Consider the following 144,179-nt stretch of genomic DNA (forward strand, 5'->3'; position numbering starts at 1 on the left):
TGGATAAGAGGTGTGTGATCAATTGAGATTGGTTGTTGATTTGTTTAAGTGAGAGTAAAAGAGAGATCGACTAAAATTGGTGAGTGATTTGTCAAGGGATAAAGAGGCATATGAAAAAGTGTGAGTCACAAGGTTATGATCAATGAGTCGTTTGTCGAGAGGATAAAGAGACATGTGAGAAAATATGAGTCACAAGATGAGGGTCAATTGGGGGGTTAGTTGTTAAGTTTGATTATAGATAAGAGGTGTGCCATTAATTGAGGTCGACTAAGATTGGTTGGTGGTTTGCCGAGAAAATAAAAGAGGCATATGAAAAATTATGAGTCACAAAATGAGGGTCAATTAAGGGTTAAGTGGGTGCCAAGAGATAAAATATATGTGATATTAAGTTTAAAATAAACTTAATTTTTACAAACTAAAACAAATTTTTAATTAATTTAATTTGAATAATATTAATTTTCTAAAATATTTATAAATAAATAATATTTTGTATATATTCTTATCCGTGTAAATGCACATGATTAATACTAGTTTTCATTAATAATGACTAAAAAACTAGTTTTCACCCATTAAAAAAATATGTTATTCAAATTAATTAAAAATATGATAAAATCTTATAATTATAATAGAATATTACGGTTCTATCTTAAGCCCATTAAAATTTTGTTATACAAATTTAATTTTAGAATACGATAAAATCTTATAATTATAATAAAATATTACTGTTCTCTTAGGGAGTCAATCTTAAGCAAATATTAAGACTTCAACAATTTGTGGAGTAAGTGAACTCTTAAATGACTTTTAAGATTCTCTATCAGTCATAAATTCTAACTCTAAATGAACTCTAGTAGAGAACAAAAGTGCTAGTATATCACGGACTATTTGTGAAAGGATAAGAAACCTATGAAAATCTGTTTTTTACCATCCCAAATATATGAAATCCATTTACATCTTTCTTAATATTTTAAATATTTGTCCAATTTTGATTTTCTTTCTTCACATAATATTCACCTCTTGTACTTTTATAGCGCAACATTACGATGTCTTCCATTCAAGTTGGTTGGGACAACAATTCACTTAAGTGAATTGAACTTTTTTATTTGTATCACTAAATGGATTCAATTTATCTTTATATGCATGGTACAATCCAAACCTATTTACTTGCGTGCTTATTTTAACCCTATTTTTTCTACCATATATTTCTTTTAAAACAAATATGATATAATCCATCTTTTAATGGGATGATTGATAGCGGATATAGACATCAACTTTTCGTTTTTCTTTATCTCTTCAATACTTTTTTTTTTGTCATTTCGTATATATAGATTGTTTTTACAATATGGAGTGAACCTAACTAATCTCATTAAAAAAAATATATTACAAATCATGTATGTAGAACCTGATTCTCTTATATTAAGCTCACAAAAATGTTTCAACATAAAACAAAAACGCTCGAGTCTAAGCCCAAGGACAAAATATTTAAACAAAGTCATCTCTATCAGTTTAAATATCTATCGACTGCCCTTTCAAATTTGAGCAGTGTTCGTCATCAAATAAATAGAATTCTAATGAGTTGATACATCTAAACAAAGTTATCTCTTTCATTTTAAAAAGTCTTAATGAAGATTGATGCACGTACCGTACCTCTCCTCTAATATGACTAAAAGAATTATCTAATTTCTTCAAATCATCGTTAACTATTAAGTTCACAATGTGGGAAATATATTGTATTTACAACAATTTTATTTGCAAAATGCTAGTTTTCCAATTTATAAAAGTTTGTTTCAAGTAAATCATTGTAATATCATTGAAACTAGTATGGTTGATAACTAATAAAAATATATTTTATCAGTTCGTCAACCAATCAATATTTTTCTCTCTTGTTTTCTAGTTGATTCACTAAAGTGACTTGAAATCGGACAAAATATTAATATTTTTTTGCTTAACGTCCAATCATGATCAGTGATACATAAATAATTTACTTTATAACCAAAGTTTAAATATTTGTCGTAACGAAAACCCTATGATCACTATCACTATTCTTGAAATAAGTCGTGAGTCTTAAATTTTCAATCGTATACAAATTGTAACAATATCTAAAAATTATTCATTAAATGGAATACAAAACTTAAGACAAATATGACATAATTAAATATCTAAATCATAGGAAGAATTCTATAATCATAGGAGCTCGTCATTACAATATAATCTTAATCGAATTTCTAAGAACCTATTTTTCTTGTATTTAGACCCATCTCTCTTAAAGGATTTGTTAGGAAATTAAATGTTGTTTTTGTTCTATATTTTTATACTGCAATATTGCAATATACACCTTCTTACAATGTATGCACCTAACCATCCAATTTCCACATTATTTTTAAACCTATCGAAATGTATCCACATATCTATCTTAGTTTCATTTTTGTTTACTCATCTCTATAATATTTATCGACTCTTTTATGTGTGACATCTTAGTTATTAGAATTGTAAATCTTAAATTTAATTTTTAGTATGTAAAAAAAAAAAAAAAGGACAATAATAAAATTGTAATTTTAACCTCATCATTTGAGCTCAAGACATTTGCAAATATTATATTCAACAAATCATGAACATTAATTCATCATTCATTAGCATCATTTAAGCATATGTTAGAAGGATATATCATATGAACTAATTAGTAATTAAGCATAAATATTCTTAGGTTGTCACTAACAATAATATAATTCTCTTTTTACATGTTTACCTTTTAAGGAAATTTACTGCAAATTCATGAAGTCATTTATGTTTTTACACTTTTGTCTTTTTATTGATACAAGATAATGCAACGGCACCATGACTAATGCCTATCATCATATAACTTTTGAGAGTAAACATTGATCTATGAAAAAATTATGTAATCACGATGAAGATAAAGTGAACTTCAAATATAATTTAAAATATATATATACAAAGATCAAGCTCATTATTATAAGTATCTACTAGTTACCAAATTTGATCTACTTTTGACTAATTAGTAGGTCACATAATTGAACATGCATGTTACTACGAGTTTAGTTCAGATATATTAACTAGTATCATTAAGTCATAATACGGTAAACGAGATAACTATGATTTTGTAAATCAAATCTAAATAAATTGAACTCTAAAATTTCTGAAAATTAATTATTATTCAATTAAAACTGTAAGAGCACCCCCACCCTCTACCAAACAAAAATAAATTAGTAAATACTTTGATTTGATCTATACACAATTCATTTCTTTAGAAAAATATAGATTCCACAATCTCCTAGAGTTAGGTTTACATATCATGATTGTCATATATCATAACTGAAAATTACACAAAGAATCACATAAAGTTTAGAAATCACTAGCCTAATTTAGAACAAGAGTCGGTTCTTCGTCGTAGAAGAAAAGATGAAGGTCGAAGATCACAGTAGTCATCATCTTAGTAGAAAAGAGGATGACAAAGTGAAGAATGTGGAAGAAAGGAAGTTCCTAGATAATGCAGGCTGAGCATATTGGAGAATAAAGAGAGGTGAGAATTAAATTAACGTTATTATATTTGAGCAATCATAATCCAACCGAATTAAACTCCTCAGATCCAACCCAACCCAACCCAAATTTAACACTTAGCAAATTTATTATTTAAGTTTATGTTGGAATATTGTTCAACCCAAAATATGTTAATCCCTAATACTACCTAACCACAAATAAACTAAAAATAGTATAGAAACAAACAAATACAAGAATTAATAATAATAATATTATTATTATTAGACAACAATTACAGCAAATATAACTTTCACATTTTAGTTAATTTACAACCATGTTAGCACTAAGACTTGCTCAAACAGAAATCTCTCCCAAAGGTTGTGTATGTATTGTGTATGTATGTGGACGAGGAAACAAAAGTTTTTTGTGAACATGTCCGTTCTCACTTCACCTGCAAACAGGCCTCATATGTCCTTTTGAACCACACAACAGACAAGACGCCATCCGTTTCCACTTACAACTGTTAGTCAATAATAAGTTTAGAACATTAATTCATGCATGTACAAGTTTGAAACAATAAGGGTGCGTATATAACTGAAAATTATGTGTTAAAAGGTGAAACAAATATTGAATTAACCAAATCAAACACGGAACTAATGTCGGAAAATCAGGGTTAACGCTCTTAGTTAAGTTATCCATAGTTTACCGAATTCATAAATTATCAAGTTATGAACTAGTTACCTGTACATGGTTTGTGAATATAGATAGATAGAAGAAGCTAATGAGCTCCAGGTGCATCTGTCATGCTAATATTTAGACTGTTTCTCATTGTTCTTCTTCCAACTCCTCCAGCATTCCCCTTTTGCATCATCGCAACAAATTCCTGATAATCAATTTTCCCATCCTGTTTGAACAAGCAGAAAAATCAATATATATATCCATCTTCTTTAGAGTTGGAGAAAAACAAATCCCATCAATCAGCTTACATTGTCTTGATCAACTTCTTTGATAATATCCTCCAAAAAAACATCAGTCATGTTATGCTCTATACAAGCATGTTGAAGCTCATCAACTGTAATATAACCACTCCCATCCTTGTCAAAATATCCAAATGCAGCCATCAGATGCTCCTCACGCTCCAATTTGTTCAGATGAATTGTTGCTGCTATGAATTCTCCATAGTCAATTGTTCCGCTGTTGTCTACATCAGCCTGAATGGAACCACACGTTTGTTTTAACTACAAACTAAACTTGAATTAATTAAAATTGATGGAGAAAAATTAATTATCTTACTGCATCCATTAGGTCACGGATTTCTGTGTCCTTTAAGGTTGATCCATATCTTCTTAATCCAGCCTTAAGTTCGTCAAATGTGATGGCACCACTATTATCAGTATCCATTGATATAAACATCTCTCTCAAACCAGCAATCTCTTCTTCTGACAGACGTTCAGCAATAACCTGCTCCTCCAACAAAACAAAACCCGTACGTTTGTCACAATTACATTGAAAAATAGCCAAAGTAAAAAGTGAGTTTTTTTGTATTTGGTATGGAAAATGCTATTGAATTAGATATATCTTCATTTGGTAAATTGTTTTTATCCATTTCTCATTTTTGTTTTTTTTACCACTTTACCCTTACTAAAAAGAGGGTTGGGAGTTCGGAAATAATGACAAGAGGCTTAGCACAAATCACATTTTCTGTTTTGATTTTTTTGACTTAAGATCGTTTGGAAGAATGGGACTAAAATTGGGCTAGATTTTTGGATTGTGGTTCAGAACTTTTTGGAGAATACAATTTTCAGCCAAATATAGATTTTTTGTTTTTGTTTTTTCATCGCAATGATAAATTCGCATAATGAAACAAATATCATTTAAACTTCATAATAATAGAATAGACATACACGTAAAGCCATCTTCTTTAGCTTATTCATTGCAGAGAATTGCTTGAGACGAGAAAGCACAGCAGGATCCAAGGCTCTATCAGGGGCAACTCCATTTTCACAGATCCAAGGATGACCTACATCGTTCATTCTACTATTAAGACGGGTCAAACAGTGATATAAAGAAAAAGTAAAACAGTAAAAGAACTAATAGACATACATAGAACTTGATGTGCAGTTAACCGTTGAGATGGTTTGGAGCATAGGGTCCCTCTTATTAAATCCTTTGCACTTTCAGATATGAGAGGCCACGGGTCAGACTCAAAGTCAATGTGCCCTTTCAGAACTGCGTCAAATATTCCCTGTTGTGTTTCTGAATGATGAAAAGAAGAAGTGTTGAAAAACAAACAAACAAACAAATCTAAGGTGAAAAGGTAAAATGGGTAAAAATGATACCAGCCCAGAATGGTGGTACACCACTTAGTAGTATGTAAAGTATAACTCCTGCAGTCCAGACATCTGCTTCTGGTCCATAGTGTTTCAAGAGTACCTCTGGAGCAACATAGTATGGACTTCCAACAACATCCTTAAAAACTTGACCTGCCAACATTAAAAATACTAAGTTTAGAAAAGTAATTGGTTTGAATGATGGACAAGATAGAAAGAGATGAATTTAAAGAAGGGAAAAGAGGGAAATTGACCTGGCTTAAAGAAAACGGAAAGTCCAAAATCGATGGCTTTGAGATTAAAGTCATCATCCCTGTTAACGAGAAGAAAGTTTTCAGGCTTGAGATCTCTATGCATAACTCCAAGCGAGTGGCATGCCTGGACAACCCCAGCAATAATCTTGGTCAATTGAGCCGCTCTTCTCTCGCTGTAATGTCCCCTTTGAATAATACGGTCAAACAATTCACCCCCAGCACAAAGCTCCATTACGATATGAACATACAGAGGATCCTCATAAGCGCCCTTAATGGTAACGATGTTCGTGTGACCCGCTAAGTGGTGCATGATCTGAATCTCCCTCCTCACATCGTCGACGTCGTCTTTTGAAATCAGTTTCCTCTTAGAAATAGATTTACACGCATATTCGACCCCTGTTGAAATCTCGGTGCATAAATAAGTGGTGCCGAATTGACCCTGACCTAGTTTACGACCTAGGGTGTAAATGTCACGAATGTTGGGGGTTTTGTGACCAAGAACGTAATAAGACTGGTTGTCGGTGCAACGCTTCATATCAGAAAAGGTGAAATTGGGGGAGAAGTCTCGAGAAATGAATTGCTTGGTTTGACTGGGCGAGCTGGTAGGAGAATAGTTTGAGTGGCTAGTGGTATTGTTGCGTTTGGAAACGGGTTGTTCTTCGGGCAGATTGTAGCCCTGGATATTCTTCTCTCCAAAAGATCCCCGGCATGAGTTTCCCATCAAACAACGATTGACGACCGCTTCTTATCTTCTTCTTCCTCCTAGTCAGTTATTTTCTCTCATTCATTCATTCAATCAATCATTCATCCGCCGCTGCGATTTCTCGTTCTGTGAAAATTCATGAGGATCAATCAGAGGAGGCATGTTTAATCATATAATAATAATAGATTGGTTAAGATATATTACTATTTATGATCGAGAAGCAGCAGCGGCAGCAGCATAAGCATGGTTAAGATCACGTTTGAAGATGATGATGAGGCTGAACTTTCTTTCTTTCTTCTTCTTTGTTCCCACAATTAACAATGAAAGGAGAAGGAAGGGTGGTCAAGAATTGAATTTTGACGAGTGATGATCAGCTGCTTGCCTCTTCTCTCTTCCTACCTATTATTTTACCTTTTCTGTTATTAATTATTTTGTCTTTATCACCATCACTTTCAACCATCATTATCCTACAGCTTCCACCCAAAATAGAACAACATTGTCTAAATTCTAGGGTTAGTTTGATTCCTTACTTGTTCCATCCAAAATATTCAATTTAAATAATGTCGAGGAGAGCGACACTGAAGCAGCGACTCCCCCATCGACCCCAACCTGACAAGGTTGTGGAAAAAATAAGTCAAAGTGGAAAAAAATTATCAAGTAAAAAGTTAAAGAAAAAGTTTATATCCCGAACATGACCATATTCGGGAATATTTTGTCCCGTTTCTATCCCGAACATCAATGTTCGGAAGCTTTCTATCCTGAACATGACCATGCTCGGGAATTGTTTATCTCAAACATATTTTTTCTATAACTTTCTCTCTAACTTTTTACATGATAAAAAATTGTTTTTTCCACCTTGACTTATTTTTGACTTATTTTTTCAGTGGTTGTCACAGAGTCGGATCTGTGTTCGATAAGGCAATAAAAAATGGGTCATTTTGCTGTCGTAAAATTCAATATATATATAAACTAGAAACAATATGTCATGTCAATGAAAAGACAAAAGTTAACAATATTTGAAATAACTAAATAAATATCACTCGTTTAGATGTTTTAAAGGTATAAATATTAATCAAATCGGTATGATCTAATTGACGGACTATTTCTTTCTCAATCGACAGCATTACTAGCCCATTTAGTCTATCATGTGAAATTGTTGATCGAAGATAATTCTTGATTAATTTTAACTTTGAGAAACTTGTTTCTGTCGATGCAACTATTACTAGTATGGTTAACAAAATCTTATAGATAATGTAAGTATTTAAGAATAAACCATTCAGTTTTTCCAGACATTGTAGAATATCAATTGCTCTTTTTTCATTTGTTAAATAACATCTCACGACCAGTAACTCTGAATAAAATTCATCACCATTAATGTTTGAACGTCCATCGTGACTCAAAAATTGTTGAAGCTTCATACAATTGGTACTAATATGGTTAACAAAATTTTATAGGTAATGTAAGTATTTGGGAATAAACCATTCAATTTTACCAGACATTGTAGCATGTTAATTACTCTTTTTTTATTTGTTAAATAGCATCTCACGACCAACAACTCTAAATACAATTCATCACCATTAATGTCTGAACTTCCATCGTGACTCAAAAATTGTTGAAGCTTCACACAAGACTTCATCAAACTAGTTAAAAGCTCACGTTTTAACTCTCCAAATTCAATAAAACCCAAAAATTTCTTGATATTGTTTAAATTGTTTAAACCGAATTTGAAGCGAATATCGAGCTTGATCAATTATAAACAAAAATATTTAACTCTAAAAGACTCTTCACCAGATTGTGTCACATCATCATTGTCACTTTCATCAAATTATTTTTTCTTCAAATGATGCATTTTTCTCAAAATTTAGGTTAAATCCCCATTTCACTTGCCATTTGTATAGCTTCATTAATGGCACTAACAAGTCCCTCTTCTCTAAACTCATCAATATTCCATATCTTCAAATTGTATAAACTTACTCATAACATTTATTGCGTGTAACAAGCTGTTATACCATATTACCATTCCAAGCAAGAACTCAAAACTCTTAAGATCATATAGTGCTAAGGTTTCAGTGTCACTTTAAGCTTTAGAATCTTCCACAACTTCCGCCAAGTCAAGTAAAGCGTCTCTTATATGTACAATTTGCTCTTTTATAGTTTTTACACTCTTAACATGACTTTTCCAACGGGTATGTGACAATGGCTTAACAGTCAAACTAGATCCTTTATCTTTAAAAAAATTTCCATCTCTTAATAGAGGAAGAGAACAATGTATATATGTGTTGCACCACTCCAAAGAAGGACTTGCCTTTAGGAACATTCCACCATATCAACTAATGTCAAATTAAGACTATGACAACCACATGGTGTGTAAAAAGCTCTAAAATTTATTTCAAGCAATTTTTTGTACATCTTTGTTTCTTTCACTCATATTAGACTCATCGTTGTACCCATGTCTTCTTACGTCATTAATGTCAAGCCCAACTTTAGAAGTTCACTTGATAACTCAAGACTTGATGTGTTATCCATCTTCAAAAACTCAACCCAATATTCTTATACTTTTGGTGTATCTGTCGAATCATCCACGCATCGTAGCACTAGAGACATTTGTTCTTGATGACTCGAGTCTAGAGTACAATGAAGTATTAATGAAAAATATTATGTTATAATTGATAAAAAATAATTATATATTTTATTTTTAAAAAATAAATATTAATACTACAATTCAAAATTTAGAAGAATAAATTTGTATGGGAGAATTACAAATTTACACTAAGAAATATAGGATTTGAAATTACATATTTTTAATGCTTAGTTTAATAGATTTATTTTCCAACATATAGGCTGAAATTGTTGAGGTGCATCTAATTTATACTTATTCATAATTGCAACATATAACTACTTAAACAGGGAATAAAATATAATTTGTGATTTTCTGACTTTTTCAAGTAAAAATTCATTTCTTATTTAATAAAATAGATGTGTTTCCAAAATAATTACTTCCATCCATATATAAATATCAAATATAGAGGGATCCTTGTACCAGAAAAATATAATGTATATATAAAAACAAACTATAACTTGTCATATTTACAAATTATATATATATATTCTACCAAGTAGCACAGGTTAAGGTCAAATTTGATTCAACAAATTTTCAACTAGTTCTCTTAATTCAATATATATATATATATATTTCGTGCATGTCACAAAAAAAAAAAAAAAAAAAATAATGTGCTGTAGTTGGACACTTATAATTAAAACAAAAATATTTAATTCTTTAAATTAGTTGACATAGATTAGTCACAAATTCAACTACATTTTTATAATGAATGAACATGTATTTGTTTATCAAAAAAATTAATTTGACTTTGTATTGAGACCAATTAATAATGGTAAATTTATTTTTAAAATAATAATTTTTATTTTGAAACAATATTAAATAACAAGAATTGTGTATATCAAATTAAAGGTTAAATTTTATTAATTGTCTTAAATTAATGTAAATGCTATTAACTTATACTTGTATGAGTCTCACTAAAATTTTTAACTAAAAATTAATATAAATTAGTGCGACACAAAGTTAATTGTAATTTGTGTTGGGTTAGTTGTTTAGATAAATTTAAATTCGATCATATTACGTCGGTTAGTTAGGAGGGATGGTCTAAGAATTAGAGTTGTGATTAGTTTTAAAAAAATTACAGAAGAAACAAGTGCACAAAAAAAATATAAATATAAAAAAAATCGCTGAACCATTTTAACATGAACATAGATCCTTCATTGAATATAGATCTATTAAGATTAACTAGCATTTAGCCCGTGCATTTGCACGATTAATAATATAAAAACCGTGAAAAAAAATTACGAATAACATTTTTTATTTTATTTTTAACCGTTTTAAGTTTATGGGTGAGTCAACCCACAAACCCAATTATCAATTTACTCAACATCATTATATATTAGTTAGTTAAAAAGTTGAACTTATATTAATATTAAAACGTCCCGCGTTTATCAAAATTGGTGTTGAATTTAAAATATAAAGTCTTTATAGCCTAGTTGGTTAAAAAGTTGTACTTGTTTTGTTAGGTTGCAAGTTCAAAACATACCTCTAGCATTTTTAATTTTATTTTTAACCGTTTTAAATTTAAAAACGGGTCAACCCACAATCCGACCCAAGTATCCAAATTAACCACAGCTCTCGACCGTAATCCGGACACTTTAAAAATTAAGCATCATTATATATATATATATATATATATAGATTAGTTAGTTAAAAAGTTGAACTTATATTAATATTAAAACGTCCCGCGTTTATCAAATTTGGTGTTGAATTTAAAATATAAAGTCTTTGTAGCTTAGTTGGTTAAAGAGTTGTACACATACCTCTAGCATTTTTAATTTTATTTTTAACCGTTTTAAATTTAAAAACGGGTCAACCCACAATCCGACCCAAGTATCCAAATTAACCACAACTCTCGACCCTATATATATATTATATATATATATATAATATGAGTAATGATAGGGAACGCGAATTTTGGGCCGCGAAAGTCCGCGAAAATGGAATATTCTCATAAAACACCGAATATTCTATCTTCTTTTATTAATTAATTTCTCTCTCCTCTTAATAATTAATTTCTCTCTTCTTATTAATTAATTTCTCTCTCTTTACAAAATTAATTAATTTATCTTTATTTCTCTCTCACTAATCAATTAATTTAATTTATTTAAACCATAATCTCTAAACCCTAAATTCTAAACTCTAAATCTTAAACCATAATTAATATCTTTTATCTATATTATATTTAGTTATTTAGTTGAATTATGAATTTATCAAAGAAATGAGTGAAAAAAATTTCGTGAGAATAGAAATATTAGATAAACATTTATAAGTAATAAAACTAAAAAAATAATAAGAAAAAGAAAAAATGAATGACAGTTTAGGGTTTAAGATTTAAGATTTAGATTTTAGAGTTTAGAATTTAGGGTTTAGGATTTAGAATTTATGGGTTAGAGGTTAGGGTTTAGCGAAGAAAAAAGAAATTAATAAATAAAGTGATGAAAAAGTCATAAAATAAAATTAATAAAAAAAATAAAATAAATAATTAATAAAGAAAATAAAAGAGATAATTAATCGGTTGGAAAAATAAAAAAAAATTAATTAGTAAATACATCCCAATATTTTTTATTCAAAAATATTATTACAATATTTAATGTGAGATATTATTTTTAATTCTAGTGAGTTATGATATTTAATAAAAATAAAAAATAAATAAGAAACGAGAAAAAAAATATAATTATTATTTATATATTTATAATTTAAAAAATATTTTTAATATTTATTAATAAAAAAACTTAATATCTACCGAGAAAATAGATTAATAAATTGGAAAAAGAAAATAATAAATTAATTAATAATCGAGATAAATTAATTAATAGAGGAAATAAATTAATTAATAGAGGAAATAAATTAATTAGTGGGAGAGAAGAGGAAAAATAATTAATGAAAGAGACGAGAGATAAATGAGAGTGAGAGAAATAAATTAACAAGAGAGGAGAGAATATTCTATTATTAAACAGAATATCCAATATTCGCGGAGGACTTTCGCGGCCCCAAATTCGCGTTCCCTATCCTTACTCATAATATATATATATATATATATATATATATATATATATATATATATATATATAATTATAATATATATATATATATAATATAATATAATTATATTATATATATATATATATAATTATATATATATATATATATTATATATATATATATATATATATATATATATATATATTATATATATATATGAGTATGAATATATATATATATATATATATATTATATATATATGAGTATGAATTTGATAATTTTTTTAAATATTTGAACCTAAATATCTAATGATTCGGTATGATATTGGAAACTAATTTTAAAATAAATATTTTTTTTTTATGTTGACAGTAACATTTTGAATAATACTTTTCTAAAATAAATTTTGGACTAAATAAATGTGACAATAAAAATATATCTATGTTTTTTTTAGCTGATAAAATAAATGAATATTTATAAAATTTGTAACAGTGAAAAAACAACTTAAAAAAATTATTTTTGTTTTCAGTTTATAAAAAAAATAATTCATGTACATCAATCAATATATTAGGCCGGTCAGAATTCAATTACTTAATTGGAAAAATCTTATATCCAATCATAGTATTTCAATTTTATTATATCAACTCTATATTTAGTCTTGCATTGTTCGTATATTTTTTTCATTTCGAATAAATCAATCTAAAAAATAACTGGATCCAATAAGTTTGGATGTTCATCTCTATTCAGCCTCATATTCTTATAAAAAAAAAAATTGCATATGTTTGAATGAAACTAAACATGAAGTCCCAATTTCAATATTTTGTTAAACTTTATTTCCTTATTAAATGAATTATGACCTTTATATTCCATCTTTTTTCTTCTTTCTTTTTGTTTTTATGTAAATAAGGTAAACATTATAAAGATTCTTAATATAGGTTAATCAAAGCTATTTTATAAGCTCCAATAGAATTAGTGACGGATCTATGTAGGGCTCGGATGACGGAGCGCACCCATATATATTTTTTATTTTTTTAGGGTAAAAATGTGACACCCCTAATTTTTTAAAAATTATTAATATAATTCAATGTTTGTTTATCTAATTATGAAAAGTGGTAAAACTTACATTTTTCATTTGTTTTATCAAAAAACTTATTGTTATCTTTTTAAGCTATTCCAAATTTTTTTAAGCCCACTCAACTTTAAATTATGTATCCGTCATTAAATAGAATATTTGTAAGGCCCTGCAAAAGAGGATAATGGAAACTTGATCTCTATTATTGATAATCCACAGGCCTTAGCTAAACACTTGATTTTGGCTTATTGAAGACTTTTACAATTGTGAAGTCAACCTCAATAGTAACATGCTGAAGGCTTGAAAGTTGCAAAAAAAAAAAAATCCAAATGTATGTTTGTTCCTAACAAAATGAATGGTCCATGCAAATAGTGGAAAAAGAAGTGAGAAAAAAATGAGTTTCACTAATATTGAATTTGATTTGAAAAACAAATGGATTAATTGAACAAAATATCTTGAAAATTAGTGGTTGACTTGGTTTAGTAAATGACTACCATTTGAATTGATGAAGTTCTTGAGGATATCAATTACATGTTTTGAGACCAATTTTCTTGGAGGAATTTGGCCATAGACCTGAGGTATAATATAGTCGTCTTCAATGGTCAACAACTTACATAAATTTTGTGAGAGAAGATTGGAGAATATGATTTGGTGATCATCATGCAATACCAAAGAAAATTATTTGTTTAAAGGTCTTTTATCTTTTGATGTTTGCAAAATTTTATAGTTTAAGATTGAAGATTATCATTGATTTCATGTAGTTCAATGCAATTATAACTTTAAATAGCATCAAAGTAATTTTATATCTTTTAATTGATCCATATTGCTTTGATGAAGATTGATCCAATAAAATTTTGGCAAGCCAAGTTGTTTACAAATTTGTGGGATACATATTTTGATTATAAAAATATGAGCTGTTCTTTCTAGTGAAGCATCTCAGTTCAATTCTTTTTTATACATTAAAGTTATAGATATGTGTAACATCTAATTGGTTATAATTAATATTAAACAAATGTATAATAATTGATAAATTATTGACTAAAGGAATATAACCAATAAACAAATAAACATAAAAAGTAGTTTCAAATAGAGAGAAAAGCTTATGGAAATCCAAATCATCAAAACTCATAAAATCCCATGTTTTATTTTAAACTAGTGTGTTGAAATCATATTTTATTGTTGGAAAGAAGATGTCATATCCACCATCACACTTCAACTGTTCTTATATTTTTGAAATTCAAAATAGGATATATATAAACATTCAATAAACAAATTTATAAGGTATGAAAACTTAATCATCTAACTCAAGGTTAGATAGGCATGTCTATTTTAAGGATAATTAGCATTCACTTCACCAAACCTCAATTTGTTTTTGTTAACTAGCTATCTTAGTAAATAATAATTTATTAGATAACTTCTACATTAAAAGAAAATATATATTAATCATTATGGATACACATGGGTCAAGATACCAATCATATAATTAAAATGACTAATATATATGACTAATATTGAGGAGTCTTTTTATATATATATATATATAAAAGAGCATCTGATATAGAGACAAATTGTAACCAAGTACATGAATGAGAGTATGGGTATAATTGTGGAGAGACAAATGAGACAGTTCAGATCTTCTGCTACCGATTGCCGTGTTCCCCTGTGGCGGACCAATCAGATTGCAGCATTATTAATTTAATAATAAATCAATCTGGGCAGGAGACGGAGGGAGGGAGAATCCGGAATCCGGGTTTAGGCCCGGGTTCACACCAGACGCCGTTAACGGAAGCGCCCGTTAACGCCAGGAAATAATATAATATTCAGATAATACCCAGATAAGATATCTTCGCTCTGATCTACACGCCCGTTGCCATGACCCTCATGTAAACCCCGCATACCCACCCATGAGAAGAACGCCTGCCGTTCGTGAAAATACACTTACACTTCCATGTAAAGACCGAATTGACAGTCAGATTTTCTTTACGTTTATTAAATATTAATTTAATTTATTAAATAACACAGGCAGCGATATAATATTCGCTTCAAGTAATTCAATCTTTTATTTTCTTGGATTTTTTATTTAATTTTTTTATTGAATTTGTTTTTTCCTCGAGACTCTCTGGAGCGAAGATATATTTGCTTCAATTAATTTTAATAAAAACCCCATGTAAAACCCCCCTACCCACACATGTAAAGACCGCTTGACTACCATGTAAAGACACTTACCCGTTTATGTGAAGACCAAAATGACATGGATTTTATATTTCCGTTTATTCAATATTAATTCAATTAATTGAAGATGACATGCAGAAACCGAACAAATCTTCGCCTCAATTACCGGCTAGTTATATTTTCCTATTTTTTTTTAATTTTTTTTTTCCTGGAGACTCTCTGGAGCGAAGATATATTTGCTTCAATTAATTTTACTAAAAACATCATGTAAACCCCCCAACCCACCCATGAGAAGACCGCCTGCCTGCCATGGAAAGACACTTACCCGTCCATGTGAAGACCAAAATTACATGGATTTTATATTTCCGTTTATTAAATATTAATTCAATTAATTGAAGATGACATGCAGCAACCGAACAAATCTTCGCCTCAATTACTTTTCTATTTTTTTCCTTTTTTTTTTATTTCATTTTTTTTGGCTGGAGACCTTAATGAGCGAAGATATATTTGCTTCCATTAATTCTAATTAAAAACTCATGTAAAACCCCCCTACCCACCCATGAGAAGACCGCTTGCCTACCATGTAAAAACATTTACCCGTGTATGTAAAGACCCAAATGACATGGATTTTATATTTCCGATTATTAAAAATTAATTCAATTAATTGTAGATGACATGCAGCAACCGAACAAATCTTCGCTTCAATTCCTTGGCTATATTTTATTTTTTTTTCCGTTTATTAATAAATGTTAATGTAATTAATTTTAATTGAAAATCAGTAAACGACCAAATATTCGCTTGAATTTTGTATTTCGAGTAGACGATTGAAAGCGAAGATTTCTTATTTTCAAATAATTTTAGCCTGACGTTCATGTAAAACAACCTCCCCTCACATGAGAAGCCAACTTGCCTGTCATGTAAATTCACTAACCCGTGCATTTACATTCCACGAATAAATCTTCGCTTCTATGAATAGTTTTTATTTTACATATATTTTTATCATTTTTTTATGAATTTAGGATATCGAACGAATATTTATTCGCTTCCATGACTAGTTGATATAATTTCAATTTCCCGCTACAAGCCGACTATCCCTCAATTTCATTTTCATAAGCAACTGTTCATATTCTTCTCTCTCTATCTCCCGGCGATAATCCAAACACTGAACGTCGAAACCCTAGATATTTCGTTTATACTACAAGGATTTCTTCTGAACATGTCGGGTAACCAAGGCAACAACATGGAAGTGGATCATCCCATCGACTCCCGAGAGGTCGTCTTGCAAGTTTGTAGGAGCATAACCGAAAACGAAACTGCACCCACTCCGGCATCCAACGTCAATCCCAGCACTAAACCAGAGAGGTATGTTCATCTTATTGTGTTTATACTAATTTTACACATGTTTATTAAATTTATTTCGTATAATACTGATTTATGCTATCCCACCAAAATTAATGACTTCGAGGACCTATGAAAGGAAGAGGAAGAGAAATCCGAAGACGAATACTAAGTCGTCGATGACTGCTGAATCAGTTTCCACAGTTGCTGTCGAAGCTACTGATGTTGCTGCAGGTACTGATGAGATTTTACCACCACCTTTTCCCCCTAAAAAAAAAACCAAATGTTATTCCTACCTCCACTCCAACAGTCGATGAAGAGTTACCAGAACCACCCCCAGAAACCACTAATATTTCTCCGTCTACTACCCCATTCGATGAAGAGTTTCCCCCATCTCCCCAAAACACCAAAACCCGCAAGAAACGTAAACTGACATTTCTAACCAGATCATCACCTCATGGCCTCGCTCAACTCATTCCTCAATTGAGCGTAGAACAGAGGGAAGCCGTGAAGGAAATCGGGTTTGGTTCTCTTCTTACAATGGGCGTCTCCAAGTGCCTGGCTCATTTTTCCAGACACGTAGTCCAATGTTTTGACCCGGATAAGAGTTCTCTGGTATTGGCCAACGGTGATGAGATCTGTATCGATGAAGATCTCGTACAGCTCGTGATGAACCTCCCTAGAGGGGCAATGAACGTAGTCGAGTCCGTTGGGTTGGACAAGACTAAGGACCCTGATTATTTTAATTTCTTGAGGGATTGGAAGACCAGATGGACCGGGGAAGACTCAAAAGCTCCCGAAACACTTTCTATGATCCCCAAGATATTAAGTAACACAAGTGCAGACAACGATTTCAAAATAGACTTCGTTGTCTTTGTTGTCTCTAGTTTTTTATGTCCTGTTCAAAATTCACGAGCCAGGTAAACATGTATTCAAACCTATTATATATCTAATTGTATCTTTGAATACTGACAAATGTATTTTTTTCATTTCAGGTTCAAAATTCTCAAATCCTTAATGGAGGTTGATAACATAAAGGAACTGAACTGGTGCCACTTTACACTACAACGATTGGTTGACAGTGTAAGAAGTTGGCAAGAAAAAGCAAGTAAAGATAAAAATCCATATTTCGATGGACCTATAACCCTTTTATCGGTAAGTATTGTTGCCTCTCTTATATATGATTTATAGATATGTAATATTTTCTAACATGTTTCCCACTCCTTTACTCCAGATTTGCTACCTAGATGGTGTTTTTGTGGAAGGTGAACGTATCCCCTACGAGAGAAAATTTCCAATTATCTCCTGTTGGGATGACGTCAGCGTGTTAGAGTTTACCAACTTAGAAGGTCGTGCCGGTGGTTTTGGGCTGGGCAGGGCAAGGGCGCGCGTAGCAGTTGGACAACCCGAGAATCCAGTTGACTCGGTTGAAGTAAAAGAAGACGATAATGAGGTATGTGGAAACAATAAATTGACTCCCATTGTTCATTATTATCCTGTTTACAAGATTAATGAAGTCTGTTTTTCATAATGTACAGTTGTTGACCTCCAAAATCCTGCAAACTTTTAAAGATACAGCCGAACAGCTGAATTACCTATCCGGGGAGTTGGAGAAACGCAACATCGATCCGAAGCCCTTTTTTGAGGCCGGTTTCCTGAACCTCAGAGAGTCTGAAGGGTTCATGAAACACTTGAAGGTGGTGTTCGATGGTCCGGTTCATGTAGGTGTGGAAGATCCTACAAGGGAGGCACTTGTGGACACTTTACCGTGTGCGGGCTTGAAAGTCATTAGTCCCCGGGTTGATTACACATGTGAGACTGCATTGGAGGACCATGCAGACAATCCAACAACACGGGTTGAACCGAATGATTTAGAGGATGCAGTTATGCCCCATCAAGAAAATCGTTCAGATCAGGTGGAACCGAATGATCTCGATGATGCAGTTCTGCACAATGAAGATCAGTCACTCCCTGTTCAAACGAAAGATGTTGAGGATGTAGGTCATGACATTGACGATGAATCACTCCTTGTTGAACAGGAAGTTGTACAGGCTGCATTTCAGCCCATTCAAGCCAAGTCACCCCCTTTTCAACCGGACGAACCTGAGGATGCAGTTATGCCCCCTGATGAAAATCGTTCGGATCACGTGGAACCGAATGATCTCGATGATGCAGTTCTGCACACTGAAGATCAGTCAGTCCCTGTTCAACTGAAAGATTTTGAGGATGTAGGTGTGGACATTGACGATGAATCACTCCTTGTTGAACTGGAAGATGTACAGGCTGCAGTTCAGCCCATTCAAGCCAAGTCACCCCCTTTTCAACCGGACGAACCTGAGGATACAGTTCTTCCCAACAAAGATGCCTCACCCCGTGTTGAACCAACTGATCATGATGGCGAAGTCAAGGAACCGGATGAGGTACCCCCAGTGCAGACACCCACTCTTGAAGACGATGATCAGGGTGAAGGCAAGCAACAGGTTGAGGGACCCAAATCTCATCATTTAGAACCGAATGATCATGGTGCAGGGAAGGAAAATGTTGAGGAACCCCAAGCTCAGTCTGTTGCACCAACTGATCAGGGTGAAGGCAAGCAACAGGTTGAGGCTTCTAAGGCGGTTGAATCTTCTGAAGATGAAGATGAAGGTGATGGGGGGGGGGGGGCGCATCAACATTAAAGAATATCCTAAGAGGAAGATCTCAAAAATTCCTGTGCACCTTCGATCCCCTTACATGCAACAGGTGGCTGATATGTTGGACCACAAAATAACCAACAAGGAACAGAGATTAGCCGATTTTGTGTTTGATGAAGACCTGCCTGGATCGTAAGTTATTTCGCATTGTTGTAGAAATTTTAAAAATGAAATTATTTAGTTATGGTCTTCTAAATGAATGTATTTTGCAGTGACGTTCTGTACGTAGGTGCACCTGGTAATATCACCCGTGAATTACTTCGTTCAATGAAAATGGGTCGCGAAATTTCGAGCGAAGTGATTGACGCTTGGTCCATAATTGTGCACTTCAAATGCCGTAGGTTGCCAAGGCATGAACCAAGAATAATTTGTTTCTCATCATGTTCACATGTAAGTGCATCTCTTTTTTTTTGCTATGTATTGTTTGATGTTCATGACTTTGATGCTCTGCCCTTATTTTGCAGGTTAATATGCAGCATGATGCCACGTTATTTTCCCAATCCATTGAAGAAGACATGAGAAACTACCAAGTCACAAAAAAGACCTCATCTTCGCTGACGTGGTCTGTACATATCCCTCAATTCCAAGTAAATAATATGCAATAATGTATTAAATGTTTGTGTTCTTTTTGCAGATATTCCTACCCGTTGTCGTTTCCCGACATTTCTTCCTTGTTTGTGTGAATATTAAGGACTCCAAAATCGTTGTACTAGACAACTCCGGCCGTCCTCATGGAATGAAAATTTTGGACAAGTATGTCACTTTGAGTAAACAACTCGATTGTTTTGTGAAATTCTTGTTAAGTCAAGGCATGGACAGAATGGCTGCCAAGGTTAAAAAATACAGGATAACGGCACCAAAGCTGGACTGGCAAGACAAAACAAACAAGACAGACTGTGGTGTATACTTAATGAGACATATGGAAACATATAGAGGAACGGCGAAGAATTGGTCTATTGACATCAACGAAAATAATGTAAGTGTTATACCATATCTAATTTTTAGTAGATGACATTGAACAATTTTAGATGTTCTTATACTTTCTCTTGTTCTTTTGAAGGCCGAAGAAGCTTTGAGTACGTTGAGGATTAAATATTTATACAGAATTCTTATGTCTGAGCACAATGTCAATAGGTTCAAGTTAAAGACTGCAATTAGATCAAGATATTAGGGATTTGTATGTCTTATACGGAATTATACTTGTACAGTAATTCTTATGTTTACACAGGTCAATTCACATTTTTTAATGTATGGATGTTTGATAGTGAATTATAACTTATAATGCAATTCAGATCTTAATGTATGGACTGCAATTCAGATGTTAATGTATGGAGTTATAATGTATTGATGTTTGATGTGTCTTCTTGTACCGATTTTTTTAAAATCATAAACGAGGATATTTTCTTAACTGTGTGTTTTAATATTCTTAAACGAAGATATATTGTCAACATCATGAAACTGAAAAACTTGCAACCGTAATATCTTCTTCACTGAAAATTTTGAAATTCATAAACGAAGATATCTTCTTATGTTAATTTTTGGTGAAATCCATATTTTGGAAATCCGAGACGAAGATATCTTCTTCACCATATGTTTTTAAATTCATAAACGAAGATATCCTCGCAACTATACATTTTGTAAATCATAAACGAAGATATCTTCTTATGTTAATTTTTGGTGCAATCCATATTTTTAATATCCGAGACGAAGATGTCTTCTTCACTATATGTTTGCCAATTCATAAACGAAGATATCCTCGCAACATGTAATGCACCTACCTGTGGTATGTATTGATTTCAATTCAAGAATGAAAACTCATTTATTAACTTCAACTACTACTGTATCAAGATCATCACTCTCATACCCTCACTCTCACTCTCACTCTCACATTACACTCTCACTCCTTCCCGAATCTCTATCTACCGTTGTCTTTCCTTCAGTCATTAAGCGTAAAACTCATAAGATGGATGTAGAGATGGACCCAGACATGCTGGTTTTATCGCAGCAACAACTGGAGCGATACTTAAGTCTGATCAACGATGACCCTGTCCCTTTTAGTGTCTATCATGTAGATGAGATTCTTCCTCTATTACGAATAAACGTTAACGACGGACTGATGGCCCACATGCAAAGCAGATGGGATACGGACTCTCGTTCTTTTGTTATTGGGGAAATGCACATATGCCCGACGCTAGAGGACTTTGCTTCAATCCTTAGGTGTGGTACAAATGCACTCATGATCTTGCCTGTCCATCAAGATCCTCATATGGCCGTCCACATTTGCGACAGCTTCTATGGATGTACAATGTTTGATGCTCTCTTGTTTACCCTCCAACATGGATTTCTGAATATGACAAACATAGACGAGTACATTTGGCGTGTCCAGGGAGCTGAGAGGACCATCAGCCACACACAAAGCAAACTGATCATGCTTGTGGTTCTGGCTCATTTTTTTTTATGTCCGGCTGCAGGACGCCGGCCTTCGGAAAGGCTCCTGCGTGTAGTTCCTGCACTGATGGGAAACGCCCCAAACCTGGCTAGCCTGGTACTTGCTGAGACATTACTTGGTCTTAACGAATTTGTTCCCGAGGAAAACAACTATTCTCGCCGTGGATCACCTTTGGTTCTATACCTCTGGTTGTTAGACAAGTTGCATTGGTTGCCCCGTCCTTCAATTCCCTACACTTCCTTTGCCAATCTACAAGTGCAAAGGGTCAATGGACTCGTGCCTCCGAATTTTATTTCGGATATTCACCCAATTAGGTTCATTGTTCCGTGGTATCTGTTTACTGAAATGATGTACGAGATGAGGGGTTCTCCATTCATCATTTTGTTGGGCCTTCAGGGAACTACCTCCTACTGCACAAGTGTCATATACAGACAATTTGGCCTACGGAATCCCCTACCTTCAAATGGAGACAATCCTCCGGAGGACTTCATGTTTACTCCTCAACATCTTTACTTAGAGTACGCATCAATAATTGAAAATTCTTTGACGGTTTTCATCCCCAACCGATGGATCAATGCTGTGAACGAAGCCATTCAGCTATACATTCCACCCGTCATCGAACATGAGGTCGTGTCGCTGACAGGACCGATAGACGAGTCATCCTCTCATGAATCAGACTAGAGCTTCATTTGTATTGTTGAACATCTATATTTTTGGTTAATCTGTGCAGTACTTATGTAAACGGATTATGGAATGTTTTTGTGTATTCATCAATATTATGAAGTTATGTTTGATTATAGTCTGAAGTTATATTTTACATTATGTAGTTCGTTTATTCTGTAGTGATATAAATCGACTCATTGTCGTTAGCTTTGATTCATTCTTTGATTGCAATTTGGATGTCATGATCAATTCAAAGTATAATGTAAAACAACTGATCTGTTCATGTAAACCCCTTCGATTGATCAATCGATTGGTTGCTCGCTTCCTTACACAATATCTATTCAGTAAATCGAACGGACATTTCTTCGCCTGTAAAACCCTTAAAAACGAAGATGATGTCGCATCCAATCTTTGAAGTTACATATTATTGTTGACACTTTCATGTCATACTGTAATGAATTGGAAAACGAAGAATCATTCGCCTGTAAGTTTCTATATTAAACAAAACATTGTTACGAAACGACATAATATTCGCTTGATCTTCATATTTCAGGTCGACCACATTCAACGGAAATGTATTGAAAATATCTTTCATCATTCAAAAAAGAAAAGAAGTGTGTTTTCGTATAAAACCCTATAAAGAAATCATTTCATATCTATGGATTACTGTATGTAGCCTGTAATGACATATCAAATCGGAACAGTGTGCAGTATTGTTGTCACATCAAAAAAATTAATAAATATTGTATTTTAATGAAGTTGCAAATTATGTTTTTTTTTCAATTTTTAAGCACATGACTTCATCTAATTATATTTGAAAAGAAGCGAACATATATTCGTGTGCAGAACTAATTTGAAGCGAATAAATATTCGCTTGAATGAATTCTAGGTTGACTTACATGTGAAACACACAACCCCTACATGAGAATACCCTTTACAACTGATGTAAGTACACCAACGCTTGTATGTGAAGACCAAAATGATGATTGAAAGGGGGAGGAAAATACACGCCGCGAATAAATCTTTGCTACAAACAATTTTTCAATTTCTATCCGTTACTCACATTTAATTTTTATTTATAATCATTACACATCGAATCGGACCAAAACTTACATTTAAAATTATGGCAATGATATGACTTATGGGCAACGTAGACTTAGCCAGAAGAGTAGATATGATAATACTTTATTATTTTTAACAAATTCGTTATTTTATTAATGTTTAATGACATTTGCATGAAAATATAAATAACAAATAATTATTATAATTCGACGTACAAATTTTCATTACAAGTTTCATAAACATTTCCCCGTTTCATAAACATTTGTACATTTTAACAATATTAAGCTGCATCTCCAGCTTCAAGGCATCTCCATTGAAGCAACCACAGCGGATCTCTCACGCATAACTGGGGTCATACACCTGTTGAGTTATCTCTTGAGATGTTTTCCATCCCAGGGAATCTTCCAAATGGTACATCCCAGGTAAGCAACCACAGCAGTGTACACGAATGATCTTCATTTGATCGGTAGTTTCTACTTGAGTTACCAAGCATTCGTGTACACTGAAGATGTTTTCCACCAGTTGATCTTGATTGTACAAGTTTTCCATCACAGAGAATCTCCCAAATGATACATCCAAACAAACTATATGAAAAAAACACACGCTATCAACATAAACGCTCAATAGATATTTCATGCTGCCGACGAAGATTGTTCATGTAATCCCTACATTTATAGCAAAAAGAAAATCTGTTTTCTTCATAAATTATTCAGATCTATTGATTCAGAAAAAGTAAATTTCCCGTGATGAAATATCAAATCCGAACAGTGTGTAGTCACTTTGTCACATCATGAAAAAGTAATTTCATTCACGAAAAAGTAATAACACTTAATAATATTAAATAAAATAAATAATTCAATATTGTCATTCACATTATATTAAGATAATAAATTATTTCAACATGAATAAACACATTTTCATGAATAATTATAAAATTATATTCAATATATTAACATTAATTCTTTTTATTAATTTTTAATTAAAGTTTAATTATTAAGCTTTTATTATTTTTAATTAAAGTTTAATTATTTTTAATATTTTTTAATCTTATTCTTTTAATATTAACAATAATCCTTTGTTTTGTCACATCATGCAGAAATTATATGTCATCATTGAAAAAGAAGTGTGTTTTTGTATAAAACCCTATAAAGAAATCATTTCATATCTATGGATTCAGTAAAAGTATTAAGCATGTCATGACATGTCAAATCGGAACAGTGTGCAGTATTGTTGTCACATTACAAAAAGTAAAAAATAGTATATTTTAATACAGTTTCCAATTCATTTTATTTTTATATTTCTAAACACATGCATTCATCTAATTATAGAAGAAAAGAAGCGAACATATATCCGTGTTCCGTGAAAATTGCAAATTATGAGAAACTAATATGAAGCGAATAAATCTTCGCTGTAATGAATTGTAGGTTGACTTACATGTGAAACACACAACCCCTACATGAGAATACCCTTTACAACTGATGTAAGTACACCAACGCTTGTATGTGAATACCAAAATTAATGAATGAATGTGGGTGGAAAACACACGGCGCGAATAAATCTTCGCTTCAAACCATTTTTCAATTTCTATCCCCTGGATCACATTTCATTTTTATTTATAATTCATTACAGACATATTTTTGTACGTTACATCATATCTTAAAGTAATCATTATACATCGAATCGGACCAGTCTTCATTATTTTAGATAGGTAACATCAATCATAATTTATATATTGTTAATTAAAAAGTTTAGGTGATGTTTGATCTACACTTACTATAATTAAAAAATTATAGTAACAAATTAAAAAATTAAAAAATTATTCAAAAAGTTATTCATACATAACAAAATTATTCATACATACATCATATCTGAATACTACGGTCATAAATTAAAAAATTAAAAAATTATTCAAAAAATTATTCATACATAACAAAATTATTCATACATACATCATATCTGAATACTACGGTCATAAATTAAAAAATTACATTTACTATAAAAAACATTATATGAAATATTAAATTATTCATACATAACAAACCTTGTATTTATTACATGAGTGTCAAAGTAAAATGTATATATTGTCATATATATTTGAAAAAAAAAATTAATTAAATTTAATTCACAGCTCAATTAAAAATGAAATTAATACACTGAAGCGCCAAAAAATTTTCCACATGTCAAGTCAACTGTCACAAAGTCTCAGGCTTTGGGACGACGGCCAGTCAATCGCTACCATAGAATCAAATGTCATTCGTTTAGATTGGATACGATCTGTTAGATTGGCAGAGCGAAGATTTGTTCGCTTATTCAGGATCGAGAAGCAAATAGTTGTTCATTTGGTTGGAACTTTTGTTCAAATAATGTGAAACAAGAAAGACATGTACTAAGCGAAGATATATTCGTACATTGCGGTGTTCTGCACGAATACATCCTCGTCCATTGTAGTATGTTACTTTTCATAATGAATAATTACCTTTCACACTACAAAAGCGAATATCGCTTCGACTCGTACGAAGTTAATGAGAAACTCCTTATTCATGTTTGTGAAAACCGATACGACCTAATGAAAATACATTCACACTAACAGTGCACTGTGCCAAGTAAAACTGTAAAACATCTGAAGCCCGAATCCGGCCGTCATACGTTATTCGACCATCTGACCTAGCGCTGTCGTCTCCTGCATTTCGACTACGAATCCATTTGTCTTCCGGTTAGTATCTTCGGCTCCAGCGAAAATGGTAAGAAGTGTTTACGGTTGCATGCTTGTGTCTATTTCTTTTTCTTAGTTTACGTCATTCGAATCTAAATGTGACTTTAACATCTCAGAATCAGGATTCCGATATGCAAATAGTTCCATATACTGAATCCACGACTGAAGTGAACACACTAAGGTAATTACGCGAATGTTACAATTGTTAAAATTTTACTATATTTGGATTAGGTAAATAAGCCAATTTGCTAATGATAATGTAGTGTTCAACAAAGGAAACGAAAACCCGATTCATCAGGCACGCCAACGACACCACTGGATATTCTGGCCAACGCGGCGAATGAAGCACTTAGTGAGAACCAGGTTCAGAAGAAAAGAAGAAGGACTCGTGACCCTGAGGTCGATTTCAAGAGCAGAACCTCTCCATCGGGCCTTCATCACCTGATTAACAGGTTATCTGAAGAACAGAAGCAGGCTGTGAGGGACATAGGATTTGGTTCCCTTCTGTCACTTGGCATATCAAAATGCCCACTTCAATTCTCACGCTGCATTGTGAGTCTATTCAATCCCAGAAGGAGGAGCATCGTCCTACACAGTGGAGAGGAGATGCAGATTGATGAAGAGGATGTTCAATGTGTATTGAACATACCCAGAGGTGAATTAGTTGTGGCAGAGTGTTTGGGAAATCACACGGACGACAAGGTGTACAAGGACCATCTCACGGCGTGGAGAAGGAGATGGGGATTCGAGAACAGTGGAGGTCCTTCAACCTACCAAATGCCTGACAAAATTCTACAGAACACAGAAGGAGACAGTAACTTCAAGATGGACTTCGTGGTGTTTGTTGTATCCAGTTTTTTGTGGACATCCCAAAATCCACAGTGCAGGTATACCCAAAGAACCTAGCATTAATTCTGTGATCTCATTTAGAACTTCAATATAATTTTAAATGGCTTGAGTCAATACTTTTTTATTTTCAGATTCAAAGTACTGAAATCCCTCCAGGATGTATCTAAAATCAAAGACTACAACTGGTGCAAGTTCACGTTAGACGGGCTAGTCGACAGTGTTTATAAGTGGAAAGCAAAAAAGACATCCTATTTCCATGGACCATTAACCTTTCTTTTGGTGAGTGTAGAAATCTATTGGCTGGAGGTTGTCCATTCATAATTTTTTGATGACTTTGAACGTAACATATATTTGTTCATGCTAATGTATCAGTTGTGCTACTTGGACCGTGTGGTTGAGTTCAAGGTAAACAGTAAGATCTCAAGGAGTTTTCCTATTCTAGGATGCTGGGACGAGAAGAAGATGTACGAAAGGGTTGAGTATGAGGCTGCACAGGGGGGGTTTGGACATGGTAGGGTGGTTGCTCGCATAGCCATTCCGAATGAGCAACCACCGATGCAACAAAATGTGCAGCCAACACCACCACAAACTGGAGATGACCATCCAACTGAGCATGCTCCAATTACAGAAAACCTGGCGTCATGTTTGAGGAAGGTTGCGGCCGCTGTCGAACAATTGGCACAAGGGGCTAAATATCTGAATGAGATGCACCAGATAAACGCCATGGAACTTGTGCAGTCTGCATTTGAGCCATTGGCCACGGTGCTAAACTCCAATGCAATCTTGAGGGAAGGCTTACAGCGGAGTCTGGACCAAAACAAAAAGCAGCAGCCCAGAGGATGTGGCATTAACCCCAACACGGAAGCCACCACCCAAGCGAAAGGCAACACCCTTCCTACCAACAACCAAGCCAAATCCAACACCCCTCCTCTAAACACCCCAGACCACACACAACCCACCCTCACACCAACACCCCCATCCCACACGAACCCCCTTCCACTCAAAACAGTTACCCAAACCCCAGCCCCACCCCCTCCAATGGCACAAGCCAAAGCCAACCCCCTTCCTCCAATCACAACCACACCCCCTCCAGTGGCACAAGCCAAAGCCAACCCCATTCCTCCACTCAAAACCACACCCCCTCCAATGGCACAAGCCAAAGCCAACCCCCTTCCTCCAATCACAACCACACCCCCTCCAGTGGCACAAGCCAAAGCCAACCCCCTTCCTCCACTCAAAACCACACACCCTCTAGTGGCACAAGCCAAAACAAACCCCATTCCTCCACTCAAAACCACACCCCCTCCAATGGCACAACCCAAGGCAAACCCCCTTCCTCCAATCACAACCACACCCCCTCCAGTGGCACAAGCCAAAGCCAACCCCATTCCTCCACTCAAAACCACACCCCCTCCAATGGCACAAGCCAAAGCCAACCCCCTTCCTCCAATCACAACCACACCCCCTCCAGTGGCACAAGCCAAAGCCAACCCCCTTCCTCCACTCAAAACCACACACCCTCTAGTGGCACAAGCCAAAACAAACCCCATTCCTCCACTCAAAACCACACCCCCTCCAATGGCACAAGCCAAGCCCCAAACAAACCCCATTCCTCCACTCAAAACCACACCCCCTACAATGGCACAAGCTAAACCCAAAGCCAACCCAATTACTCCCAAAACAGAAACCAACACGAACACCAGCACTCCAACCACCCCAGCCTTGCCTCCTACCCTAATTATCCAAAAAAAAGAGGAAGCAGGACCTTCAAAGGCCTTAAATGTCCAAAGAAAACCCCCACGAAATTTGAAAACTGATTGGTTAACCGATGTCATCAAAACAGAAACCAACAAAAACTCCCCTTCTTTGGCGATAGTTAAAAAGGAACCTGAAGAATGCATCTCCAGTCTACCACAGCCACTTCAAACCGCCTCTTCCACAGTAAAGAATGAACCTGAAGAAGGCATCTCCAGTCTACTGACGCCATTTCACACCGCCTCTTCTTTGGAGATAGTAAAGAATGAACCGGAAGAAGGCATCTCCAGTGTACTACCGCCACTTCAAACTGGCTCTTCTCGTCCAAACATGCAAACGAAAGAATGGCTTAAAGCATTGCACTTGCCTACAGCTTTGAAAACACCACAATTCAATAAAATGTTTAGGGATGACAAGAAACTAACAAACTTTCAGAAGATTTTTGTGGGTTTCGTATTTGCTGGAGGACTTGATCCAAGGTAATGTTTGCTGCAAATGCTTAATTATTCATAAAAAATAGGAATTGCACACCATCTTGAAAAATGTTTTGCTGTTTTCATGCAGTGAAATGTTATTTATTGCGGAACACCTATGTCTACACGTGACGCGCGGGGACATGCTTACAATGGCTGATCAAACCTGGGTAGACAGTATGATTATTGATGTTTGGTCATACATTTTGCACAACCTTTATAGAAAAAATGTCAAACCTCGTTACAAGAAGATTTTCTACACAACCGTGCTCACCGTAAGTTGTACTAGCACTGTTATTTATCAATTATGTTATTCTTGTGAGACTAAAGACTGCTGTAAACAGATTTTTCGTGAAGGTGGGATAACTACCCGAGACAAATTCAATGACAGGTTCTGTCTAGAAGGTCGGGCTTTCCAAATTTCAAAAATGGACCTCTGGGAAGTGGACCTCGTAAGTACATCTCTGGCTGTCATACCTTATAATATCATTTACCACTCAGTTCAAATCTAATCTTTTTTTAATTCTATCCACAGTTGTTTTTCCCAATCATTGATGACAGACATTTCTACCTTGTTTGCTATAACTTCATACAACGGCAATTTCAAGTAATTGATAACCGGGAGTCACCTATGCAATCGCCCTTCGAAAGAATATATAAGAATGCCCAAATCTTGGTATGACACTACAATTAACATTTAAAACAGTTCAATTTTGGAATTCTAGTAGCACTAAAATACATTACATAATGTTGTTTGTAATGATGTATCAGGATGACTACATTCAACAATATATGAACGACGTAGACCCCGTTCTTGCTAAAAAGTATGGCGGTTTGGAAAAGATATGTCTGAAATTGCCATGGCAGGATTCAAAGAATTACACTGACTGCGACATTTTTTGCATGAGACACATGGAGACGTATGAAGGTGAGGTGAAGGGGTGGAAAACTGGCTTTGGAGTTAAAAGAAATGTAAGGAACCAAATAAAGACATTGAGGATGGAATACTGTTGGCGTGTCATTGGCTCGGAGCTAAACAAGGCCAGGAGCGAGGTCTACAATTCCTGCCGTAAATGGATAAGTCAATGAATTAGGAACTGTATACATAGTGTGGAATTAAATTTTACGAAGAATTTTAGTTGACATGAGTACAATAATGTCCTCATAGACAGATGGGGTAATTAAACTATTCCTATAATTGTAATGATTTATTGTTACAATAAAGAATATGTTGTGTAATTTCAATTCTCAAAAATTGTTACTTCACATCCTCACACTAATGAACGTGTATACATGAAGTGTGTTTTTTTATGAAAGTTGATTTTCAAATACTTGTTCAATTATGTGTTAAATGAATAAATTAAGTGAAATAAACATGAGCCGCATAAATATTCGCTTCAAAGACATTCTCTTCATAAAATATATATGTGAAGCCTCGAATTTCATGAAAGAAATATGAAGAGAATAAATATTCGCCTCTAAGACATATTTTCGATGAAGCGAATACATATTCGCCTCAAATTATTGATAATGTAAAACCACCATCTCATCCATGAGAAGCGGGATGACTTGTCATGTCACTGCAATTACCCCGACATGTACATACCAGTTTCAACATAAAGATCAATTTCATCAGACAAATATGAGGAGAATAAATATTCGACCGAGATACATGGTGAGGTTCAAGCGAACACATATTCGCCTCAGTATTATGTTTCATTTTCTCAATTTGCATCTAAAAGGATACTTAATATTAGTTGACTTGGGGCGAATAAATATTCGATTGATTTAGGTGTTTGTAATTTTTTAGAAATGAATTAGTGTGGTCATTCATTTGGTATTTCATAAAACTTCGCATGCATACATTCGACCTTATTCTTTGTTTCAAATCCAACGTACATACAATACTATATACATATCAGATTTCACATGAAACTGGAATTCGATAGTTGAGATGACAAAAGAACAGTGAACGGAGTATTGGCGTCCATGCTGAAACTTTCGTCCCATTGTTGAGGAGTTGAGAACTGAGGAGTTGTCGTTGGCATTGCACTTGATGGCTGGAAAGGAATATCAAATTTATTTAAAAGTATGTTATTATATGAATATTAATAACACAATTATTAGTAAAGAAGGGTAAGTCAGCAATTTCATACCGGAATATGTGATTCACTAGTTATTCTTGTTGATTTTCGTTTTCTTGAGTTCTTCTCCAGTCCACCTTTCCTTCTCTTACCCGACTTTGTTGGCTTCTTAGTTTTCATTCCTTTTGCTTGAACAGGGGCACCCTCGGCAGAACGTGATAAACCGGTTGGTGGAGTTTGCATATTTATACTCTCCTGCAATTTTTTATCCACAAACGTGCACTGGCTCAGCATGATTTCTTTGACATGATTGTAAGTGTCATCTCTTTCGGCTGCCTTGTTAAATAAATGCATGGACAACCCACACAAATCTCTGTATCTTATGTTATGAAGCTCACTCGGATCAACATTAGTACTGTCCACGATTGGATCAGTTCCAAATATTCCATCTTTGGCTGTTCTTGTCCACCTCTTCAATATCAACGCCGGAGGAATCTTCAACACGTCAATCGTTGTGAAAATCTTTAGGATGTGAGCACACAAAATCCCTCCAAATTCAAATTTACAGCAGCTACACTCGATATTCTTATCGTCATTCTTATGAACTGTAACTGTATGAGAGCATCTCCTAGTGTGGGGTGTTACCTTGTATTTTCTGTGTGTGTCGACATCCTCTAACATTTCAACACCACAATCATGCGACATAAACCATTGTTGTTCAAAGCACTTAAAGACCTCTGGGGTGTAAACTTTGCAGGCATCCTTTAAGATCAAAACTGGATAGTTAAGACTAGGTTGGCTGGTAATTGATTTGAAATCAGCCTTCAACACATCATATCTTCTTTCATCGAGTAGTCTTTCAAAGTGTTTGAAAAATTCTAAAAACTTGTGTTTGTAGGAGCAGTACCTTTTCAACATACTGTTCATACTCTCACTTCTCTGTGTTGTCGTCATATCAGCACAAAACATTTGTCGTCCATACACTAATGCCCACTTTCGCCTAATGCTAAACATGCGTTTCAACCAATCGTTGTTTTCAAGCCCGTAGTTTGTCAACATTTGATTCCAAGCTTCAACAAACTCTATCTCTTCTTCAAAATCATATATACACGAAGAAAAATCCTTAGAAAAATCTCTGAAATTATGGAACACCGAGCTAAGATGTATGGCTGCATTTTGAAATATGTGCCAAATACAGAGACGATGATTTGTTTCGGGCCATTGAGACGCCAAGGCCTTAGCCATGGCCGCGTCTTGATCTGTAAGAATGGTTTTTGGTTTTTTCCCATGCATAGCTTTGGTGAAAGTCTCAAACAACCAATCAAAAGTCATCGCAGTTTCATCGTATAATAGAGCTGCTCCAAAAAGAATTGATTGTTTGTGATGATTGACACCTACAAAAAGAGCAACTGGACGACCTTCATTATTCTTCTTGTATGTGGTGTCAAAACTGACCACGTCTCCGAAATATGAATAATCGGACCGCATGTTGGAATCACACCAAAAAATATTCGTTATCAAATCGTCCGCATCAAGTTGAAAAGCATTATAAAAACCAGGATCATTGGATTGTTTGTTCTGCAAATACTCTAATACACCCCCTGTTTCCCCAAAATTACACTCTCTGGTTCTTTTCGTGCGCAGGTAATTTTTGTAATCCTCAGGAAGAAAACCTAGATTCTCCCTTCCACCGATTTGTTTAGACATTAGAGCATGTGATGACTTAGGAGGAATTCCCACGTTAGTGGCCATCTCGATATGTAAGCCTGCAACTGCAGAAATATTCCTATGGCATCTATACAGGTGAGTTTTCTTTGGACTTGCAAGAGGATGACTATGATCACTAATAAAATTTACCACTTGGAACTTTCCATTGTCTGCACGCTTTATCCTCAATTTCGCTTCACAACAGAACCGAGTCACAGAACGTCTACGTTTCACATAGACATCACGTTTGTCCTTTCCCCGTTCACCCTGTGCACTACAACAAAAAACTCTATCCAGTATTTTACCCTCCTTGTCTACATGTTTTGAACTGCGCCTTATACCAAATCCTATTAGTTTAGCGTATGCTAAGTAGAATAGGTAGCCTTCTTCTTCACTCTCAAATTCTCTACCTAAAAGTGGAATTAAGTTGGATTCGATGTCCTCCAAAGGTTGGCCGTTTCCATCGAAATTCAATTGACGATGACAAGTAGCAGATTCGCTGTTCAGTTTGAACAAGTGGAAAATAAAGGTTTGTAGATTATTGGAAAATGAAAACAATATAAGCGAAGAAAGCTTCACTTCAACAGTATGAAGAGTGTAATATTAGGCGAATATAGTTTCGCTTCATAAGAAATTATCTCATAATATAGTAGTGAAGAGATCTTCGCTTACATGTGCACTACAAAAATTGGAGAAGTTAAACAATGTTACCTTAAATCAATAATATCATTCTCGTCCATATCATTCTCGCTGATACGTATTCCTTCCTGATAATCAAAAAGAACAGAACATTTCATGTCGAGTATTCAAAAAACATAGAAAAGGTTGGGAAGAAAAGTAAAGGAGGTATAGATGACATTCAAAAACATACCATTTTATAATTTAGGAAGATGGATTGATATTATAATGAAGTCTCCGGCGAAGGAGAGGTCGATGGTAGACAATGTAGTATAACTCCGGCGAAGAAATGGTCGTACGGTAGAGAGAGAGAAGAGTACAAAGTTGTCTAGCTTAGCAGCATGGCTTGCTGCATGCAGCATTTAATGAAAATGTGGCAGGTGTTAGGTGGCGGTGAGGTGACTTGTTAAAAAAATTATTTCATTTTAATAATTAAATGACAAAAATTATTATGAAATTAAATTAATAAATCAATCAATCAATCAGTAAGCGAAGATTTCTTCACATTATTATTTTGACAATTGTTTTACAAATATTATTTTGACAGTAGTTTTAAAAAATATTAATTATTTATCAAATTTATACTTCAAGTTATACAGTATTTCTTAATGTTTCAAGATTTAGTTAAATATAAGGCTGATGTTTAAAAAAAAAACAATTCGAAGAACAAAAAACATAATTCTGAAATCAAATATGACATTGAATTTTCAAGAATGCAAAATATTCAAATATTAAGTAACAAATTAAACCAACACATGTCTATTACAAAAACAAAGGCTGCAAATCACAAGCAGCAATGGATTCTAGCAAGCTTGTGTGAGGAACACCAAACACATCCAAATATGTCTTCAGAGGATTCTCTGCCTCAAATACCCAAACAAGTTCATTAACATCGTGCCGAGACTTGTCGTATACAACTATAGTTTTGTCGTCCTCGGGCTCGACAAATGGATTCTCCATTTCTTTAGTTGTACCTCCTCCAGCAATTACAAATCCCATAAGATCAAGTTTGTAAGCCGGGATGAATTCCCCTGCAAATATGAAGGTGTAACTGTCGAAGAGTTTGGGCAGCTGAAAGAAAATACAATACATTATTAGTAATCATGGACAATTGAATATCATATGGAGGAGTAGGAATAAGACAAAACTTACATTGTTCAAATAACGCATTCTGCCAGCTCTTGGACCGCCCACAGTCCCATGATTATCTCGCTGCACCTCGTATGGTTCCTCGTCCACGTAACAGTTAAATCTGATTGATGATTTTATCCCTGTATAAAAGCAATAGGTGTTTTTAGTTTCATATATGTGAAAATGAATATTGAGTTAACAGTAAAGGGTTAAGAATAACAGAGTCTAACAATCAATGGTAAGGACCCAACTCCCGTTCAATATGCCCTTCAATACTTTGATGGTGCGACCGCATCCACCATTAGAATCGGTGGATGCTATGACGTGGGTAACATCGTCTCGCCACCTCATTGACACCGTGGCACCACATGTGTTAGCATATTGTTGCATCAAGTGCTGTTTAAGAACAATCATAAATATTTCAGTTAAACAGGATGAAAACTTACACAATATGGAAAAAAAAAGGGAGAAATGTAACGAAGAGTACTATCTCTTCACTTGTTAATTGATTTGGGCATAAAATTCAGTCTTTGCCAAAGTTTTGGACGGATGCTGAGGCAGTTGCCTGCACGTGGATGAAAAAAAAACGGTCTTTGTGAGTATGTACTAGGGTTTCATGGAAATAATATCACAAAACACAACACTAGGTAAGTTTTCATAAATAACATTGATTTACAGTCAAGGTGACATTTTGAGAGTAGGGTTTCCTAAAGATTAAAGAGACAACAACATCACATAACAGAATCTAGTGTAGTAGTTCCATAATCCTAAATAATAAAAGTTACTAGTCAGGAATACGTACCATTGTGGAGTCGTGAAGATGTGGATTCAGGTTCGGTCGACGGGGAGCCGGTTACGAATCGCCGTGAAAAGGAGGCAGGAAGAGAGAGAGATGAATCGGGCGGCAATGATAATAAAATAATCATATTAGGGGGTATATATATTCATGTAACCGGGGCGAACATGTCTTCTTTCGAAAAGCGACTATTCATTCCATGTAACATGACACAGGGACCAAGGGCGAATAAGTGTTCTCTCGAGAAACGACTATTCAATCCATTTTACATGGAACATGGTCTAGGCGAACAAATGTTCTTTTCCAGCGAAAAAATTTAAATAAATAAAAAAAAGTAATGAATTAATTGAAGCAAATATATCTTCGCTCATGAAGGACTCCAGCCAAAAAAAATGAAATAAAAAAAAATTGGAAAAAAAATCTAGCCGGTAATTGAGGCGAAGATTTGTTCGGTTGCTGCATGTCATCTTCAATTAATTGAATTAATATTTAATAAACGGAAATATAAAATCCATGTCATTCGGGTCTTTACATAAACGGGTAAGTGTCTTTACATGGTAGGCAAGAGGTCTTTACATGGGTGGGTATGGGGGTTTTACATGAGGTTTTTATTAAAATTAATGGAAGCAAATATATCTTCGCTCCAGAGAGTCTCGGGGCAAAAAATATGAAATAAAAAAAAAATTGGAAAAACAAACAAGCCGGTAATTGAGGCGAAGATTTGTTCGGTCGCTGCATGTCATCTTCAATTAATTGAATTAATATTTAATAAAGGGAAATATAAAATCCATGTCATTTTGGTCTTCACATAAACGGGTAAGTGTCTTTACATGGTAGGCAAGCGGTCTTCACATGGGTGGGTAGGGGGGTTTTACATGAGGTTTTTATTAAAATTAATTGAAGCATATATATCTTCGCTCCAGAGAGTCTCGAGGTAAAAAAAAATTAAATAAAAAAAAAATATAAAATCCTAGAAAATAAAAGATTGAATTAATTGAAGCGAATATTATATCGCTGCCTGTGTTATTTAATAAATTAAACTTATATTTAAAAAACGTAAATTTAATATGACTGTCAATTCGGTCTTTACATGGACGTGTAAGTGTATTTTCATGAACGGCAGGCGTTCTTCTCATGGGTGGGTATGCGGGGTTTACATGAGGGTCATGGCAACGGGCGTGTAGATCAGAGCGAAGATATCTTATCTGGGTATTATCTGAATATTATATTATTTCCTGGCGTTAACGGGCGCTTCCGTTAACGGCGTCTTGTGTGAACCCGGGCCTAAACCCGGATTCCGGATTCTCCCTCCCTCCGTCTCCTGCCCAGATTGATTTATTATTAAATTATTAATGCTGCAATCTGATTGGTCCGCCACAGGGGAACACGGCAATCGGTAGCAGAAGATCTGAACTGCAAATGAGAAGAGCAAATATTTACTACCAGTACAAATGAAAAAAAGCAAGTCAAAAAATCGTTTCCCACCTGACACCTGACATGTTGTTTGATTAAAAATATAAAATTGTTGCTTTTTAATTTTTTTTAATTGATAAAATGTGGATCTGATCTCTTTTATTTGAAAAAAATGACTGTTTTTCATCAATTGAAAATATGACCGTTTTATTACAGTTTTTTTTATACATATGATCAGGTTTTTTTTTATTTAGATAAAATCTATAAATGCTCACACACTATCTAATTTCATCTCATATTCTCTTCAAAATTGTATCTACTTGAAATCTGAAAAAAATGGAAAATAATTCTTCTCAAGATTCATATATCCATCCTCAAATTTTCACTTCCTCTCCTCAAAATTCCAATGTTCGACCCCAAAATCCAAACAATCGTGCCCACAATTTATTATTTCATCCGAGCCATCAAATGAATCCTCATATATTCACCCCTCCTTACATGTATTCTGCCGAAATGTATCAACATCCATATATGCCATCTCCGATCTATGGAATGAGTCCTCCTAGAGCACTTGGGATGACTTCCAAATCGTCCAGAAAAACTAGTATTGGTGGAACTAACACAGACAAAGAGTGTGAAACACCATCTTCTGGTCAAGATTCTCCATTTCATCCATATCTGTCTCCACCGGGTATTGATGCAATTAATCTAGACGCGAGTGAAGATACTGATGATGGAGAAAATGTGTCGGGCCCAAAGAGTCGTACTTATGCTGCAAGGTACACAGGTCAAGAAAATGAGATCCTTGCACAAAGTTGGGTGAATGTCAGCAAAGATGCAGAAATCGATAATGCTCAGAGATTGGATGGCATGTGGAAGAGGATTGTCGATGATTATAATAAAAATCTACCTATAAACTGCCCAGTGAGAGGTTGGGACCTTTTAAAAACGCTTTTTTACACGCTGCGAAGGTTTGTGAGTGCCTTTAACGGATTGTACAATCAGATGAAGAAGGATTGGGGAAGTGTGCAAAGTGATGTTGATATACTCATGCATGCAATGAAAGGGTGGGCACAAATGTACAACAACAATGCGTTTACTCACTTGGGCATGTGGAATATACTTAAGGAAAATCCTAAGTGGATAAACCAACAGGAACGTGATCATTGCAGCAGGAAGAAGACAAAAAAATTGCTCAAGGAGGATACATGTCTTCTTCTAATCCGGAAGATGCCGATGAAGAACACGTACGTCTGATCGGTCAGAAAATAGTGAAGAGGAAGGGTAAGATGAATCATCCCTCGAAGGATATCATGTACGAGGAGATGAAACAACGCATCGACAAAAATATAGAGGAATACAAACCGATAGCAAATGAGAAATTGAAGGAACAAATAAAATGTAACTTGAGTAACTTGAAGGATATCATGTATACATGTATTATTTCGCATAACATGATAACTGAGGATGAAGGGGATACAACATTCAACTGGTCGAAGGAATCCAATGACAACAATACAATTCCAAAGATATTTCAATGTCCCGTCGGAGGATTTAATGAGTATAGCAAGAGACGGGCTGCACTACATGACAAGCAAATGCATCAACAACTTCTGTTAGGATCTAGATCGCCGATAGTGGACCGGTGTCCGACTAAAGGATAATCTCTGACAACACTCAACGGTTGACGCTAATCCGGTTAAGAATTAACACCGGTTTCAATACTACATAAGCTGTCACAAACCCTTGCACCGAGTTCAAGTGCGAAAGTGGTTTGTTTCAGATTGAAGCAACACACATAAGATGGATAGAGATGAGATTTGGAGAATATCGGTTTAAAGATTAGTGAGGCGGTTAGAATGATATGATTCGGTTCGAATATGAAGCCGATAGGAAATAGAGCACGAGACAAGTTTTTATGGATGTTCGGAGATAAAACTCCTACGTCACCCCTTCTTCTCAAACAACGAGAAGGATATTCACTAAGGAATACTCAACCACAATACACGATCGAGTCTTATTTACTGCTCGATAATCACTCTTACAATTCTCACAGAAATTGCAATACACTTCACAAATGCACACTTAAGCTTTTAATCTTTTAGAGAGATAATGACTTTTGATCACATTATAAATTTGTAACTTGTTCGCTCTATGTGTGTGTCTTCTTGCTTCTTCAGCTTCTCCTTTTATAGGTGAAATGTGCCAACGGTCACATTTCTTCAACGGATACCTTCAGGGCAATCCTTGAATCTGATTGGTTGAGCAGAGGATCAACATAGCATTAAATGCGTTTAAGACATGAATCAGACCGACTTCATTTGTCTTTTCTTGATTATAGCAACTGTCGGTTGGACAGTTGCCTACACCTACACCTGAGAAGTTGCTTTTTTGACTTATACCAAAATGGTAACTTTTCTTCAGGCAATCTTCTGCAGCCTGCAGCGTATCATCAGACTTGTATGAATATGGAAATTTTACAGTCTGATCCTTTGATGTAATCTTCTGCATATACTTAAAGTATTTGTTTGCACCAATTTGTACACTGTTCTCAATTTGATATTCTTGACTTCTTTCTCTAAATAGTCTTCTCGTTGGATTTGGATTGTATTCTTCACTTCAACTGATTATATTTACAGGTTGTTCAGTTCAACCGGATAGCTTCAGGTTTTAAATATGTCATTTGCTTCTTCTAGCCGGATTGATTTCTTGACCGGTTGGAGTTCTTGACCGTTCTTTCCTGCACAATGAGTTTGTTTTGTTAAGTTCTTATTGACCGGTCAAATTTATCTAACAATTTCTCCCTTTTTGATTATTTTATTTAAAATATTCAAAACCATGCGTCCGATGGTCGTTTAAAGAGTTTGTTGTTTTGAAAAATATTTTGAAAAAGACTTTGAAAAATTTTGAGAAAAATTTTATCTATCAATTTCTCCCTTTTTGATTATTTTATTTAAAATATTCAAAACCATGCAAGAAGTAAGAAATAGGCCGGTTGTCCAAAAATACTTTATATATATAGAAAATAGTATAAGGTAGACATAAGATAAATTAAGGTAGACATGAAATAAATGAGTGGAAATTTATTCCCTCTTCTTATCGTCCTTCTTGTTCATAAGTTCCTTGATGTACTCAGACATGATCCCCTTTCCCGGATTACATGGATCAAAGCCCGGTATGGAGGAAGATGCTAGTATGCCTGAGTAGCCGGTTACCGATGAAGACCGTGTTGGTGGAGCAGGAGGTGCTTGAGAGATCGGAGTTCGTTGAGGAATAGGACTTGGAGGAACTGTTCGCAGTGGAATCATATTGATCGGAGAAATCCGCGTTCTTTTCTGCAGCGGTTGAACATTCTCCTTAATTTCATTAGAGTCGGATTGTTCCAAGTTAACTGGTTGTACACCGGTTGGTTCAACACAACTGTCCATCAACATTTGAACCTTTTCAGTCGCTGCCTTTTCGGCCTGTTTTCTCTTTTTCGTTTCGGCTCGTGTTGTATGGATAACCGGAGTAGAGGATGTCGTATTCTGTTCCTTCAATTCCGGATCGGCAATCTCTTCTTCATCAACCTGTTGGGCCAGATTTGCATCCGTATGTTCCCTTTCCTTTAAAACTTGCAGTCTTTCATTTTCTTCCTCTTGGACCTTTAAGGCTGCCATCTCATCCTATTTGATTTGTGCTTCGTCGGCTGCCATCTTAGCCGCGATCATTTCTTCAAGGGTTGCAATCCTTTGATCCATTGAACTAAGCCGCTGGTTCGTAGACTCAATCATCCGGTGAGTTGTTTTTGTCCGTTCCTCCAGCTTTGCCTGCCACGGTGCGATAGTGTCGCAGAAGAGTTCTTCGAGGCATGCTTTGATTCTTTCGTCAGATATAGAAAACGCCATCGATTGATCTTTGCGTGGGGACTCATTCTGACTAGATAGCTGATTATCCGTCCCGGTTTTATTAATTTGTCGGTCAGAAGACTTACCCGAAGAGGTCTTGGCCGGGGATTTTGGTTGAGGAGAGGCGATGTCGGCCTTCTTTGAAGTTTGTCCGGCTTCAAACTTTGATCTTTGTGACCTCTCTTCATCATCAAATTCTGACCGTGAAAATTAGGGAGCGTCATTCTCTTGACCGGTTTCTGATTCCAGCTGTGTCATTGTGTCTTTCAATTCTTGTGCCGTTTTCTTTAGTGATTCCAGCACCATCTGATCAATTACAGTCATCTCATTGCATTGTCGTTGTATGTTGAGGATGGAGTTGGTGAATTCTTTCAACCTGGCGTGTGTCTCTACCATCTTTCCCCTCTTAAGAGCAACCGCAACGCTCTTCGTTTTTGCCAGATCAAACACCGTTTTCTCGAGTTCCACCAGCGTTTCCCATTTTAGATGGGCAGGACATTCGGGAAACATGTCGGCGAATCCAATTTCCGTTCTTATAATAGCCCATTCATAGAAGACGTTACTTACTTCGTGTGCTTTTTCATTGAGTTGCTTTATGATTTCGGCCACAACCGAATTCCCCATAGCTTTGATGAGTTCTTCTTCAGTTTCCGGTTGGTTGACTAGGCCGGTTCCTTCATCGATATCCACTTGATCAATTACTTTCTCTTTCCCTTTGTTGCTTGCCTTATCTGTATTGTCTAACCGATCCTTCTCGGTTTCGTTATCAGGACATTTAGAAGAGGCATTAACCTGATGTGCTGAGTCGTCCTTGGAGCGGCTAGAAATGCTAGCCGTGGAGACAACATGATTTGGAACATCGTCTTGAACGTTCACCGAGCCGAATGTATGAGGAGCAGTTTTTGTCTTTTCGCTCCCGGTTTCCTCTGCCACTGGAGCCTTCTTTTTCTTAGGCTGAGTTTTTTTGGTTTGAGCCTTCGACTGTTTAATTGCCGAGACTTTCGTCTTGCCGGTTCTCGTAAAGTGTACTGATTTTAATATCTTAGAACTTGGAAGGAAGATACCTGGACCGGTCTTGATATCAAGATGAAGCAACAACTTGCCAAGTTGTATGGCGTATCCTTGAGATCGGTTTGAATTGGGATCCACCATTTCACAAAGGTTGGAGAAGATTACTTCGTCCTAGTTAATCTTGTCTCCCTTGACTATGCCGACCATTATTTCAATTTTGAACTGGTGAGGCTGTCGAAGTTTCCTCCCCTTTCCTGGATCGACTTGGATACGATATCGTAGAGCGGCCTGTATTCAGGTTTCAGGTCGCCTTTCTTACCGGACACTGCCACCGGTTCACTAGAGTTTGAGATGTTACAGCAAACCGCTAGGGTCTCATTTTCATCCCCATCCTTAATAAAATCACGACCCTCCGTTGGTAGCTGAAAAACTTCAGCAAGCAATTCCTTTGTGAGATCAAAGGTTTGTCCACCGACCGACGTGGAGATGATTTCGTCATGTAGTTTGGCGTTCGTGAAGAACTCCGTTACTGCATCCTTATATACGACGAACGGACCATTCAAGAAGTTCTCCAGACCCGAGGCCGTTATTAACTCCATTACATGTTGAGATTCTTCTGAACCATGGCTTCGAAGGTCTTCGAAGTCGACTTGCACAATGTGGGTAAAGAGAGCAGAATCCCGACCCATTTTAGTTTTTAGAGATTTGAGAGGAAACTTAGATTATCAGAGTGTTTGTAAGAGAGAGAGAGAAGACAAATGGCATGAAATGATTTTGTGAGTTATGTTATGTATTTATAGACCGCGTGGGACGTGTCTCAGAATGCGAATCGGCGCATCGAATGATGTGAACTATCACATCCAAGGGAAAGGGCGCCAAAGTTTCCCTCCAAAATTGTTGGCGGTAACTTTGAGCGGTAAAATTTCGATGATAAACAATAATTTAAGCGACAAAGATTTTTAATTATGAGGAATAGAAATACACTGACACTTTGAAAATAGAACCGATGTAATATCGGTTTGGATAAGCATAAACGGTTAAATAAGTTAACCGACCTAGAATTTATAACCTATCAACAATCCTAGACATCTTGTCTTCCACCGATTCCTTGGTGAGGATGTTCGTCGGATTCACCGGTGATCCCGGTCCAAGATTTGGAGCGATTGATCGAATGATTTGGCTCAGTTGAGGAGCATAGCCGAGCTTCTTCTTGGTCTCAACCATTGTCTTCAGATTATCAAAGATAACCGAGGCCCAGTTGATAGGAGTTGGACTTACGATGTAGTTCTGATTTGGAGTTTAACATAGAATAGATCAGTTGACGATCTCATGTAGAATTTGGATATGAGGGGCAAGGTTAGCTTTGAGGCCGTTGTTCTGAACCGGTGTTTCAGAGATGGAGAACAGGTCAGCATATTCATCATGCGTCCCGTTCACTCGAGGTGGGAAGTCTGAAAATCCCTCAGTCGGGAGGTTGAACAACTCAACGATTGTGTCCTCCGAGATTTGAATGCGAACATTGTCGTATATGATGGAGACGATGAGATCGTCAAGAAAGGATGCATTGGAAAAGAACTCCAAAACCTCCGGAAGAAGAATGGATTCGGATTCTTCCAGAAATCCGCGAAGACCGGTGTCGATGAGTGATTCAAAGAGGATCTCCTTTGTTTCAACATTATCAGAAGAGAGCACCGAATCAAAGTTAACACACAGGTAATTTCGAAGTGTTGGGTGAGATATTTTTTAGATTGTGTTTAGAGAGATGTAGGTTGTGTTCTTTGAAAACTTGCGAAATGTGTTGTAATCTTTGAGAGAGTGTGAGGCTTCTTAAATAGGGTGTAAATGAGGGAAGGATAACGTAAGGACATTAATTATAAGGGTTTTGTCATTTATGAAATGTCTTAAAGTATGAGGAATATTTATGTTTTCAAAGCAAATTTCTTGGGAAGTGGTAGTTTTGACTGGTCATGGGAACCGATGTGAGGAATCTAGTTGGAAACCAACTGAATTTAATGTTTTTGTAGTTTCCCATGCAACTAGAATTTAATATGCTAAGAGTCGTTAAAATAAGAGTAGATAATATTAGACCAATATTGAAACATTGTCACAAAAGATTGACATAATTAATTATACAACCAGTTCATGCAACAAAATGACCGGTTATCCGATGAAATGGTTCCTCAGCGTCTAGAGGAAGAGTTGACTCTCTGCTTCTTCTTCCAGGCTTTCTCGAAGCGTTCGAAGAATGAGTCGGCCGAATCTCTTGTCATGAGCTGAAATGGGCTTAATCCCACGCCCGGACAGAGAGGAACACCGAGATCTAGAAGGGGAGAGCTTATCTGAGGTATATAGTTGGTGTGACGAGTGGAGATCATCCAGATTAGGTTGTCAAAGAGCAACCTTGACCAGTTAACCGGAACATCATTTATGATGGCGGTCATGATATCAAAGGATTTGGTACAGAAGACATTGGTAACATCCTTTCCAAGGATGGACTTACCAACAATATCGTTGAGCAACTGATATTCAGCCCTCAACGAGGATCTTGCCCCGTGATCACCAACAGGAAGAGGAGAGTGAGAAAAGTGTTGAAACATTGTAGCCTTTTGTTCCTCCGAAGGAGAAAGGTCGGTGAGACCTTCTCTAGGTAGTTCATAGCACCGAGCAAAGTCTTTCTCGGTGAACTCAAAGACCGTACCTCTCACCTTGGACTAGATGAGAGTGTCATAGAAGGGAGTACCGCGGAATATTCTTGCATTTTGTAAGAACTCCATAACGGTATCTGGAAAGATGATGTGTCGGTCATCAAGGAAAGTCCATAGGTCAGAACTTTCAATTGATTTGATCATCTTATAGATTTCGAAGTGGTTTGTTCCTAAAACTGAGTCAAACTCGATTTGAAGAATGTTTTGGAATGAGGATTGAGACATTTTGATCTAGTGGGATGAGAGAGATTTCTAAGAAGTGTAGAATAGTTTAGGAGTGTGATTATATGTTGATGTTCATCTAACTTATATATTAGATTGTAAGATGGAAGTTGATGGTATTATCTAGTGGATGATGCATGATGTTGTTATTAACCGTAAGATAAAAGATCTTACTGGGATTGGGTGTGATAATAGCCTAAGGATGTGAGTCATTGGCCTAGACGGTGGGAGATATCATATCTTCACGTCTTTTAAGGCATGACTGCTTTGTTTTGAAAAGGAATCTTTTCAGAATAGATACGTCCAAACACATGATCAGTTATCCCCTTTTGTTGGGAAACTAAATATTCTAAAGTAAAGTATATCCAAACCGGTTGGTTTTCAGTTATTAGTCCCGATGCAGTTATTTGGTTAAATACTAAATAACTGGTCGGTTAACTATAACTAATAGGCAATGCGGTTTTTCAATAGGTACAATGGTAATTTCATTTTCCGACATTTTAGGAAGAACTGCTGGGTTTGTCTGTCCGAACCGATTTTTCCTTTTTAAAGAGAAAAACATTTAGGTAATTTCGGTTAAAGATTTTAAGAGATAAGTTGATTCATATCGGCAAGACCAAGAATATTTCTGAAGAAAGAAAACTTAGCTTCCTGTAGAGGCTTTGTAAAAATGTCGGCAACTTGTTGGTCGGTTGATACATATTCTAACCGGATGTGCTTCTGTTGGACATGTTCTCGGATAAAATGATGCCTTATATCGATATGCTTAGTTCTTGAGTGTAAGACCGGATTATATGTAATTGTTATGGCACTTGTGTTGTCACAGAATATTGGAGATTCTTCGGCGGTGATACCAAAATCTCTCAGTTACTGTTGGATCCATAGAAGTTGAGCACAACAACTTCCGGCTGTCAGGTATTCAGCTTCTACGGTTGACATGGCAACCGACGTTTACTTCTTACTGTACCATGAAACAAGCCGATCTCCTAAAAATTGACATGTTTTACTGGTACTTTTTCTATCAACTTTACATCATGCATAATATGTATCAGAGTAGCTTGTTAGATTAAAAATGGAGTCCTTTGGATACCACAGTCCGACTTCCGGGGTTCCCTTTAAATACTTCAGAATTCGTTTAGCGGCTGTGTAGTGAGATTGTTTGGAATTAGCCTGGAATCTTCCATATACTCCGACCGCAAATAATATGTCCGGTCTACTTGCTGTCAGGTAGAGAATTGAACCGATAATTCCACGATAGGCTTCAGGTTGATTCCCTGACCGTCATCATCTTTATCCAGCTTGATTGATGAACTCATTGGAGTGGAGGCAGGGGAACATGTTTCCATCCCAAATTTCTTTAGTAATTCCTTTGTGTATTTAGACTGGTTAATGAATGTTCCTCCTTCAATTTGTCGAACCTGAAGACCTAGGAAGAAGCTTAATTTTCCCATCATACTCATTTCAAACTTGTTAGTCATCAGTTTTGAGAATTTATCGCATAGCTTAGGATCAGTTGAACTGAAAATGATGTCATCTACATATATTTGAACAAGTAGAATATGTTCCTTCTTCTCGAATTTGAATAGAGTTTTATCTACTGAACCTATGGTGAAGTCATGATCGGTCAGAAAGTTTGTTAAAGTATCATACCAAGCTCTGGGAGCTTGTTTTAAGCCGTAAAGAGCTTTATTTAGTCGATACACATGACTGATCAGGTCAGCATTTTTAAAACCGGGTGGTTGTTCGACGTATACTTCTTCACGTAACTCACCATTTAAGAATGCACTTTTAACATCCATTTGAAACACCTTGAAATTTTTGAAAGCAACAAATGCTAGAAAGATTCTAATGGCTTCAATTCTAGCTATAGGAGCAAATGATTCTTCAAAATCAATGCCTTCTTCCTGTTTGTATCCTTGTGCCACTAATCTAGCTTTGTTCCTCGTAACCAAACCGTTTTCATTGAGCTTATTTCTGAATACCCATCTTATTCCGATAACTGGTTGATCTTTCGGTTTATGAACTAAGTACCAGACTTTATTACTCTGAAACTAGTTTAACTCTTCTTGCATTGCTAAGATCCAATCCGGATCCAACAATGCATTATCCACCTTTTTCGGCTCAATCTGGAATATGAAAGCGGAGTTTTCATATTCTTCCAGTAATTGTTACTTAGTTTGGATGGGTAGTGAAGGGTTACCTATAATAAGCTCAGGAGGATGATTTATGTTCCTTTTGAAATCCGGTTTGGAGATGTCTACCAAATTACCGGTTATTTGATCAAGGATAGACATATAAGTAGGCTGAACAATAATGTCAGACCGACCGATTTCCTCAGTTGAGACTGAGGTGTTAGTTTCCTGCTGTTTGGTAGCTTGATCCGGCTGGGTTTCAACAATACCCATTTGGTCATGGATAAACCGTCTGAAAACTGGAATTTCATCTTCACTATCAGAATGGATATTTTGATTTTCCAATTTGTTGTGTAAATCAAAGGATGTTGTAGTGTTACTTTCAACCGATTCATCAAATACAACATGAAGAGATTCTTCCACGGTTGAAGTTCTAGTATTAAAAACTCTATATGCCTTACTAACCGCTGAGTATCCTAGCATTATCCCAACATCAGATTTTTCATCAAAAGTATTTAAATAATTTTTGTCATTATGTGAATGTAGCATTTACAACCGAAAATCCTAAGGTACCGAATGTTAGGAACTCTATCAAAGTATACTTCGTATGATGTTTTATTGCGATGCTTGTTAATCATAGACCGATTTTGTGTATAACATGCAGTACTAATAGCTTCGGCCCAAAATTTTTGAGCAATACCCAAATCGGCTACCATAGACCTCGCTGCTTCCTTGAGAGTTCGGTTTCTTCTCTCAGCCATACCGTTCTGTTGAGGAGTTCTAGCATTGGACAACTCGTGTCTGATGCCGGATTCCTCAAGAAATGCATTTAAAGTACTATTTGTAAATTCGGTTCCTCTATCACTTCAAGACAACTCGTGTCTGATGCCGGATTCCTCAAGACAACTCGTGTCTGATGGTATTTATACGTGTTGATTTCTCATTTTGTAAACGTTTAATCAGTGTAATCAAATTAAATGCGGTGTCACCAATGGATACCAGAAATATGACCCATGTATATCTAGAATAATCATCAATAACAACCATAGTGTAATGCATACCGCCTAAGTTGGTGACCTTAATCGGTCCAAATAGATCCATGTGAAGAAGTTCCAGACATCGGCTAGACTGAATGTTTCATTTGCTCTTAAAGGTGATTTAATCTGTTTACCCATTTGACATGTTGAACACACTTTCTCTTTATTAAATCTTATGTCAGGAATTCCTTCAACTAACTTCTTAGTACGAATATAGTTTATAGTTTTGAAGTTTAGATGATTTAATCTTTTATGCCACAACCAGGTTTGATCATTTCTAACTACCATACAAACAGGATATTCAATTTCATTCTTCTAGTCTACCTTATAGATATTTCCTAGCCTATTTCCGGTTAGTAATGTGCTACCATAACAGTCATTAACTAAGCATGCATGTCTATGAAATTCTACAGTATATCCAGCGTCACACCTTTGACTAATATTTAGCAGATTGAAATGTAAATTTTCAACAAGAAGTACATTGTTAATCGTTAAATTACCATGGACAATCTTACCCTTGCCCACAGTTCTACCTCTTGAGTTGTCACCAAAAACTATCATTGAACCGGCTTCTATTTTGATGTCGGTCAGAAAGTTGTTATTTCTAGTCATATGTCTGGAGCAGCCGTTGTCCAGGTACCACTTAGAGTTTCCTAGCCGTTTCTTCATAGCCTAAAAAATACATATATTTACAACTATTTGGTACTCACATTTACTTGGTTCCATGGTTGATTAGTCCCTTGGGTATCCATACTTTGATTACTCGCATAATTTTCACAGAGATGGTTTTGATGGTTTTACATGCGCTAGGTTTGGTGTGTTTCTGTCTACTTATTGTTACCTTGTGATGTTGAGGTGAGATTTGGTCGGTATAGTATGGGTACCTATTACTTAGTTGAGTAATTGTTCTTCTCTCAGGAAGAAACCATTTGGTTGTGTCGATTAGACCTACATATGTTATTTCCTTAGCTAGTTTTGAATCATGAGATGATTCAGTGTTGGTTGAAGAGCTCTTGACAAAGCTTATGAATGTAAGCTTGTCTTTGGTGAGATTCAATCTATTAAAGGATTTGTGTTAGGTGGGTGTTTTACTATCATAACCGAGACCAAATTTACACTTATTGGATCTTCGATAGCTCGCCATTTTACTAACTGCTTCACTAAATCCCTTCCATGTTGCCTTTAAGTACTTAGTTCGTTCATCTTCTTCTTCGGTCAACTCTTGAACTGACTCCTTGAGTTGTTCATTCTCAAAGGATAGTTTAGGTGTTGCCTCGATTTCTATGATTTCATCGGGTTGAACACTATTGGTTTCAAGGTTGGGTCGGGCTGGTGTTATGGGATCGGTTCCAAAGTTAAGCCGGGTTGGTACTATAGTTGATAGATATTTATACTCTACTACCATGGCATTTAGTGCAGTAACTAGGTCATCTTTAGTAAATTCATCACAAGAAAAATCAGATACATGTTCTTCATTTGCCATGAGGCAAGAGATTTCATCATCGCTGTCATTGTGAGCCCATAGGCTTCCTCCATCATCGGTTATCATTGCTTTCTGAATTTCTTTTCCTTCACCGGTTTGTGGGTAGTTGTTTCTTTGGTTCTGATCATTCGGTTTCCAGTCATCCCGTCTTGGCTTTCTGCATTCCCACATTTAATGTCCCAAACCATCACAGTTATAACACCTAACATTAGATTTATCACCGTAGTTATAGTTATAGTTGTTTGTCGGTTGACTTTTCTTCATGAATCTGCCAAACTTCTTTGCAAGCATTGCCATTGCATCCTTAGAGAATTGTTCTGCGTATTTGATCGGTATAGCAGTCGCTGGTTCTATGGATGTGACTAGTGCCTTAGTAGCGGTTGACGTTGATACTTCATTTTCGATCCTAGATCTCATTTCAAACTCACATGCCTTCAGATCCTCAAATACATCGTGTAGCTTCATCTTGTCTAGGCAGTTTGATTCTCTCATCACCATCGTCTTTATATCCCATGCACTAGGGAGAGATCTCAGAGCTTTGATGATTGTTTCCTTGTTATCATATTTCTTTCCAAGAAACGATAGCTCATTTACCACATTTGTGAAACGATCACTGAACTCCTTCATGGTTTCTTCTGGCTTCATTTTGATGTTTTCAAACTTCTGGGTAGCCACCATTATCTTGTTTTCCTTGGTTCTTTCATTTCCCTCATGGAGTTGAATCACCGTTTCCCATGCCTCCTTTGCATTTTTGCATTCTCTGACCTTATTGAAAGTGTTTCTGTCAAGAGACTTGAAGATGTGGCTTCTGCAGTGATTATCAAGATTGTTTCTCCTTTTATCATCAGTTGTCCATTCTTTTGTCTTTCTCAATCTTTATCGGTCCATCAGACAGAATGAATGTCATCACATCATCCATAGTAACTAGGTGCAGATGCATGAATATTTTCCAGTTAGCGAAATCGTCTCCTTTTAGCATTGGAGGCTTCTCGCTGAAAGTCATGCTTGCTTGCTCCGTGTTGCTTGAGTATTGAGACTGACTTCTCTAATACCAATTGTTAGGATCTAGATCGCCGATAGTGGACCGGGGTCCGGCTAAAGGATAATCTCTGACAACACTCAACGGTTGGCGCTAATCCAGTTAAGAATTAACATCGGTTTCAATACTACACAAGCTGTCACAAACCCTTGAACCGAGTTCAAGTGCGGAAGTGGTTTGTTTCAGATTGAAGCAACACACACACAGGATGGATAGAGATGAGATTTGGAGAATATCGGTTTGAATATTAGTGAGGCGGTTAGAATGATATTATTCGGTTCGGATATGGAGCCGACAGGAAATAGAGCACGAGACAGGTTTTTATGAATGTTCGGAGATAAAACTCCTACGTCACCCCTTCTTCTCAAACAACGAGAATGATATTCACTAAGGAATACTCAAACACAATACATGATCGAGTCTTATTTACTACTCGATAATCACTCTTACAATTCTCACATAAATTGCAATACACTTCACAAATGCACACTTAAACTTGTAATCTTTTAGAGAGATAATGACTTTTGATCACTTTGTAACTTCGTAACTTGTTCGCTCTATGTGTGTGTCTTCTTGCTTCTTCAACTTCTCCTTTTATAGGTGAAATGTGTCAACGGTCACATTTCTTCAACGGATACCTTCAAGACAATCCTTGCATCTGATTGGTTGAGCAGATGATCAGCATAGCATTAAATGCGTTTAAGACATGAATCAGACCGACTTTATTTGTCTTTGCATGATTATAGAAACTGTCGGTTGGACAGTTGCCTGCACATGTGAAGTTGCTCATTTGACTTATACCAAAATGGTAACTTTTCTTCAGGCAATCTTCTGCAGTCTGCATCGTATCATCAGACTTGTATGAATATGGTAATGTTACAGTCTGATCCTTTGATGTAATCTTGTGCATATACTCAAAGTATTTGTTTGCACCAATTTGTACATTGTTCTCAATTTGATATCCTTGTCTTCTTTTTCTAAATAGTCTTCTCGTTGAATTTGGATTGTATTCTTCACTTCAACTGATTATGTTTACAGGTTGTTCAGTTCAACCGGATAGCTTCATGTTTTAGATATGTCATTTGCTTCTTCTAGCCGGCTTGATTTCTTGATCGGTTGGAGTTCTTGACCGTTCCTTCCTGCACAATGAGTTTGTTTTGTTAAGTTCTTATTGACCGGTTAAATTTATCTAATATTTCGATCGGACTTGATTGAGCATGTTTGGGGGCGTTACTAGAATTAGTAACAAAATATGATTTAGTAGTGTATTTTTTCCATGTATTATTGTGATTTAGTTTAACATTTTACTCGTTTTTCATTTCTTAATTAAAATTTTTTATTTTTCAAAATTTTATACACAAATTATTGACAATTTAATGTCCTAAATTATTTTTAATATAATTTATAAATATTAGTTTTATTTATTTAAACAAATTAATATAATTAAAAATAAACAAGATTTACTTAAATTATTGAATTAAAAAATATTGTATGAATTAAATGATGTGAATGGTGGGACTTGAAATAGTAACAATTGTACTTGAGATGGTTGGAAAATAAAAGTATAAATTGATAAGTATAATTTACTTTTGATGTGGCCGATGATGTGACACATATTTATACCTATGTATGGTATAGTAATGGTCTAATCAAACACTTTCGTGTAACATAAAGATTTAGGGCTAGTATCATCCAGCTTATTCTCAGCTTTTTTACGCCAGCTTATCCAGCTTATTCTCAGGTAAATTTAATATGATCTTAACTTATTTAAATGTTAAGCTTGAGTATGTTCCCTCAGCTTATTTATTTATTTATATTTATAATATTATTTAATAATTAATATTATATATATAATGATATATATATATATTAATTAAATTTTAAATATTAATATATGATTTAAATTAAAAAATAAAATATATTTCAAAATATATTTTAAAATAAATTATATTAATATATTAATTTTTATAAATTTTTTTTATTAATATATAATTTTAAATATTAATAAATGACTTAAATTAAAAAATAATATATTCTAAAATAAATGATGAAAAAAATAATTTATTATTATATATATTTTTCATATTTCCACACTCTCCATCGTCCATTTATTTTCGAGGTCTCTCACCCTATTCGTATTATAATTTATTTCAATTGTAATTCGATACTTTTGGATAATTAAGACTAGTTTAATTTCTAAAACTATAATTTATAAATAAAAAAAATTATAATTTATTTATATTTTATATTTTACTTAATTATTTTATATATTTAGATACATATGTTATAAATAATAAATAAAAATATATTTGAATGTATGTTTTTTATTATAATAATTTTATATAAATATATAAAATATTATAAATATATGGAATAGATGAGAGAGAGATTAAATTGATGAGAGAGAACGAATAAAATGATTAAAAATGAATGAAATAAATGAAAGAGAATAATAAAAAAATATTTAAAATTGATGAGAGAGAAAAACACTGAAATTATAATCTTAAACGCTGAGATTATAATCTTAAACACTGAGGAGGGAGATAAAGAGAAAATTGAATTTAAACGCAAAAGTGTGTTTGATTATAATTTTTTGCGTGAGCTTATTACGCAAAGTTACTGTAGCAACTTATTACATAAACGCTCAAACTCAACTTATAAACTTATAACGCTGATCAAACAAGACCTTAATATTATATCCTCTGCCAGTCATAATTTGAAATTTATCTTAAACATTTAATAGAGTGATACATCTCTTATGATGATTTACCTAGTTATTCATTCACATATTTCTTTCTTTTTTATCCTTACAATTAAGGAACGAGAATCACGATTCTGAGTGATCTATATTTAATATGTTAACATAAATGATAATGATCTAAAAAAAAATATAAATTATGATTTATACAAAAAAATATATATTATTTAAAATTAGCTTGATACCAAATAAAACAAAATTCACACAACCCTGCGTGATCCAAAAAATAATTTTGTATACCAAACAAAATAAAGAAGTAAAAAAAAAATTTCTACATAATGATCCAAAACACAAACTTCTCCCAAACAAGAACAAAATTCATTTTCAATTGTCACATGCTTATTGTTTTATTATTATACTACTATTAACAATTTTATAAATAATGAGAAAAAGTTTTCATAGGAAAACAATAGATTCTAAGACAGAAATATCAATACATATAAATTAATGATTGCACAATTTCCAAAATCAATATTAGAAGATTAATAACTATATATAGTATGAATTAATAGCTATATAAGATTAAGCCAACAAGATTACAGAGCAAAGAATGATTATATATGACAGGATATGACACATTTTTTTTTATCTTTGAAGACTTTTTTTCCTATATAATCTACATTTTGTATTTTGTACAAATCTCTTCTATAATATTTTTATTTAGATTACCTATCAGACAAGACGGAGTTGGTCCAGGAAAGCATCGCATCTCTTGCAAAAGAGGGTAAATCTGCAGCACAAGGTTTTGTAAGTAGGGATAATTAGATGAAGATGAGGCAAAAAGTTGAAGAAGAATTAATATTTTCTCTACCGATGCGAATTTCGAGTTAGATTTTTTACTAAATATATATTATTCATACATACCTCGTGCTACCTCAAAAGCAACTGATGGCATATCTATCTGATCCTCCACAAGTCGATACACATCAAGGAGCTGTTGTTGTTCATCATTAAGAAGATAAAACAATCTCATATTTTTTATATTGTCATCCATCATCAATAATTAATTATTTACCTCTTGAATGTGAAGTTTGGAATCTTCCGTTAAAGCAAGAAGTAGTTGCTTGCGGATTCCTTCATCTACTAGGAATAGTCGAGCCCCATCCTTTATCGTATCTGTCAGGTCCAATTTTCTCTCAATCTGCACCGGTCGTGTTGCTGAACTTTCACTAAATCACACAACACAATAAGAAAACAACAGTCAGAGACAATATATTAAATCCTGTTTATGATATGATAGTTTGTTGTCAACCAAAACAACATTATGAAATATCTTTTCGTACATGTTCCCATTGACAGCAGGATTGTTACTCATCTTTGTCACGTTTTCCTTAGCTAGAACTATTAAATTCTCCAGGCGTTTCCACTGGAAAACACCATCTTTAAATAATACCTGACATCAAAATAATGAGCTTTGGTCAGTCAGTGTAAGATTTGAGAATAAATGAAGCACCAACCCATTTAGAACTTGTTTGATGTATTTCAAAAAGGAAAAAAAACCATAGTTTGGTTAAAAAGTGGATTTGGGTTAGATGAAATTAATATTTTAAAAAAATAAAGTAAAGATATTTTAGTTGATGATTTGCAATTTAAGGGGTTATCAAATAAGGCTCAATCATCATGTTTTCAAGGTCTATCTTTCTTTTTTTTAGAATTAAAGGAGAACTAGCATGACACCCACAGACATGGTTCCCGGCTTAAAAACCTTTTCAAGGTCTGTCTTTCAAATGGACAAAACCAGAATATTAAAAAATAATCAATTATGGTCCTCTTCCTTAAATGCATTTGTTAAGTTTTTAAACAATATTGACATGGTATACATCTTATCAGACACATTAATATATTATAAAGTATTTTTTTTGGTAAAGAACATTACAGTTCCTCAAAAGAATCCAATTACAAAGAATCCAATTTATAAACGAGCAGTGAACAGATAATAATAATACATAACTGAACATACTTGGGTTCCTTCCTACCTGTATGAGACGTTCACGTAAGGCAGGGTTTGGATCTGTGAGAAGTCTTTTGGCCACATATGGATAAGCAACCTAACAAACACGGTCATCTTTTAGTATAAGAGTATTAACTAGTTAATGCAATAAGGACATCTATAAATGAGAAAACATGGCTATAACATGTGAAAGAAAACAAATAACTAAAGATAATACTTGAAAAGAAAAAAAGAAAAGTTCTTCACATGGTTTGATTCTTGCATTAAATCAGAAACTTCTCAACGATAAAAATGTTTCAACTTCAAATATAACAAGTAATTATTCATCAATTTGCTTCACTAAGAATTTAATATTTGAACAAATAAAGATGATTGGGATGAAATGATTATGATTGAGATCTTATGGAGAAAATAACTATTTATTATATACAAACAAAAAGTAAATAACTTACGGTTTTAATTCTCTGTTTCTCAGATATTGCTACATCACTTTGAGTGCATATATATATGCTAGAATCTCTAATGTATCCCTAATATCTTACAATCAATCAATCTAATTAATTATGGTAATAATCATTCTATCCATAATCAATTAAGACCTAAGTCTATCTCAGCCTAATATTCCTTATTTGGGGAAATCTTGAGACCTGGAGAAGTAAGAAACTCAAATGAAATGTGAATAACCTGTCCCCTATCTTTAAAAGAAGGAAGCCGTTGTTTCTAGAAGTAGTGTTGAATCCGAGTTGATAACATTATCATATGAAAAATTAGTTAATTCAATGGATAAATGTTAATTTTTAGTATTTTTCTCTAACTACTTCTATTTATCTTAGTAAAATAGTTACTCATTTGTAGGAAGATTAGTATATCCTCAAAGATGTAACTTATACTTAAACAAACCCTACTGGGGAATAAGATTATAGCAATTTTTCTCTTAAAGTTGTTTCAACAGTATCTTATATTTTGTCTTACACAAAATGAGAAGAAGGTTGCTATTCAATACACAAATAAAACTCCCATAAATCAAATCAAATACAACTGTTCTAATCGTGACAAGGAAACAAGAAGCATCACCTCAAGAAATTTGAAATTTGGTTCCAGGGTGAGACAAATTCCCTCTTGAGTCAGTAATGAACGAATTACCAGAGAAAATCTCTCTGGGATTCTGATGGGATACTGGTAAACCAGTTGGTTAAACTTTCCTGCAACACGTGTAGTAAAATTCGGGAAGATAATATAGAAAGAAATGATTTTTATATGAAAAGAAAGAAAATGTATTGATTCACATAAGATTAGCCTGCTTGTCCCTGGAGGGACTCATTGGGAACAAAATGTGCTACTCACAAGAAACATCAGAGTATAAATGTTACTTTTATGGAAAAAGTTCAGAAGGCTGAATTATAAGAAAGCTTGAGAAAATGTTTAAACTATAGACTCTTAAAAGTTCTGCAATATGAGTGCTCAAGATAAAATACTTCAAAGTAATGTCATAATTATATCTCAAAATTATGACATTTTCTGCTTAGTAAAATATATCAAGATCAAGCATTCCAAAATTACAATATAAAGAGATTCAATGTATACATGGTTGCAAATTACAACTTTTACCAGAGAACTTATAACATCATAGTGATATTGTCATAAGCCAATCCATGAAAATTTGGCTGTTTATTAAAAAGGCACCAAAAAAGGCATTGCATAAATTCTTAAGTCTACAGTAATGATAATTTGACTTTAGTAGCAATTTGGAAAAACTAAGGTTAAAGTTGATTATCATCCATGGTACATGATGACAGAAAATATTACAACTAAAATATAATTTCCTTTCTGGGACCATTTTTTTTCTGGAGGAGGCAAGCACGTCAACCCACAACCATGACCCCCCATTTAAGTCAGGGTGTATCGGGTGAGAATCGAACCTCAGACCTCTACCTTTTAGGTAAAGACACATTACAATTGAAGTTAACTTCAAGATAGAGAGTCTTGTAGAGCATGTTCCCAAAGATGTATGGTTTAAAACCCCCAAAACTATAGAATGATTGTTTAAAGATTGACATTTCCACTAACATTACTATATGTGCTGGTCAGGATATAACTTACTATACATGTTTATTTTTATCTTCATTATTTAAATTATTTCCTTCTCTCTTTCTTTTGTTCTTGAGGTATTGACTGAAAACTCAAGAGTCTGGAAGTGGGAGAACAGTCTATGTATTGTAGAATATTCGGATACAAATAGATTAGCATTATGCTTTAAATGTATTCAGATAATGGAGAATTATCGAAAATAATTAGGTCTGTTTATGTAACCCACAATTTGTACCTAAAGAAGGTTCTGTATGTCCAGCAGTTGGATTGTAACTTATTGTCAATAAGAAAGTTGATTCGGGGGAATAAAGAATTTGGTTAAATTACAGGTTGGAATTGTAATTGGAAAGTGGGAATAAAAGTGCATCTATGTTATACCTTCCTTGAAGACAAAGAAGATTTGAAGAAGGGAGTATTGATGCTAGAGGGGTTTGTGGTTAATTCCGTTATTAGGGGATTACTATAAATAAGGCATGATGGCACCAAAGAGAGGCATAAAATTGATTTATGGAAATTCTATCTCTTTCTTCAAGGATTATCTCTTCTCATCTAGTGTTTTCTCTCTTTCTCATATGTAGAATTCTTACATTGCTATAAGTGATGTTAGAGCTCTTTTATCTTCTTATCTCAACTCCCTTTTCTCATCCAAACCCAGATCCAAGCCCAAAAAGTATTTCCAAATGATCCATTGTACTTTCCAATTGAAAGGTTTGAAGCCTAAATTCTAATTCAAGACTTATCGGGCAGCTTCACAACATGTGTGTCTGTGTGTGAGAGAGAGTTTTATATTCTTTAATCAAACTAGAATAGGTGCAAACATCAAAAGCATTGTAAATTGTGGAAGTTTGCTATTATGGGGCACAAATTGAGTCCCACAAGGAAAATACAATAACTATTATACATACCTGTAACAGATCTGAAGTTGAAGTCTGAGAGTCCTTTACCGGCAGAGTTCTGCCAAATTGCTTCTAGAGCAGGAACAATGGGGGAAACATCTGTTCCACGGGCAAGGAAACCAAGTCTGGTGAAATCATTTGCCATCTCAAAATAGTCTTCATTCACAGCATGGACTACAGCGTCTATCAGAATTTGTTTGTTTAGCTGATGAGGGGAAAAAGTAGTAGATTATCAGCTTACATCCTTGGGACTAAAATCCAATGAATGAAGTAGCAAAAGAAAAACTGTCCAAAAGTAAAATATTATCTAAATTATTTCTTTTGTTACAGAAGATTATGCAATAATCAAGATATCCAAAAAGACATAAATGATTGTGTATAAAGAGGCCAAATAAATAAATGGCAGAAAATTTGGAACAAAAAGGAGATGGCAGAAAATTTGGAACAAAAAGGAGATGGCAGACACATAGGACTCTTTCCTCTAAGGGAGAATTATGTTTCCTTGTTGTCTTTTGTTAAACTAAAGAAGAAGTTTATGAAAACAAACTTCATGAAGAAAGTAAGTATAATTATAGGCAACACATGTTGCGACAAGATTAATCAACAATCATAGAGATATCTTCTTTTTTTTGTTTTGTGAATAAAGGGGAACTAGCATGATACCCCGCTTAAACTCAAACCCGTGACTTAGTCTCTTAAGCCGACCCTTACCTGGACTACCTTGGTGGGATACAATCATAGAAATATATAGAAATGGCAGATATGAGAAAGATACATACACCATGTGTAGTGTCCTATAAACCTAACAAAACAACTATATTATTTTACAACAAACCTAAGCAGATATTAGATCATTTATACAAAATCTGAGGTGGGCATATATGTGAAAATGAAGACATTCAAAATAGAAGTAAAGATATAGAGCAAGCTCAATTGCTTGATGAAAGTGACTTGATATTAAAAGTGATATTGCAGAACAAAACATTGATGGAAGTGCCTTGATGAGCATATAAAGAACTATTTTTGAAGGCCTTCAAAGATATTATCAAGAACTGTAGGCACTACATAGATTCTTAGCGTTTCATTCAAGTTTTTTACTAGTTTACAAAATATCTCAGAGATTCAAATAATTTCAAATTTTTAGTATATTTCTCCAAGACTCAGAATTATCCAAAACAGGCAGTACAGTCACATTGATGTCCCAGTAACACAAGTTGGTAATAAGCACTGTCAAAGAGAATCCATCCTGTTTGCATTTTGTTGTCACAAAACCTACCTTTACCCAAGCCTCTATTGTACCCAATGTGGTTTGGTAAACTAGGATGAAAACCAGCCCCTCTCATCTTACAACATTTGTTACTAGCAGGATTCAAAAACAAACATGTTCATTGTGTTCTCTTTCAATTGGGGTATCCCTCAAGGTTCAATGCCCTTTCAATACAAATAAAATAAGCATCAAATTGACAAATGGTGACAACAAGTAAATAGTGGTTGCAATTTAAAATAGAAAGTAAAACATCACAAAGAGGAGACAGCAAGGTCAATTATTGCTACAAGCACCATGTTTGCTAAGCCTGTATGCATGTTTACCTGACTAAGCACAGCCACATTACCAAAGTCTACATATGCTATTCGTCCATCTCGCATAGCAAAGATATTGCCAGGGTGTGGGTCTCCATGAAACAACCCAAATTCTAGTAACTGGCGGAGGGCAGCACTAACTCCAACAGTCAAGAATCCATTCATATCAATCCCTGCTTCCTTGATTGCCTAAAGACAAATGCAAAAGAATAATACATTCAGCATGTGAAAAAGAAAACATCAACTGATATATTATTGCATATTGTTAGAGGTTTTCTTTTATGGTCTCCAGTTTATTAGCATCTAGACTTACAATTATACAGAATTGCTTTGTATAGACTCTTAAGGTTAAAAGCTTCTTGGTTTGAAACTAAATCCATAAGAGTTTTATATAAATTCGAAGTTTCATTTCTCTCTCATAACAATAGTTACATTTTATGTCATCCACTTATATTTTAAGACAATTAACCATATATAAATTTCTTCAATTATTATTTCAAGTGTTTGAGTATGTTATGACTATTTCTCAGAGTCATATGCATATTACAGCCAAGCATACAAACTAAAAGTTCAAATGAAAATAATATGACATAAATGACAAGGTAGATATGATTCCATCAAGGACTCCTGACAAATAAGTAGAAGACAACTTTCTTTCTTCCGCTGCTTTGACTTTTATTTTTTCCATGATCTATGTAATATTCTAAATCAAAGTTACCAGGGAAAAGATCTATGTGCATACTTCAAATTTAGGGGGAGTGTTGTTTTAGCTTATATTGCATGTAAAAACTATTAAGCTTCTTTCTCGTATAAATAGGATTTTGCTTCTTGAATTGGAAATGTAAATTTTGCTACTTATTCTATCTGCTTCGCATACAACCTGAGGATTGGTGCATCGTATACCATCAATCCACTCCATCACCAAAACACGTGAACCCGAAAGCTGCTTGTAAACTCGAGGAATCTTTACAGTGGGATCATCTTTGAAGTTCTCCAGAAAATCCTCAATGTTAAGAGCTTCCTGGAAAAAATAAATTATCTAACCTTCAGAGTTGACATTTGTGAGCATTTTTTAGAAAGTTGATTCTGTCCTTGTTTGATGTGGATTATTTTGATTAAATCCAAATAAATCAACATCACATCACTAATCACTTCTTCCATTAAATCATTAATTATAATACAAAAATACCCTTACTTTATTCTTTATGAACATTTTAAAATATAAAACACTAAGAATATATTGGTTATTGAACCAAATAATTTACTTTCTCATCAAACGAGATTTCTCTGACCAACAGTTTATTTTCAAAATAAACCCAGAACAAGCAAAACTTCTCTTCTTTTTCAAAAGGAAGATATGAAGTTGGAAACCAACATTTTTTACTCTTACTCCATATGCAATTGGATCTCATCCATGCTAACATCTTGAGCAACCAGATTATAAAATGAGCATTATGTGTCACTGGTTCCTTTGAAGTCATTTGAAGGAAATTTACTTTGGACTTTTAGATATATGGATGATACTTTATTAAATATCATCCCCAATCCATAAAACACAGTGATTTTTTTTTTTATAAATGTCAACCATGCATCAACAACATAATCTGCTTTTAGACCATATCTTTCTTATTGAAAATAAAAAGTATGTGATGGGTCATACCAAGTTATAGTCCAGCTCCTCCAAAAGCTTTTCACCGAATTCATCAACTATGAGCTCTGCATTGCATCCCAATTTCTGCATACTGATTCCATTCAAGAATGAAGCAAGGTTACGGAAAAGGAAGAGGTCTCTATAGATGATGGGTTCTATCCCAGGCCTTTGCACCTAACACAAAATATTCCATTAGGCACATGCTTAACCAAAATGCAAGATGGGAATGCAAAAGCCAAAACATGGAAAAGAGTCTATACTACTAAATAGGAACATTTATGACAAGCATACAGGGGGTTATGCTTAACCCCATGCTCTGGAATTAAAGATATGGAGTATTGGAGTTACACAAGGATTAACCAAATGTCAAATGAGTTGCCTTGGGGAAATAATTAGTCAAAAGAAAATACTTGCTGATAAAACATGTTTCCTCAATACTGAATCCAAATTCTCATAAAATAGCTCACATCTTTCAGCTGAATTTATAAGACTTTCACACACTTTACTCCCCTTAGCATATCATCAACCTAACAAGGAAGGGAAGCCCAGGGAAGTTATGCAAATAATTCCAAGATTCCTTCTTTTCAGCGTACAAGTTTCCCAAAATGTTTTCTTGCTCGTGTTTTCTTATAACATATGGATAGATTACAAGCACACTACATCGGTCTCTAGGTAAGGAAATGAGTCTCCCCCACATCACCATATGTTAACTACAATCACAAAGTAGAACAAATCAGATCATTCTGGAAATTTAAGGTTTTACATACAACCTTAATAGCAACATCTTCCCCAGAGGCCCGAAGAGTAGCTCTGTATACTTGACCCAAACTTGCAGCAGCTATTGTCTCCGAAGAAATCATGCTGAAAACATCTTCAAGTGGCTGACCCAATTCCTCTTCGATTATTTTGAATGCAACCTAAATCATTGTTTAGCCAGTGATTGAACTAAATGAATAGTGTTCCAGTATAAAATTTAGAGTTGGCTTTATCGTGTAATGACTACATTTTACTACCTGATTTGGGAAAGAAGGAACATCATCCTGGAGAATACAAAGTTCGTTCATATAATCTTCCCTAATAATGTCAGGTCTATTAGCAAGAACCTGCCAAAATATGTTCAGAGGAGAAGATCAAATTGCTATAAAGAGAAGAATGTTAAAGCAAGTTGCTTTTGACACACCTGAAATCTGAAAAAAAAAGCATCAGCTGTAAAATATAGTTTTTCAATGGGAAGGATCTCCCATATATCCAATACTACACCATGAAGACTTGAATATAAATCCCCAAAATTAAATTAAATAAATCTTGTGAAGCTGATCAACCCAGAATTGAGAATGACTGATCACAACAATAAGGTTACTAGGGGATTGATTCATTTCAGTTTATTTCAAAATAGACAGTAACTTTTTGGGAAAAAAATCTTGTTTAATGAAACGTGGATTATTTGAGATAGTATTTAATATTTTAAAATGTTATAAAGAATAATAGGACATTTTGGTATTTTAGTTAATAATTTGATGGAAGAAGTGGTTGATGATGGGATATGGTTTATATGAATTTAAACAAAACAATCCACATCAAACAAGGATGTTGGTTTCGCAGAAAAGTAACCAACTTAACTTAATCACTAATCAAACATGTCATAGTGGTTCAACTTGCCCACTTCATTAAAAACCTATCAAACATGTTTTTTTATTTCTTGAGAGTATATCACCATCGCTTCTTCCCATAGAAGAACTACAGATTGTTCTTTCTTTTTTATAAGGCTGATTTGGCAGTCAAGTCGATTTTCATCAGCACAAGTAAATCTCAAATCTTTAATGGAATGAGGGAAATTAGCAACTACGACAAGCATTTATCAAAACTATAGTGAGTTATTGGAGATTTCATCCAGTTAAGCAATAACTATTACAAAAGAGAATGCCTTCCACAGTTTCAAATTGCATTAAATAGATACCTGGACAAGAGAAAGCGGGTCAATTTACCTGTCCAGCCTTGATAAAAGACGGTCCTAAATCACACAAAAGATTTCTAAGTTGTCGGGCACGATCAGGGACCACTTCTTGATCACGACCCACTATGAAATCGTACACTAAGGTAGACCAGTAAAATCCCAAGTTAAACACAATCTCTGTTCCCCTGCCAATGAGAGACAGAATGGCTCCTCTAGATTCCAGCACCTTATCCCTCACCTAATTTTGCACAAACAGTGACAACAAGTAAACACATTACATGGAGATCATGAACAAATACAACTAATTTTTTGCAGGAAAAATATATATGCTAATGAAGAAGTCCCTTGGCACACCAATTGGAGTATTTTGCTCATAACAACTTCTAAATTAAGATTCATTATTGGCATGCACTGCCTCAATTCCTGGGTAACACGCCATTTAACAAGGATATATCATATATTTTTGCATGATATATGAAGTTCAATAATTGTGTGAATATTAGATTATCAGAAGCGAAACCCTGAAGGTAATCAATCTATTTGCTAAATGGAGGAGAAAGAATTGAGAACTACCGCCTTGGGGCTATATTTGCGGAAGGGAACACAAACACCACGCTCTATATCAAGCAGTTCAAGGGCGCTTGAAGCAGGAAGGTTACTCAATTCTAGGGCGGTTTCGCTGCTCGCGACAGCATTAATTGATGTCCTGCTCTTGAGACCGCGATTGATGTTTGGGAAATCAATGGTACCCACTAAATTGGAAACTGGTGAGGACCTTGGAGAGAGTTTCAACTTCTTTGTCCGCGTCCTTGCATCAGATTTAGGAGAATTCCAGTAAGCTGCTGCTGCAAATGGTGGAATATAATAAATGTGATTGAAATTGGAGAAGGATGGTGAAGAAGGGGATGATATGCGGCCGGAACACAAGAGTGGTTCCATATTCCGTTCGATTGAATGGAGATAGTCCAGAGGCCGCTCAAGAGAAGGAAAGGAGCTGATCAATTAAAGGTTTGGTGGGAGAGAGAGAGAGATAAACTTCGATGTCGTCACCAAAAATGTCAGTTGATTGGCGCTAATTCCTCCTAGTGTTTACACCGAATGGATGATTCTGGCTGCTCACGCAACTGACACAAATGCAACAAGTGTGTGTGAATGTGAGAGAAAATAGATAAATCTTAAGTTTAATTCCAATCAATTTGCAGAAACAAAAACTCTTAATATATATTAATAAAAATAAATAAATTTGATAGAAAAAGTTAATTAGAATTTGTTTTTTTTCAGTAAATTGATTTTTTTTAAAACTATTTGAATCATTTATCTTATTTGGTTACTTTTTAAAAGTGATTATAATTTTGAATAGATAATAACTAAATATTAATTTTAAATATCTCACTTTATATTATATTAAGAGTATACATGGATGGATATATGTAGGGGCTCGTTCACTCCGAAAAAATTAAAATGTGACATTACTTCTTAATTTTTTTTTAAAAAAATCAGTATTTTATTTATTTAATTATTAAAAAATGATAAAACTTACATTTATTTACCCGTTTTATCCAAAAAAAATTTGATTTTTTATTTTAGCCAAACCTAAATTTTGTTTAAGTCCACCCCACCACCGAATCCTGGATCCGTCCCTAAGAGTATACATTTTGGACAATTATTTTTTAAGAAAAGATAGGTCATTTATTTCGTATAAGATTTAGAGACACTCATTTCTTATTAAAATTTCATACAAAAATTTATAACATGTATCAATCATTCTAAATTAAATAATGTTGGGTCAAATTATTTTAACTAAAATAAAGAATAAGATTATTCTATGCCGACCTTATTTTGATGATTTGTGATTAAAACTTAGTTGTGAATAAAGCTAAGTTGTCTATTTGGTTTTGTGCAGGTGCATTAGACTATGCTAACTTAGACGTGGTCTAAGCATGCTAATTAGAAGAAGTTAGACGTGGTAGTCTAACTCCATTAGACTTGGTCTAATGGAATGCGAAGTTAGACGTGGTAGTCTAACTCCATTAGACTTGGTCTAATGGGATACATAGTTAGACGAGGTAGTCTAACTCCATTAGACTTGGTCTAATGGGATGCGAAGTTAGACGTGGTAGTCTAACTTCATTAGACTTGGTCTAATGGAATGCGAAGTTAGACGTGGTAGTCTAACTCCATTAGACTTGGTCTAATGGGATACGTAGTTAGACGTGGTAGTCTAACTCCATTAGACTTGGTCTAATGGGATACGTAGTTAGACGTGGTAGTCTAAATCCATTAGACTTGGTCTAATGGGATGCGAAGTTAGACGTGGTAGTCTAACTTCATTAGACTTGGTCTAATGGAATGCGAACTTAGACGTGGTAGTCTAACTCCATTAGACTTGGTCTAATGGGATACGTAGTTAGACGTGGTAGTCTAACTCCATTAGACTTGGTCTAATAGGATACGTAGTTAGACGTGGTAGTCTAACTCCATTAGACTTGGTCTAATGGGATGCGAAGTTAGACATGGTAGTCTAACTCCATTAGACATGGTCTAATGGGATGTGTAGTTAGACGTGATAGTCTAACTCCATTAGACTTGGTCTAATGGAATGCGAAGTTAGACGTGTTAGTCTAACTCCATTAGTCTTGGTGTAATGGAATGCGAAGTTAGATGTGGTAGTCTAACTCCATTAGACTTGGTCTAATGGGATACGTAGTTAGACGAGGACGTCTAACTCCATTAGACTTGGTCTAATGGGATGCGAAGTTAGACGTGGTAGTCTAACTCCATTAGACTTGGTCTAATGGGATGCGTAGTTAGACGTGGACGTCTAACTCCATTAGACTTGGTCTAATGGGATGCGTAGTTAGACAAGGACGTCTAACTCCATTAGACTTGGTCTAATGGGACACTCAATTAGACGAGGACGTTTAACTCCTTTAGAATTGGTCTAATAGAGCACGTCTAATGCCTTGCTTTAGCAACCGTATGAAGAAAGCATTCGTCTAACCATGATCAACTAACTGTTGGCTACTCCTGCTCCACTCACTTTTGTGCAGCCTGACAAGCTAGCTAATTGTATCAAATGAACGAACGCCATGTACGCAAATGTCCTTCCACTGGTTTGTCTAGTATAGAACAATATCAGAAGGATAGTTGGTGCACTACCAGTTCGGTACGGCCACGATCCATTTGCTTAGAGTCTGCTGATTTCTGGTACTATGGGAGGCCTTCCAACGGACACTTGCCACGTGTCCATGAAGAAGATTCGACCATTGGTGTCCTTCTATTACAAATAGATGCTCAAGGACAACAGATGAATCTCTCGGTCACTAAATTCACAAACTTACTCTTGCACTTACTAATTTCTTACATTCTTCAAGTTCAAGAGAGAAAGATTCACTCACTGTCTACCTGTGAGAATATTGTTGAGAATATTATAAGTTAAAAAGAGGTTGTTCTATTCAACATAGAGTTAGCTAGTTCAGTAAGTTGTATTTGATCAAAGCACAACTATAACGAATTAAAAACCTCAATCCCTTCAAAGTATTTAGTGAATATCCTTCCGGTTGTGGAAGAATGGGTGACGTAGGAGGGTTTGCTCCGTACATCCATAAACAACTCCTTGTGTTTTTTACTTTTTGTCATTCATCTTCCATCGATTCAAAGCTTCAAATTCGACGAACACTTCCGCACTTGAATCCGTTTCAAGAGTTCGAAGGATTTATGAAGAATAAAAATAGATATTAATCTCTCACAGGATTACTATTGAATCGTCTATCATAAGTTGTTATCAATAGTCAGACCCTAGTCTCTATTGCTAGCACCAATCCTATCAAGTGATATCAGAGCCTCGTTTTCTATTCTCAAGCTTCTAAAGAACCTGAATCATGTCTGTCGTCAACCAAATTCTTGTGCTCTCAAAAGAAAACTACGAGTATTGAATGATGAGAATGCAAGCGCATTTGGCAGCCATCGATTGCGACATGTGGAATATCATCACTAATGGTCCTATAAAAATTGAGAAGTCAAGATGCAAATGGACGATGAAAGATAAGATGATGAACAACCTGGATAATGTCGCCAAAGATATTCTGTACAAGTCGATCGACATGAACATATTCAGTGAGATCAAGTCATGCTCCTCCTCTAAAGAAATTTAGGAGAAGCTGATTCAAATTTATGGCTATAATGATCAAATAAAGAAGAACTGAAAAGAACAAAAGGTTCTTATGAGCGTTGAAAGCAAGTCCAAGTGGGCCGATAGCGGCTCAGAGGACTCATCTGACAAAAGTGATAACGAAGCCGTCACATGCTTGATGGAAGACGACAAATCGAAGGTATTCAACTTCTCCTTAAAAGATTTTACGAGAGATGAGTTGACTACTGTACTCAATGACATGGTTACTGAGTACAAGAAGTTATCAGACTATTTAATGAAATGAACTCAAAATATGAGGCAAATAACTCTCCTTCATCTCAAGTTTCTGAAACCAAAATTTTCTGAAAACAAAGTGGCTGAGCTCTCATCTGAGAATGAGATGCTTAAAGAAAAGGTTCAAACTCATTTTTCTGAAAACCAACGCTTGACATATGTGGTCAGTTCTTGGAAGAAGTCTAGAGACGCTGTCAGACAACAAATTTATATGCTGAGGCCTGCCGGATGTAAATCCAGTTTAGGATTTGACAGTGATGACTCAGACAAGTCCTGTAAGAAGTTAAACTCAGCAACATACATGTTTAAGCCTATAAACTTTGTCAAAGAGAGTTTAACTGATAATGGAACTAATCCAAGATGTGAGGATCTAACCTTACAGGATGAAATTATTTATATTCCTCTAACTGTAAGCTGGATGAAACCAAGGAAGAAAACAGCCAACAAGTCTGGAAAACTAAAACTTGAAAAGAAGTCATGGAGTTTTAAACAAAAACCATCCTCTAAGGTTAAGAGTTCAACTGCTAGCAGAAAGACGTCTACTAAGCCTAAGACATACACACTTATCATAACAGAAAAAGGGAAATTCATCAAAATAACTCAAATATGGATTCCTAAGGGACTGATTAACCGAGGACCAAGTGAATGTGGGTACCAAAAGATTGTAAATATATTTTTGTGTAGGTACATTAGATTAACTGACTGGAGGACTCAGTTTGGTATCTAGACAGTGGATGTTCCAGACATATGACTAGAGATAGATGGCTTCTAACTGAAATAACAGACTGCTCAGGTCCTAAGATCAGTTTTGGCGATAACAGCAAGGGTAAGACCATGGGTAAAGGTAAAATTATCTATGGTAATCAAATCATCAACAATGTGCTACTTGTTGAAAACCTGTGCTATAACCTGATCATCATTAGTCAATTATGTGATAATGGTTTTTCTATTGATTTTCAAACTTATGCATGCTTGGTTAAGGATTAGCAGGGTAACACTCTGTTGACCGGAAGCAAGGTAGGAAACTCTTATAAGTTGAACTGGAAAAAATAAGATATCTAATCCCTTATGCATGATTACCAAAAATGATCAGAATTGGCTATGGCATAAGAGATTAAATCATCTTAATTTTAAAACTATTAACAATATTTGTTCTCATAATTTAGTTTTCGGCTTACCAAATTTGAAGTTTTTAAAGGACAAGGTTTGTCCTACTTTCCAGTTAGACAAGCTGAGCAAATCATCGTTCAAAATTAAAGGGAAATCTCAATCCAACCAGTGTTTGGAACTTTTACACATGGATCTTTTTGGTCCAATTCCTGTAAAGAGCTGAGAAGGAATGAGATTCACCCTAGTCATTATTGATAATTTTTCACGATTCACATGGGTTACATTTTTGCAATCTAAGAATCAGACGGCTGAGAATTTGATGATCCTTAGAAGACTTCAAAATCAAAAATATTTTAAGCGTTTCTAAAATAAGAAGTGATATGGGAACCCAGTTCACCAATAGACACCTAAATTTCTATCTTGAGGAGTCTGACAAGGTTTGTCCTGCTTGCTAGTTAGACAAGTAGAGCAAATCATCGTTCAAAAGTAAAGGGAAATATCAGTCCAACCGGTGTTTGAAACTTTTACACATGAACCTTTTTGGTCCAATTCCTATAAAGAGCTTGGAAGGAATGAGATTCACCCTAGTCATTATTGATGATTTTTCACGATTCACATGGGTTATATTTTTGCAATGTAAGGATCAGATGACTGAGAATTTGATTAAGATCCTTAGAAGACTTCAAAATCAAAAATCTTTTAAGCATTTCTAAAATAAGAAGTGATCGGGGAACCGAGTTCACCAATAGACGCCTAACTTTATATCTCGAGGAGTCTGATATTAGACACGAGTTGTCTAGTTCCAGAACTCCACAGCAAAATGGTATTGCTGAGAGAAGAGTCATGACACTGAAGGAAGCAACGAGATCTATACTTGTTGACTCAGGTGTTCCTCAAAAGTTCTGGGTAGAAGTCATAAACACAACATGTTATACACAAAATCGGTCAATAATTAATAAACACTTTGACAAAACACCTTATGAACTATTTTATGGAAGAATTCCTACAGTTTTTTACTTTTGAGTATTCAGGTGTAAGTGTTTCATTCATAACAATGGGAAAAAGTATTTGACCGCTTTTGATGCTAAAGTAGATGCTGGAATCATGTTAGGTTACTCCTCAATTAGTAAAGCTTTCAGAGTGTACAATAATCGAACACAAACTGTTGAGGAATCCTTCCATGTTGCCTGTGATGAATTTGTTGAAAACAATTCTATCAATCCCTTCGACCTTGCTATTAGATTAGAAGCAATAAATCTTGAATATGATAGTGAAGATGAAGCTCCGATTAAAAGGATTTATTCGTCTGATCAAGTGGCTGATCTGGTTGAGAATCAACTAGATGTCCAAACTTCTGTTCAATAGGCTGTTGACAGTTCGGACGTCGCTGAGCCATCTAATCCAACGTCTAACCCCTCAGGATCAAACTTCAGATGGAACAGAAATCATCCACCACGATTGATAATTAGTAATCTTAACTTTCCTCGTAGGAAAAGACGTCAATTATTGGATGAAATGGCTAACTATACTTTTATTTCTCAAATTGAGCCTAAGAAAATTAGTGAAGCCATGCTTGATCCAGATTGGATCAATGCCATGCAATAGGAGTTAAACCAATTTGTGAGAAATAAAGTGTGACATATAACTTCAAGGACGACTGATGAATCAGTCATTGGAACAAGATGAGTTTTTCTAAACAAGCTCAGTGAAAATGGCTTAGTTCTGAGAAACAAAGCCTGGTTAGTTGCTCAAGGATATAGACAGGAGGAAGGAATTGACTTTGAGGAGGCATTTGCACCTGTAGCTAGACTTGAGGCAATCCGAATCTTCCTAACTTATGCATCTTTTAAGAATTTCAAAGTCTTTCAAATGGATGTAAAAAGTGCATTTTTAAATGATAATTTAAATGAAGATGTATATGTTGAACAACCCCCTAGTTTTCTAGATCATTCTTTACCAAATCATGTTTTTAAACTTGATAAAGCTTTATATGGTTTGAAACAAGCTCCAAGAGCTTGGTATGATACTTTGACTAAATTCCTATTTGATCATGATTTTATTATTGGCTCAGTTGACAAAATATTGTTTAGATTTGTTAAAGATTCTCATATTCTTCCTGTTCAAGTTTATGTTGATGATATCATATTTGGGTAAAAAAACCCCAAATTATGTGAGAAATTTGCCAAGCTGATGCAAGAAAAATTCGAGATGAGTATGATGGGAGAATTAACTTTCTTCCTCAGGCTTCAAGTTTGTCAACTTGAAAAAGGGACTTTCATCAACCAATCCAAATACACCAAGGAGCCGTTAAAGAAGTTTGGAATGGAGAGCTGCTCGGCTGCAACCACTCCAATGAGTTCTTCCAGCAAGCTAGTCAAAGATGAAGATACACAAAGCGTTGACATCACTGCCTATAGAGGACTCATCGACTCTTTGCTCTATCTTACTGCCAGCCAGCCTGACATCCAGTTTGCTAAGCAAATTTTGAAATATTCTAGGATAATCCTAAACAATCTCACTATATTTCTGCTAAGCAAATTTTGAAATATTTAAAGGGAACTCAAAATGTGTGACTGTGCTATCCGAAAGATTCCAGTTTCAATCTAACGAGTTTCTCAGATGTAGATTATGTAGGGTGCAAGATTGATCGAAAAAACACCAATGGAACTTAACAGTTTCTTGGTGATCATTTGATTTCCTAGTTTAGCAAGAAACAAACGTCGATTGCTACGTCTATAGCTGAAGCATAATATCTTGTAGTAGGTAGTTGTTGTTCTCAACTCTTGTGGATTCAACAACAACTGAAGAACTATGGAATTGAAGCAGAAAAGTCTCCAATTATCTACGACAACACAATTGCAATTGCAATCACCTACAATCAATTTCTGCACTCTCGGACAAAGCATATCGAAATTAGACATCATTTCATCCGAGAGCATATTAGTTAGAAGCATATTCGCCTTGAATATGTCCCAACAGATCAACAAACAACAGACGTGTTCACAAAGCCACTACCCGAGACTAAGTTTTCTCACTTTAGAAATATTTTAGGGCTTGTTGATATTGAATGACTTATTTGAACTGATCGTGCAAAAATTGAGGGGGAATTTGTTGTTTAAAAGTAACTAGACAGACATGTGTAGACGGAGGTCTCAATCGGTCTAATAGATCAATCGTTTAAAGAATATACCTACTTAGACGCATATTTTCTTAAGTAGTTTGTGCTTCCAGGTTGGATAATTGTCTTAGTTTATAACCTACACATGTTAGACGTCTGAGTCTAATAGACGTGTAGACGTTTGTAAGACAAGTGTAGTTAGACGCTCACGTCTAACTAGACACACGTTTAACACGTGGTGTTCGAGTGTAATTAGACGTCTGAGTCTAATAGACGTGTAGACGTCTATAAGACAAGCGTGGTTAGACGCTTGCGTTTAATAGACGCCTATCCAACTTAGAGGCAAATAATGTAGACAGTAAGTTAGACGTCTAACTACGTACGTCCTTAGACTTTTCATCTTCAGAAGAATTGGACATCTGTCCACTGTTACATTATTTGTCTATGTACTATTACCGCCAAAAATTGAACAGTCATTTCTCCAATAACTTGAAGACATGTGTCTCTCAATGTTAAAAGAATGACTAAAATCTCTGATATCTCTCTACTTCATGCTTTACATTAATGATAGACTTTCATGATTATCTTTAATTGCTGCATCTGTAAATGATGAGTCTCTTGGGAACATGTTTTTATATTTTTGACGGTTTATCTACTCATTGATTTTAATAGTCATATGTCAGTCTATTTCTATAAAAGTAACGGTGATATTCAAAGGGATTTAATATCTTTCTTGTGCATCTTCGCATTCTTTCTCTAAGAAATCTTCTTGTGTCTCTTAGAAATCTAAATTCCCAGTTCTCAAACAATTAATCGAAATGGATTCTCTCGCTCCATTTACTCTTCAAGTGGACTTTAATTCAGTGTCCACCTTAGTCATTCCTAAAATGGTCACTATGTTCGAATCACTTAAAGCTTCGGGCCTTGAAAAGTTTCTTGGGGATCCTATCGTAATGCACGAACTTGAAGTTCGTCAATTCTTTAAATACAGAAGGTTCTACGACAATAGGCTTGTCGTGGATTTTTTTTTGAAGAACATGTCTATTTTTATGAAGAATCTTTTGCTCAATTCTTCAATCTCCCTTCGGAGGGACTGTCTGAATTCCCTACCTCTTCTGATGAGATATTATCTGAGATGAAGCATGTCTCCTCAAATACATCTGTTGATGGGAAAATTGTTCCTATCGGCTCTCACGGCCTAAAATCTGCTCTGAAAGTTGAGTTCTCTCTCCTCAACGATATCATCTCCAAATCTCTTTTGGCTAAGGGCTTCTCCAACTCATACTCGAAGATAGTCTTCGAGATAATGATCGATATCTCTAGGAGAACTGCAATCAACTGGTCGAAAATTATTTTCAAAAACTTGGTGGAAATGATCTCTCCTGAAAGGAGGCCACATGGGTATGCTGCCCCGCTCAACATGTTCCTTCCTTCTCTTCTCTCAAATGTAGGACATGGGATCCTCATTAAGTCCTCCAGAGTCTTGAACAACCAAAGAGTTCTCGACTACATTCTCAAGGTAGGAAGAATTTTATTTTAATTATTTAATTTAGTATGTTTAATTTTAATTATATTTATATGTGAGTAGTTTAAAATAAATAATATAAATGTGGGTATTTTGAGAAAGAAAATAAAAAATTTGGGTAAAAAATGAATTAATTTAGAGCTTACACATGTTATGTAATGCATAGGACATGCATTGGAAATGTGATTTTTTTAACTACAACATTCATATTTGACAAAGTCTTTAAGATTGGCCGTAAATCCATGCGATTCTTGTTAGAACGCCGGTAGTCTCGAAATGAATAGCTTGGTTTACGGACGACCAAGCGTGGACTGTAGGTCGAACCGTGAGTGTTACTTGGTATATAAAGAAATCTAAATCAAATGTATTTTCAACGGTATCTCATTTGCTCAAAATGGTTGAGTCAATCAAAATATACGAATTTTCAATGTCACACCATGTTTCAGTTCGCTCCAGGACTGAAGTGGGTGAACTTACATCTGGTTGTCAAGCTAAAATGACCACCCTAGCCGTCGAATGTGTTAGAAATCTTATCTTGAAATAAATTACAGAAATATATATAAATTATGTACAAATAAATGAAATAAATAAAATATATGAAGAACAATATCACATAATTTGATGGTTGATTCGAGGCATGTGTTAGACACATTTCCTTAAAATAATTCCTTCGTCACCCGTTTGTGCTGGAACTTATCGCAGATGGCTGTCGCCCATGGTACAATGAATCTAGTAGTGATTCAGCACCGAAATCACTATGCAACAAACTTGATAAAGTACCTGAATTATCACCGGGTTTTAACAGAAAATATCGAGCAAAGAACTCAAAGAACACTCACAAAATAAGAAGTGAACTTTTGAAATTATAGTGTGAGAAAATAATCAAAGATGAAGTGAAGTTTTAGATTAGATATGTGAGATCTTATATTGTTGAAAAGTTAAACCATTAAATAAAATCATCATTTGATCCAATGGTTGACATTGCTTGCCTCTTCATTTACCTTAATATTTTTCTCTTCATTATAGAGTAATTGTTTGCCAAAATAAGTAAGGTATTTACAGTTTAATACTAACGTTACATGGTTTTCCAATTTGTTAATAATAATATTAATTATCATAACAAATAATAATAATAACAAACTAATGCAAATTACACTATAAATTAACAACATTTTGTTAATTGGTCATCGATGCATTTTAGATCAATTACTATAAATTAATTGATTAAAATTATACATTTGGATCAAATTTCACCCTTTAATTCACGTTTGAATTTCATGTGAATTTGATTTGATTTTATTACCCAACATTCTAATTTCCATTCATTAACTAAATTTATAGAACTAGTTTAAAAATTCCAACAATCCCCCACATTAATGGAAATTAAAAGATTAACCTGGTGAAAGGTTCAACATTTGAATTCTACACAGGATAGGTATGTGTAATCATTTGAACCTTCCCTTGTGAAAGCATATAGCTTTACTAGTTGATTAGTAAACTCGATGTCGTTGAACTATTCTGCCTTTTGTGTAAACGATTACACACTTTCACAAAGAATTCTCCCTGATACATCTCAAGCTCTCATGGTTGTGTCCGTTTTAGCCATAGAACACGCGCCTGGTTATGTGAGGGGATCTAGAATTGAGCCGTGTAATTCTTTCAAAAAGGCCCCATTTCCCCTAACATAGGTGATCTCTTTGCTCACAAAGAATTATTAAAAGCGTTATGTTTATCCTTGTCAAAATATGTATGGTTTCATTATAGGATTAAACCTCAATAATAACTTTACAAGTCAGTTCAATTAGGTTGTCCCATTGAACCTAGTTCTTAGGATCTCCAGTCTGCATAGGTTGGGTTTTCCTTCATACCAACTTATAGTAGACTAATGTCTTAAAAGACTTTCAAACAAACTTTCTATTCAATAATTTTATTAGTGGATTCACAATGTTATCTTTGACTTATATAGTCAAATTTGATAACTCCATTAGAAAGTGTAGTCTAATGACATTATGTTTAAGACGTGTATGTCGAGACTTGTCATTGACTCTAAGATTATCTAATTTCAAATTACTATTACAATAATTAGAAATTTCTGATAATCTTGGAATATCTTCTAATAAGAAACATAGTCATTCGTACATGCTTACCATTTAAACATTTTTTTTATGAAAATATTGTTTACTTAGCTAACTAGTGGACAAAATGTCTTTGAACTATTCTGCCTTCGTGTAAACGATTATATATTTTGCATAAAAATATTTTATTTTTTGACATAATTCAAAATTATAGATTATAACGTTTAATCTATCAATCATAATTATCTTAAAAGATTTCTATACGTAGATTGCACTTTCAAGTGTACAAATATTCACTTGTAGACGTAAAGTATTTTATTTAATAATATCAATATATTATTTGATAACAACATGATATTTCGTGTAGCACAATTCACATCCTTAATAGATTTAATCATTTTCAACGTAATTTTTAACGATAAAATATCGTACAAAAGACACGTAATGAAACAATTTTCATTGTCTTCATGATATATATAATTGTCACATCCACTTTCTAATAAAAGTATGATCAAATTTTCATATCATTAAAATAAAATTTATTATAAGTCATAACAAGACTTCATAAATTTTCCTTTTCATTTATTTCATAAAATCCTTTTAAGACATTGGTTCTTCAAATATTTATGAAAGTAATGTCAAAATATGACACATTTCTTGATTTCAAAATCTTCAAATTTATAATATCAATTTGAGCACCAACTTAGCAAATACAAACAAGACATTCTCTTGTTATTTTATTTTTTGTGTAAAGTTGCGCAACTTTATCTTTTGTAGAGAACATATTTCTCTAACAATAAATTATCTTTTATTTATTATAATATACAAAATTACTTTTGTGTCATTATCAATAAAATATTTTCCCCACATTCGTATTTGTACCTTTTTTGAAATCACATACATTTATATGATTTAAAATAATGATTTTCTAATCAAGATATGGTCACACAATTCTTTTATAAATTTTTTTGTTATACTTATCATACAATGAATAAGATAACTATATTATAAATATTTAATTGAATAAAAACAATTTCTATACAAGAGATTAGAATGTTTATTCTATATAAATTATTCTTCACATTATCTCTACATAAGAAATTATAATATTTAATCAATTAAAATATTTATTTTCATCACTTAATTTCAATAAAAGAAATTAGAATATTTAATCAAATAAATATTCACCATATCACATGATTTCTACAAAGAAATTATTGACTATCCCATTCATCTCATAATTTATATACAAGAAATTGGAATGATTTCTGTTATATAAAATTAGATCAGTTAAATAGAACGTAACAAAAACAAACTTCTTGTGCAGGAACTGTTAAAAAATTCAACCGGTCAAGTTACTCAACCGGTCAAGCAACCCAACCGAACAAGAAGATAAGACATGTCAAATCAGAAGGCCAAAATCGTTGGACATTCGGTCAATCTGAACTTATGGAAAAACCGGAAGTCATCCGGTTAACCTAAACAACCGGCCGGTGTAAATAGATATTTTGAGTATCTGTTGAGAATGATACCAAAGGTACAGACCTTAGTATTTCCATATTCATACAAGTCTAAGGACAATCTACAGGCTGCAGAAGATCGTCCGACAAGATCTTTACACTCCGGGATAAATCAGAGGCGCAATCCTCCAAGTACATGCAACTGTCCAACCGACAGTTGCCATACTAAGTAAAAGACAAACCTAGCTAGTTTGACCTATACACTGGAAGTCTAGACCGTCAGGTCTGAATCACTGAACCTCTGCTCAACCAATCAGATTCAAGGAAAAGAAATGTGACCGTTGACACATTTCACCTATAAAGGAATGAGTTCAAGAGGAATAAATGCAGCACTAGCAACAGGTTACAAACGGTTACCAGTTCTACCAACTACAAGCTCTAAGATTTATTAATTGCAAGTTTATCTCTCTACAAGGTTTAGAGTTTAAGTGTTTATTTGAAGAGTGATTACAACTTCAGTGAGAATTGTACGAGTGTTATCGAGCAGAAAATAAGTCTCAATCGGATTGTGTTTGTGTATTCCTTAGTGAATATCCTTCTCGCGGTTTCGAGAGGAAGGGGTGACGTAGGAATTTATCTCCGAACATCCATAAATTTCTGCCTTGTTATTTACTTTCTGCCGGTCTTGTACTCTAACCGATTCTATCTAACCTAACTTACTAAATCCCAAACCGACCCATTATACTCCAAACCGACCTTATCTAAATCTGATTCTGTCCATCCAGTGTGTGTGCTGCTTCAACCTAAAACAAACCACTTCCGCACTTGAACTCGGTTCAAGGATTTGTGACAGTTTGTGTAGTATTGAAACCCCGGTGTTAATCTCTAACCAGATTAAACACCAACCGTTGAGTGAAGGCGCTAACCGGTCAGACCTCGGTTCCCCAGCCGCGATCTAGATCCTAACAATTTCAATATCAATGACGACTAAAGTTATTTTAGCTAGTCTGATTTCTATAAAGAAATCATTGACTACCCCATTTAACTCATAATTTCTACACAAGAAATTGGAGGAATTGGAATGGTTTTTAACATCAATGATCACAGTCATTTTAGCAAATCATATTTCTACCCCCATTCAACTCATAATTTCTACACAAGAAATTAGAATTATTTTCACATTAATGACTCAAGTCATTTTTAGAAGTCTCATTTCTATAAAGAAATTATTGACTACCACATTCATTTCCAACATTAATGGATAGAGTCATTTTAAGGAGTCTGATATCTATAAAGAAATCATTGACTATCCATTCATCTCATAATTTCTATACAAGTAATTCGAATGGTTTCAACATAAATGACTATAGTCATTCGAACTAGGGACCTTTCACATCGCACTCATGCATCCGAACTTCGAACCACTACACCAACGCGCTCTTTCTTTGTTACACGACTTTTACGACCATTCGTTTCCTTTATTAAGAAGAATATATTCTTCTAATTCTTCTTCTTTCACTTCACTCTGTCAACAAACAAATATATTACATTTAAAAATGATATCTTAATATCATAAAAAACGAATATATAAAACAATCTATATTTATAATTAGATTTTGTTTTCTCCTTAGTTAACAAACACCATATCACATTTTATTAAACTGAAACCATATGTTTCAATTATACTTATAATTAATTTTAATGAATATTAATATATTATGATCATCATTAGTTTCTTAAAAATAGAAAATTGACTTTTCAACTTTTTCTTATACCAATTAAATTATATATATTATATTAACATTATATATATATAAAGAAGATATTGACGATACTTCCCTTTTAGCGTTATTCAACAATAACTATTGATCACTCCTTTTGAAGGATTCAGAATCGACTTCATCCTTAAGACATCATTCATCATCTCTTTTGTAACATCATTAGCTCGTATTTCTGAAACATCAAAGACAAAAATTTCGATAGAGCAAACTACTATATAGTTTAACTCAATGACACTGTTTTAAGATTGTTAGAAATCTTGTCTTAAAATAAATTATAGAAATATATATAAAATGATGTAAAGTAAATGAAATAAATAAAATATATGAAGAACAATATCACCGAATTTGATAGTTGATTTGAGGCATGTGTTAGACATATTTCCCTTAAAACAATTTCATCGTCTCCCGTTTGTGCCAGAGCTTATCGCAGATGGCTGTCGCCCAAGGTACACCAAATCTAGTAGTGATTCAGCACCGAAATCACTATGCAGCGAACTTGATAAAATATCCGAACTATCACCGGGTTTAACGAAAAATATTGAGCAAAGTACTCAAAGAACACTCATAAAATAAGAAGAGAGCTTTTGGAATTCTAGTGTGAGAAATAATCAAGGATGAAGTGAAGTTTTAGATTAGAGATGAGAGATCTTATATTGTTGAAAAGTTAAACCATTAAATAAAATTATCATTTGATTCAACGATTGGCATTGTTGGCCTATTCATTTACCTTAACGTTTTTCTCTTCATTATAGAGTAATTGTTTGCCAAAATAATTAAGGCATTTACAATTCAATACTAACGTTACATGGTTTTCCAATTTGTTAATAATAATATTAATTATCATAACAAATAATAATAATAACAAACTAGTGTAAGTTACACTACAAATTAACAACATTTTGTTAATTGGTCATCAAGGCATTTTAGATCAATTAATTTAAATTAATTGATTCAAATTATACATTTGAATCAAATTTCATCCTTTAATTCACTTTGAATTTCATGTGAATTTGATTTGATTTTATTACCCACATTTTAATTTCCATTCATTAATGGAATTTATAGAACTAGTTTAAAAATTCCAACAAAATGGAGACATAGGACTGGTGTCATTCGAATGGGCTGTGTCTTAGTTTTCCAACAGTAGGTCACAATCTAAAAACAAAGTAATATAGCTTCAATTATGACTTATACATCGTGGACATGTCCAGATTGATCTCATCTTGATCGCATCGTCTTGTACTTCTATTTTCGAGGGGTTAAGAGATTTAACTTCATTTTGGATACAAACAAACCTTGTAGAAGAGTCTTTAAGATTTCCAAATCATCCAGGATCATCTAATTATATTGATTATAGCGACCTGGATGAATTTTCCAATTTTTTGATCTCTTCAGGATTTCTTCAGCAAAATAGAATGCCAAATGGACACATTTGGGCATTTTTCAAATAATTTCGCGCCTGGCATCAGCACACGCATTTTTAAATTCATTTTGGAACACGATCTAACTGTTGACTCTTGTTGACCTACCCTTGACTCGCCCGATTCAACTTGTCTTTTAACCTTTTTGCCCTTTTGAAGGCCTTCTACACAAAATTAGAAACATCAATAATGTACTCAAAATTCATAATTTTCAAACTTGTCAATCTGAACGTTTCTGGTCTCCTGAATTCTGTTTTTTTTAAATAATGTTTGGACACACAAACAAGCCTTGAACTAGTTGTTTAGTATATTTTGTCCAACATGTTTTTTAACGATCATTCTAAACGTATGAAAACATATAAGGCTTGAGTATATTTGGAAATTGACGTTTGGACCGCTACGCAACTGTCATTCTAAGCTAATTCTGAAAAGTGTTTTTGATTTTTTTGCTCCCCCAATCCAATAATCAAGTATGATCATTATACTAGAGCAGGTAGATTTATTTTAATTTTGGGGTGTAAAATTAAGTGTTTAAAGTTTTGTAAATGAATTTTGAAGTGATTAATGGCTGGAAGTTATGATAAATGTGATGATATGCAATGCATTCTTGATCATATAAATGATGCATGCGAAGTAAATCAAGTTTATCTATTTTTCTTTTGAAAAATGTCCGTATGAACTAGGATATTAGACTTTCATTCATGAGGTAGGAAGAAAATAGGTGAGATAGAAAGAACATACTAAGAGGTTACCTATATATCCCCATGAATAAGGAATTAGGTTCGCATTTAGTTCAGATTAATGATCTAAAACTACAATTGTAAAAGAAGTTACCTTAGCGTTTGAAGCTGAATGATTTCAAAGGAGATATTGAGTATACTTACAATCTGAAACAAATCGAAAGTCTAAATACCCAAGGGTATACTAAAATCCTTAATCCACGTTTTAGAGGCTACCATAGCGTTCTGAGCTAAAGGGTTTATAAGAAACTTTGAGGATTCCACCTTAAAAATGTTGAAGGATTTGAATAGCTCAAAAAAGGCTACCTTAACATTCGAAGATGAAGGATTTCAAAAGAGATTTTGAGGCTTATACCTTAGCAAAGTTGAAGGTTTTGAATAGTTCAAAAGAGATGTTATCTTGATGTTCAGGGCTAAAGGATTTCAAAAGAGATTTTGAGGTTTCCATCATAGTAATGTTGTAGGGTATTGGACAACTCAAAAGAGGTTACCTTAGCGTTCAGAGGTGAAGGGTTTCAAAGTGATTTTTAGGCTTCCACCTTAGCAATATTGAAGGATATTGGACAACTCAAAAGAGGCTACTTTAGTATTTGGAGCTAAAGGATTTCAAAAGAGATTTTGAGACTTCCATATTAATAATGTTTTAGGGTTTTGGACAACCCAAACAAAAGAGGTTACCTTAGCGTTCATAGCTAAAAGATTTTAAAAGAGAATTTTATGATTCCACCCTAGAAATGTTGAAGGATATTGGATAGCTCAAAAGAGCTACCTTAGCGTTCGGATCTGAAGGATTTAAAAAGAGATTTTGAGACTTCTACCTAAGCAATGTTGCAGGTTTTGGACAACTTAAACAAAAGAGGCTACCTTAGCGTTTAGAGCTCAAAGATTTTAAAAGTGATTTTGATGCTTCCACCTTAGTAGTGTCGAAGGGTATTGGAAAACTCAAAAGAGGCTACCTTAGTGTTCGTTGCTGAAGGATTTCAAAAGAAATTTTAAGGTTTCCACCTTAGCAATGATGTAGGGTTTTGGACAACTCAAACAAAAGAGGTTACATTAGCGTTCATAGTTGAAGGATTTTAAAATAGATTTTGAGGCTTCTATCTTAACAATCCCGAAGGGTATTGGAAAACTCAAAAGAGGCTACCTTAGCGTTCAATGCGAAAGGATTTCAAAAGAGATTTGAGGCTTCCACCTTAACAATGCTTAAGGGTTCGGACAATGCAAAAGAGAATGCTACGTTTATATTTAACAATAATAGTAGTGATGACGAATGAGGAATTCTATCCCTGATAATTAACAATAATAGTGACAACATTGTTCTTACACCGTTATTTATATTATAATTAATAGCGACGAAATTCCCCTAACATCGTCGCTAATATTGTTTATTATCAACGTCGGCATTCTCCTAACATCATTGCTGATAGTCCTTACTCTCGGGTTTTTGACACATTTTTCATGCGACGAGCTAGAAACGAGATTTGAAATCTTGGGAGAATGTATGTGAACCACTTAACTTAGAATCCATGTCACTTCACATTTGGGCATCAAAGGGTAATCATGTTCGAAATATGCGTTCATGATAGTTTCCCTTTTCTTTGGGATTACAACGTTCACATTGTCAACATAAGGACATTCCTCGACCTGCACAAAGTCAAAAAGAACATACAGATGAAAACAAAAATATTTCTCAAAGTCTTACACACCAATGTGTTCAACAAGACTTGAAGTATCATCATCAATCCCTCTTAAAACATCTTGAAACTCGATCATGAATTTTAGCCGAACCGGACTTCCGAGAAGATAAATAAGAAGTTTTGGTTTGTGCTGTTTTTAGGAGAATAGTTTTGACCGGTCAGGTTGAAAGTATGTACCTGCACATAGAATTAAATTAAATTTAGTTCTTTTAGATAGTTAATTACTTATTTAATTAACTCTCTAATTTTTCTAACAATTTCTCCCTTTTTGATTATTTAATTTAAATATTCAAATCCCTGTAATTGTTGGCCGATTTTCAAGAACTTAAGTTTTGTTTTGGCCGGTTTTAAAAAGCGGTTTTATTTAAGGATAGATTTTTTAAAGAAAATTTTGAGAAAATTTTTGTATGTTTATCAATTTCTCCCTTTTTGATATTTTGAAAATAAAAGTATCAAAACCATCAATTCTTAACAAAAAGTTAATACCGAATAATATAGATTTCCAAAAATATCATAAGTTTCTAAAATATTCATAAGTTATATAATATATATATAATTAAAAACTTAAGGGTTGAGAATTCACTGGCCCTTTTTATCTGGTTGGTTGATCGTGTCGGTGAACCAGCTGTATAAGAAGCCCTATCCTAGAGTAGTAGGCTCTCGGAAACTGCTAGCCGGTTGACTTGATAATCCTGTCAACCGTTGGGGTCTGATCGATCGAGAAAGAGCTTGGAATGATAGAGTTCTCTAACTCAGCACAAAGTTTTCAACTGAATTTTCTCTAGTTCCTTGATCTGACCGGGTACCAGAGCGAATAGATTGAAGTGGAATATTTTTGGCTATTGGAGTAGGTGTCGTTCTTCTTTCTTCATTTTCCACCGCTAAAATTTGTTCTTGTTGAATATTTCTAGCTGCATCGACGTTTTCTTGTTTAACCGCTTTAGGATTATCCTCTTCGACTTGAAGTCTTTAGGCTAACTCTACATCAGAAATTTCAGTTTCCTTGGCTAAACGTGCCCTTTCTTCTTCTTCGGCCTGAATCTGCCTGACCGTTTCCTCATCTTTTCGTATTTGCTCTGCATTGGCAACAATTTTTATCCTTGCCAACTCATCTAACTGGACCGACATGGCTTGCACCATTTCTAAAGTTCGAGAAACCCTAGCTTCCAGGGATGCCTGCTACAAGGCCATGAAGTCTTGAACCATTTTTGAATGAAAGCCTTCACTTCATCCGAAAATGGAACAACAACTTGATTTTGCATCGGAGGGGTAGAATGAACTGATAGAGATAGTGTTGTACCAGTCTGTCTTTGAGAATTGTTTTCTATAGATTTATTTTGGTTAGGAGACTTACCCGATGAAGACTTGGCCTTGGAAGATGTATTAGTTGTATCCTTGCCTTGTGCTTCTTCGGTGGATGGAAAAGCCATTGCACCATATTCGTTTTCCGGAGACGCAGAAAGAGATCCCGGTTGAATTTCTTCATTTTGATCCCCTGCCGGTCTGGATGATTGACAGACCTCGAAAGTTGTTTGTTTAGGCTATTTCCCGTTTAGGTCAGCCTCTTCAACCGGAGTAACGTTAAGCATTTCAGCATCTCTCTCGGTTTCTTGTTTCATTTTCTTGATATCGGCTTGAAGTTTCTCTTCAACTGTTTTCAGTGTTTCCATCACACTCTTATCTACCCCGGCTATTCCACTTCTATCCATATATTTTTTATGAATGTCGTCCATTGTCGATGTTAGTACCTTCAGTTTTGCGTTGATTTCGCCCAACTTTGCCCTCGCCATAGCAATCGGTACGGATGATGTCTTTGCGAGATCAATGACTGTTTCTTCCAAAGTCACCAGATTCGACCATTTTTCATTCTCGGAATAATTCGTGAGAATGTCTTTGAATAATACTCCAGTCCTTAGTTTCCCCCATTCATAGAAGGAATTGGATAACTCATAGGCTTTTTCCTCAACTATCTTGAGAACACCATCCGCAATTTCATCAGCCCTATCATCGGCCATTTGAGAGTCCGAAATTTCAGAATCCAGAATGGTTGTATTGTTAACCGTCTCATCATTTGTCGGATTTTGATCGGATCCGGTTGAGAAAATTTCTTCAACAACTGGACCGGTTGGACCTCCCCCGGTATGGACACTCTCATGCACTAGAGAATGTTCACCCAAAATTTCTTCTTCATGTTCGACCGTTTTGTCGGCCTGTTTAGTAGCACCTGCCCGGTCAGTTTCAGCAATATGACCAGTTTCAATAACTGTACTTGTCACATCGGTTTCAACACACCGATTGACATCGTCCACGACGTCAAGAATAACATCTGAAGTCCTCTGTTGAGCCTATAAATCCGCAGGCCCAACAGGTTGAATATCAGAATTTCTAGGTACAAATGTAGTAGCTGGAATAAGGGTACTTACCTTAGGGATGGGAGCTTCTTTAGATTTGGATCGACCGGTTACGCTGGCTGAAGACTCAGCACGAGTAGGGGGTTTCCGGATTTTGAATAGGTTCGGCGTGAATTTGATCCTCGGCCGAAGTGGAGACAAGAGTAGCCTCGCGGTTAACCGGTCTGGGAGATGTACCAGTATGTGTTTTCTCGCTGTTGATTAATTCACTTGTCGTTTTCTCAGTTACCGACTTTTTCCCTTTCTTAGTTGTTTCCTTGGTTTCTTTCACCTTTGGCTTCTTAGCCTTCGGTGCTTTCTCTTTTGGTTCCTTTTCTTTTGGTACTTTAGTCTTCCTGGCTCTAACCAATCTTTTCCCAATACTTACAGAATTTAAAATTTTGTTCTTAGGAAGAACAATACCTGGACCGGTTGGAATCTGAAGATGGTGTAATATCTTGCCGATCTGCATCGCATACCCTAGAGACCGGTCCTTCTTCCCTGTCACCATTTCACACAAAATTTCAAACAGGGCACTGACATAGTTTATTTTATCACCGCGGATGATTCCGGCCATCATCTCGAATTTAGACCGAGTAAGATTGTCAAAATTTCCTCCTTTTCCCTGAAGGGATTTGGAGACAATGTCACAGATTAGTCGATATTCGAACTTCAAGGAACTTTTCTTGTCGGTGAACTCCACCGGTTAATCAGAGTTGGAGATCATCTTCTGAATCTCCAAAGCCGTCTCCTTTGACAGTTCGGTTGATAAATCTCGCCCATCTGTTGGAAGGCGAAGAGCCTCTACAAAAACCTCCTCCGATAACTGAAACTTTTTACGTCCCACTATCGTATGAATAACTTTATTCTTGAGTGTTGCATTCTCGAAAAAAACCTTAATCTCGTCCTGATACATGACAAAAGGGCCTCCAAGAAAGAATTCCAGCCCCGAGTTCTTGACTGAATCCATCATCCTTTGAATTTCCTCTGTTCTATTGTTTTTGATCTCCTCGAAATCAACCTGAACGATATGGACAAAAACGTACACTATCACGTCCCATAGTAAAAGTTTGGAAAAGATTAGAAGAATTGAAATATAAAGTGTAAGATCAGAAAGATTTCAAGAGAGATAAAGCGTTGTGAATAAAATAATGTGTAAAGTCTCTTTATATATGTGATGGATGTGGCGGTTATGTCACCGAACCATTACACCCTTTCAGAAAGGGCGCCAACTTTCCCTTTAAAAGTTAATGCGGTAACTTTTTGGCGGTAAAAACAGGCGGTAAAAGTAAGTGGTAAAAACATAAGCGGTAAAGTTGTTTGGCGGTAAGTTTTTAAGCGGTAAAGTGAAATGAAACGAATTAAAATGATACACATTCATTTATGTTAAGCGGTTTATTTTAAGAATGTAAACATAGTTCGGTCAGATATAACAACCGGTCTTACATCAAGATCTAACTTTCCACCGATTCGTCGGTATGAATGTTGGTCGGACTAACCGGGATTCCCGGTCCAAGGTTTGGAATGATAGAGCGAAGAAACCGGCTAATCTGAGGCGCATAGCCGATCCTTCTTCTAGAGGATTGGATCAACATCTTCAAGTTGTTGAAGATGAGCGAAGCCCAATTGATGGGCGTGTTGCAGGCTATTGAAATCATCATTTCATAAACCTGCCAAGTGTAAAACTGATTCGGCGTATGTCCCAAGATGGAACGTTGAATGATGTCGTTGAAAATTTGAAAATAAGGGGCAAGGTTGGATTTGAAACCGTGACAGTCGACCGGATTGGAGGTGTTGGAGAATATGTATGAAAACTACTCATGCACAGAAATGAGAGGAGAAGGAAAATCCGAAAAACCTTTAGATGGCAAGTCGAAGAAATCAACAAATGATTCTTTAGAGATCAGGAAGAATATATCTCGTATAAAAACGATAATTCTTCCATCATCCATTACAGTGGCTCGGTTGAAAAAGTCGGTTACTTCCGAATCTAGAATGAATTCGGATCCTTTCAAGAACATCCGTAGACCAGAGTCGACAAGAGGACCAAAAATGATTTCTCTTGTTCTAGAGGATAAAACAGAATCGAAGTCGATGATTACGGATGTTCGAAGGTTTGAGTTCATCTTGAGAATTTGAGAGAAAAAGAGTTTTAGTCTAGAGAGAGAGGCCAAGGATATTGTGATTTGTATCTGTGATGAACGGTTCTTTAAATAGGAGAATAGTTTCAAAAGTATTTAATATTTTCATTTATTGAGAGGATTTATCAATTATGACATATCTTGTCAATATTCCCAAAATTGAGTGCTTTTTGAGATTTGCACAAAATATTCCTTTTCCAGAGAGGTATCTTGGGAAAGTATAACGTAGACTAACCTGCCTACATTGACCGGTTAAGATTCTTGAAGAGCATTTAAGTGTAAGCATTGTTTGAAAAATAACTTTTGTTTTTGAAATTTTCGGTTTAAAATGAGAGAAGCGGTAGCTTCTCCCTGAGAGTATGCCCGGTTAGAAATTGAGCATTTAATAATTAGACCGATTTTTTATTTTATTTTTAAACGGATTCAATTAAAACCGATAACCTACATAACCGAAAAGTCATCAAAATAATCGGTATGAATTTGAGATACACATTTTAAAGCAGATGAATCCTAGAACTAATAGTGGGATGGACCAATAGCCGAAGTTTTTCTGGCTTTTGCTCTGTCCAGTCGGTGAAGGTATGCTTGGATCCTCTCCTTTGTCAGCAGCTGATTCGGGTAGAGGATGGCACTTGGGCTGAGATGGACGTTGATGTCAAAGAACATACTACATAGATGGGGAGCATATCAGGTTTGTCCTTTGTTGGAAGTGATGATCTCCTTCAAGTTGTTGAATATGATCTGCGACCAATTTACCGAAGTGCCTTCGGTGATGGAAACCATCATTTCAAAAAATTTATGGGTGTATCATTGAGTGTTTGCCTTGGCAAGAACATTCTCGCTCATGATTTCACTCAGAATCCGGAACTTGTTTTGAAGGGAACTCTTGGGTCCCTAGGTGTCGATCGGAGTCATATAGGCAGAAAAATGATGGCGCATCTCATTGATGACCATTGGATAGAAGGTGAGATCAGTGAAACCCTCAGTGGGTAGACCGCAAATTAGTGCAAGATCTATCTCACTAAAAAGGAAACTTTTGTCGTGGACTTTAGCGAGGATAATATCCTCTTGAATGACCTTGACAGTGCTGAAAAATTCATTGATTACATTGTAGTCAATGACATATTGGTCCTCCAAAAATATTTGTAGACCAGAGCTTTCAAGAGATCGAAATAGACATTGAATTTCAATATTTTCAGATTGAGAGACCGATTTGAAGTCGACAAGAAGAAATTTGTTTGCAAGAAAGCAAGGCATTTTGGCTTGATGTTTTTCTTAAGTTTGATAGAGAGTGTGATTATAAGTGAGAAGGGATGTGCTACTTAAATGACCAGGGATCGGTTAGCATATCTAGTTGTATCATACTTATAATTAGATATGAGGGTCATTTCCAAGAAAAGTAATAATGAGAATCAGATATTTATTATATTTTCAAGACATACTGTTTTGGTGGAGTGTTAGTCTTTCTTTTAATAGTGATAAACATGTGTCTTCACGTTGTTTGAGATTTAGACTCTTACCTTTTTCACAGGATCATTTTTCAAGCATGCATGACAAACAATGTCCAGTTGTCCCATGTTGACTGGAAAATAAACTCATCAAAATTAAGATCTAAATAATTGGTTGGTTTTTCATGACCGTTTTTTTTTTTCGAGATAGATTATTTCATTCTAAAGAAATACCTCTAGTTAGGCGGTAATTATTCAGTTTAGAAAATAATTCCATATGTTTTATTCGAATCACTTGAACCGCTTGATTTGTGTACAGATAATTTGGTAAGGTGATTTAACCAACCTCAACTAGAGACAACTATCCAGTTTAACATACTTGACCTTTTATCCTATTGATTTTCATACACGTAACGGATGAATGTCTGACTGGTTTTTAAATAGAATGAAGATCTTTTAAAAGATATCCGATCAGTTTTTTTCAAAAAATTCCAAGAGCATGATTTGAGAAGCGTGAGATTCTCCCTGAGACCATGCCCCAGTTTTTTTTTAAAACATGTAGAAGCATTTAAGACAGAAGTTGACTACTATCAGCAAGTCCTAAAACTTTTCTAAAGAAAGAGAACTTAGCTTCCTGTAGTGGCTTTGTGAAGATGTCAGCTACTTGTTGTTCGGTTGAGACATATTCCAACTGGATGTGTTTCTATTGCACATGCTCTCGGATTAAATGATGTCTGATGTCAATATGCTTTGTTCTTGAGTGCACCACTGGATTGTATATAATAGCTATTGCGCTGGTGTTGTCAAAAAAGATCGGAGATTCCTTAGTAATTATTCCGAAATCCCTCAGTTGCTGTTGGATCCAAAAGAGTTGAGCACAACAGCTTCCAGCCGCAAGATACTCCGCCTTTACGGTTAAAGTAGCAACCGAAGTTTGTTTCTTGTTGTACCAGGAAACAAGTCGGTCACCTAGGAACTGGCATGTACCTCTAGTATTCTTTCGGTATATTTTACAAACTGCATAATCTGTGTCAGAATAACTCGTTAGATTAAAACTGGAATCCTTTGGATACCACAGTCCCACATCTTGAGTGCCCTTTAAATATTTTAAGATTCTTTTGGCAGTAGTATAATGAGATTGCTTAGGATTGGCCTAGAATCTTCCGCATACTCCGACTACAAACAAGATGTCCGGTCGACTAGTTGTTAGGTAGAATAGTGAACCGATAATCCCACGGTAAGTCGTAATATCCACTCCTTGACCATCCTCATCTTTGTCTAACTTAGTGGATGAGCTCATTGGAGTGGCAGATGTAGAGCAGTTGTCCATTCCAAACTTCTTTAGCAGTTCTGTTGTATATTTAGATTGGTTGATGAATGTTCCTCCCTTGATCTGCCGAACCTGGAGACCTAGAAAGAAGCTCAATTCCCCCATCATACTCATTTCAAATTTGTCGGTCATCATTTTAGAAAACTTGTCACATAGCTTAAAATCGGGTGAACTGAAAATTATGTCATCCACATAAATTTGCACAAGTAAGATATGTCCCTTCTTCTCAAATTTAAATAAGGTTTTATCTATTGAGCCTACTGTGAAATCATGATTGAACAAGAATTTTATTAAAGTGTCATACCAAGCTCTAGGAGCTTGTTTTAAACCGTAAAGGGATTTATCTAGCCGATACACATGGCTAATTAACTCTGGATTTTTAAAACCTGGTGGTTGTTCTAAATAAACCTCTTCATTTAACTCACCATTTAGGAATGCACTTTTAACATCCATTTGAGAAACTTTGAAATTTTTGAAAGCAGCAAAAGCTAGAAAGATTCTAATGGCTTGAAGTCTAGCCACAAGAGAAAATGATTATTCAAAATCAATGCCTTCTTCCTGTTTATATCATTGGGCCACTAATTTGGCCTTATTCATCGTAACCAAACCGTTTTCATTGAGTTTATCACCCATCTTGTTCTTATAACCGATTGATGTTTTGGTCTTGGAACTAGATTTCAGACTTTAATCCTCTCAAACTGATTCAGTTCCTCTTGCATTGTTAAGATCCAATCGGGATCTAACAATGCTTCATCCATCTTTTTCGGCTCAATTTGTGATATGAAAGCAGAATTTTCATATTCTTCCAAAAATTGATGCCTAGTTCGGGTGGGTGATGAGGGGTTACCTATTATAAGCTCAGGAGGATGATCTTTATTCCTTTTAAGGTTCGGTCCGGTAATATCTTCCAAATGACCGATTATCTGATCAAGGTTAGACATATCAGTAGGCTGATCAAAGTCAAACCGACCGATTTCCTCAATGGATACTGAGGTGTCAACTTCCTACTGTGAAGCAGCTTGATCCGGCTGAGTCTCAGCATTAACCGCTTGGTCATAGACAAACCTTCTAAAAACTGGAACCTCATCTTCATCATCAGATTGAATAGTCAAGTTTTCCAACATGTTGTGCAGATCAAGGGATGAAGCAATATTGCTTTCAACCGATTCATCAAAAACAACATGCGAAAATTCTTCAACAATTAAAGTCCTAGTGTTATACACTCTATATGCTTTATTAACTACTGAATAGCCCAACATTATACTGACATCGGATTTAGCATCAAAAGTGGTCAAATAACTTTTGTCGTTGATGTGAATGTAACACTTACAACCAAAAATCCTAAGATACCGGATATTAGGAACTCTGTCATGATATACATCAAACGGTGTTTTGTTTAGCTGTTTGTTAATCATAGATCGGTTTTGTGTATGACATGCAGTATTAATAGCCTCGGCCCAAAACTTTTGAGTAATACCCGAATTGGCTATCATAGATCTTGCATCTTCCTTGAGAGTTCGGTTTCTTTTCTCGGCCAATCTGTTTTGCTGAGAAGTTCTAGCACTAGACAACTCGTGCCTAATACTAGATTCATCAAGAAATGCAGTTAATGTACTATTTGTAAATTCGGTTCCTCTATCACTTCTAATTTTATTTATGCGTATTGATTTCTCATTTTGAAATCTACTAATTAGTTTAATAATATTTGGAGTAGCTTCATTTTTCGAAACAAAAAATATCACCCAAGTATATGTAGAGTAATCATCAATAACTACCATAGTATAATGCATACCGTCTAGGCTTGTGATCTTAACCTGTCCAAATAAGTCCATGTGAAGCAGTTCTAAACAGCGATTGGATTGATAATTCCCTTTACTTTTAAAAGTTGATTTTATTTGTTTCCTCATTTGACATGCAAAACAAACTTTAACTTTTGCAAATTTTATGTTAAGAAATCCTTGAACTAACTCTTTAGAACATATATAATTTATGGTTTTAAAGTTCAAATGATTTAACCGTTTATGCCAAAGCCAGTTTGGATCATTCTTAGCTATCATGCAAACCGGGTTTTCATATTTAGTTTTCTAGTTCACTTTGTAAATGTTTTCTAACCTATTTCCGGTTAGTAAAATGTGCTACCCTAAGAATTATTAACTAGGCATGCATTTTTGTGAAATTCAACCATATATCCTACATCGCATATTTGACTAATACTTACCAAATTAAAATGCAAGTTTTCAACAAGAAGTACATTATAGTTAATTTTCCATGGACAATCTTACCCTTGCCCACGACTCTACCTTTAGAGTTATCGCCAAAAATGATCACTGCATCGGCTTCCTGAACAATATCGGTCAACAAGCTGCTATTTCCGGTCATGTGTTTGGAGCAACCGCTGTCCAGATACCATTCCGAATTTCCCAGTCGCTTGTTCTTCTTAATCTACAAAAAATAAATATTTACACCGATTTGGTACCCACATTTACTTGGGTCCGTGATTGATTAGTCCCTTAGGAATTCATACTTTAATTAATCAGATGACTTTCCCAGTAGTAGTTTTAATAATTTTACCGGTATCTAGCTTGACATCTCTCTATCTACCTGAAAATACATCATTGTGTCGTGGTGGTGAGTGTTGATTTGTTCTATATGAATATTTATCGGTTTCTTTTCTCACCGGCCGGTTGGCTTTCCTTCTCTCAAGATGAAGCCATTTTACCGTGTCGGTTGGACTCACATATTTAATTTCTTTGACCAGTTTTGAATCATGATCTGCCTCATTATCGGTTGAATTGCTCTTAACAAAGCTTATGAATAGAAGCTTGTTTTTGTTGAGATTCAACTCTTTGGAAGGTTTCCGGTTAGCCGAATTACTGCATTTATATCCAAGACCAAACTTGCATTTGGGATGTCTTTGGTAGGTTGACATCTGGCTTACGGTTTCACTAAACTACTTCCAAGCAGCCATGACATATTTTGATCTTTTATTTTCTTCAGTTAACGATTGAACTGTCTCTTTGAACTTCTCATTCTCACAAAATAGTTCAATCGGTTCATCGGTCTTGATTCCACTCGACACATCGATTTGAAAGTTACTCGGTTCGCTGGTGTGGAAGTTCGGCCGTGTTGGTACAAAAGCAGACATGTTCTTGAACTCAACAACCATGTCATTGAGTGCATTAACCAGATCTTCTTTAGTAAACTCTTCACAAGAGAAATCAAATACCTCTTCCTCCTTAGCCATGAGACAGGTGATTCCTTCGTCATCGGTATCCGAGTCGGTATGAGCCCATAAGCTCCCACCATCGTCGGCTATCAATACCTTCTAAATCTCCTTCCCTTCACCGGTTTACTGAAGATCACTCCTATGGTTATTATTAGTCGGTTTCCAATCGTCACGTCTTGGTCTTCTACATTCCGACCTGTAATGACCTAAAGCATTATAATTAAAACATCTAACGTTATATTTATCACCGTGGTTGTAGTTGTAGTTATTTGATGGTTGATTCTTCTTCATGAATTTTTCGAATTTCTTTGCAAACATGGCCATCACTTCCTCACTAATCTTCTCAACGGTTTTGACCGGTATAGGAGCTGCTGGTACGGGGGTTGCTGGTTCCACCGATGTCACCATGGATCTAGTTGTGGTTGACGGTGAGGCTTCATCTTCGATTCGAGATCTCATCTCTAATTCGTATGCCTTTAGGTCTTCAAACACATCATGCAATTTCATTTGCACGAGACTATTTGATTCTCGCATTACCATAGTCTTTATGTCCCAATTACTGGGTAGAGATCTTAATGCTTTAATAATGGTTTCCTTGATGTCATACTTCTTTCCAAGTGTAGACAACTCATTCACCACACTAGTGAACCGATCACTAAATTCTTTCATAGTTTCTTTTGGCCTCATTTTGATATTTTCAAACTTCTGAGTTGCCACCACTATCTAAGTTTCTTTAGTTCTTTTATTTCCCTCATGAAGTTGAATCACCGTTTCCAAGGTTTCCTTTACAGTCTTGCAATCTCTGACTTTCCCGAAAGTGTTTCTGTCCAGAGATTTGAAAATATGTCTCATGCAATGGTTGTCTAGGTTGTTTCTTCTTTTATCTTCAACTGTCCATTCACCTCTCTCTTTCTCGATCTTTATCGGATCTTCTTTAAGAATGAACATCATCTCATCATCCATGGTAATTAGATGTAGACACATCTGAATCTTCCAATCGACAAACTCCTCACTTTCCAACATAGGGGGCTTCTCATTGTGAGTCATGTTTGCCAGCTTTTGGTTGCTTGGGTGTTAAGATTAACTACTTTGATACCACTTGTTAGGACCGGGATCACCAATAGGGGACCGGGGTCCGGCTAAAGGGAAACCTCTATACAACACACAAAACGGTTGGCGCTAATCCGATTAAGAATTAACACCGGTCTTAACATCATACAGACTACCACAAACTCTTGAATCGAGTTCAAGGGCAGAAATGTTTGTTTCAGCCTTAAGCAACACACACATATCAGATAGAAATAAGAATCGAGAAGGGTTAGTTTAGAATAAGGAGAAATCGGTTCGGTTAGTTAAATGACCGGAAATGATTAAAAAACACAAGACACGGATTTTATGGATGTTCGGAGATTAACTCCTATGTCACCCCTTCTTCTCAAACAACGAGAAGGATATTCACTAATGAATATTCAACAACACAATACACCACACGATCGAGTCTTATTTACTGCTCGATGTTCACTTTACAAGACTCACACAGTATTGTAATAAACTTTTACAAATATGTAAATACCCATAACTTAACAGTTTATTTTTATCACTCAATAGCTTTGTAAATTTCTCAAGGTATGTTCTCATGAGTGAAATGATCGCGCAAGGAGGAAGAATCCAGAGCAGGGGGAAGAGCAGCGTTTTTCTTCAGCTCTTTAGCTTCCTTTTATAGTGGAAATATGACAACAGTCATATTTCTCTCTCTCTACGATGGTTGGTGAAAAATAATCAGCAATACATTTAATGCGGTGGAAGCTTCCCAAAGTATGATGCCGTGCTGGCTCAAATTAGGTAACTTGTACGTTTTTGTGTTTGTACACTTGGCAACTGTATATTTGACGACTGCCTGATCCTTGGAGGTTGCTTCTGGATTTATACCAAGTCAGGTAACTATTCATCTGACAGCTTCCTGCAGTTTTATAAGCAGACTGGTTTCAGAAGACAAGTGACGCAGTCTGAACCTTTGAAGACCTTGCTCTGCACATTCCCAAAGAATATATATGTTTGCATCAAAGCGTCAACTGCCAATATATCTATATATTTGATTTTGTTTTGATTTAAACTGTCCGGTGAAAATGTATGTTGCCTTTAGGATTTGATCCTACCGGACACATATCGGTTGATAACTTGACCGGTCCTGTATTTTAGTCGAGTCGCACATTCGAGAAGATAAATAAGAAGTTTCGGTTTGTGCTGTTTTTAGGAGAATAGTTTTGACCGGTCAGGTTGAAAGTATGTACATGCACATAGAATTGAATTTAATTAAGTCATTTTAGATAGTTAATTACTTATTTAATTAACTATCTAATTTTTCTAACACTACGTATCTATTAGACTACGACGTCTAACTACGTATCTGTTAGACTACGACGTCTAACTACGTATCACATTAGACTACCAAGTCTAATGGAGTTAGACGTCAATGTCCAACTATGTTTCCCATTAGACTACCACGTCTAATGGAGTTAGACTACAACGTCTAACTTCACATCCCTTCAGACATGTCTGAAGGAATTAGCCGTCAATGTCTAACTACGTTTCCCATTAGACTACCACGTCTAATGGAGTTAGACTACAACGTCTAACTTCGCATTCCTTCAGACTTGTCTAAAGGAGTTAGACGTCAACGTCTAACTTCGCTTCCCATTAGAATGCCACGTCTAATGAAGTTAGACTCAACGTCTAACTTCGCATCCCTTCATACTTGTCTGAAGGAGTTAGATATCAACGTCTAACTATGTTTCCCATTATACTACCACGTCTAATGGAGTTAGACTACAACGTCTAACTTCACATCCCTTAAAACTTGTCTGAAGGAGTTTGACGTCAACGTCTAACTACGTTCCCCATAAAACTATCATGCCTAATGGAGTTAGACTATAACGTACAACTTCACATCCCTTCAGACTTGTCTGAAGGAGTTAGACGTCAACGTCTAACATCGCAACACGTCTATTTAGCCTTCTTAGACCACGTCTAATTTAACATAGTCTTATGGACAAGCACATAAACAAATAGACAACTTAGCTTCATTCTTAACTTAGTTTTAATCACAATTAAGCTTTAATCACATATCATCAAAATAAAGTTGGCATAGAATACGCTTATTCTCTTAATTATTTTGATTAAACTAATTTGACCCAACAATTTCCCCCTTTTTGATGATGTTAAAACTTAGTTAAAAGATTAAAACAAATAGATACAATCAAAGCAACAATGAACAAAAGATCTTATATTTATACTTTCAAAATGTCTGGAGGATAAATAACATAAACGAAAATTTCCCCAAAACAACAAAAATATTGGGTCTTTTCTTATCCCTTTCTACCCTTAGTTCCCCTAGGCCTAAGGCCACTTCTTTTACTTTACCCCTTTTTAACATCACCGGAGCGATAAATTCCTACTAATCTCTTTTGGCCAAAAGGATCTCCCGATTTCTTCTCTTGAGCTTAATCCTTCTTACCTGGAGATCATAGTTAAGAAATCTTCTATAGTTCAAGACTCTAGAGGACTTGATGAGGACCCCATGCCCCCCAACAATTGAGAGGAAAGTAGAAAGCAACATACTAAGTTGGGAAACATATCTAGGAGACCTCCTTTTAGGAGAGATCATTGCTGCCAAGTTTTTGAAAATGATTTTAGACCAGTTGATTGATGTCCCCTTTGTGATAGCAATCATTATCTCAAAGAACATCTTCGAGTATGAGTTGGAGAATCCATTGGCCAAGAGGGACATGAAATGATATCGTTGAGAAGGGAAAACTCAACTTTTAGAGCGGACTTTAGTCCATGAGTTTCGACAGGAACGAGAATCCCATTACGAGTTGTGTAGGAGAAGGCAAGTCTCATCTCATATAGGACTTCCTCGGTAGATGTCGGCAACTCAGACAACCCCTCTATTGGAAGATTGATGAAAATAACGAAGGATTCTTCACAGAAGCAAGCGTGATCATTAAAAATCTTTGTTACGATAAACATGTTGTCGTATATACCTCCATACTTAAAGAATTCACGAACCTCGGGTTCGTGAATAATGATAGGAGCCTTGAGAAAATTTTCAAGGCCCGAAGCTTTGAGTGAATCGAACATGGTGACCATTTCAGGAATGATCACGGTGGATACAGAATCAAAATCTATCTGAAGAGTAGACGGCGCAAGATAACCCATTACGAAGAGTTGTTTGAGAACTAGAGATTTAGAATACTAAGAGACACAAGAGGATTTCTTAAAGAGATAATGTGAAGAGAGATATTCAATCCCTTTGAATATGACTGTTCTTTTATAGACATAGACTAACATATGATTATTAATGGCAATGAGTATATGAACCGTCGAAAACTTAGAAACCTGTTCCCAAGAGACTCATCATTTAAAATAAGCGACATTTAAGGATAATCATGAAAATCTGTCATTAATGTAATACGTGCAGTGAAGGGACATCAGAAATATTAGTCATTCTTTTAACTTTGAGAGACACATGTCTTCAAGTTATTGAAGATATGACTGTTCAATTTTTGGCGGGAATAGTACATAGACAAATAATGTAGCAGTGGACAACTGTCCCACACACCTAAAGATGAAAGGTCTAATGACATACGTAGTTAGACGTTTAACTTACTGTCCACATTCATTGCATCTAAGTTGGATAGGTGCCTATTAGACGTAGGCGTCTAACCACGCTTGTCTTATAGAAGTCTATTAGACGTATATGTCTAATTACGCATGAATACCAAGTAATAGACGTGTGTCTGGTTAGACATGAGCGTCTAACTACGCTAGTCTTACAGACATCCAAGCGTCTACTAGACTCAAATGTCTAACATGCGTAGGTTTTCAACCAAGACATTCATCCAATCTGGAAGCACAGATTGCTTAAGCAAATATATGTCTAAGTAGGCACACTCTTTGAGCTACTAGTCTATTAGACAGATTGAGACCTCCATATATACAAGTTTGTCCAGTTACACTTAAACAACATGTTCCCCCTCAATTTATGCATGATCAGTTCAAATAGATCAATCAAGATCAACAAGCCCTAAAATATTTCTAAAGTAAGAAAACTTAGTCTTGGGTAGTGGCTTCGTGAACACATCTTCCACTTGTTGATCTGTAAGGACATATTCAAGGCGAATATGTTTCTGACTGACATGCTCTCGGATGAAATGATGTCTGATTTCGATGTGTTTTGTCTGAGAGTGCAGAATTGGATTGTATGTGATAGCAATTACACTTGTATTGTCGCAGAAAATCGGAGATAGTCCCTCAGTTTTTGTTGAATCCACAAGAGTTGAGAACAACAACTTCCTACTGCAAGATATTTGGCTTCAGTTGTAGACGTAGAAACCGACATCTACTTCTTGCTGAACCAAGAGATCAAACGATCACCAAGAAAATGGCAAGTTCCACTTGTGTTTTTTCGATCAATCTTGCAACCTGCATAATCTACATCTGAGAAACTCTTTAGATTGAAACTGGAATCCTTTGGATACCACATTCCCACATTTTGAGTCCCCTTTAAATATTTCAAAATACGTTTAGCAGTAAAAAAGTGAGATAGTTTAGGATTAGCTTGGAATCTTTCACAGACGCTAACAACAAACTGGATGTCGAGCCGGCTAGCAGTAAGATAGAGAAAAGAGTCGATAAGTCCTCTATAGGCAGTGATGTAATTGTTTTGTCCATCTTCATCTTTGTCTAACTTACTGGAAGAGCTCATTGGAGTGGTTGCAGCCGAGAAACTCTCCATTTCAAACTTCTTTAACAGCTCCTTGGTGTATTTGACTTGGTTGATGAGGGTCCTTGTTTCAAGTTGACGAACTTGAAAGCTGAGGAAGAAGGTTAATTCTCCCATCAAACTCATATCGAATCTGTCCTGCATCAGCTTGACAAATTTCTCACATAATTTGGGGTTAGTTGACCCAAATATAATATCATTGACATAGACTTGAACAAGAAGAATATGAGAGTCTTTAACAAATCTAAACAATGTTTTGTCAACTGAGCCAATAATGAAATCATGATCAAACAGAAATTTAGTCAAAGTATCATACCAAACTCTTGGAGCTTGTTTCAAACCATATAAAGCTTTGTCAAGTTTAAAAACATGATTTGGTACAGAATGATCTAGAAAACCAGGAGGTTGTTCAACATAAACATTTTCATTTAAAGTACCTGATAGGATTGTCATAATCGATAGAAACGGGGGTCTGGCTATTGATGACGGCTTAAGAAAAACGGTTTGATAGAAATCCTGTTAGGGATTTAAATCACTTTTTATTCTACACAAACCCTTGCAAACTCTTGAACGATTCAAGTGCAGAAACGTTTGCTCAGGTTTGAAGCTAAGAACCAAGAATGAGAAAATGACAGAATGAAAAAGACGCAGCAGTTTGTTTATGGATATTCAGAGCAAACTCTCCTACGTCACCCCTTCTTCTAACTACCAGAAGGATTCACTATAAGTATCTGAGAATCAAATACAGTCGCATGATTAGCTCACTATTGAACAGAACAGACTCTGTTCAACTTATAATATGATATAGTATATCAATCAGCTAAAACAATGCTTTGATTCTAACTCTCTCTTGACAAACACACAGTAAAGCAAGAAAGCAGTTCTTAAGATGGTAAAATCTGTAGATCTCTTGTATGCGTACTTTTCAGTGTTAACCAAATTATGTCCGGCCGTTCTTCCGTTGTCCTTGAGTATCTTTAAATAAGGAGCATGTACCAACGGTCGAATATTCTATAATGACACGTGGCAAACTTCCATTGGAACGCCTCCATAGTACATAGCAAACTCTGAGCACCAGGATCGTGGTCGTACCAATTCTGGTAGTGCGCCAAATATTCTTCAAGGATATTTCTGAAATAAAAAGTAGTGTGAAGAATATTTGTTTGCGTGGCATTAATCAATTGGTTGCAACTGGCTGTCGTATTGATCTTCACTTGAAAGTGGAGAAGGAGTAGCGTATAGCTAGTTGATCGTGGGTAGACTATTGCTAGCTTCAAGCAATTGCTTTAACCATGGAATTAGACGTATTTCACTTAGACGACTTCGTCTAATGAAATTAGACTTCCACGTCTAATAGAAGGATCCATTAGATCACCAGATCTAATGAGATTAGACAATACGTCTAATTACAGTTTCCTTTAGACTAATCTGAAGGAGTTAGACTGCATGTCTAACTTTCATCTATTAGATGACACGTCTAACTACGCATCCCTTCAGACTAATCAGAAGGAGTTAGACTGCACGTCTAACTCTCATCTGTTAGACGACACGTCTAACTACGCATCCCTTTAGACTAAACTGAAGGAGTTAGACTGCACATCTAACTCTCATTTATTAGACGGAACGTCTAACTACACATCCCTTTAGACTAATCTAAAGGAGTTAGACTGCACGTCTAAACTCTCATCTTTTAGACGGCACATCTAACTACGTCTGTTAGACTACACGTCTAACAACGTATCCGTTAGACTGCACGTCTAACTACGTATCTGTTAGACTACACGTCTAACTATGTATCTGTTAGACTGCACGTTTAACTACGTCTGTTAGACTACACGTCTAACTACGTCTGTTAGACTGCACGTCTAACTATGTATCTGTTAGACTACACATCTAACTACGTCTATTAGACTGCACGTCTAACTACGTCTGTTAGACTGCACGTCTAACAATGTATCCGTTAGACTGCACGTCTAACTACGAGTCTGTTAGACTGCACGTCTAACTACGTATCTATTAGACTGCACGTCTAACTGCGTCTGTTAGACTGCACTTCTAACTACGTCTGTTAGACTGCACATCTAACTGCGTTTGTTAGACTGTACGTCTAACTACGTCTGTTAGACTGCACGTCTAATTGCGTCTATTAGACTACACGTCTAACTACGTATCTGTTAGACTGCACGTCTAACTACATCTGTTAGACTTCACGTCTAACTACGTCTGTTAGACTACACGTCTAACAATGTATCCGTTAGACTGCACGTCTAACTTAAAGCATCTAATGGCCAATCAGTCTAATGAATCTCATTAAGACTTCGTCTAATATAACATGTTTTCGATAAACTTGCACCAAAAACGATTAGACGGCATGGATTAAGTTTTATATACACTTATCATGAAAATTCCAATAGTCAAAATACTTTGAAATTTAGTCAAAATAATTTGACCCAACAGTACCATTTAAAAAAGCACTTTTCACATCCATTTGAAAAACCTTCAAATTCTTAAAAGATGCATAAGCTAAGAAGATTTTTGATTGCCTCAAGTCTAGCCATAGGTGCAAATGACTCCTCAAAGTCAATTCCTTCCTCTTGTCTATATCCTTGAGCAACCAACCGGGATTTGTTTCTCACAACTAATCCATCTTCAATAAGCTTGTTTTGAAAAACCCATCTTGTGCCAATGACCGATTGATTAGTCGGACTTGGAGTTAGATGTCACACTTTATTTCTCACAAATTCGTTTAACTCCTCTTACAATGCATTGGTCCAATCTAGATTAAGCATTTCATCACTAATTTTCTTAGGCTCAATTTGAGAAATAAAGGCGGAGTTCGCCATTTCATCCAACAATTGACGTCTTGTCCTACGAGGAGAGTTAGCATTACCAATTATCAATTCTAGTGGATGATTTCCGTTCCATTTGAATTTTGATCCTAAAGGATTAGATGTTGGATTAGTTGGCTCAACGACGTCCGAACTATCAACAACCCGTTGAACAGAAGTTTGGACATCTGGTTGATTCTCAACCGGATCAGCCACTTGATCAGATGAATAAGTCCTTTGGACAAGAGCTTCATCTTCACTATCAGATTATAGACTTGTTGCTTGTAATTTGTTAGCAAGTTCGATGGGATCAATAGAATTGTTTTCAATAGATTCATCACAAACAACATGACAGGATTCCTCAATAGTTGGTGTTCGATTATTTTACACTCTAAAAGCCTTACAAACTGAGGAGTAACCTAACATGATTTTAGCATCTGCTTTAGCATCAAAAGCGGTCAAATATTCTTTCCCATTGTTATGAATGAAACACTTACACCCGAATACTCGAAACTAAGAAACTGTAGGAATTCTTCCATAAAACAGTTCATAAGGTGTATTGTCAAAACGTTTGTTAATTATTGACCGATTTTGTGTATAGAATGTTGTATTTATGGATTATACCCAGAACTTCTGAAGAACACCTGAGTCGGCAATACCATTTTACTGTGGAGTTCTGGCACTAGACAACTCATGTCTAATACCAAATTCCTCGAGATAGGAAGTTAGGCGTCTATTGGTGAATTCAGTTCCCCGATCACTTCTATTCTGAATAATACTTAAAGATTTTTGGTTTTGAAGTCTTCTAAGAATCTTAATCAGATTCTCAGACGTTTGATCCTTAGATTGCAAAAATATAACCCTGTAAACTGTGAAAAATCATCAATAATGACTAGGGTGAATCTCATTCCTCCTAAGCTCTTTATAGGAATTGGACAAAACAGGTCCATATGTAAAAGTTCCAAGCACCGGTTGGACTGAGATTTCCCTTTACTTTTGGTCGATGATTTGCTCTACTTGCCTAACTGGCAAATAGGACAAACCTTGTCCTTTCAAAACTTCAAATTAGGTAAACCGAAAACCAAGTTATGTGAACAAATGTTGTTGATGGTTTTAAAATTAAGATGTTTTAATCTCTTATGCCATAGACAGTTTTGACAATCATGCATATAGGATTAGATATCTCATTTTTCCAGTTCATTTTGTAAGAGTTTTCTACCCTACTTCCGGTCAACAAAATGTTACCTTGTAGATCCTTAACCAGGTATGCATGAGTTTGGAAATCAACAGAAAATCCATTATCACATAATTGACTAATGCTGATCAGGTTATAACACAAGTTTTCAACAAGCAACACGTTGTTGATGGTTAGATCACCATGCATAATTTTACCCTTACCCATGGTCTTACCCTTGCGGTTATCCCCAAAAGTGATCTTAGGACCTGAGCATTCTGTTATTTTAGTTAGAAGCCGTCTATCTCTAGTCATGTGTCTAGAACATCCACTATCTAGATACCATACTAAATTCTCCAAGCAGTCAACCCATATAAAAACATTTTTATAATCTTTTGGTACTTACATTCACTTGGGTCATCGGTCAATCAGTCCCTTAGGAATCCATATTTGATTTATTCTAATGGACTTCACTTTTTGTGTAGTGATAAGTGCTTATGATTTAGTCTTAACAGACGTATTCCTGCTAGCAGCTAATACCTAAACCCTAAACTCTAAACCCTAAACCATAAACCTTAGAGGATAGTTTTCGTTTAAAACTCCTTGACATCTTGTCAGGTTTTGATATGCCAGACTTGCTGGCTGCTTCTATCTTAATTTTCAGCCAGCTTACTGTTGGCGGAACATAAATTATCTCATCCTTTAAAGTTATATCCTCATAGCTTGGATCAGTTTCATTATTAGTTAAACTCTCTTTGACAAAGTTTATAGGCTTAAAATTGTCTGTTGCTGAGTTTAACTTCTTGCAGGACTTGTCTGATTCATTACTATCAAATCCTAAACCGGATTTGCATCCAACATGCCTCATCATATAAATTTGATGTCTGATAGCGTCTCCATACTTCGTCCAGGAACTGGCCACATATGTCAAACGTTGGTTTTCAGAAAATAGAGTTTGAACCTTTTCTTTGAGCGTCTCATTCTCAGATGAGAGCTCAACTACTTTGTTTTCATTGTTTTAGAAACTTGAGATGAAGGAGAGTTATTGGTCTCATATTTTGATTTCATTTCATTAAATGAGTCTGATAACTTCTTGTACTCAGTGGCCATATCATTGAGTGCAGTAGTTAATTCATCTCCCATAAAATCTCTTAGGAAAAATCGAATACATTTGATTTGTCGTCTGCCATCAAGCAAGTGAAGACTTCGTTATCACTTTCGCCAGATGAGTCCTATGAGTCGCTATCGGCCCACTTGGACTTACTTTCAACGCTCACAAGAACCTTCTGTTCCTTTCGGTTCTGCTTTATTTGATCAATACAGCCATAAATTTGAATCAACTTCTCTCAGATTTCTTTAACAGAGGAGCATGACTTGATCTCACTAAATATATTCATGTTGATCGACATAAACAAGACATCTTTGGCGACATTATCTAAGTTGTTCATCATCTTATCTTCAGTCGTTCAGCTACATCTTGGCTTCTCAATCTTTATAGGACCATTAGTGATGACATTCCACATGTCGCAATCAAGGGAAGCCAAATGATCTTGCATTCTCATCATCCAATAATCGTAGTTTTCTTTTGAGCGCACGAGAATTTGGTTGACGACAAACATGATTCAGGTTCTTGTTGCTTGAGAATAGAAAACCTTGCTCTAATACCAATTGATAAGATCGGTGCTACCAATGGAGACTAGGGTCTAGCTATTGATAACAACTTATGACAAACGATTCGATAGTAATACTGTGAGGATTAATATCTATTTCTATTCTTCACAAATCCTTCGAACTCTTGAAACGATTTCAAGTGCAGAAGTGTTCGTCGGTTTTAAAGATTTGAACTAATGAAAGATGAATGACAGAAGGTAAAGAACACAGGGAGTTATTTATGAATTTTCGGAGAAAACCCTCCTACGTCACCCCTTCTTTCACAGCCAGAAGGATTTCACTAAATTGTTTGAATCAAATACAGCTTACTAAAGTAGCTAACACTATGTTGAACAGAACACCCTCTGTTCAACTTATAATATTATAAACAATATTCTCACAGCTAGACAGTAATTTGATTCTTTCTCTCTTGAACTTGAAGAATGTAAGAAATCAGTAAGTGTAAGAATGTAAGTTTGTAAGATTGGCAATCGGTTATGTTACTAGTGATTCATCTGTGGTCCTTGGGCATCTATTTGTAGTAGAAGAAAACCAACAATCTAATCTTCTTCATGGACATGTGGCAAGCGTCCATTGGAAGGTCGTCCATAGTACAAGAGTACATCAGACTCTAAGAAACTAGATCGTGGCCATACCAAACTGGTAGTACGCCGAATATCCTCTATGATATTGTCTTGTACTGGACAAACCGTTGGAAGGACATTTGCGTACATGGAGTTCGTTCATTGGATACAATTAGATGGCTTGTCAGACTGCACAAGAGTGAGTGGAGTAGAGGTAGTAGACAATTAGTTCATCGTGGTTAGACGTATGCTAACTTCAGACGGCTACTGAAGCGAGGCATTAGACGTGTTCCATTAGACTACCAAGTCTAAGGGAGTTAGACGATAACGTCTAACTACGCGTTCCATTAGACCAACAAGTCTAATGGAGTTAGACTGCAACGTCTAACTATGAATCTGTTAGACCGTGACATCTATCTATTAGACTACAACGTCTAACTACGTATCTGTTAGACTATGATGTCTAACTACGTATCTGTTAGACTACGACGTCTAACTAAGTATCAGTTAGACTACAATGTCTAACTAAGTATCTGTTAGACTACGACGTCTAACTACGTATCACATTAGACTACCAAGTCTAATGGAGTTAGATGTCAACGTCTAACTATGTTTCCCATTAGACTACCACGTCTAATGGAGTTAGACTACAACGTTTAACCTTGCATCCCTTCAGACTTGTTTGAAGGAGTTAGACGTCAACGTCTAACTACGTTTCCCATTAGACTACCACGTCTAATGGAGTTAGACTACAAATTCTAACTTCGCATCCCTTCAGACTTGTCTGAAGGAGTTAGACGTCAATGTCTAACTTCGCTTCCCGTTAGACTGCCACGTCTAATGGAGTTAGACTACAACGTCTAACTTCAAATCCCTTCAAACTTATCTGAAGGAGTTAGACATCAACGTCGAACTACGTTTCCCATTAGAATACCACGTCTAATGGAGTTAGACTACAATGTCTAACTTCACATCCCTTCAGACTTGTCTGAAGGAGTTAGACGTCAACGTCTAACTACGTTTCCCATTAGAGTACCACGTCTAGTGTAGTTAGACTACAACGTCTAACTTCGCCTCCCTTCAGACTTGTCTAAAGGAGTTATACGTCAACGTCTAACTTCACAACACGTCTATTTAGTCTGCTTAGACCACGTCTAATTCAACATAGTCTTATGCACATGCACTTAAACAAATAGACAACTTAGCTTCATTCTTAACTAAGTTTTAATCACAATTATGTTTTAATAACATATCATCAAAATAAAGTTGGCATAGGATACGCTTATTCTCTTAATTATTTTGATTAAACTAATTTGACCCAACAATTTCCCCCTTTTTGATGATGTTAAAACTTAGTTAAATGATTAAAACAAATAGACACAATCAAAGCAACAATGAACAAAAGATCTTATATTTATACTTTCAAAATGTCTGGAGGATAAATAACATAAACGAAAATTTCCCAAAAACAAGAAAAAGATTGGGTCTTTTTTCTTATCCCTTTCTACCCATAGTTCCCTTTGGGCCTAAGGCCACTTCTTTTACTAACTTCGCATCCCTTCAGACTTGTCTGAAGGAGTTAGATATCAACGTCTAACTATGTTTCCTATTAGACTACCACGTCTAATAGAGTTAGACTACAACATCTAACTTCGCATCCCTTCAGACTTGTCTGAAGGAGTTAGACGTTAACGTTAAACTACATTTCCCATTAGACTACCATATCTAATGGATTTAGACTACAACGTCTAACTTCGCATCCCTTCAGACTTGTCTAAAGGAGTTAGACGTCAACGTTCAACTTCGCAACACGTCTATTTAGCCTGCTTAGACCACGTCTAATTCAACATAGTCTTATGTACCTGCACAGAAACAAATAGACAATTTAGCTTCATTCTTAACTATGTTTTAATCACAATTAAGTTTTAATAACATATCATCAAAATAAAGTTGGCATAGAATACGCTTATTCTCTTAATTATTTTGATTATTTGACCCAACATAACAGTTAGTATGTGGTTTGCCGAAGAGATAAAGAGGCATATGAAAAAATATGAGTCACAATATCAGGGTTAATTAGATTTGAATAATATAAATTTTATCTAAAATATTTTTTAGATAAAAAATATTTTATATATATTCTTATCCGTACAAATGCACGAGATTTATGCTAGTTTTTAATACAAGATAAACCTTAGTTTGTACATAAGAGTATCTAAAATATATATAATAAAATTCTAGTTTGCACATTAGAGTAATAATTTATTTTTTTATAAAACTCTAGTATTAAAAATCACAATAAAATCCTAAATTCTTTTTTATTTTTCTTGTTTTGTTTTCATTTTAATTGTTTAAAAAATCCAAAAAAAAAATAATATTAAATGACTAAAAAAAAATTTCAATAAAAAGTAGAAAAATATTTTCTTAGGACTTGTTTGGATTTTAATTTTAAATTAACCTTGAATTTGATATATTTGTAAGTACCTTCGTGACTTAACTTTCACATAGATGTGTTTTTCCTTTTTTATTTATTTTTGTGCAATGACATAACCTAAAAACAAATTGATACAAACATAGTCACATTTTGAAGTTTGGATTAAACCTTCGACCAATATTTTAGGACTTGATAAATAAAAGAGATGTAAAAATAATATTTTTCTAAAAATGGTCAAAACTTTGGAGTAGAGACCATAATTTTGACACACACGACGAACAAAGTGTTGAGACTCTTTCTCAAGTATAATCAAACACTTGAAAATGGATTGGGGGTTCCAAAATTATAAAATAATTTTGGATTTTGAAAAGTGAAACCAAATAGGCCTTAGGACTAAAGACCTAGGGCCTGGGTCTAGTCATACCGATCTAGGCTCGGGCGGGCTCGGTCTAGACCAAGAAGGTTTGGATAAGGGCTTAGGACGCTCGGTCGAAAGATTAGAGGGATCAATCCTAAGGTCCAGGAAGCTCGATCATGAACTCAAGTTGTTTGGTCCTAGGTATGGGAGTCTCAATCCTGAACTCAGGTTGTTCGTTCCTAGGTATGGGAGTCTCGGTCCCAAGTTAGACCTCTCGGTCCAAGGTTAGAAACCTCGATAGGATTCATCGGTCTTTTCATAAGAAAACTAGTTCTAGGTCTCGGTCTTGACTCAAGAACACTATCCTTGGTCTCAGTCCTATGTTGATGTTTTTGGTCTTAGTTTCGGTCAGGACCAAGGATTCTTGGTCCTAGTCCTGTAGGACTCGGTCGTCGGGGACCGAGTGTTCTTAAATTGGTCAAGAAATGTAGATCTTGTCTCTTTTGATACAGATCATGAAATCATTATCTGTAAGTTGCACTCAACTCATATGATTGTAGGGATTAAAATCCCCTAACCCTAATCACGATCAATCAATCTCTTTAAAGATAAATTTCTCAAAATCGATTTTAGATCAAAATTTGGGATCTCTTGAATTAGGCCATCTTAAGGCATAATTCTTATTCCATTAGCTTAGAAATTATGAACATAATGTAATACAAACAAACAAGAACATCATACAAGCTCTATAACAACTTTTGAAAACAAAATTAATTTTTTTTTTTTTAAATTTCAGCTGGATCAAACATGATCAAGATGTTGTTTCTATGATTTAAAAATCATCCTAACATGCTTACAAACATGTTTAACAACTATTTGAATAAAATATTCAAGCTTAAAACTCAAGAAAATCAAATTAAAAAAATCAAGATTTTCAGACCAATTTTTTATTTGTTTCGTTTTAGGTTGATTTTATAAAATCTTTTTCAACAAAAAGTTCATATATCATCTATGGAATGATTCTAAACAAAGAAATCACACCATTGAACCCTAGAACATAACAAACTGATCTAACTTGAAAAAAAAATTAATTTCAAATCACAAATCAAAATACATATGAACTAGAAGCTTACCAACATTTGGAGAACACTCCAAAGATGTGTTAGAAGCTTTCCTGGAGCCTGGATTGAAGCTTAGGTCGCCTGAGAAACTTCTGCAAAAATTCAGCTTGTTTGAATTATTGGAAATTCTTCAATTTAGATGTAAGATTGGGATTTTGTTTGATCGATTGGAAGAGAAGGACCTAGAGAGTATTTATACTCAATTAGGTCGGTTATCCTAGCCTAATTCAACTTCAATTTGATCACTGAAGTCTTATCCCTTAAGTTCTCTATTCGTCTTTGGTAGCCTAGCTAGAGCTTAAGGTTTGACTTCTAGACTTAGAAGAATTTAAGGCGAGGATAAGGCGAGTACGTGGGAGAAAAAATGAGAGGATAAGGTTGAAAAATGAAAGAGCTGGAAATTTTGGAAGATCGTTGTTGCCATCCGCGGGCCTTTGGAGCTCGCGAAGAAGACGATCAAAATGTGCCATTTGAGGTCTGTCAGCGTTCCGTTGGCGTTTGGCGCTTGGGATAACGAGGTTAGTTATCCCGTTAGTCAATTTAGTGTGACACCGAGCGCGCGCGTGTTCCGTTACATCTGAATGCATGGCGTCCTCCTGGGCACTAATGAAAATCGAGCACTGATCCGTTGACCCTGAATTCTGTTGTAACAATTAAACATATTTCGGCTACACAGTATTATCATTTATATTTTTAATAAAATGATTATTTGAAATCGAATTTTAATCTCTTTCTTGCGTTTTCTTCAGCAAATAATCCACAAAAAATATTTTTGGAAACATAATAAAAATAATGTTCATTATTTTTATTTTTGGGTATTTTTGGAATTTTGGGGTATTTATTTAATTGTTTTTAAGTCATAAATTATACACTGATCCGTTGACCCTGAATCTTGTTGTAACAATTAAACATAATTCGTCTACACAGTATTATTATTTATATTTTTAATATAAAAGTTATTTGAAATCGAATTTTAATCTCTTTCTTGCGTTTTTTCTTTAACAAAAATTCCACAAAAAATATTTTTGGAAACATAATAAAAATAATGTTCATTATTTTTATTTTTTGGTATTTTTGGAATTTTGGAGTATTTATTTAATTGTTTTAAGTCATAAATTATACATAATTTATGTTTAAAATAATAATTAAATAATTTCAACCCCTTTTTGGGTTTAATTTGGGTAAAATAAATGCAATATTTTAACCTCAAATTATTTTTGAATTTTTATTTAATCTTCCTAATTAAGGTTTAATTATCATAATAATTAACCCTAATTTGATCTATAATCTTTTTTGGATTATTTTAAATTTAAAGATTCAAAATATTATTTTAATATTATTATAAATTAATAATATTGTTTATAAATTAGAATATATCAAATTTTCATGTTTAAGAGACCATAATTTTGACAGACACGACGAACAACGTGTCCAGACTCTTTCCCAAGTGTAATCGAGCACTAGATAAAAAAAAATGAGAAACTCCCAATATATTTTTCTTTTCCCAATATCTCGTGTAGTTAGTGACAACTATAAAAAATCAAAGTTAGTCTATCATTTAATTAAATCCTAATTTTGGTTCCTCGTCTCATTTAGGCAAGACAATTTTGAAGAAGTGTCGTTTATTCGCCTCATTTTACAAAATTCGAGAAGATAGTAAGTAAAATGATTTAATGAAATCAATAATTAGAACGTACTATAGCCGCGCCTCTTATATTGGTTTCGGATCTCATTTTCGAGATTCGAGAGCAATGTGAGTTATGAGTGTCGATTATCAAGTCGAAAATATTTTTCAAAGAATTGATTTTTTGGACTTTACACAATGAAAATTTTCACTTATACAATTTTTTTAATTATTTGGTAAAGAGGATATGCCTTCCAATTGATTTTGTTCTTAACTTACATTCTGCTTAAAGCTAGGCAGATAAAATTTAACTTGATATTAGAGCCAAATATCAATCTTGGAAAACTTTACATAATGATAGAACAACACAAAGAATAATTAGCTAGGGTCAATCTTGACATTAGGAAGCGCAATCACTCTTACACAAATAAAAGCTTGCAATTTTTTTAAAGAGGTGCAAATGCAATAGACACTCTGAAACGCTTAAAACTAATTTGTTTTGTTTTGTAGTAAAATTTGTCTCATTGTTTAAATGTTTGTCTATTTTTGTTGAACTAATTTGAATAAAGTTAGTTGATTGTTCACATTGAAAAGCTTTGTATCTTATATCTGAACATGATTGATTGTTTTGATTATTGACCTTTTTTTATTTAGATATAGAATTATTGTTAAATTGTTGCATTAATTAAAAAGATTACTTTTCTGAATTATGTGATAAGGTTATGCAATCTCTTTAGAAGGTTTGTTGGCTTTTCTTCCTTTGAATTCAAATACTAAAAAAGTTGAAGCAATTTGTTGATGAAGATTGTTCTGTGTAATAAAATTTGTATGTAAGTTGATAGTTAAAGGTGTGAAAGTAGCAGACAAGTTTAAAATATCTTCAAAGATAAGGTCTATGGACATTTCAATCTAGGTTAGTTATTGTTGATCTCAAGTTAAGAGGGAATTCCTCAAGGCCGAATACAAAGATGGCCTTAACAATTTCTATTGGTAAAAACATTTTACTCCCTCATCTTAACAAATTGTTTTTACACTCTTATATAAGTGGTTCTAGCTTCCATGATGATGCAGCGTGCGTGGCTAGGATGAACCTTTATCAAGATTCGTTGATTCTTACGAATACCGAAAGTTGATAGATATTGAGGAGACCTCGTTTTCTGATTAATAATCTTCCCCTAACAAAGTGTTTTAAGATTCTTTTAAATACTCAAACCCTAGCTTGCAAAAGAAATAAACAACTTTTAATAAATTGCAAAAAAACACCCGAAACTAATAAAAATGCGATTTTGAGCCCCTAAACGTTTCCGCCCGAAAAACACTAGGCAATCGTCGAAATCTGACACTTGCGAGATATTTTCGGATGCTGCAACTTTCGCATAAACGCCTCTTCGACTCGCACCGCATCATTCCCCCCAGGGTAGAAAAGATTCGTCCTCGAATCTGGAACCGCATCATCCTCATCAGAAGAAGACTCACCCACAAAAGGAACAAGATGCTTCACATTGAACACATCAGAGGTACGCACATGGCTGGGAAGGCGTAAACGATAAGCATTGGGGTTGATCTTCTCCACAATCTCAACAGGACCAATCTTCTTAGCAGCAAGCTTGCTATATTCATGAGCTGGAAAACGATCCTTAGTCAGAATAGCCCACACAAAGTCACCAACTTCAAAATCAACAGCACGCCTTCTCGAATCAGCCTTCTCCTTGTACTTGGCAGTAGCAGCAACCAAGCGGTCATGAGTGGTCTGATGAACCTGAGCCAACTGACCAACAAAATCCGCAGCAGTGGAATGAGGACGCACCTTGCTGGGCAGCGCTAACAAATCAAGAGGGGCACGCGGAGACAGCCCGTAAATCACATGGAAAGGACTGAAACCAGTGGAGCGATTAACAGCATGATTGTGAGCAAACTCGGCCTGAGGCAGCTTCAGATCCCAAGCCTTAGGATGATCCCCAACTAAACTGCGCAGAAGGTTCCCCAAAGACCTATTAACAACTTCAGTTAGGCCATCAGTTTGCGGGTGATAGGCACTGCTAAAATTCAGCTGAGTATTAACCAAACGCCAAAGACTCCTCCAAAAGTGACTCACAAAGCGAGTGTCCCGATCAGAAACTATGGAGGCAGGAAGTCCATGAAGGCGATACACATCCCTGAAATAAAGCTGTGCAACAGCCACAGCATCAGAGGTTTTCTTGCAGGGAATGAAATGAACCATCTTCGAGAATCGGTCAACCACCACAAAAATCGAATCAGAACCACGCTGGGTACGTGGCAGCCCAAGGACAAAATCCATACTGACATCAGACCATGGTTGAGTGGGAATAGGCAGAGGCAAGTATAACCCGGCATTAGTCGAAGCGCCCTTAGCCAACTGACAAACACGACAACGAGCAACAAAACGCCCCACCTCTTTGCGCATCGAAGGCCAGAAATAAGAAGCTGCAAGAAGCTGGAAGGTACGATCACGCCCAACATGGCCTTCTTTCTTGAGATCCAGTTTGCTAAACACAGAAGCACCACCCAACTGATCCAACAAGTCATCCAACCGGGGAATAGGAAACCGATAACGCACTGTAATCTTGTTGATAGCACGACTATCAATGCACATAAGCCAAGACCCATCCTTTTTTGGGGTAAGAAGGGCCGGGACAGCACAGGGACTAAGGCTCTCTCGAATGTGTCCCTTAGCCAGCAAGTCCTCCACCTGTCTACGCAACTCTTCATGTTCTTTGGGACTCATGCGGTAATGAGGACGGTTGGGTAGGGCAGCACTTGGAACCAAGTCAATGTGATGCTGGGTATCACGCAAAGGAGGCAAGGCACAAGGCAGATTCTCAGGAAAAACATCTGCAAACTCCTGTAACAGCGGCTGCACTGGAATAGGCACCTCAGAACAAGCACCACAGGTAATCAGCGAACAAAATAGAGCAAACACCATGCCCGATTCGACCATGGCGGTCTGAAAAGGACCCCGAGACAACAAGGTGGTAGGGGGGGACGCATGATGAGTGGGGGCAGCACCCTTCTTGGGCTGATTTGGCATCAACACAATCTTGGTACCATGAAATAAGAACGTGTAGGTATTAGCACGCCCATCATGTATAACAGAATGATCAAACTGCCAAGGGCGACCAAGTAAAAGGTGACAAGCATCCATAGGAACCACATCACAATATACAACATCACGATAATGGGAACCAATGGAAAAATTAACAAGTACGCGCTTAGAAACTGTAACATCCGTACCTTGACTTAGCCAGGACAGACGATAAGGCTTGGGGTGAGGTTCAGTGGACAGACCCAGCTTCGAAACTGCAACCTCAGAAATCACATTCTCACAACTCCCAGCATCAATGATGAAGGTGCAAACTTTGCCACCGATGGTACAAGTGGGATGGAACAGATTATTACGTAACCACTCGTTGTCAGGAGCACGAGGGGTTAAACATGATCGACGAATCACCAAAAGGGGGCCAACATCACCAGAAACATACTCCTCCGCTGCCTCATCATCATAAACATCATACACTGGCGCTGAATCTGAAGGAAGAGCAGAGTCAGGATCATCCACCTCAGTAAAAAGACCACGATTGGTGGACTTTGGGTTGCGACACTCTGCTTGGCGATGGCCAACTTCACCACAATTGAAACAACGCAAGCCACCGGGACGTCCCTGCGGGGGGGCTGTAGTGCCGCGAGGGGGGGCTGGGGTGGGATGGGCCGCTGGGAAGAAGAACCAATGCCACTAGTGGGGACAACCTGTTTTCCAAAGCTACCCGAACCGCGCCTGGCTAGCTGTTTCTCAGCTTGTGAAGCACGCTGATGTGCCTCAGAAACAGTCAAGGGATCAAACATATTCAAAATATCCTGCAACTGGAGGCGAAGGCCACCAATATAACGAGAAACCAACTGGAGAGGGGACTCAGACAGGTCAACACGAGCCACAAAGGTGTAAAACTCAGTGGAATAGTCATCCACGGAACGAGAACCCTGACGAATATTCTGGAACCGCTGGTACAGGTTACGTTCGTAATTATATGGTAGAAACGCAGCCCCAATATGCTTCCTGAATTTGTCCCAATTCGTGAGCTTTGCCTTACCATGACGAACACGTGTCTGTTTCAACTGCTGCCACCATGCTTGTGCACGACCATGTAAGCGGATCGTAACAAGGGGTACACGACGATCTGCAGGAACTTCCTTGAAATCCAGAATCTCTTCAACCTGAGAAAGCCAATCAATAAACTCTTCCGGTGATAGACTACCATCGAACTTAGGGATGTCCACCCTGAAAGCCTGCTCCCAGCGATGATTGGGGCGTTCAGGGGATCGATTCCGAAGACCACCGAGAGGGTTTTCATCTGTCATCGTAACATCATCTTCAGGGTGGTGCATGTGCATAGATGCATCCATCCGTTGCGTCAACCATTCAACCTGCCGCCTCAAATCGTCGTTATCACGGCGAAACTCAGCGTTTGCACGTCGCAACTCAGCAAGGTCACCATCATCAGCACCAGGGGTAGGGTTGCGCGGCTGTCTTCGGGGCGGCATACCTCAGGGTCGACTGGAAACTGATACCAACTGATGCAGCGTGCGTGGCTAGGATGAACCTTTATCAAGATTCGTTGATTCTTACGAATACCGAAAGTTGATAGATATTGAGGAGACCTCGTTTTCTGATTAATAATCTTCCCTTAACAAAGTGTTTTAAGATTCTTTTAAATACTCAAACCCTAGCTTGCAAAAGAAATAAACAACTTTTAATAAATTGCAAAAAAACACCCGAAACTAATAAAAATGCGATTTTGAGCCCCTAAACGTTTCCGCCCGAAAAACACTAGGCAATCGTCGAAATCTGACACTTGCGAGATATTTTCGGATGCTGCAACTTTCGCATAAACGCCTCTTCGACTCGCACCGCATCACATGACCTCTTGTGAAATTATTGAAAGAAGATGAGTAGAGCATAAGAACATGTAATTTATTACCCAAATTTTAGTGGATCCTTTGTAAAGTTTATATAAATTTCTAATGAAATGTACTGAAAAATATGTTTAAACCAGATTTTAATTTATCAGTTGATATTAAACAAGTTTTGAAATGTCCATACAATACATAAAAAGAAAGAAAAACCAAATGAAAAGTACAGAAAATATGTTTAAACCCATAAAATTATTCTTTTATTTCCAAATCATTTATAAACGATGATGAAACTGATATTCATCGTCATTAAGATGCATACTGCATATGCATACTTTTATTTTGACAGGAGTGTGGTGCAAATTAACTCATAAACTTAATTTTTTTTTTTTTTTTGCTGAAAAGAAAATAGCCGACCAGCTGATATATAGGGCTAGTAATTGGTAGCTGGTGATCACCATAATTAATAAGAATAATATAATTGGAGATGATCACCATAATTAATAAGAATAATATAATTGGAGATGATTGTTCGAGTGGAGTCAGGACCTATCCAGACTAATTTTTTAATAAAAAAATCTATTAGGGCTAGTTTTATAATTTGCTGTCACTTCTGACTTTTAGCGACGGAAAATAACCAATCACGACGGTAATTTACCGTCGTCATTGATAAAACACATACAGGCGGTTTAAGGCTACCCGAGCTACAGCCCGGGCCGGCTTGCACTTGGCTCTGCCCACAATCCACAAATTGGTAATCAACAATAAGGTGACCCTGGGCAATCCCACTTCCGTCGGTGTCAAGCTGCCTGAACACACCCTCGTCTAAATCCAACCCTACGTTGCTGCACTGATCCACTATCCTTACCGTCCTTTTTGCCCCTGTCCGTCTATTCGTCACCTGTAATTAGTACATATTAATTAATTAGATCACAATCTCAATCACTATCAGATCAGATCAGAGATCATATAAATATGCGTACCAGGAGACACTTGCCACACGATGCCTGCCCTCTTGGGCCGACGGGACCGCAAAAGGCTGTCCAACCATACTTCATCCTCCAAGAGAGGGGCTTGTTGCCGTCCCAAGTTAACCTGCTGGGGGTTGTAGAAATGATAAGTGGCCCTCACGTTCGACGCGCTTCCGCCTGCTGGGGCATCTCCACGACAGTTACTCTGGCAACCACTTGATGGGAGACAATAGTCGTCGGTCGTCCCACAGTATCCCCACTGGCTGCAGCATATGTTGTTATCGCACAACCTCCCACCGGCTTGCCGACCGCACTGTTGCCCGCTCACGGTCACGCCCACGCTTAAGCTAAATAATATTATTACGCATCTCAGCATCATCAGAACAATAGTCATCTATTTTCTATTACGGCCACCCATGCCTGTTATACAACACTACTAATATATATATATTCGTTTCACCTAGCTTAGATCTCAGAATTAATTTTTTGGGTAAGACACTTTATCTAGCTCGCCGTTGTTGACCGTAAGAGGGACATATTAATTGTTTTGTTTATCTGTTTGAATGACTTATTTCAGGATTATTTTTAATTGAGAATCCTATTTAATTAATAATTTATTCATTATTAATTAAATCATAAACTGTAATTATAAAAATACGTTTAAACATAAATTACAAAATATTCATTATATATATGTATGAATAATTTATTTTTATCTAAATAGTTATTTTAATTATTTAAAAAATATATTATTAATAATTTGAAACAAAATAGTTATTAATATTTATTAATTTCATGTAGATGTAGAGTAGTTCGATTTGAATATCTAGTTATCACATTCTTAAATCATTTAAAATGTATAGTATTGTAATATAAGTAGTTAGTTAATTTCACAATTTTAAATATTTTTTCAAATTATTCATTAGGTTCTAAATCAATTAAATTCTTGCAGATCATATATATCACTAGAAAGAAAATGATAAAAACATCCAAACAAAATAAAAAAAATAAACAATAAACAACATGTAATATGAGCAAAACACTAATTGAGCATATTAGAATGCTTAAAATAGGTCAACTCAAAAGGAAAAGTCTCCTCTTTATATTTTCAGTCCTTTTGTTTTGCTCATATAATTGAAAATGATATGTAAATTATATTATTAACTTATTTATATTGATTTTAAATATGTTAGATTTAAATTAATTTGGTATGTTTGTTTTATTTGAAAATATTTAACTATAAATTTATTTATTTAATTTGATTGAAAGTCAATATAAATAAAATATTTTAGTAACAAAAAAATTTAATAATATAAATAAAAAAAATATTCATTCAAAGAAAAGTCTACACACAGTAAGTAAGATCCACATATATATATATATATATTATTAGGATAAGATTTGATTCAGAAGACGCAGATCAGTCGCCACGTTGACAAGTTTAGGATAAGATTTGAAGCTGCAACCATTTAAAAATAAAAATAATATTAACTGTTTCTCATAGTTACATAATATATATTTTTAATTTTTATTATTTTAAATGATGAAACCCCTAATATAACAATGTCCAGCTGACCGTTCATATTTTAGGTTTTAATTATTTTAGGTTTTAATTTGAGTTGTTTTTATTTATTAAATATGGTTTATACTTTAAATTAGGTTTATATACTTCAAATTATAAATTTTTTAGTTATTTAATTTTCTTTTAAATAGACAAAACGTCTATCATATTCTTTTAATATATTTTTTTTCTAATTAATTTGTCACATTTTAAATAAAATGATATTTTTAAACGTTTGGGACATACTTTTTAAAAATTAATTATTCTTTATAAAATTTACATATTAAATTTTATCCAACTTAATTTGGGTGACTATAAAATAAGTAATGTAAGAAAAGATTTCAAAAATTTTGAATATAGATGGATATTTTATTTATTTTCAAAAGAAATCGTAATCTATTGGTAGTAAAATATTTTATGTTTAATTGGTCTTGTAACTTATGGGAATGATGTGCTAACATGTAATTGAATTTATTTCTAATAGGGGAGAAATTCCATTTTCCAAGTGTGTAATCGACATATCATTTATGACACAAATTATCTATTGCTCTCTCTATATAACTCTCTAAATATATTATTCATTTTTAATATATTCTAAGTGGTTTAGTATACATGTTAATATAAATTAATTCAAATAAAATAGATGATAATATTATTGAAATGGAGTTACCTTTATGCATAAGGTGTGGATAGAAATTTATTGACTTAATTGGTAATTTACATATGAGCCACATGGGATATGAAAATATTGACTTCACGCCACTATATGGAATGACTATTTTTATTGATGCATTCCTTTATCGATTTTTTTTTATTTCCAAACTAACTCGAACAAAGTACAATTTAAACAAAACTTAGATAAACGAGGCTTAATAGGATCAACATTTGCATACAATCAAATATAACGACCGTGCTTAGCACAAGAGGTAGTATAATCAATTTGGAGAACCTTTCCAATTTGTTTCCCGGATGAACACAATTTTAAAATACTCAATAGACAGTCCTAGAATGAGACAGTCATAGAATGCGAACCCATGCTACAACTTTGGTGATAACATCCTTTGTCGGCTTGAAGTTAGTCCGTCAACCACTTTTGAAGCCTTCGATAGTGTCTTCAATTGGCCAAGGGCCACCTCTAAAAGCATAATCATAGTCTTTATTTAGGTGAAATCTTGCCACATAATAATCATTGTTGATATCTATTAGAGAAAATTTACCTTTGGACGCCCTGCATCAATCTCATATAGAGATAATTGTAAGGTAATGACACTACTAATGACAAAAGAAAGACTATAAAAAATTGACGCATACCAAACCAAGGGCTATGACTTTATCCGAATAAGAACTCCCTCAAGTGAGAAATGAAAATCAATTTCATCACATACAGATAAAACGTATATTGAAAATCAGTGGAAGTTGTTATTGTTATGTCATATGTTTCTATTAAAGTATTTGGTCTTATAGTAAGCGTTGTTAGTCTAAACAAGTCTATGACTTAAATATTTGAATAGAAATCTAGGGCTGACAACTTTATGAATAAGGGTAACTACGTCAATCATTCTTGATGTAAGGATGGATCTTTCCTTGTGTAACCTACATTGACTCTTAGGCATCTTAACCAGATGTAAAAAGAATTAGATAGAGAACTAGGTTGTTATTCCTTCTCGAGCTTCTATTTATTCTGTTAAAGGAGATTCGAGAAAAGATGGAATTGGAAGACAAGTTTCTAGAATGAAGAAGATACAAGTTGAGAAATTGGAGTTAACAGATTTTGACAATATTGGAATGGGCATAGGAACATATATTGATGTATCAAATCGATTAATGCTCCAAGGTTGATGCGATGTATTTAACCAGTTTATTGAAGACTTGATTATTGGTATATCACTAATTGAAATATGAGCCATTTCAAGATGAAGCTTTTGAAAACACAATGCACCCAAGTAAATAAGGAACATCATGAATACAGATGTTAAGCGAGCATTCCATTCCCGAAATGTTCCCCACATAGGTCTTCCCCGAAATCCTCTAGTAACTAAGGTAAACAACATAGAAAAGACATACTCATTTTTGTACATGGTCTGAAAGTGCAAAAAAATGAATTTTTTCATAGAAAGAAGAAAGTGTTTATAGTTGTAGCGATATAAACAATCATATTCATCCATAACAACATGTATATACAGAATTCAAGAGTTTCCACCTTATTAAAGATCTAGTGGTGCTACTCGAAGACTTAAATAAATATCCATCACTATTAAAAACAACCAAGATTCAATGATAATTTTTGTGTAGCTTCTAATCTTTGATATAAAAAAAAGGTTGTAATAACGAAATAGACATATGAAAATTTGATCTAGCTAAGGGAACAAGAAAGACATGGTAATATGTTCACACTTCTTAAAAAAAGAGGCAAACTCACACTTCTTAGAAAAGCCCCTCGTAGTGAAGATCTCGCCTACCGACTAAGAGTTGACTAGACTTAAGAGGCGATCAACCACTTTACAATAATAGGGCCAAGTTATCCCCACTAAATATGTACCTCCCTTATGTCTATCTTTAAGAGGGGGCTTCCCGACTATAGAGAAAAAAGAAATGCATCTCATTGAAATGATAGACAAATTTACCCATATGTTTCTAAAAGGTAAATGAGAGGACATCTCTTTTTCAATGGATAGGCGACTAAAAGTGGTGGTCAATTGGTCGAGCTATTTACCCTAATTAAAAGGTTATAAAGATTCCATTGATTAAGTTGAAAAATACCCTATCCATGTTTTTAGCCCTATAAAGAATATATATATATCATGATGAATCTATTTTTATTACAAAAGAGTATTTTACCTATCTCTTGAAAATGAATAAATCCAATCCCCATAGGGGACATGGACTTCTCTATTCAATAACACGCTATTATTGAGTTGATAATCATACCATTCCATTAGTGTTAGAGAGGGGTCTACTATAACTATAGATCCACATTATAACATATGAATACATCTTTAGTAATAGCATAAATGTCTCATTACCCATATGAGAGATCGTCTATCTCAGGACCTCATATAGTCATGCTTATGATATGTATTGTATCTTATCATGACACATTATTAGGGTTCATAATTAACTCGTGAAGACGATCAACCAAACTGAGAACCTAATCCTTATGGTTCAAAAACCAGGTCTTGATTCAGGTTGGTTTGTCAATAGGGCCCAATTTCTCAAGAGTGGCCAACACTTCTTGAGACCTTCCATAGATCTCCAAAAGTGTTGATAATGAGGGCACTATAGCAAGTGTTTTTATTAATAGCTAAGTAAAACCACCACTCTTGATCTAGGTGGGAAATATCAGCAACAACATTCCCCTTAATTCTATAAATAAAATGAAAGGATGCAAATTTTTCAAAGAGCTACGAATCTTACCACTTTATCAAAAAGTCGAATTAACCATTTTACAGTCATTTTCAAGTGGACGAGATCGGTCAAGTGGTCTTAGTTGGAGATGATATTGCACGTATTTATGGATTGAACGAGATGAATGATGGAGAAATGGTTTCATTTGCCAACAATGTGAAATGAATAACCTTGAATCTTTAGAATGATCTTGTTGGGATTGTTGTTTTTGGTATGGATATTACTATTAAAGAAGGACATCTTGTCAAGTACACTAGATCTATTGTGGATGTTCTTGTAGGTAAGGCTATGATAGGACGTGTGATTGAGGCATTGAGAATTGATGAAAAATGGACTTTAAGCTATCATAAGCAAAGACGTGTTGAAGTGAAAGTCCCTAGTAGTATAATTGAACGTAAATTTGTGCACGAGCCTATGCAAACAGGTTTAAAAGATATATATATATATATATCATGGTTCCTATAAGCCGTGATCAACGATAACTTATAATCGGGGACGGATAAACAGGGAAAATAGTTATTGTAATACCATAGTAAACCAAAATCAAATAAACTCTAGGAGCACCTCTAAGAGTAAGACAATGTATTATGTTTATGTAAAGATTGGATAGAATAAATTAACTGTGGAATAATTAGTTCAAATTCTTTCATGACAGAATGGTTTGAAATATTTCATTTTTATAGCAACCACCGTTTCAGATCCTTCTCCTCTATAATTTCTTGCCCTATATTCTAGGAGTGCCATGGGAGAATATTTTTGCAATAATGGAATGCATGCATTAATAATTTATGATGATCTTAGTAAACATGTTGTGGCATATCGAAAAATGTCATTATTATTACGCTAACCAACAGACCATGAGGCTTTCTCGGGGAATGTTTTCTCTTTACATTTCGTCACTTAGAAAGATCTGCTAAATGATCAAACCAGACAGACGCAAGGAGCTTGACTGTCTTACCCGTCGTTGAAACACAAGATGAAGACTTATTAACTTATATTTCAATTACTGATGGACAAATATGTTTGGAAACATAGATCTTTTATGACGAGATTAAACATACCATTAACGTCGGCTTATCTTCCAGTCATGTCAGATATGCCGCTCAGTTAAAAGCTATTAAACAAGTTTGTGGTAGTTTAAAAGTGAATTGGAACAATATCGCGAAGTGGCTGCCCTTCTCAATTTGGCTCAAATTTGGATTCTGCGATTCAAGAATTACACAATAGAGGTGCAAGGCTAACAAAAGTACTGAAACAACCCTAATATACACTAGATTCAATTGAACAACAAATTCTAGTCATTTATGCAACCATCAATGGATTCTCTAATCGAATGCCATTAGATATAATTTTTCAATATGAGAGAGAGCCATTTGTATATTTGGTAGAATCTTGCATATCTTAACTAAATCTTTCGCATGGGCTCATTTTAGTAGTGGCTTCATGAGGTTTTCACGTTTGCTCATTCCAAGTAGTGTAAACCCATAACTACTTAAAATACTTTTTAGAAATAAAGGTGGATTAAATAATGAAAGAAAAATAGAATCAAATAGATTCTTAAAAGAAAGTGCAAGGTAGCGGGAGGGTGGGAGATCCGTAGCTGGATTGAATCTTTTTAGTTTTGGTTTTCTTTCTTTGGCAGGTGGAATCTTTTTGATCTTCTCTTATAAAAGTAATCATAATAAGACATTTAATAAGATAAATAAGTTTCACAATGACAAAGTCAAGATCATGTAAGCTCTCCCAGCTAGTTCATTTGAAATCTGAATCAATGGGAATTTGAGTCATCAAGCCTTTTTGAAGTTCTCTAAGAGTTTTTAGGTGATAGTCGATCTAAATGTAAACTACCTAAGTCGCCAATTGTAATGAGACATTTATGTTAAATGTAAACAACCAATAGAGATGGAGTTACCACTTCTGCATAGGGAGAATGTTTAAAATGTTTGATCAAGATTTGTTTGGATTTCAGTTAATCATTGTGTATGAAAAAAATACTTTACCATATCATTGTCTCTATTTTCAAATATTTAGCAAAATAAAAATAAAACAACAAACAAAGAGACAAAACATGTATAAAACAACAATCTAATTTTTCTCTGTATGATTTTGAAATTAGATGATTAAAACTAAATAATAAACTTAACAGAATAAGCTTGTCGCTCTAAGTCGATCTATTATTCTCTTTACCTTCAAACTTTCATAGTTGGCGAGCATACTCGATCAAAGATCTAAATCAAATTTGAATTAGATGAAGGTATTTTGATTTTGTCTAAATTTAAATTTAAGTTGAATTAATTTTTTTATTTTGATTAAGTTCGGACTACTAGAATTGTAAAATAACATTTATAAACAATTTTAATAAATAATATCTTTGTAACTTAGTAGCTAGAATGCTAATATTTAGAAAGTAGATTTTCTTTTTCTTTTATTTTAAAAATAATTATAAAAAAATAATTCTTTTAACTTATTTATTAATAAATACATTTGTATGTTTTATGTTTTTATTTTATTCCTTTATATTTTTAATTTATTATTTTATTAAAAAAATTATAATTTATTTTAAATAAATTTTGAACTTACTTAATGTGTTTTTTTTTAAATAAAATTTAATATTATCTATATTATATTAAAATAAATGTCAATAACACTAGTGAAATTATAAAAGAAGGTACACAAAATATATTATATTATTATGATAATAATTAAAAAAATAAATATAGTTTTTAAAATTTTATAATTAACTTATTAACTTATCTATATATATATAGTGATGCTTAATTTTTAAAGTGTCCGGATTGCCGGGTCGAGAGCTGTGGTTAATTTGGATATATGTGAGAGTAAATGGATATTTGGGTCGGATTGTGGATTGACCCGCCCATAAACTTAAAACGGTTAAAAATAAAATTAAAAATACTATAGGTATGGTTTGAACTTGCAACATAACAAAACAAGTACAACCTTTTAACCAACTAGGCTAATAACACTTTATATTTTAAATTCAAACCAAAATTTGATAAACGCGTGACACTTTAACAATATAAGTTCAACTTTTTAACAAACTAATCTATGTATATAATGATGCTTAATTTTTAAAGTGTCCGGATTTCCGGGTCGAGAGCTGTGGTTAATTTGGATATATGTGATAGTAAATGGATACTTGGGTCGGATTGTGGGTTGACCCGCCCATAAAAATTTTACCGTAATATTTTTTCACTGTTTTTTATATTATTACTCGTGCAAATGCACGGTATACATGCTAGTTAACTTGTATAATATTTAACTTATAATTTATTTTTCAAATATGTTAGAAAACATGATAAATTGACACATATATAAATTGGTTTTAAAACTTTTTAAATATGTAATAAATGGAACAAATATGTATTAAACAAATTAATTAAGTCCGCAATTATATTAAGTATGTTAAAATTATATTTAAGATTATTAAAAAAAGTAGTTAAATAAATTTATTAGGGAATTCTTTAAATATTGTGTTGACGTGAGAACATTTATACAAAATTAAAAAAGGTTAAGAATGAAGAAAAGATTTGGATAAGAAGCATAATGCTATTTTTTTTAAAAGTAATAGGTTAGAAATATAAGAAGCTTTTCATTAATCTACTATTTTCTTATTTATTTTCTTAGATGAAATTATTTTTTAATCTTCTCTCCTTAGACTTTCTTTATAAAAAAATGGTTAAATAAAATTATTTTTTAATTTTCTCTTTCTTTAGAATTATCTTAAGTGAAATGAATTTTCCAATTTATGAATAATAGGTCAATTAGTTTTCTCTTTGTTTGATGGAAAGAGGAACCAATCTTACTTCAGATGTATTCATTACTATTATAAAATAACTAACATTTTGTACATTTTAGTTTGAATATTTTAATTTAGATCATTCATAAAATAAAAAATATTATTTAAAATATTATCACTTTATATTTATAACAAATAAAGCATAAATTTAATTTCATATTAGATTGCATTATTTTAATTTTTATTCAGCACAATTATTTATTATACTAGTGATTCATATATTCAAAAAATTTCCCACTAGGTCACGTATATAAAAATAAATCATATATTGTATAAACAATTTTATCAATTAATTATATCAATATAGGACCAAAAAGCTCGTATTTTTATTTAATCACAACTAGACCTAAAAGTGTTCACTCAAATCAATACAATTAATTGACAAATCGTATCATGAATGTGATGAATGAAAATTTCATGTACGATGATTTTTTCATGTCATTTCAACTAGTTATACTTGACTTAAGTGAGATCATACCTTAAACATAATTATACAAAATTTATGAATGGAATAATACTTAATTTCTAATTAAAATAAACTTTATAAATATCTATAAAATAAGTAAACTAAAAGACAATAAAACTACAATTTCTCTCGAAATCTAGAGAACGTCAATCTTTAAAACAATCATACGAGCAATATGATCATAAAAGACACTAGGCGAAAAACCTTTTATGAGGGTCCATAACCATAGAGTTTGTACCTAGAATATTTTATTAAAATCTGTCACTTTTGTATCATTTATTTCACAACAAATAATATGATTTCAATATAGTTTAACTTCATCGATTTCCTATTGTTGTTTGAAATATAATACAACTAATTTATAGTCACAAAAGAATTAAAAGAGTCTTCTTATCCCTTCTAATATACATAACACAATGATATATTTTTTTTTTTTCATATCACTTGATTTGATGCTCATAACATGCCACAAATCCTTTATATAAAGGATGAAGTTGTAAATGTTTGTTTGACACTTTTTAAAAACAACTCAACCAACTATCAAGAAAATGTAACCCAAAATCGATCTCATATTGTCTTGGCATCTCGTAAGATTGTAATTATTATACCCAATGATCACAAGACTATCTAACCTCCTCTTATATGTAAACATTTAATTTTTAGTTCTTTTCAAATATCTCATAAATATTAAGGCTATTTAATGTCAAGAAATTTTTTATGGAAAACAAAATGCCGTTCACATATAAAACCATAAATATGTGTTTACATCCCCTGAACGCGTGATACATATAATCATCTATTAAATGCACCTAAAAACTAAAATAGAGAAACTTATGTACCACTAAGGAGACACTTCTTAAGTCAATTAATTAATTTTTTTAATTTACAAATAATATTTATTTGGTCTCTCGATACAAAGTTTTCTAGTTGCACCGTATTGTTTCTTCAATGTATCAATTGAGAAAACTCATTAACATCCATTTTAGTGAAACTTAAAATCAAAATATGCAACGAGTGCCCTAAATTATCCTTCAAGAATCATTCGATTAAACTAGATTATCGCAAACACACTTGATTTTGAGGTTATTGAGTTTTTTACTTAAACAATTTGATCACCAATGTCTTCTTACTCTTTATTTTTGAACTTTATCATCAAATATGAATAAAATCATAATAAATATCAAAAGATATGAATCAAAATTTCCTCAATATGTAGGAATTATTGTTCATATAAATCATCTTCAAAGACAAAATCATTTCTCCCTTTATACTTAATATACTAAAAAAAATTATAGTCTCATTAAAAAAATTATATAGCCCTCGATCACTTAAATATTCAACAAAGTATTCACATTTATAAACTTAATTAACAAATAATTCAAATAATGATTGATCACATCTTAAAATAACTAATACAACAATAATATCAAGTGTTTTCACAATAATATTAATTGCTAATAATATTTTGTTATAAGGATCAAACATTAATAATAAACATGTCAAATAATAAATCTATGGTTGGATTAATATCAAACAAATAAGACTTTATAACTATTACATGTTTATTATCATAAATATGATATTTATGTAATTTTGTCAATTAATTATGATTTTTTGGACTAAATAATATAATAACATTAATTTTCAATACTAACATTTAAAATTTTCTTAAATTAATTTCAACAAACATTATCACTTTGATGATTATTTGTATTAATCAATACAATCCACATAATTAATAATACTATCATTAATTTTAATTTAAATGTCATATTATGGTATATAACATAAATCAATAATATATAATTACTGACAAAATATTTAATTTATTTTATTTTATTATAAAAATAAAATTATACCAAATCTTAATTCTAAAATTTGAAATTTATAATATCCCACATTCATTAAACAAAATAAGGAGACTCCCTTAATATACTACAATTTATATAAGAATTAAATAAATAATAAATTTTCAAGATTTACTCAACCAAATGTCAAAAATTCTTATAGCCCAACTTTCTCTTTTATTAATCTTTTAATAGTAGTTATAAATATTGATATTATAAATGTTGTTGGAAATAATGTTAAATTAAACTAGTATAATAAAGTGCATTTGCGACAGTATTTACTGTCGTTATTGGTTTGATTACTGTCGCTAAAAGTCAATAGCCACAGGAAATGTACCTGTGACTAAGTGTCGCTATTGATTCCGTAGCTAAAATATGACAACAAGAATAAGTACTGTGGCTAAAGGATTGGCCACAGATATAAATTACTGTGGCTAAAAAAAGTGGCTAAGGGAATAAATTACTGTCGCTAAAAAATGGCTAAGGTCATAAATTACTGTGGCTAAAAGGGTAGAATCATCCCCAAATATATATATATATATATATATATATTAATACTCTTTTTAAACAAATTTATTATGAACCTGAATAAGAATAAAAAAAATTAATACTATAATAAATCATTTATAATATCAAAACAAACAAATATAATATTTTTATCAAATACAAATATTATTTATCAATCTTAAAAACGCATACAAAATATATCAAATATAAATTTGAACTCATAGAACATAAAACTCTCATCCGTTTATCAAAATATCATTTTATTAAAACCATCCAAGTAGTCCCTGTCAAAAAAAATAAGTCATAATATAAATTAGTTCATACTCATTCATCAATTTAATGTGCAAATGAAATGGACCAGCTTTTCATCAATGTCTTTAACTTGAATGAATTATATTTAACTAATAGGCTCAATCTAGTTAAGGAAGTCAAGTAATTGACATTCACTGTATATTATTTTATGTCTCTCTAAATGCATGAAGGTTGGTGTTGTTCTTGCAATTGATCAACATGTCACAAATAAACAAAGCAATGAAGGACATGTGCATGTCTCAAGTTTTAATTGAACAATGTGCAAGTTTCCTAGGTACTCTAACTCGTTCATGTGATTGCGACAAAAAGATTAAATTGTTTTTTTATTTAAATTGCAACTATAATATTAACCATGAGATACTACTAAAAACTGGAATCTCAACATTAACATGTCATACAACAAGCCATACAACTGAAGACTATCACTATATTAACCTTAAGAGACAAAGAGAATTTGTCTGAAATCAGTTAAAAAGTTTTGGAAGCCAGCTCAAGGAAATTATAGAAATATGAAGTTAGAAACAAATGAAAGATACATTACCTTCTACAATAGCTCTTTCCTCTTGATGATGATGATAGCTGTATCATTTCACTGTCCATAACTACAAGACAATAAAACAAATTTGTAAATATGAACCTTCATTATCTAGTTTCTTAATAAACCAGACACCAATCAATAACCCCATTGAATGTTAAAAATCCATGTTTGAAACTTGCAATTACACAAAATAACTAAAATAAAAACGAGAAGTGCCTATAACTAGTAATAAACATGATTTAAAAGTTGTTGGTAGTAAGTTAGATAATTGTCTATGGTTTATAAGAGGTAATATCAAACTAGTAGAAGATTTAAAAATGAAATTATCTAGACTTAGAGAAAAAAAACAGAAGCATTAAATATAAAAAATAAAGCCACAATCGAGTAACTAATAATTCATACCTCAAAATCTTTTAGTTACTTCTTGTCGTTGAACGAGATCCTTCATCAATATAGTTCTCGGTGAACCAACTCCTTCATTATTGACATTAAAATTAGAAAATATGATTACTATTTATTACATTAAGTTATAAAATTAACCCTGACTTCTTTTGCACGTTCTTAGAAGATGACGCATTCAATTGCACATTAACTTGAATGTTGTTGTTCTATAGAAACTCCTTTATAGTTTTAACTTCAGCTTCCAAGATCTCAACTTTTGATTGCAGCAAATCATTATTTAAATTCATCTGTTTTTTGGTTAGAAGAGGTCCTCTTAGATCTTTCGGCTTTACTTCACCTCCATAACCAAATACATGATTATGCTTTTGAGTTCCAAATCATTTCTCCACAACTTGGAAAGAAGATAGATGAGGTTCTTGATGAGTCACTTCACAAATCTCATCCTAAACCAAGAAGATACAATGTTACTTACAAATTATCTTTAATTTGACATAAATTTTGCATAAAAGCTTGCCTAAGATAAAATAAACATTCAATAATTTGGTCTTCTACATGCATTGTGACTAGAAATATTTAAAACATCATATATAGACTTACATATTTTTTCAATGCGTCAAGATCAACAATATCATTTCCTTTTTTCCGAGTTTCAATAAATAATGATCTAATATTAGGTGGATTGCCATCTTTTCCACCTTGTACATAATAATGATATGTATAAGATGAAAATCAATTATAAAGGAAAAAATTGCACTTGTCATCCATCTTACCATTTCATAAGCAATTTGCCTAAAAGGTTTACTTCCTGTACGATGAGGCATCGTTGCATTTGATCTATTTCGCGAGTTGTTTTCACTTGTTTTCTGCATTAAGTTAATAATATTACTTATTAAAATTAAAAAATAACATAAATATTGTCATAATAAGATTAAATACCTTGAATCTGTCACTCATATAGTGATTTGTGATCAACCATTCCCAGTCACTCTTGTCAAAATCTTTAGGAATATTCAGTAAAGCTTCTTGACGCGTAGTGCAGTTTTTCACGTATTTATTGTATATCTTACCTCTCCAATTCTTCCATAAGGACCTCATATGATCAAGAGTTGATTCACGATATAGTTCAATTTGATCATTATCAAAATTTTCCTACACAAATTTGGACAGTTAGTTAACAAAATAAATATTATGTTATACACAATTAGAAAACTATTATTACCTTAACCGCCTCCCACATGTGGTTTAATGAATTTGTATCAATGTCTTTCCATGCAATCTCTCCAATTGGTAGAAAAACAAGAACACTAGTTGTTCATTTTGACCAAATCAATAACTCAAAATTTTCAATTAAATTAGAAATTTTGATCGGAATGGATCAAATATGATTCAAATAGTTTCCCAACTTCATTCCAATCATGTTGGGAAGCTTTATGGACTATGATTCAATAGAATTAACCCAAGAATAGAAAACCCATTTTTTTTAAAATTCAAATTTAGTTTTTTATTATTTTGTTCGATTGATCGGTTCTATTATATCTAGATAGTTTTTAAATCATATAGGGATGAATTTTCAACCATACAACATCATAAACAACAAACATACAAGTTTATGTAATTTGAATATAAAAATTTCAATTTCAAATATTATTTAGAGGGTGATTGGTAACTTACCAAGGATTGGAGAACCAGTTCAGATCCTCTGCTACCGATTCCCGTGTTCCCCTGTTGCGGACCAATCAAATTGCAGCATTATTATTATAATAATAAATCAATCTGGGTAGGAGACGGAGGGAGGGAGAATCCGGAATCCGGGTTTCATTCCGGGTTCACACCAAACGCCGTTAACGGAAGCGTTTGTTAACGCCAGTATATAATATAATATTCATATGAAACCCGGATAAGATATCTTCGCTCAGGGCACCGTGTCAGACGGAAGGGTGAGAAGCGAAGGGAGCGAAGATCTCCACGCCCAGGAGCCCTAACCCTCATGTAAACCCCCCATACCCACCCATGAGAAGACCGCTTACCTTTCATGTAAATACACTTACCCGTCTATGTAAAGACCAAAATGACAGGGATTTTATATTTACGTTTATTAAATATTAATTTAATTTATTAAAAATGACATGCAGCGATCTAATATTCGCTTCAATTACTTGAAAGTTATTTTTTATTTTTTTATATTATTTTTTTAACCAGGAGACGAATTAAAGCGAAGAAATCTTCGCTTGAGTTACTTTTAACCTGACCTGCATGTAAACCCCCCAACCCACCCATGAGAAAACCGCTTGACTGCCATGTAAATACACTTACCCGTGTATGTAAAGACCAAAATTACATGGATTTTATATTTCCGTTTATTAAATATTAATTCAATTTATTAAAAATGACATGAAGCAACCGAACAAATCTTCGCTTCAAGTACTTCACTATTTTTTTTATTAATTTTATATTTCCGTTTATTAAATATTAATTCAATTAATTAAAAATGACATGCAGGAGACGAACAAATATTCGCTTTAATTACTTCACTCTAATTTTTTCTTTTTTTTAACGAGGAGGCGATTTAAAGCGAAGATTTCTTCGTTTCAATTATTTTTAACCTGACGTTCATGTAAAACCCCCTTCCCTCCCATGAGAAGACCGCTTGCCTGTCATGTAAATACACTTACCCGTCTATGTAAAGACCAAAATTAACATGGATTTTATATTTTCATTCTTTAAATATTAATTCAATTCAATCATTTGTTTTTTTATTAATTTTTTTTGGCGGGGAGACGCTCAGGAGCGAAGACTTATTCGCTTCAATTATTTGATTTCCATATAGAATACCCCTTCGCCCAGATTCAATGGAATGAATAGACTCTTTGTGAGAGAATATTTGTTCGCCTAGACCATGTTCCATGTAAAATGGATTGAATAGTCGCTTCTCGAGAAAACACTTATTCTCCCCTGGTCCAGGTGTCATGTGAAATGGAATGAATAGTCGATTTTCGAGAGAAGACATGTTCGCCCAAGTTCCATGAATATATATACACCCTAATATGATTATTTTATAATCATTTCCGCCCGATTCATCTCTCTCTCTCTTCCTGCCTCCTTTCACGGCGATTCGCAACCGGCTCCCCGTCGACCAGACCAGAAGCAACATCTTCACGTCTCCACAATGGTACGTACTCCTAAATAGTAACTTTTCATATTTAGGATTATGAAACCACTATACCCTAGATTATGTTATGTGATGTCGTTGTCTCGTTAATCTTTAGGAAACCCTACTCTCAAAATGTCACGTTGAATGAAAATCCATCTTATTTAAGAAAACTTACCTAGTGTTAGGGTTTAGGATATTATTTCCATGAAACCTTAGTAAATACTGACAAAGACCGTTTTTTTTCATGCATGTGCAGGCAACCGCTAATGTATCCGTCCAAAACTTTGGCAAAGACTGGATTTTATGCCCAAATCAATTAACAAATGAAGAGATAGTACTATTCTTGACATATATCCCTTTTTTTCCCATATTGTTTAAGTTTTCATCCTGTTTATCTGAAATATTTATGATTGTTCTTAAACAGCACTTGATGCAACAATATGCTAACACATGTGGTGCCACGGTGACAATGAGGTGGCGAGACGATGTGACCCACGTCATACCATCCACCGATGCTAATGGTGGATGCGGTCGCACTATCAAAGTATTGAAGGCAATATTGAACGGGAGTTGGGTCCTTACCATTGATTGTGAGACTCTGTTATTCTTAACTCTTAACTGTTAACTCAATATTCATTTTCACATCTATGAAACTAAAAATACTCATTGCTTTTGTACAGGGATAAAATCATCAATCAGATCTAAATGTTACGTCGACGAGGAACCGTACGAGGTGCAACGAGATAATCATGGGACTGTGGGCGGTCCAAGAGCTGACAGAATGCGGTATTTGAACAATGTATGTTTTTTCTTATTCCTACTCCTCCTCCATATGATATTCAATTCTCCATGATTACTAAAAATGTTTTGTATTTTCTTTCAGCTGCCGAAACTGTTCGACAGTTACACCTTTATATTTGCAGGGGAATTCATCCCGGCTTACAAACTGGATCTTATGGGGTTTGTAATTTCTAGAGGAGGTACGACTAAAAAATGGAGAATCCATTTGTTGAGCCCGAGGATGATAAAACTATAGTTGTATACGACAAGTCTCGGCACGATGTTGATGAACTTGTTTGGGTATTTGATGCAGTGAATCCTTTGACGACATATTTGGATGTATTTGCAGCCTTTGTTTACATAGACATGTGTTGGTTGAATTTGTTATTGAATATTGGAATATTTTGCATTTTTGAATTTGTTAATGTTATTTTTGATTTCAGATTTCTCTTTTTTGTTCTTAGAATTGTATTTTTTTTAAAACAACAGCATTATATTAAACGAAATCTTGAAACATGAAATAATGTATAACTTGAAGTATAAATTTTTATTCATTTATTAATACATAGTAATCTATGTAACTTAATCGCCCTTAATGTGATAAATAATTAATATGTTTTAAAACAATTGTCAAAATAATATTTCTAAAACAATTGTCAAAATAATATTGTGAATCAATCTTCGCTTTCTGATTGATTGATTTATTTAGTAATATTAATTTATAATAATTTTAGTCATTTAATTATTAAAATGAAATTTTTTTTATCAAGTCACCTCACCGCCACCTATCACCCCACCTTTTCATTAAATGCGGCATGGCAGCAAGCCACGCTGCTAAGCTAGACAAAATTTGTACTGTTTTCTCTCTCACCTGTACGAGAAGCATTCGACCATCTCTTCACCGGAGTGATACTCCATTGTCTACCATCGACCTCTCCTTCGCCGGAGAGTTCCTTATAATATCAACCCATCTTCCTAAATTAAAATGGTATGTTTTTGAATGTCATCTACCTTCTATACTTTTCGTCACAACGTTTTTTATATTTTTTGAATACTGGACATGAAATGTTGTGTTCTTGTTGATTATCAGGAAGGAATACACATGAGAGAGAATGATATGAACGAGAATGATATTAATGATTTAAGGTATATTGCTTAACTTATCTAATTTTTTTGGTTCATATGTAAGCGAAGAGATCTGCGCTTATAGGATTTTTGATAATAGCTTATAAAGCGAAGCTCTCTTCGCCTAATATTACAATGTGATTAATGTTGAAGTGAAGCGCTTTTCGCTTATATTGCCTTCATTTTACAATCATCTACAAGTATTGGTTAGTTGAAGATTTATTTTCCACGTGTTCTCAAATTGAACAGCGAATCTGCTAATTGTCGTCGCCAATTGAATTTCGATGGAACCGGCCAACCTTTGGAGGACATCGAAGCCAACTTAATTCCATATTTAGGTAGGGAATTTGAGAGTGAAGAAGAAGGCTACGTATTCTACTTAGCCTACGCTAAACTAATAGGATTTGGTATAAGGCGCAGTTCAAAACATGTTGACAACGATGGTAAAATACTGGATAGAGTTTTTTGTTGTAGTGCACAGGGCGAACGGGTAAAAGACAAACGTGATGTCTATGTCAGACGTAGACGTTCTTTGACGAGGTTCGGTTGTGAAGCGAAATTGAGGATAAAGAGGACAGATAATGGAAAGTTCCAAGTGGTAAATTTTATTAGTGAGCATTGTCATCCTCTTGCAAGTCCAAAGAAAACTCACCTGTATAGATGCCATAGGAATATATCTGCAGTTGTAGGCTTACATATCGAGATGGCCACTAACGTGGGAATTCCTCCTAAGGCATCACATGCTCTAATGTCTAAAAAAATCGGTGGAAGGGAGAATCTAGGTTTTCTTCCTGAGGATTACAAAAATTACCTACGAACGAAAAGAACGAGAGAATGTAATTTTGGGGAAACAGGGGGTGTATTAGAGTATTTGCAGAAAAAACAATCAAATGATCCTGGTTTTTATAATGCTTTTCAACTTGATGCGGACGATTTGATAACGAATATTTTTTGGTGTAATTCCAACATGCGTTTTGATTATTCATACTTCGGAGACGTTGTCAGTTTTGACACCACCTACAAGAAGAATAAGGAAGGTCGTCCAGTTGCGCTTTTTGTAGGTGTGAATCATCACAAACAATCAATTATTTTTGGTGCAACTCTATTATACGATGAAACTGCAATGACTTTTGAATGGTTGTTTGATACTTTCACCAATGCTATGCGTGGGAAAAAACCAAAAACCATTCTTACAGATCAAGACACGGCCATGGCTAAGGCCTTGTCGTCTACATGGCCCGAAACAAATCATCGTCTATGTATTTGGCACATATTTCAAAATGCAGTCATACATCTTAGCTCCATGTTCCATAATTTCAGAGAATTTTCGAAGGATTTTTCTTCGTGTATATATGATTTTGAAGAAGAGATAGAGTTTGTTGAAGCTTGGAATCAAATGTTGACAAACTACGGGCTTGAAAACAACGACTGGTTGAAACGCATGTTTAGCATTAGGCGAAAGTGGGCATTAGTCTATGGACGACAAATGTTTTGTGTTGATATGACGACAACAAAGAGAAGTGAGAGTATGAACAGTTTGTTGAAAAGGTACTGCTCCTACAAACACAAGTTTTTAGAATTTTTCAAACACTTTGAAAGACTAATCGATGAAAGAAGATATGATGTGTTGAAGGCTGATTTTAAATCAATTACCAGCCAACCAAGTCTGAACTATCCAATTTTGATCTTAAAGGATGCCTGCAAAGTTTACACCCAGAGGTATTTAAGTGCTTTGAACAACAATGGTTTATGTCGCATGATTGTGGTGTAGAAATGTTAGAGGATGTCGACACACACAGAAAATATAAGGTAACACCCCACACTAGGAGATGCTCTCATACAGTTACAGTTCATAAGAATGATGATAAGAATATCGAGTGTAGCTGCTGTAAATTTGAATTTGGAGGGATTTTGTGTGCTCACATCCTAAAGATTTTCACTACGATTGACGTGTTGAAGATTCCTCCTACGTTGATATTAAAGAGGTGGACAAGAACAACCAAAGATGGATTATTTGGAACTAATCCAATCGTGGACAGTAGTAATGTTGATCCGAGTGAGCTTCATAACATAAGATACAGAGATTTGTGTGGCTTGTCCATGCATTTATTTACCGAGGCAGCCGAAAGAGATGACACGTATAGGCATGTCAAAGAAATTATGCTTAGACAGTGTACGTTTGTGGATAAAAAATTACAGGAGAGTATAAATATGCAAACTCCACCAACTGGTGTATCATGTTCTACCGAGGGTGCCCATGTTCAAGCGAAATGAATCAAAACTAAGAAGCCAACAAAGTCTGGTAAGAGAAGGAAAGGTGGAATAGAGAAGAACTCAAGAAAAAGAAAATCAACAAGAATAACTAGCGAATCACAGATTCCAGTATGAATTTGCTGACTTAACTTCTTTACTAATAATTGGGTTATTATTATTCATTTATGAACATACTTTTAAATAAATTGATATACCTTTCCAGCCATCAAATGCAATGCCAACGACCACTCCTCAGTTCTCAACTCCTCAACAATGGGACGAAAGTTTCATTATGGACGCTAATACTCCGTTCACTGTTCTTTTGTCATCTCAACTATCGAATTCCAGTTTCATGTAAAATCTGATATGTATTTGTATGTATATTTGATTTGAAACCATGAATAAAGTAGAATGTAATACCAAATGAATGACAACACTAATTTATTTCTAAAAATAAGAACACCTAAATAATTCGCTTCAATCGACTCCTATTAATTATCATTTTTATTAAAAATTGAGAATTTAAAACCTAAAACTGAAACGAATATTAATTCGCTTCAATGAAAACAAGTATTTGGGGCGAATATCTATTCTCTTCATATTTCTTTAATGAAATTGATATTTTTGTAGAATTTGGTATTTACATGTTAGGGTAAGTGTAATGACATGACAAGTAATCCGGCTTCTCATGGGTGGGGTGGGAGTTTTTACATCAAAGTCAGATTGAAAATAACTTGAAGCGAATAATTCTTCGCAAGAATTCGATTACTCTAAATTAAAAGTTTTCATATAATAATTATTCGCTCCAAGTCGACTCCTCACATATAAATTTTGATCATAATTTATTAAATAAACAAAAAAATGTTTGAAGCGAATATTTGTGCGCTTCATGCTTCTTTCAATTAATTTATTCATTTAATACATAAATGAACAAGTATGATGGTAAATCAAATTTCATTAAAAACAATCTGTATATATACATCTTCATTATTGTCAAAATGTGAATTGTAATGTTTTGAAAATTTAAATTACACAACATATTCATTATTGTACAAATGTATACATTTCCAAATTCATTGACTAATCCATTTACTGCTGGAATTGTAGACCTTGCTCCTGGATTTGTTGAGCTCCGAGCCAATGACACGCCAACAATCTTCCATCCTCAAGGTCTTTATTTGGTCCCGTACATTTTTTTAACGCCGAAGCCACTTTTCCAACCCTTCACCTGACCTTCATACGTCTCCATGTGTCTCATACAAAAAATGCCGCAGTTAGTGTAATTCCGGGAATCCTGCCATGACAATTTCAAACATATCTTTTCCAAACTGCCATATTTTGCAGCAAGAACGGGGTCTACGGCGTTCATATATTGTTGAATGTAGTCATCCTGATACATCATTACAAACAACATGATATAATGTAATTTAGTGCTACTAGAATTCAATCATTGAACAAGTTGAAAATCAAATTTGAGTGTCATACCAAGATTTGTGCATTCTTATATCTTCTTTCGAAGGGCGCTTGCATAGGTGACTCTCTTTTGTCAATTACTTGAAATTGCCTTTGTATGAAGTTATAGCAAACCAAGTAGAAATGTCTGTCATCAATGATTGGGAAAAATATCTATGGATAGAATTAAAACAAATTAGATTTCTACTGAGTTGTACATGCTATTATAAGATATCATAGCGAGAGATGTACTTACGAGGTCCACATCCAAGAGGTCCCTTTTCAAAATGTCGAAAGCCCGACCTTCACGATATAACCTTTCATTGAATTGGTCTAGTGTAGTTATCCCACCTTCACGAAAAATCTGTTTACAGCATAGTCTTTAGTCTCACACGAATAACATAATTGATAAACAACAGTGCTAGTACAACTTACAGTGAGCGCGGTTGTGAAAAAAATCTTATTGTAACGACGTTTTATATTTCTCCTACAAAGGTCGTTCAACATGTACGACCAAATGTCAATAATCATACTGTCTACCCAGGTTTTATCAGCCATTGTAAGCATGTCCCCGCGCGTCACGTGCAGACTTAGTCTATCCCCAAAAAATAACATTTCACTACATAAAACAATAAAAACATGTTTCAGAATGGGGTACAAATTATATTTTTTATGAATAAGTAAGTATGTCCATGAAACATTACCTATGATCAAGTCCCGCAACAAATATGAAACCCACAAAAATCTTCTGAATGTTTGTAATTTGTTTGACATCCCTAAAAATTTTATTGAAATATGGGGTTTTCAAAACTGGAGGCAATTCCAATGCTTTAAGCCATTCTTTCAATTGCATTTGTGGACGAGAAGAGGCAGTTTGAAGTGGCGGTGGTAGACTGGAGATGCATTCTTCCGGTTCAATTATTACTATCGCCAAAGAAGGGGAGTTGTTGTTGGTTTCGGTGTTGATGACATCGGTTAACCAATCCGTTTTCAAATTTCGGGGGACTTTTCTGCAGACATTTAAGGCCTTTGATGGTCATGCTTTTTCTGTTTTTTGGATAATTTGGGTAGGAGGCAAGGCTGGGGTTGTTGGAGTGCTGGTGTTTGTGTTGGTTTCTGTTTTGGGAGGAATGGGTTTGGCTATGGATTGGTCGGTTGGATTGGTTATGGCTTTGGTGTTGGTTTCTGTTTTGGGAGGAATGGGGTTGGCTATGGATTGGTCTGTTGGATTGGCCGTGGCTTTGGTGTTAGATTCTGTTTTGGGAGGAATGGGGTTGGCTTTGGCTTGTGCCATTGGAGGGGTTGGGGTTTTGTTTAGAGGAATGGGGTTGGATTTGGCTTGTGCAATTGGAGGGGTTGGGGTTGTGGTTTTGGTTTCTGTTTTGAGTGGAATGGGGTTCTTGTGGGATTGGGCCGTTGGAGTGAGGGTGGTTTGTGTGTTGTCTTGGGTGTTTAGAGGAAGGGTGTTGTCTTTGGCTTGGTGGTTGGCTTTGGTGTTTTTTTCGGTGTTGGGAGAAAGGGTGCTCTTGTTGGCTTGGGCTGTTGGAGTGGTGTTGTCTTTGGTGTTTTTTTCGGTGTGGGGAGGAAGGGTGCTCTTGTTGGCTTGGACTGTTGGAGTGGTGTTGGCTTTGGGGTTGGTTTCGGTGTTGGGAGGAAGGGTGCTCTTGTTGGCTGGGGCTGTTGGAGTGGTGTTGGCTTTGGGGTTGGTTTCGGTGTTGGGGGTTATGGTTTTCTTGTTGGTTGGGGCTGTTGGAGTGGTGTTGGCTTTGGTGTTTTTTTCGGTGTTGGGAGGAATGGTGCTCTTGTTGGCTGGGGCTGTTGGAGTGGTGTTGGCTTTGGGGTTGGTTTCGGTGTTGTGGGTTATGGTTTTCTTGTTGGCTGGGGCTGTTGAAGTGGTGTTGTCTTTGGTGTTGGCATGGGTGTTGGGAGGGAGGGTGGTTTTTGTGTTGGGGTTAATGCTACTTCCTCTTGGCTGCTGATGTTTTGTTTTGTCCAAACTCCGTTGTAACCCTTCCCTCAGGATTGAATGGGAGTTTAGTACAGTGGTCAATGGCTCAAATGTAGACTGTACAAGTTCCATGGCGTTTATCTGGTGCATCTCATTTAGATATTTAGCCCCTTGTGCCAATTCGTCTGCAGCGGCCGCAACCTTCCTCAAACATGATGCCAAATTTTGTGTAATTGGAGCCTGCTCAGTAAGATTGTCATCCCCAGATTGTGGTGGTGTTGGCTCCACATTTTGTTGAATCGGTGATTGCTCATTCGGAATGGCTTTGCAACTACCCTACCATGTCCAAACCCCCCATGTGCAGCCTCATACTCAACCCTTTCGTACATCTTCTTCTCGTCCCAACATCCCAAGATAGGAAAATTCCTTGAGATCTGACAGTTTACCTTGAACTCAACCACACGGTCCAAGTAGCACAACTGATACATTAGCATAAACAAATATATGTTACGTTAAAATAAATGAAAAATTATGAAGGTACAACCTACAGCAAATAGATTTCTACACTCAACAAAAGAAACGTTAATGGTCCATGGAAATAGGATGTCTTTTTTTCTTTCCACTTATAAACACTGTCGACTAGTCCGTCTAACGTAAACTTGCACCAGTTGTAGTCTTTGATTTTAGATACATCCTGGAGGGATTTCAGTACTTTGAATCTGTACATAAAAAAGGAGTGACTCAAACCAGTTAAAATGACGTTGAAGTTCTAAATGAAATTACACAATTACACCTAGGTTTTTTGGGTATACCTGCACTGTGGATTTTGGGATGTCCACAAAAAACTGGATACAACACATACCACGAAGTCCATCTTGAAGTTACTGTCTCCGGCTGTATTCTGTAGAATTTTGTCAGGCATTTGGTAGGTCGAAGGACCTCCACTATTCTCGAATCCCCATCTCCTTCTCCACGCCGTGAGATGGTCCTTGTACACCTTGTCATCCGTGTGATTTCCTAAACACTGCCACTTCTAATTCCCCTATGGGTATGTTCAACACACATTGAACATCCTCTTCATCAATCTGCATCTCCTCTCCACTGTGTAGGACGATGCTCCTCCTTCTGGGATTGAAGAGGCTCACAATGCTCCGTGAGAATTGAAGTGGGCATTTTGATATGCCAAGTGAAAGAAGGGAACCAAATCCTATGTCCCTCATAGCCTGCTTCTGTTCTTCGGATAACCTGTTAATCAGGTAATGAAGGCCCGATGGAGAGGTTCTGCTCTTGAAATCAACATCAGGGTCACGAGTCCTTCTTCTTTTCTTCTTAAACTGGTTCTCATTAAGTGCTTCATTAGCAGCGTTGGCCAGAATATCCAGTGGTGTCGTGGGCGTGCCTGATGCCTCGGGTTTTCTTTTCCTTTGTTGAACACTACAATAACATTAGCAAATTCGATGACCCACATAATCAAAAAAGAGGCAAATTTGTACATTTTCTAACATTAGCGTAATTACCTTAGTGTGTTAACTTCCGTCGTTGATTCAGTATATGGAACTATTTGCATATCGGAATCCTGATTCTAAGATGATAGAGTCACATTTAGATTCAAACGAACTCAGATAAGCAAACGAAAAAGACCCACGCATGCAACCGTAAACACTTCTTACCATTTTTGCAGCAACAGAAGATACTAACCGGAAGAGAAATGGGTTCGTAGTCGAAAGAACGGAGACGACAGCGCTAGGTCAATTAGCAGAATAACCTGGGGGTATGACGGCCGGAGACGGGCTTGAGATATTATATTTTCTAAATTGCTCTATTAGTGTGAATGTATTTTCATGAGGCAGTATCGGTTTTTACAAACATGAATAAGGAGTTTTTCATGAACTTCATATGAGTCGAACCGATATTCGCTCATGGAATGTGACATGTAATTCTGCATTATGAAAAGAAAGCATACTATAATAGGCGAGGATGTATTCGTTTTGAATGCCTGATTGTACGGATATATCTTCGCTTAGGACATGTATTACAAGATTCAACATTATTAAAAAAAAAATACAAAAGGTGAGCAACTATTCGCTTCTACATGCGGAAGAAGCGAAGAAATCTTCGATCAGCAAATCTAACGTATCGTATACAATCTAAAGGATTGACATTTGGTTGGATGGTAGCAGTGGAAATGACTTGCCGTAGTCACAAAGCCTGAGACTATGTGACAGGTGAATTGACATGACAAAAAGGTTTTGGCGCTTCATTTTATTTATTTAATTTATAATTGAAATGTTAATTATATTTAATTTATTTTTCTTTAAATATAAATAACAATATATATATTTTAATTTTACACTGATGTAATAAATATAATGTTTGTTATGTATGGATAATTTAATATTTAATATAATGTTAATTATATTAAATGGAATTATTTGATTTATGAGTAGAAGATTGAGCGTTTATTTTTAGAAATTTTTGGTTTCTATAAAAAAACACACCAAGATCAAACAGCACCTAATTTTTGTTTGTACTTTTTCATTAACAATATATAAATTATGAATGATGTTTCCTGTCAAAAATACTGAAGACTGGTCCGATTCGATATTTCATGATTACTTTAAGATATGATATACCGTAAAAAAACATTTCATTAATGAATTAAAAATAAAAATGAAGTGTGAATTAAGGGATACAAATTTTAAATTGATTCGAACGAAGATTTATTCGCTGCGTGTCTTTTCCTCTAACATTCATTAATAAATGGAAAATTAACTTTGATGATAATTTTGGTCTTCACATACATGCGTTGGTGTACTTACATCAGGGGTAAAAGGTCTTCTCATGTAAGGGTAGGGGGTTTTACATGAACGTCAGGTTAGAATTAATTGAAGCGAAGATTTATTCGCTTTAAATATGCCTCTCATAAATTACAATTTTCATTGAACAAGAATATATGTTCGCTGCATTTCATCTTTAATTATTTGAATTCATATGTAATAAATGTGAATATAAAATTAATGTTAATTTTGGAATTTACATACAAGGGTAAGTGTGTTTCCATGACAGGCAAACGGTCTTCTTATGGTTGTGTTGGTGGGTTAACATGCAGGACATGTGAAAAATAATGAAGCGAACATTTATTCGCTTCTGACTGACACTCCGTACAAAAAGCATGTTTGGAAAAATTAAAACGTAAACCTGAAGTATTTTTAGCAAAGATTTCTTCGTTGCATGTCATTTCCAATTCATTTATTAAATTGTTTTGACGCTATAATTGAATTTTATGAATTTCTTTAATTAATAATATTTTAAATCTAATTTATATTCGATAATATTTTGTTCATATAGAAATAATATTATATTTAATATAAATTTATACTTATTTCCTAACATAATTTTATCTATATAGAAATAATTTATTATTTAATATAATGTTAATTACAATATTGAA

General features: G+C 34.7%; 4 protein-coding genes and 2 pseudogenes across 4 annotated transcripts; 2 read left to right on the forward strand and 4 right to left on the reverse strand.

Annotated features, from left to right (window-relative positions):
- Nucleotides 1–3,741: 3,741 nt before the first annotated feature.
- LOC124925726 (calcium-dependent protein kinase 26) lies at nucleotides 3,742–7,147 on the reverse strand. Its single transcript, XM_047465803.1, has 9 exons — nucleotides 6,984–7,147; nucleotides 6,077–6,905; nucleotides 5,832–5,975; nucleotides 5,596–5,748; nucleotides 5,397–5,512; nucleotides 4,786–4,953; nucleotides 4,479–4,703; nucleotides 4,234–4,396; nucleotides 3,742–4,012 (listed from the first exon to the last, which is right to left on the reverse strand). The coding sequence occupies exons 2-8, from the start codon at nucleotides 6,795–6,797 to the stop codon at nucleotides 4,271–4,273; spliced, it is 1,653 nt and encodes a 550-aa protein (XP_047321759.1). The 5' UTR covers nucleotides 6,798–6,905; nucleotides 6,984–7,147; the 3' UTR covers nucleotides 3,742–4,012; nucleotides 4,234–4,270.
- Nucleotides 7,148–37,939: 30,792 nt separating this feature from the next.
- LOC124924542 (glutathione S-transferase T3-like) lies at nucleotides 37,940–38,683 on the forward strand. The gene has a single exon (XM_047464565.1). The coding sequence runs from the start codon at nucleotides 37,940–37,942 to the stop codon at nucleotides 38,681–38,683; it is 744 nt and encodes a 247-aa protein (XP_047320521.1).
- Nucleotides 38,684–54,236: 15,553 nt separating this feature from the next.
- Nucleotides 54,237–64,945, reverse strand: LOC124924139 (protein ACTIVITY OF BC1 COMPLEX KINASE 1, chloroplastic). Its single transcript, XM_047464216.1, has 14 exons — nucleotides 64,395–64,945; nucleotides 63,853–64,059; nucleotides 62,881–62,970; nucleotides 62,638–62,784; nucleotides 61,877–62,041; nucleotides 61,097–61,237; nucleotides 60,226–60,405; nucleotides 58,645–58,840; nucleotides 56,726–56,853; nucleotides 55,677–55,748; nucleotides 54,984–55,093; nucleotides 54,716–54,869; nucleotides 54,565–54,634; nucleotides 54,237–54,430 (listed from the first exon to the last, which is right to left on the reverse strand). The coding sequence occupies exons 1-14, from the start codon at nucleotides 64,758–64,760 to the stop codon at nucleotides 54,366–54,368; spliced, it is 2,091 nt and encodes a 696-aa protein (XP_047320172.1). The 5' UTR covers nucleotides 64,761–64,945; the 3' UTR covers nucleotides 54,237–54,365.
- Nucleotides 64,946–116,428: 51,483 nt separating this feature from the next.
- LOC124927220 (wound-induced protein WIN1-like) lies at nucleotides 116,429–117,622 on the reverse strand. The gene is given in 3 exon segments (XM_047467592.1): nucleotides 116,429–117,094; nucleotides 117,177–117,288; nucleotides 117,290–117,622. Coding segments are annotated over 3 exon segments (675 nt in total). The 5' UTR covers nucleotides 117,559–117,622; the 3' UTR covers nucleotides 116,429–116,800.
- Nucleotides 117,623–120,280: 2,658 nt separating this feature from the next.
- Nucleotides 120,281–121,065, reverse strand: LOC124924543 (annotated as a pseudogene).
- Nucleotides 121,066–122,107: 1,042 nt separating this feature from the next.
- Nucleotides 122,108–123,800, forward strand: LOC124924545 (annotated as a pseudogene).
- The last annotated feature ends 20,379 nt before the right edge of the window (nucleotides 123,801–144,179 follow it).

The sequence above is a fragment of the Impatiens glandulifera genome, chromosome 2, assembly GCF_907164915.1.
Source record: "Impatiens glandulifera chromosome 2, dImpGla2.1, whole genome shotgun sequence".
In the NCBI taxonomy this organism is placed as follows: Eukaryota; Viridiplantae; Streptophyta; class Magnoliopsida; order Ericales; family Balsaminaceae; genus Impatiens; species Impatiens glandulifera.

Bases quoted from the DNA above. Each gene is read 5' to 3' on its own strand.
- LOC124925726 (XM_047465803.1), bottom strand. From the start codon at position 6,797: ATGGGAAACTCATGCCGGGGATCTTTTGGAGAGAAGAATATCCAGGGC. The intron at 4,954-5,396 runs GTATGTCTATTC...TTGGAGGAGCAG, and splicing joins TAAAGAAGATGGCTTTACGT to GTTATTGCTGAACGTCTGTC. The intron at 4,397-4,478 runs GTAAGCTGATTG...TTGTTCAAACAG, and splicing joins AAGAAGTTGATCAAGACAAT to GATGGGAAAATTGATTATCA.
- LOC124924542 (XM_047464565.1), top strand. From the start codon at position 37,940: ATGTATCAACATCCATATATGCCATCTCCGATCTATGGAATGAGTCCT.
- LOC124924139 (XM_047464216.1), bottom strand. From the start codon at position 64,760: ATGGAACCACTCTTGTGTTCCGGCCGCATATCATCCCCTTCTTCACCA. The intron at 60,406-61,096 runs GTTGTATGCGAA...ATTTGTCTTTAG, and splicing joins TACGATGCACCAATCCTCAG to GCAATCAAGGAAGCAGGGAT. The intron at 55,749-56,725 runs GTGATGCTTCTT...CGTGTTTGTTAG, and splicing joins CAAATTTCAAATTTCTTGAG to GTTGCTTATCCATATGTGGC.